The sequence below is a fragment of the Myotis daubentonii genome, chromosome 2, assembly GCF_963259705.1.
Source record: "Myotis daubentonii chromosome 2, mMyoDau2.1, whole genome shotgun sequence".
Classification (NCBI taxonomy): domain Eukaryota; kingdom Metazoa; phylum Chordata; class Mammalia; order Chiroptera; family Vespertilionidae; genus Myotis; species Myotis daubentonii.
In genome coordinates this window covers 88,747,625-88,891,803 of record NC_081841.1, presented here as the reverse complement: position 1 = coordinate 88,891,803, position 144,179 = coordinate 88,747,625, and the positions used below count along the sequence as shown (strand labels likewise).

At 38.8% G+C, this 144,179-nt stretch overlaps 1 protein-coding gene across 2 annotated transcripts; it reads left to right on the top strand.

Annotated features, from left to right (window-relative positions):
- Positions 1 to 88,286: 88,286 nt before the first annotated feature.
- Positions 88,287 to 130,043, top strand: DCN (decorin). Of its 2 annotated transcripts, none has more exons than XM_059683769.1 (8): positions 88,287 to 88,486; positions 92,415 to 92,670; positions 107,064 to 107,176; positions 115,880 to 116,093; positions 117,057 to 117,170; positions 121,532 to 121,625; positions 124,688 to 124,826; positions 129,298 to 130,043. In XM_059683769.1, the coding sequence occupies exons 2-8, from the start codon at positions 92,448 to 92,450 to the stop codon at positions 129,490 to 129,492; spliced, it is 1,092 nt and encodes a 363-aa protein (XP_059539752.1). In that variant the 5' UTR covers positions 88,287 to 88,486; positions 92,415 to 92,447; the 3' UTR covers positions 129,493 to 130,043. The 2 variants fall into 2 exon arrangements, with proteins under 2 accessions (XP_059539752.1, XP_059539751.1); XM_059683768.1 differs by lacking the exon at positions 88,287 to 88,486 and adding an exon at positions 91,446 to 91,601.
- The last annotated feature ends 14,136 nt before the right edge of the window (positions 130,044 to 144,179 follow it).

Below are 144,179 nucleotides of genomic sequence, written 5' to 3'. Positions count from 1 at the left end.
CAGAAAATAAGAGATAAAACCTTAGTAATGAGTGGAAAACTTACTTTCTAGTGAGCTATTTTACCGCAAGTATCTAGTAGGCAGAAAAGTCTAACATAGAGATACAAACTTGATAGTTGCTAGTATGTAGATTATGGGAATTCAGGTTTCCTAGGGGAAAAGGTAGGGACTAAAAAGAAATATGAAGTCAGAAACATGGGAATTTAAATAGGAGGCAAAAATTTAAAATTTCCAGTAAATGAATAACATGGTGGAAGAGAACCTAAAGAAAATGTCAGAAAAATGAAGGGCTTAAAGTTCCTACAATGAAGAAAGAATTTTTAAAATGTTATAGTGAGGTCACATCCTTTAGATTTGGTCATTGGATCATTTGTTATCTTTGCCTGAGACAATAATAACAAATTAAGAAGTAATAAATGTTGTTTTAGTAATACTGCACGAATACAAGAAGCCAGTGTAAACTTTCTTTTCTTTTTTTTTTCAAAAAGCTCGCTAGAAAGCAAAGATGGAGAGATTAAGCATATGTCTACACTGAAAGAAAGGACTCTTAAAATTAAAGCTTGAAATAAAAATAGATAAAGATGTGGTGAACCTCCTGTTTGGAGAGTTTAGAGAAAGGAAAACAGAATATGGTGGTTGAAAGTATTATTGTAATTTAAATGGTAAAATGCTGAGCCAGCTAGTCTCAGACAGTCAAAGGTCTCACATTTATGTGGTAGGAGAAATAATTTGCTTACAGTAGGCCATTCACGAATTGGATGTGAATGTGGCACAGATTTAGAATAGCTAATGAGGAATGTAAGAGGAAGTTTTTCCAAGAGCAATAAAGTATCATTTCCATATTAATTATACATTTTTCTTTCTTTTAAAAAAATATATTTTATTGATTTTTTTACAGATAGGAAGGGAGAGGGATAGACAGTTAGAAACATCGATCAGCTGCCTCCTGCACACCCCCTACTGGGGATGTGCCCGCAACCAAGGTACATGCCCTTGACCAGAATCAAACCTGGGACCCTTCAGTCTGCAGGCCAGCGCTTTATCCACTGAGCCAAACCGGTTAGGGCTAATGATACTTTTCTGTATGGCTTATGTCATTTTTCCATCTCTCTAATTACAGAAGCATAATGAAATAACTTAGTATTCTCTTGTTTGTCATTTTATTTTTAAATTTTATTCTCCCTTGTTTTTCTCTCTCCTCCACAATGTCCCCAATTTTTTTGTTGTTGTTATTATGATTTCATGGTGTTTTTTTTTCTTCAAAATTCCTACTTGCAGTTGACACTTGACATTTGCCAAGACCCTGATAGGGGCCAAATGGAAACATTCAGGCTTGATAAGATCCAGATGACGTTTCTACACTTCCTGTTTTGTTCTCACGGCATTTTTTTCTTCTGCTAATCCCTCTGCATGGCTTGTGCCTACATTGCTTATCCAGTAGTCTCCTTCATTTATTTTCTCTGGAATTCTGAAGTGCTGCTTTCAATCCCTTACTAGTCCAACCTACACATCCACTTCTCTTCTCATGCTCAGTAGCTGTAATGGGTTTTTACTGGCATAAAGATCTGAAGGCGTTAGACATGCAGCTCTCCGAGAGCTCGGTCCCTAGGCAGTCTTCCTTCTTCGAGGAGGTTGGCAAACAGGAGTTACAAGCCTCTCCTTTTGCTATCATACCACCTAGAGAAAGGCCTTGCCCCCAGCCAACTAGCACTCCTGAACTTCAGTTTGATTGGACCAATCTGATTGGACCATACAGATCACCCTGTTCTAGAAACCTAACTACAGCCTGCCCAGCCTGGGCCGGGTTTATTGCATATCTCACTGAAGTAGAGGGGATAAGATTACACTGCTTAGCTCATAACAATTAGAATTCACTTAGATCTGAGGCTTGGGTCAATTCCAACTTAAGTGAATGGATATTATACAAAAGGGGTCAGATGGGATGAATGATAAGAAGTCAATAAAATGCTCATTACTATAGATTTAGTGGTACTCATCCTCAGTCTGTCTCCAGAGAAGAACCCTTATACAGGGCCCATTGAGTGGGCATGTGACCCATGTAGTTGTATTCAATTACCATTGTCCTACACAGAGTACATAACACATGGTATATTATGTACAAAGAAATACTTCCAATTAGTTACCACATTTTTGGTCTTTCTTCACAAATATAAATCACATGGGTATGGGATATCATATTCCTTTGTATAGCCTTAGGACAGAGCATAGTTAATGTTTTTGAAACAGAAGTATCTTCCCAAGGTTACAAAGTGCTAGCGCCCATCTTGCCAGGATGGAAAATCCTTTTGTTCTTTTTCCTCATCTCCTACAGAGATGGAGCTCAACCTTCAGCTAACATTAAAGAAGCTATGTTTATGATTCAGCTTATGGTCTCGTGCAAGTCACTTTATTTAATAATAGATGGAAGTTATAGAAGTAATAATTTCTCTACCCCACTGGCATAAACTAAAGTCTGGACCCTCCTATTTTTGTTTATTGTTTCTCCTTTATTTGCTTTTTTTAAAAAAAAAATCTTCACCAAATGATATGTTTTTTGTTGATTTTTAGAAAGGAAGAGAGAGAGAGAGACACATCAATCTAATTTTTCCTGTTTTGCACCCTGACTGGAGATAAAACCCACAATCTAGGTATGTACCCTGACCAGGAATCAAACCTGCAACCTTTCATGTACAGAACAACGTTACAACCAACTGAGCTACCCAGCCAGGCTTGCTTGTTTGCTTTTTAATGCCTATTTGCTAAGGAACAAAGTAGCAATGTTTTAAAATTCATTATATATTTTAAATATTTATATATACCAAATTAAAACTATATATTGTATAAAAATTTTAATAATGGAATTTATAACTTCATTTGCATTTATCAATATTCTAAATTCAAGGTTTCCAAATGTGAGAATAAGGCAAAATGTTCCTACTAGTTCCTGCATGAAGGGCTCTGCCCACACCATCACTGCAGGTAGCAGAATCGCAGGGCCTTTGTGCCACATGCTATAGAGGGTGTCAGTCACATCATAGTCCCTGTGAATGGTTCCTCCTGTAGTTGTGTGGTGCCATAGCCACAGTCAGTGTCCACATTATTTCAATCCATCTATTTAAATGAATTTGTCTCAACTTTTTGCATAAGGGACAGCTTAAAATTCCTTAAAAAAATGTAAACTAACAACATAAATAAAATGTTTATATCCTTTTAAATTATCAACTACCTTTAAAAGTAGTTTCTTAATTTTATATGCTCTATCAAATGAGAAATTTGGCAAATTTCAGAAGCTTTTAGCCTTTTATTGGAACTCTTTTCTATATGATTCCAAGCATCTAGCAGAGTCTGTCCCAAAATAGGTTCTCAGTGTTGTAAGAATGAATAAATCACTAAGATAAATGGCATATGTAACATGAATTTTGATTCCATTTCTAGCAGGATAGTTTTGAGATTTTTGTGATGTATGCTTTTAATTTCTTATTTATCTGAAAAGGGAAATATTACCATTTACTCAGCTGTTTATACATTGGATTAAAGATAATATCCAGACATATCAAAGACTATTGGGTATTGGGGCTGAGTGGAAGTGATACCTGGAAACCAGAATCATTACTGTGGCACCCCATGAGACAAGGGATATACCACTAGGTAATAAATGGCAGTGTCTGATAAAGCCCAGCTTTTAATAGGACATGTGGGTTCACTTTCCTTCCAGCTCCCCCAAGTTCACTCAATATACAATGGCTAAAGTCATCAATTCTGCCATAGCTGCTGGCCTACTCCCACCCTTAGCCAATGCACTCTACCCTTTATCTACTGAACTACTTTCTTCACCTTCACCAGGAGCCCTGCACCTTAGATGGAAGAAGCTCTTCTTGGCCACTGATGGCAAGTCATCTACTTTGGGCTCCCTTTATTCTAGAAGGACCAGTGCTTGTCTTCACAGAAATATATACATATTCCAGATATAGGTTTGCTTTTTCTCTCCACGGAACCTCAAACAGCATGACTACTCAGGGGCGCATGTAGAGCCTGACATATAAACAGGGAATCTCACACATAATAGTGTTTGACCAAGGGGCCCACTGCACAGCAAAAAGATGTAGGAGTGACGATGGGATCCACATTGTATGAATTGCATCATATACCACAGTATGTAGAAGCAAATGGCCTGAGAGAGCACTGGGATGGATGGCTAAAGGCACAGTAAGTGGAAATTGCCCTAATTTTGCTGATTCTTCAGAAGAGTTGAAAATAATCCATGAATTCAAGGAATGTGAAAGATATTTATTACAACCTCATGATTTCCCCTGACTCCTGATTGCTTTCAAAATAATGGGTTAGAATATCAAGATATCACCCCATTGGCATAAATTTAAAGCCCCGTAAGTAAAAACATTTTTAGCTATGCAGTAAGTCCTTTAGTGTTTAGTCTTTCTGTAGAAAATAATTCCAGATGAGTTTAATTCTGAAATTTTGTGTTGACCTCCTGTAGATAAGAAAAAAAATAATAATAAAAGTCAGATTTAGAAAATTAAGTTCTTGAGCAAAATCCTCCTTTAATTTCCCCTCAAATAAAACCCTTCATGTAGTTTTAGCCAAAGTATAACCTTGAAGAATATATTAACTAAAAACTGCCTCAGAGTTTAAAATATTCAATCTCTTAAACAGAATATATTTCAATCTCTAAACTGAGAAGTAATTACATTTTCTTATTTTTTTCTGGTAATTTGTTAAAGTGAATATCAGGAACCAGAAGACATGAGTATAATTTCTATTTATTTTTAGTTATTAAAAAAAAATCTTTATTGTTGAAAGTATTACACATGTCCCATTTTGTTCCCCCATTGACTTCTTCTAGCCCATCCCCGCCCTCCCACCCCAGGCCTTCATCACCTATTGTCTGTGTCCATATATGCCTACAAGTTTTTCGGTTGATTTTTTTTTCCAGCCCACCTACCCACCTCTGCCTTTCCTCTGAGATTCAATTGAGTTATTAATAAAAAGATTATGGCCCAGTTTAGGAAATTAATGTTTCTTTTCACATTATTGATCTTTCCTACTCATTGTAATACTGAATATCCTAAGTTTATTTCTCATGAAACATTAAAGAGTCAATCCTGGTATTTAAAATACAATTGAAAATATATATATTTTTTCCTTTCTACTCATGTCCTTCTAAGATCAGGAAGTTCAGCTTGTTATTCTGTATTTATTATCAGGGATCCTTTTTAGTTTAAAGGAAGATAACTGATTAATTTTCTAACCACAAGTAAAACAATTTGTTACTTCACTGTTACTCCCTTGATGCTAGTTATGACCTTTCTTGACTCACAAGTGAATTTTACAACATCCTAGCTGTCAGCTGGTTTTCTCCCCCGAGTCCACTCAACATGTAATTGCTTAAGTGACCATTCCGTCATAGCTCACAGCCAACTCCCTGAAGCACTCCGCCCTTTAGCCAAACTGAATTACTTTTTGTATCTTAACTGGGGCCCCTGCTCTTTAGGTGTGGTTTAGAGCTCTTCTTAATTTCAATCTTTAGAAATCTTCCTCCTCCTTTCATGTCTTACTCCAAAGAAGCATGCAGGAAGTAAAAGAAAACTCACTATGACCAGAGAACTTGGATCTTAATTCTTGTTTTGCCACTAATGAAGCATGTGCCGAGTCAGCACTGCCATGGGTGAACCTGAGAGGGTGCGGTGAAGGATTGAGAAAAGACAGACAAGAGAAGAAAGCTGGGTCTGGGTGGGATGCTGTCCTCTCTGATGAAGAACTAGCCACAGTGCCACAGCCTGCAATCCGAGTCTTTATTTTATAGCCAGATTCCACGAGGCAAAGTAAGGGCGTGGTTACAATTTCTCCTGGGTTTTGAATCTCCTCAATTACATGCACCTGATCAAGCTTTGTTTACTTGCTGCACCTCCCACAGCTTATATCACTGAGCCACATGGGACCACAGGACCGGACCATAACGTCAAGCTGACAACCATAGCCTTTGGCTATTATTGTGCTGGGAGGGCTTCGCCCTCCAACCTGGGACTTGCAGGTGGCTTTGCCACGAGAGGTTCGTGCCCTCTCATTAGTCCCAGGCTTGAACCTGTCCAAACGCTGTAGCTGCTCTCCACAGAAGTATACACATTTTGACAAGTTTTTACCTCTCTCAGACTCAGTTTTCCCATTTATAAATGGAAATCCATGAATCATATTGGTTGTCCTTCCAGTGTGGTCCTTGGAGCGGCAGCATCAGCATTGCCCTGGAACTTGTTGGCAATGCAAAGTCTTGGGACCAACCCCAGCTTAAGGATTCTGGAGATGGGACTGAGAAACCTGTGTTTTAACGAACCCTCTAGGTCAGTGGTCGGCAAACTGCAGTCCCTTGAGTGTGGCTCTTCCACAAAATACCACGTGCAGGCGCTCACGTACAGTGCGATTGAAACTCCGTGTCCACACTCACGGGGCCAAAGAGTCACATGTGGCTCACAGCCTTGGTTTGCTGACCATGGCTCTAGGTCAATGGTTCTCAACCTTGGCTGCACATTAGAGTCACCTGGGAATCTTTAAAATCCTGATTTCTGGGCCTCATCCTCCGGAAATTCTGTTTCTTTGTTATGGCGTGGGGCCACAACATTAGTAACAAAGAAACAGAATTTCCAGAGGATGAGGCCCAGAAATCAGGATTTTAAAAAGATTCCCAGGTGATCCTAATGTGCAGCCAAGGTTGAGAACCACTGCTCTAGGTGATTCCAATTCAACTTAAATTTATTGCGGTGACATTGGTTAATTACACAATATAAGTTTCAGGTGCACAATTTATAATGCATCATCTGTAAAATTCCATTGTGTGCTCACTCCCCAAAGTCTAGTTTTCTTCTGTCAGCATATATTTCACCCTCCTTTGCCATCCTCACCCTCTCCCATCCCCATTTCCTTCTGGTAACCACTATACTGTTGTCTGTGTCAAAGAGCTTGTTTGCTGTTTTTGTTGTATATGCCAATAAATCATATGTTCTTTTTAGTCTGACTTATTCCACTTAGCATGATGTTAACAAGATCCATCCATGATGCACAAATGGAAATGGTTCATCTTTTTTATGGCTGAGTACCACATGGATGTCAAAGGACACTTAGGTTGATTCTATGTCTTGGCTATTGTGACTAATACTGCAATGCACATAGGGGTACATATATCTTTACATGTATGTGTTTTTAAATGTTTTGGGTAGAAACCTAGAAGAGGGATTGCTGGGTCACATGGTAGCTCTGTTCTTAAGTTCTTGAGGAACCACCATGCTGTTTTCCATAGAGGCTGTACCAACTTACATTCCCAACATTTCACCACAGCCTCTCCAACACTTGTTATTTCTTGTCTTATTGATGATGGCCACTTAACACAGTGGATTAGGACTAAAGACTATCCATGAATAAATATGCTCTGAGTCTTAAAAATCAGTTTAATTTAATTAGGATTAAGTGCCTTCATCCTCAGTTGACATAACTGCATAAATTCTGTCCCAGGCATAATTATAAACTTGATTTATGTCAACTATGAAGAGAAATGCCTAATATAATTATCAACTGTCTGTTTCCCTGACAATTTCTCCTTTTTTTAAAATCCTCACCTGAGTATATGCTTATTGATTTTAGAGGGGAAAGGAGAGAGAGAAAGCAACATCAATGTGCAAGAGAACATCAATCGGTTGCCTTCCATAGGTGTCCTGACCCGGGATTGAACTGCAATGTAGGTATGTGTCCTGACCGGGAATTGAACACACAACCTTTTAGTATATGGGGTGACACTCCAACCAACTGAGCCACACCAGACAGGGCTGCCATGCCTTTTTAAGGCATTTTGACCTAACCAGAAACAATGAAATAACAGAAAAGAAATAAAATGTAATTTCAAATTTTATGGTATTTTATCTCTAGTTTTGGCCTAATTTTGGCTTCAAAATGTGCCTCTAAATGAAGGGATAACAACCAAAATTAAAAATAATTTTATCAGATTTGATTAAGAGTTGGGGGTATACCTTTCAGAAATTAAGGTGAGTGATTCTTTTTATAAAACATATTCTTATTGATTTTTAGAGATAGAGAAAGGGAGAGGGAGAGAGAAAAATCGATGTGAGAGTTGGGGCAGACACTCCGACCGGTAGGTTATCTTGTTGCTGGGGTCTGGTTGAGTGGGACTGGGCAAGAGGGCAGGACATGCCCTGGAGCCTGCGGTCCCTCCCTGGCTGGCCGGCCACCATCAGCCCCAATCAGCCCTGATCACCAGCCAGGCTGAGAGACCCCACCTGTGCATGAATTTGAGCACCGGGCCTCTATTAATATAATAACTATGTAACTGAGGCAAGTCATAAATACTTTAGACAACATTTTTCTTATTTGTAAAATCAGAGCTTTTAATTGGATGCATTCTTGCGTCCCCTCTATTTTATTTTCTTGTATTTCCTGAATAGTCAAAAGTGACTTAACTCAGCAGTCACTCATTTCTTCTGCATTCACAAGTGAGAGTGCTCAGGGATGGCTGCTGCCTCATTGCCCTGGTTATGATTATACTGCCATTGGTAGGAAATAAATAACAGTGACCAACATTAACATTTTGAATCATTACATTCAAAATTACAAAATGCTTATATATTAACTACAAAATATTTATTCAGTTTTATTTTCAAAATGAGAAAAATGTCAAAGGTTTTTAATCACTTTCCCAAGGTAACGCAGAGCTTAGTATAAAATTTGATTTTGTTCTCAATCGACTGCTAGTTCCTTTAATAATGGTTAAGAATCCAGGTTTTGGATCAGGTGTATTTGAATTCAAATCTCAGCCATGGAGTTTTGGGAGACTTATTTAAATTCTGTTTTTTTTTTAATTACTTTTTTATATAATAGAATAATAATACCTCGACTCATAGCTTGTTTTGAGGTTTTTAAATAATGGTTGTAAAATCCTAGGCTCATACAACAAAGCTAAATAAGTGATATCTATGTTTATAATATCATTCAGTGCAAAGCTACAATGTATCAAGTTGATAATGACAATTTTACCTTTATATCATATACATATAACAGACAAAAACAGATTTGCAAAAATTATGCCTATCTTTAATTTTGTTGCTCTAAATTTTACTAAATAGCTGAAAAATGGGAGTAGGATCCATAATCTAAGAATACAAATACATATACATCAATTAACCTGTCTGCCTAATTGTGTATAAATTCAATTCAAGAAAGTTATTGAACTCTGTGTTCCAGTCTGTGTTAGACACTGGAGGGTCCACACAGGAAAAATGCATAATCCAGTCTCTAACTTCAATAAATTTCAAGTTGACATTTTGAGTAAAAGTTCCTAAAAAGTGTATGAACCAATTCTTATAGAAACTACAATACTGAAATGAAGAAATTGCCTTAGCAACACCTCCCCGCCCCCCTCCCCACCCAAGATCCCTGTAGTATAACCCAGTCTCTATGATGAATTGACTCACCCTATATGATAGCAATTGAGATGCAGTGAAAACTGTTATAACAGATTTCCCTTAGAAAACCTAACTGCATGGAGCTCAAGTTTACTTAACCCATTGAAAAGAGGCCTTGAAAAATGTCACCTATCTGAAAAGATTTGAAGAAGGAATAAGAGCACAACAAAAGATTTGGCATGAAAGAAAATCAGAATTACAAACTGCTCTGTGCTCAAAACAGTTCAGGGTTTGTAACCAGAGCTCTCCCAGATGTTCTCAGAGTCCCGGGGCCATCATGTGAAAAAGAAGGAGATGAGGCAATAAGAGAACTATATACCCTTGGGGTTTGTTCCTTTATAACAAAACTCCTTTAAAGCAATTTATCAAAGTCACTGAAGAACCGAAGACATTTAACATGGCTTATAAAAACCTCACGTGTAAGGCTCTCTTTTGAAAATTGAAAAAGTGGTAGGTTTTTTTGATTAGCCCTTTATAACGTCAGATTGCTATAAATTGGAATAAGAGAGGATGAGAAAAAATGTTAGAAGACAACAGTGAGATGAAAGTTGTAAAATAACTACTAATAGAGTTATACTTGAGGACATATTTAAAAATATGGCACGTGTAGATGTAAATGAGGAATTAACTACAAGAACAAATCCCCATTTCTGTTTTTCCAGCAAACAGCACATTTCATGGATTTTAAGTCCATAAACATCAGGAACTAATCTCTTACATAAGCCAATTCTATTATCTTCTCCAAAGTTGAGGTCATACACTAGGGATATAGCGGTGGACTTCTAATTCCATACACACCCATTGCTGGCTGGCTAAAACATGTAAATAAGTTTGTTATTCAATTGATTACATTAGCTGAAAATGATTCTTATTCATATGTCAGGAGAATATACTGCCTTTTTAATAACTAAAAGTAGAGATTACTTTAAAACATTCTGGAGAATACAGTTGGGACAGAGTCTGCTGCCAGCTGAAGAGCTGTTTTTAATTAAAACCTTGTTCAACATGCTTATTGCAGTTTTTCTTATTTTCCTGTTATATAAAGATGTACTGACTCAGCAATTATTGAACCCTGGACACGTTATAAATCTTTCTTCTGAGACACTTTAGTCAATGAAATCAGCTGTGATTCATTAAATAATAACACTACCAAGAAGAATGTCTCTAAGTTCTCCCTTATAGATCTTTGGTGGTTTGGGAGCACAAAGGCCCAAACTAAGAAAAGGGAGATATATATATACACACACACACACTGGTGGCCCAGTGCACAAAATTCATGCACATTAAAGGGGAATTAATTAGAGGAAATATTTTAATGTTGCTATTTGTCCTTTCTCTATAATAGAAGTGTCAGAGTGAAAGAAAATTAGTAAAATATATATGAAAATTTCCTCCTGTCTGAGTCTGGGGCTTGCTCTGGGACTCAGAGTCAATTCCCCGCCCACCCCTGTGCATCTCAAAATCACACAAAACCCAGACCCGGTTGGCCCCACCCCCAATGGGTGAGATCCAGACCCGGCTGTCTTCACCCCCATCAAGCCCTCCCAGGAGAGGGCACACCCTCAGGTCCCCTGTCAAGCCCTGCTGGGTGGGGGGCGCAGACTCAGGGTCCCTGACAAGCCCTGCCAGGTGGGGGAGGCAGCCTCAGGTCCCCCGGCACTCCCTCAGGTCCCCCGGCCCAGCACCAGGGTGGGGGGGAGTGGCCTCAGGTTCCCGGCCCCGGACTGGTACCATGCAGCCTCAGGTCCTTGCTGATCTCTCGTCATGGCTCATTACAGAAACCCCGCCTCTGCTGTGAGTGCAGCCATCTTGTGATTGTGTGATGGAGTGATTTGCATATCACCTCTTTATTATATAGAAGATATATATATATATATATATATATATATCCTATATAATAAAGATGTAATATACAAATGGTCTTTATGCCATGGAGTGTAATGACCAACAGCATCATGACGAGATCAGCAGGATGGTGGAGCAGCGAGCAACAAGCAGGCAGCAGAGAGCTACAGGAAAGGGCAGGGCATCAAGCAAGCAGGAGGCAGGGAGCTACAGGAGCGGTCAGGGCAACAAGCTATGAGGGGGGACGGGGAGGCGGGAGGGGTGGGGGGAGCTACAGGAGAGAGGCAGCATGCTAATGGCGCATGAATTCGTGCACAGGACTACTAGTCTATACTAATAAAAGACAAACATGCAAATTGACCATGCCTTCGCTATGACTTAAGCCACGCCCACCAGCCAATCAGAGCAACAATATGCAAATTAACCCAAAGAAGATGGCGGCCGGCAGCCACGGAGCTGGAGCAAGCAGGAGGCTTGGTTGCCCCAATGAGGGAGGAAGCCAAGCTTCTCGCCTGCCGCAGCAACTCTAAGCTCCTCTCAAAGCAACAAAGTTTCAATTATAGAAGGTAAATAAACCCCAGAATCAAAAAAAAAAAAAAAAAGGAGAGGCTGGGAGCTTCCGTCACCTGAAAACGGCCCTCAGCCCATGACCTAGACTGGCTAGGCACCCCAGTGGGGACCCCCACCCTGAAGGGGGTGTGACCAGCCTACAAACACCCATCAACCCCTCCCCCAGACTGACAAGGCACCCCAGGAGGACCCCCACCCTGATCCGGGACACCCTTCAGGGCAAACCAGCTGGCCCCCACCTGTGCACCAGGCCTCTATCCTATATAATAAAAGGGTACTATGCAAACTGACCCTAAGAGCAGAACGACTGGGAATGACTGGTCACTGTGACACACACTGACCACCAGGGGGCAGACACTTAATGCAGGAGCTGCCCCCTGGTGGTCAGTGTGCTACCACAGGGGGAGCTCTGCTCAGCCACAAGCCAGGCTGACTGATGCCAGTACAGCATTGGTGGTGGGAGCCTCTCCTGCCTCCTCAGCAGCACTAAGGATGTCCGACTGCAGCTTAGGCCAGCTTCCAGCTGGCAAGTGGACATCCCCCAAGGGCTGCAGGGCTGCTAGAGGTATGCCTTACTGCCAGTTTGGGCCCAATCCCCCAGGGAGCGAGCCTAAGCCAGCAGGTGGACATCCTCAAAGAGGTCTCAGACTGCAAGAGGGCATAGGCCGGGCTGAGGGACCCACCTGAGTGCACAAATTTTTGTGCACTGGGCCTCTAGTCCTATCTAATAAAAGAGAAACATGATAATTAGCCGTACCTCTGCTACCCTTCCCATTGGCTAATCAGGGCGATATGCAAATTAACTGCTAGCCAAGATGGTGACCGGCAGCCAGGCAGCTTGAAGCAAACATGAGGCTTGCTGGCTTTAGTGACGGAGGAAGCCAACGTTCCCCGCCTGCCTCTGCCGGCCTCTGAGCTTGCAGTATGAAACATTGTTACAAATATAGAAGCTAAACAAAACCCCAGAACCCTGCTTTCAGCCAGCTGGGATCTCAGAGCTGGAGTTGAAACAGTGTTTCAATTATAAAACCCAAACAAACCAGATACCGGCTTTCAGCAGCAGAGGCCTAAGAGCTGGAGCCAAGCCTCAGAGCTAAAGCTGGCCCAGAATTAAAAAAAAAAGAAAAAAAAGGAGCGGTTGGGAGCTTCAGTCACCCTCCAGCCTGAAAACAGCCCTCAGCCCCTCACCCAGACTGGCCAGGCACCCCAGTGGGGACCCCCACCCTGAAGGTTGTGTGACCAGCTGCAAACAGCCATCATCCCCTCACCCAGGCTGGCCAGGCACCCCAGTGGGGACCCCCACCCTGATCCAGGACACCCTTCAGGGCAAACCAGCTGGCCCTCACCCGTGCACCAGGCCTCTATCCTATATAGTAAAAGGGTAATATGCCTCCCAGCACCGGGATCAGTGGAGCCACGAGGCCTCCCGGCACCAGGATCAGCATGACAGGGGGCAGCACCCAAACCCCCTGATCACCGTGCGCCTCTGTGTGTGACAGGGGGCGGGGCCACAACCTCCCTATCCGCCCTCCTCTGTTCGTGACAGGGGAAGGCGCCCCAACCCCCTGATCAGCCCTGCTCTGTGCCTGATAGGGGGGAGCTCCCCAACCCCCTGATTGCCCTGTGGCTCTGTGTGTGACAGGGTGCGGTGCCCCAACCCCCTGATCTGCCCTGCTCTGTGCCTGATAGGGCAGAGCTCCCCAACCCCCTGATCGCACTGCAGTTCTGTGTGTGACAGGCTGCAGTGCCCCAACCCCCTGATTGGCCCTGCCCTGAGTGTGACAGTGGCGGCACCCCAACCCCCTGATCGACCCTGCTCTGTGGGTGATAGAGGGCGGTCCTCCAACCGCCCCCCATGGGCCCTGCTCTGTGTGTGACAGTGTAGAGCCATAACCTCCCCATCGGCCCTGCCCTGAGTGTGACAGGATGCGGCACCCCAACCCCCTGATCTGCCCTGCTCTGTGTTTGACAGGGGGTGGTGCCCCCACTCCCCTATCGGTCCTACTGTGTGAGTGACAGGGGGGAGCTCCTCAACCCCCTGATCGACCCTGCTCTGTGCATGACAGGGTACAGAGCCCCAACCCCCCTGATGGGCCCTGCTCTGTGAGTGACAGGGGGCGGTGCCCCAACCCCCCAATCAGCCCTACCCTGAGCATGACTGGGGGTGGCATCGCAACCTCCCGATCCGCCCTGCTCTGTACATGACAGGGGGTGGTGCCCCAACTTCCCAATCGGCCCTGCTCTGAGCCCGACCAGGGGCTGCACCTAGGGATTGGGCCTTCCCTCTGCCACCCGGGGGGCGGGCCTAAGCCAGCAGGTTGTTATCTCCTGAGGGGTCCCAGACTGCGAGAGGGCACAGGCCGGGCTGAGGGACCCCTCTTCCCCCGAGTGCACAAATTTTTGTGCACCAGGCCTCTAGTATATATATATAATAGAAGAATATACAAATTAGCCAGAACACCATAACGTCTTGACCGAACAGCAGGGACCTGAAGCTGCATGGCACCGGGCTGGGGCGAGGGACTTCAGGCTGTTCCCCCTGCCCTGCAGGGCTTGACAGGAGACCTCAGGCTGAGCGTCTTGCCCAGCGGGGCTTGATGGGGGACCTCAGGCCATGCTCCTTGCCCAGCGAGGTTTGACAGGCGACCTCAAGTCATGCTCCCTGCCCTGGTGCTGGGCTAGGAGACCTCATGCCTTGCCCCCTGCCCCAGAATCAGGCCAGGGGACCTCAGGCCACTCCCCCCACCCAGTGGGCTTGACAGGGGACCTCAGGCTGTGCCCCTGACCTCAGGTCATGCCCCCCGCCCAGCAGGGCTAGACAGGGGACCTCAGTATGCACCTCCCACCCTGGTGCCAGCCCGGGGTACCTGAGACTGTAACCCCCACCCATAGGGGCTTGAGTGGGTTGGGGCCTGCCAGGTCTGGGTCTCCTGTGTTTTTGAAGCATGTGGGGTTGGTGGGTGGGGACATGACTCTAGGTCCCATGGCATGCCCCAGACTAACAGGAGAGAGTTTTTCATATACATTTTACTAATTTTCTTTCATTTTCTTTCATCTCTGACACTTCTATTATAGACAAAGGGCAAATAGCAATATTAAAATATTTCCTCTAATTAATTCTTTTTTAATGTGCACGAATATATATATACTAGAGACACAGTGCACAAAATCCGTGCACTGGGGGGTGTCCCTCAGCCCAGCCTGCACCCTCTCCAATCTGGGACCCCTCGAGGGATGTGCGGGATGTCCGACTGCCCGTTTAGGCCCGATCCCTCTGGTATCAGGCCTAAACGGGCAGTCGGATATCCCTTGCACAATCCAGGACTGCTGGCTCCCAATCGCTCACCTCCCTGCCAGCCTGATTGCCCCTAACTGCTCCCCGGCTGTCTTGGTCGCCCCCAATTGCCCTCCGCTGCAGGTCTGTTTGCCCTCAACTGCCCTCCCTTGCTGGTCTGATCGACCAAAACTGCACTCTCTTGCAGGCCATATTGTGTCCACATGGGGGCGGCCATATTGTGTGTTGGAGTGATGGCCAATTTGCATATTACCTCTTTATTACATAGGAGAATATATATATATATTTATCTCCAGTGAGTCTATTCAACAGAATGTAAAAGTTAGATAATCTGGGTTCCATTCAAAACTCTGTTAGAGCCCTAACTGGTTTGGCTCAGTGGATAGAGCATCAGCCTGTGAACTGAAGGGTCCCAGGTTCCATTCCAGTAGGGAGTGTGCAGGAGGCAGCTGATTGATGTTTCTCTCTCATCGATGTTTCTAACTCTCCCTCTCTCTCTCTGTAAAAATCCAATAAAATATATTAATAAAAAAAAAAGAAAACTCTGTTAGAGATTGCTTTGCTATATACCCTTGTATGACTACTATTACTCAATATTAGCACAAAAATTCAACTTTGTTTATTCAACAATGCTGTGCAATTTTCACATAATATGCACATGTTATAAAGGACCAAAATAACTACACAAGAGCTAATTCTTTAGAATCCACTTGGATTTTTGGAGACCACCAAATATTTTCCCCCCTGCCAAAATTGTTACTTTTCAACTCCAAATTTGTGTGTTTTGTCACTAGCTATGTGTACTATATCAAACTTCTGTTACTTTGTCATGCATTTACAATGGTGAAATAACTTTCAAGATGACATATTTCTGGAGATCTAATGCACAGCATAGTAATTATAGTCAACAATACTATATTATGGTAATATTTTCAATAATAAAGATTTATATAACAATATTATATTATGTATTTGAAAGTTACCAGGAGACTAGATCTTGGTAATTATCAAAAGGAAACGATAATTGTGCAACCTGACAGAGGTCTTAGCTAACTCTATGGTAGCAATTGTATTATATTATGGGAATATGTCAAATCAATTTGCTCTATACTTTAAACTTACATCATGTTATATGTCAATTATATCTCAACTTAAAAAATGATCACATTTTCCCACCAAGTGTTCTGATAATTATGACATGATTAAAACTAGAATTTAAATGCCCTTCAAAAAATTACAAATTAAAATTCTAGGTGGACAATTCAAGAAACTGATAGACCTAATAGGCAGAAAATCAGTAAGAATATACAGCTGGTATATAAGAGATATGAACAGCACAACCAACTACAATGATATTATTGACATCTATAAAATATTTCACCCAACCACAGCTAGATACACATTTATTTTTATGGACCCATGGAACATTACCCAAGACAGACCAAACACTGGGCAATAAACCTCTTCTAAAAACTTTAAAAGAATTAAAATCACAATGATTTTAAACTGCAAATTATTAACAGAGAGACAAGAAAAACTTCAGACACTTGAAAATTAATCAATGTATTATTTAATAATCATCATTCAAAGAGAAATTCTCAGAGGAAATAAAATGCATAGACCTGAATGAAGATACAACATATCAAAATATGTGGGATGCAGGTAAAGCTGTTCTGAGAGGAAAATTATAGCACAAAAAGCATATGTTAAAGAAAGAGCAAAAATAACAAATCCATCTAAATTTTAAACTCAAGAAAGTAAAAAAAATAAGAGTAAAATAAGTGCAAAGCAGGAAAGGAGTACAATAATAAAGAAAAGAGCAGAAATCAATACTATTGAAAATTAGAAAATAATAAAGAAATTTAGTGAGCAAATAGTTCTTTGAAAAAAATAAAATTGATGAACTTCTAGCAGGACAGACAAAAATAAAGTAGATAACACACAAATTACACATATCAAGGATATAACTATAGTTCCCATAGCCATTATAAGGATAAGAAGGGAATACTTTAATAACTTATGCTCATAAACTCAAACTAGATTAATGAATTGCCTAATTTGTTGTAAACCAAAAACTACAAAAAAATCAACCAAAATGAAATAGATTATTTGAAAAGTGCTGTAGACTTAAGAAAATTTTATTCATAATTAACATCTTTGTGAAGAAAAAACAATCCAATGGCCAGACAGTTTCACTGGAGAATTCACTGGATCATTTAAAGAATTAATAAACACCAATTCTACCCAATCTCTTTAGTTAAAGGAAAGGAGAGAAAACTTCTTAATTAATTTTATGATACCATTTTACCTTGATATCAATGTAATACAAAGAAATTACATAAAATATAGACCAATATCACTTATGAATATTTGTGCAAAAATTCTAAGAAAATTGAATCCGATAATGCATAAAAATTATACACTATGGCCAAATGACATTTATTTTGAGTATGAAATTCTGGGTTAACACTCAAAACTCAGTCAATGTAATGTACCATATGAGCAGGCTAAAGAAGAAAAAAACATGTAATTAAACCAATTGAATCAGAAGCATTTCCTAAAATCTAACAACCATCCTATCTAATAAAGAGGGAATATGCTAATTGACTGCCTGCCCTCAAAGATGGTGGCGCCCATAGCCAATAAGGAGGCAATATGCTAATTGACTGCCACACCCTCAAAGATGGTGGCACCCACAGCCACAAGATGGCTGGCAGGGGAGGGCGGTTGGGGGCAATCAGGCTGACAGGGGAGCAGTTAAGGGGTGATCAGGCTGGGAGGCAGAAGAAGTTAGGGGCAATCAGGCAGGCAGGTGAGCGGTTGGGAGCCAGCAGTCATGGATTGTGAAAAGGATCCCAGATTGGAGAGGGTGAAGGCTGGGCTGGGGGACAACCCCCCCACCCAGTGCACAAATTTCGTGCACTGGACCTCTAGTCTATGTATATAAAAGCCTAAGTGACCGAAAGATGGAACAACCAAACAACCGGTTGACCTGTCACTATTACACGTGCTAACCACCAGGGGACAGATGTTCAACCCACAGGATCAGGCTCCCTTGTGCCTGGATTGGGTCTGTGGGGATCAGGCCAAAACTGGCTATCTGACATCACCCAAGGGGTCCCGGATTGCCAGAGGGTACAGGCCAGGCCGTGGGACCCCACCAGTGCATGAATCTGTGCACCAGGCCTCTAGTTCATTATAAAAACTCTCAGCAAATTAGAATTAGAGAGTAATTACTCCAACATGATATTAAACATGTAAAAAAGATCTATAAATAATATCATATGTAGTGATGAAAGACAAAGTTTTGCAGCTAAGAATAGTAAGGTTAAAGATGTTTTCTCTCAACTTTTACTCAACATAGTAGTTATAAGACCTGATCAATGCAATAATGCAAGAAAAAGAAATAAAAGGCATATATATATATATATATATATATATATATATATATATATATATATATATATATATATTTTTTTTTTTTTTTTTCAAAAAATAAAATTGTCCCGATTTGCAAATGGCATGATTATCTATGATGAAAATCCCAAGGGCTTTACCCAAATCTCCTAGAACTATTAAGTTAGTGCAATAGTTAGTGAGATACCAGAGCAACACAAAAGTATAGGGTGTTCCAAAAAATTGTGTACACTCTCATTATACACTAGAGACACGATGCATTAAATCTGTGCAAGGGTAGGCCTTCATAGCCCCGGATGCCTCAACCCTCTCAGCCCCGGCTGCCTAAGCCGCTGCCTTGCAGCCACGGCAGCTGCCTTGGCCCTCACAGCCCCACTTCATCCGGAAGGTCATCTGGAAGGTCATCTGGAAGGATATCCGGATGGCTGTTCTGCTGTTTGGCTGTTTGGTCAATTTGCATATTACGCTTTTAATATTATAAATTATTAATTCCAATGGGTTAAATCTGAAAAGAAAGAAACATCAACTGAGCAGTTAGCTGTTAGAATGTGTATACATTTTTGGGATACCCTATATATTAGCAAAGCATATGTGAGAATGGAAATTAAAAACAGTATCATTTATAATCACCTAAATAAAATGAAACATGTAATTAAAAATGTATACCAGGTCTTTATGCTGAAGATTGCAAAATACCTTTGAGGGAAATAAAAGAAGATATAAAAATATAGTGTTACGGCAAAGTAACCAAAGGCAGGAAAACAGACCTCCAAACGCTCGGGAGATGCAGAAATTCACCTTAATTCCAAATGCAGCACTGCTGGCTAAGGGGGGTCAGTTTCCCCAAAGCGGAGCAAAATCTATCCTGCTGCACGCAGATATATATATCCCCAGGTTCTGTTTCTTGCTTCCACATCTATGTGGGTTTTTTTTTTTCTAAAAGCTATTTTGCTGAAAAGTAGATTATGGAAAAGTCCCCTAGCTGCCACCAGCTGCTAACACCTAAGACTTGATTTTGGTTCAAAACCTCTGCAACTTACTGTTCCAGGATGTGGGTCTGCATGCTGCAGCAAGTTTGGTGGTGGGGGGCAGGGGAGGGTTGTGGGGGTTGCTAGACTGATTATAGATAAGCAAGCATCCTGGTACTGCTGGGGGTTGGGATAAGCTGTCCTTACACTGTCCCTACAGTCACCCATGCTGCTTTTATCTCTTACAATAGAATAGTACTATTTTTATATACTGAAAGACTGAAAATATCATTTATCCCCACACCGATTTATGTATTTAGTGAAATGCACAGCAAAGTTTTTGGTGATACAGTTAAGCTTATTGTAAAATTAAATGGAAGCACACAGAACCAAAAATAGCTAAAACGATTTTGACAAATAAGAATACAATGAAACAATTACTCTACGTAACATTAACACTTACTGTCTAGCTACAGTAAACAAAAAAAGTGTATTATAGAGATACAAGCACATATATATTGGAAAGAACAAAAAATCCTTAAGTAGACCTACACAAATATGGCCAACTAATTTTTGACAAAGATTCAAAAGCAACTGGATGGAGGAAGGATAGCCTTTTCAACAAATGGTGCTGGAGCAACTGTAGTCCATGGGATAAAGTAAAACTTGGTATAAGTTTCACATGTTATACAAAAAATAAATTCAAAATGGATCACAGACATATGTGAAACAGAAAAGACCAATAAATTGGTCCTCATCAAAATAAAATAAAACATTTTGTTTTGTAAAAGACCCTTTTAAAAGTATAGACAAGCTACAGACTTGGAAAGAATATTTGCAGTGCATATTTCTGACAAAGAACTAGTACCTAGAACTTATAATGAGATCTCAAAATTTAACATTAAAAAAGGGAAATGATTGCATTAGAAAATGAAAAAGAATATGAACAGTCATTTTAATAATGAGGATATATGGATAGCAAATAAGCACATGAAAAGATGTTCTCAAGCATTAGCTATTAGAGAAATTCAGGTTAAAACAACAATGAGATATTACTATACAACTGTCAGAATGGCTAAAATTAAAAATAGTGACAAAACAAAATGCTGGTGAGGTGTAAAGAAAGTGTATCACTCATACATTGCTTGTAAGAATGTGAAATGGTAGCTACTCTGGAAAAACAGTTTAGTGATTTTGTACAAAACTAAACATAGTTGTTTGTTACTGGGCGATTGAATTATTGGGCATATAACTTAGAGAAATACAAAGTAATGTTTAAAAAAACCTTATGTAAATTCTTATGTTCACACTAGCTTTATTCATCATAGCCCCAAACTGGAAACATTTCAAATGCATTTTCAACCAGTGAATGGTTGGATAAACACTGTGATATATCCATCCATACCATGGAACTAGGAAATCAGCAATCAAAAAAGAACAAAGTATACCATACACACACACACACACACAACTTAGATAAATCTCAGTGTAATTATGTTCAATGAAAAAGCCTGTACCAAAAGTTACATATCCTGGTTCAATTTATATAACTTTCTTTTTTTAAAAATATATTTTATTGATTTTTTACAGAGAGGAAGGGAGAGGGATAGAGAGTTAGAAACATAGTTGAGAGAGAAACATCAATCAGCTGCCTCCTGCACACTCCCTACTGGGTATGTGCCCACAACCAAGGTACATGCCCTTGTCCGGAGTCAAACCAGGGACCCTTGAGTCTGCAGGCTGACGCTCTATCCACTGAGCCAAACCGGTTAGGGGTATATAACTTTCTTGAATGAACAAAATTATAGTGATAGAGAAGATATTAGTGGTTGTCAAGCATTATGGGTGGGAGGAGGGTAGAGGAATGTAGGTGCTATTTAAGTACAGCCAGCAATATCCTTGCAATAATAATCCTATCTAATAAAAGAGAAAAATGGTAATTGGCGTACGACGATACCCTTTTCATTGGCTAATGAGGGCTATATGCAAATTAACTGCCAACTATGATTGGCAGTTAACTGCCAACTATGATTGGCAGTTAACTGCCAACTATGATTGGCAGTTAACTGCCAACAAGATGGCGGTTAATTTGCATATGTAGGCACAATGCAGGGAGGCGAAAGGGAAAGCAGGAAGAAGCCCCCTGCCACTGACAGTGATCGGAAACCCAGCGGGGAGCTAAGAGCTGGGGGCAGGGCAAAGGCGGCCCTGGGGCCGCCTTTGCCCTGCCCCCCAGCCATGATCAGAGAATCAGGAGCCTTTTCCGCCCTGGCCAGTGATAGCAGGAAGTAGGGGTGGAGCCAGCGATGGGAGCTGGGCACGGTCGAAGCTGGCAGTCCTGGGAGCTGGGGTCCCTTGCCTGGGCCTAAAGCAGAGCCCACAATCGCGGGGCCGCTGCAGCTGCGGGTCCCTGCTGCCCGGGCCAGACGCCTCAGCCAGAGGCGTTAGGCGTGGGCAGGGGCGGAGCCTGCAGCCGCGGGGAGCTGGGGGTCCCCTGCCCAGGCCTGACACCTCTGCCGGAGGCCTCAGGCCTGGTCAAGGGGCCAATTGGTGATTGGTGATCGGAGGGTGATGAGGGTCAACTCCTCTGGCCGAGGCATCAGGCCTGGGTGGGGGGCTGAGCCGGGGATTGGGGGGATATGATGGTCCCCTTGCCCAGGCCTGAAGCCTGGGTCAGAGGCATCAGGCTTGGGCAGGGGGTGGAGCAAGCGATCAGAGGGAGATGGGGGTCCCCTGCCCAGGCATGATTCCTGGGCCAGAGGCCTCAGGCCTGAGCAGGGGCCAGAGCCAGTGATCAGGGGGAGATGGGGGTCCCCTGTCCAAGCCTGATACCTCTGGCGGAGGCGTCAGGCCTGGACAAGGGGCCAATCCTGCGATTGGAGGGTGATGGGGGTCAACACCTGAGGGCTCCCAGTATGTGAGAGGGGGCAGGCTGGGCTGAGGGACACTCCCCTCCCCACACACACCCAGTGCACAAATTTCGTGCACTGGGCCCGTAGTTTATAAATAAATTTGTATTTTAAAAAATAAAGAGGAAATAAAAGTAAAAAGGTGACTTAATTTATTTTTTTTAATATGCCCTGGCCAGTGTATCTCAGTTGGTTGAGCATCATCCTGTGCACCAAAAGGTTCCCGGTCAGGTCACATGCCCAGGTTGCAGGTTTGATTCCCCAGTCAGGGCCCAAAAGGGAATTATTAAGAGCAGTGCTGAAGAAATAAGAAATCATACAGGACATCCTTTAAAACATCCACAGGAATTTGAATTCATGTGAGAACAACAAATAGTACTACAGTATAAATAGCAAAATGAATAGTTAATAGTATGCAAAACAACTTGCTCTTTCTGGAAAGAAAAAAAAAATAGGCATGGTACTTAAAATTTCAGAAAATACCAGCTAGTGATTTCTCTTCTGGGAATATTTCATGTGGCTATGCAAAATTTTGAGTACACTGATGCACACTTGGTCATAACATTCAGTCCACTCTTGGCATCACGAGTTCAGAGGATTATGAAATATTTCAGAGACTTTCAGAACATGATTACAGAGTTGAGGAAAAATATCTCTAAGTTAAAGCTGGAGGAATCAGCTTAGCTTGCCATAGGGAAGAGAATGACACAAAGAGGATTCAAGTTTTGCAAAAAGCTTCCTTAGTAATGATATTAGATGGCTATTATTTGTTTGTACAGAGGATTAAGCAATGTGACACAGGTTTACTTCTCTACCTAAAAGATGTTATAGCCCCAAATGAAGCTACTTCAATTAATACATGATAAGAATTTAACTTTAATCCTTACATTATTAAATAGACATTGTTGAAAAGGAGACACTGAGTATTTTACTAAGGTTGCACAATAAATAATGGAATTTTAATTCTACTCAGCAATGGCTAATCTCAAGGTTCTGTTTTCCAACCAATGCACCATATTAGTGCTCAGCAAACTATAATCCATGGGCAAATCCAACCTCAGCCTATTTTTGTATCACCCATGAGATAAGAATGATTTTTATATATTTCACAGCTTAAAATTTTTTTAAAGAATGATAGTTCATGGCATGGGAAACTTGTATGAAATGCAAATATTTGACAAGTTGCAACAGAAACAATATGGACCACAAAAGTTAAAAGAAAATGTTACAAAATAAGTTTACTGATCCTTGCACTAGGGCACCCATGTATGTGAAAGATCAGTCGGAGGCCAAAAACCAGGTGACACAGGCTTTATTAGAGGAAAGACCTGCCGGGCTGTCTCACCGCAAAGGGAGAGCAGCAGCCCGTGCAGTGGTTAGAACTCTTTTAAGGAGAATGAGGAAGGCACGAGGGCTTGGGGTACTTGGCGAGAGCTGGCTGGTTAGTCAGTGTATATGTCCATACAAGGTGTTCCTTCAGGGCTGGGGCCATATCCCATTTGCAGTAAGCCATCGCCATTCCAGGGACGGGTGGGTTTAGTAATCACATTCCAGGGAAAGGTGAGTCTATCAGTATGAACCTGAATAAAGATCATTTCTAGGAAGTGAAGGAATCTTCTCTGATGGATTGCGATCCAGGATTTATGCTCCCTTGTGAAGAACAGATGAATTTAGAGATTTCTTGAAGATGGGAAAACAACTAGACAGCTTTTCAAAGAATTTCTAAAGAAACTGTTCTCTGTACTTTTTTGTTGTTGTTAATACTCACCTGATGACATTTTTCTCACTGATTTTTAGAGAGAGTGGAAAGGAGGAGGAGAGACAGAGAGAAAAACATCCACATGAAAGAGACACAGACATGTCGTTGCCTCCTGCATGCGCCCCAACCAGGGCCCACTGAAAGGAGTTTTAGAGACAAAACAGGCAGGTATAGGGAACAAAGAGGGTTCAGGGGAGAGGAATGCATATGTGAAGGGCAGAAACAATTCCAAGCTGCCAAAATGCTTAACATATTTTCACAGAGGAGAGGGAAAAGTCACAGGGCACCAGGAAGAAGGAAACATACTTTCACAGGGGCTAGAGAAATGTCTACAGATACCAGGAAGAAGAAAGATATTCTCACAGGAGTTAGAGGAATGTTGCAAGATAAGGGTGAGAGAAAGAAGAGGGTACCATGTGGGCTTTGGACTTTGAAACTGATACAATGCAGCAGAATGACCAATGAGGAAAGCCTGGGGGTCCTAAGTTAATGAAGGGACCAATTAGAAAGGTCGGGGTCAGACAAAAAGCTACAGCATATATAAACCAGAGACAAAGGGACACGAGACAGATTTTTTGAATTTAGAATTATTTCCTATTAGAGAGAGAGAGAGAGCAGACTTTTCCCATTTGGGGGCCCTTCCCAAGGGGGTTCCCTCTGGGGACACCTCTGTCCAGATGGAGTGTGTATACACTTTCAATAAACTTCTACATTTTTATTAAAGAAATCTGTTAGTCCACAAATTTATTCTTCAACTTCATTGAACAAAAACCCATGAGAAGAAGACTGCACCCCAAACCCCACATTTTAGCAGGATCGAGCCTGCAACTGAGGTACATGCCCTTGACTGGAATCGAACCCGTGACACTTCAGTGCCCTGGCTAATGGCTCTAACCATTGAGAAAAACAGCCAGGGCTGTTCTCTGTACTTTTAAGCACTGGAAAGCATATAAGGAAAGTGGAATGGAAACCTGATGTTTCTCAAGCCACAGCTCAATGAAAAAAGTCAGCAATGCATTAGTTTTTTTAAGATGGTAGGATATCTGGTCTGGAACAGCGTGTGCCTAATGCATTTGGCTCACCTTTTTTGTTCCATAAAGTTAAGTTCTAAATTCACTTTTTGAAAAAAATCAAAGAAAAATATAATCCCAGAATAATATTTCTGAAAACAATTCAAGTAAATAAATACATTAACTATATGCTATCAACCCATTCTTTTCTTAAAATAAAATAGTCAGAGAAAGATAAATATCACATGATTTCACTTATTTGTGGAATATAATGGACAGTGAAGCATCGAACAGATTGTCAAACTTCAGTGGGAAGGTAGGAGAGGGCTGGGGGTGGTGGTGGTAAGAGATCAACCAAAGGACTTGTATGCATGCATATAAGCATAACCAATGGACACAGACAATAGGAGGTGAGGGCATGTGCTGGGGGGTGGGGGTGACTGGGGAGAGGTTAATGGGGGAAAAGGAGACATATGTAATATTATATGTAATACTTTAAACAATAATAAAATAAAAAGGGTGAAAAGTATTTGGAACAGCTGCCTAGAATAATTCAATAGAAAGTCAAGAGGAATAAAAAGGCTGCTCTGACAACAAAATAAATAAATAAATAAATAAATAATAATCAAAGAGTTCTACAAAGGAATTGACTGGAAAGAAATAGAAGTTTGTATAGCTAAGGCTCGCTTTCACAACTCACAATGATATCTTCAACTGAGTAGCCATAAAAGCAAGCTGCTCAACATCCCTTTGAGCAATGAAGCAGAGGGTCCAGGGCGGTGGTTCTCAACCTTCCTAATGCCACAACCCTTTAATACAGTTCCTCATGTTGTGGTGACCCCCAATTTCATTGTTACAAATTGAACATAATTAAAGCATAGTGATTAATCACAAAAACAATATGTAAATATATGTTTTCCGATGGTCTTAGGAGACTCCTATGAAAGGGTCGTTCAACCCCCAAAGGGGTCGCAACCCACAGGTTGAGAACCGCTGGTCTAGGGAGAGATGGATGGAGGGATAATTTCTTTTTACTTTCTTTGTTTTTTTCTTCATTTCACAGATACTGTTGACTTCCCTTCAGCATATTTCTCTCTTTTTAGCTGGATCCTTTGATTTAGTTTTTATGTTGGTAAATTCTTTTGCAATTGGTCATTGTTCAGATTCCTATATTTATTTGCCAAACTTATTGTTAAGGATCACTGCAGTAGAAGCATTTACTGTGAAAAATATCTTGGAACTCTAGCAAACATAATATAACACCCAAACAAATGTGGCCTTCTGTCTTTATTTCAATTTTTTCTTTTCAATTCATAAAATAAGATAAACAATGTGTAAACTAACTCCTTTGCCTGGCCACCCTTAAATAACCAAATAACTCTGGAGGCTATGAAAGGTAAACATCATATTCTGTGACCTTTTGGAAAGGAATTCATACTACTCAATTAAGCACTGTGTTATTTCAATAGTAGTTTGGCTTAAATAGCTCTGGAGGCAGAAAAGGGACATTTTAAAGAATATCGGCTATTTTACTCTGGCAACAAAACTGATTTTCATGCCTTTGATCAAGTGTTCTATAAATCCAGACCTTGGCATAATATTATTTACAATGTGATAAAGAAAGGAAAATGAATTCTAACTGGATGGAGACCAGGAGAAGACATTGTATAATCCTTTAGTGGCTTCAATAGTTGAAGTTAAAAAATAACTAAAAGGTTCTGTTTTTCTATGACTAAGAATGGATGCCTTGAGAGGTTCAGAAAAAGTTCACATTGCCCTTGAACAAATATGTTTTCCACATTTCATTGCCAGGATGGGAAGAAACATGGGGCCAGAAATTAGTGAAAAATTCTGACCTCACTGAGCTTCTGGACTCCCCTAGAGTGGGAAGTACCAAAACTCTTCTTGTAGAGGCTAATGCTTTTTTCCCATTGTTTTTGCCAGAAGTGAAAAGTATTTTGCTTAGTTTTATGCCCACACTAACAAGAGATTTTAAAAGATTAGATTTCCTCAAACTCTCAAACCTGACACATTTTCATATATTCAGCTAAAGACTTAAATGTTAGAAAAAGTAAATATGTGGAAATTATAGACTAACTATAAGAAAGATTTCATTCACATAGAAATTAACATAATTTATTTCCCCAAAGGAAATGATGACAAAGGTAAATTTTTGTTTAGATTTTAAAATATAACTTTTACCTTGATTAGTAAGCAGTATTTCATTTGCCCTGAAGTAAATTGTGTTATCTAAAAAGTCTTTGTCTTAACCTCCTATATAATAAAGAGGTAATATGCAAATTGACTGTTATGCCCTTGAACAAGATGGCCACCCCCATGTGGTCACAAGATGGCTAGCAGAGGAGGGCAGCTGTGGGCAATCAGGCTAGCAGGGGAGGGCAGTTAAAGGTGACCAGGCTGCAGGGGAGGGCAGTTGGGGGTGATCAGGCCGGCAGGAGAGGGCAGTTAGGGGCAATCGGGCCAGCAGGGGAGCAGTTAGGCATCGATCAGGCTGGCAGGGGAGTGGTTAGGGGGTGATCAGGCTGGAAGGCAGAAGCAGTTAGGGGCAATCAGGCAGGCAGGCAGGTGAACAGTTGGGAGCTGGCAATCCTGGATTGTGAGAGGGATGTCCGACTGCCAGTTTAGGCCCTGTGGGATTGGGCCTAACCTGGCAGTCAGACATCCCCCAAGGGGTCCCAGATTGGAGAGGGTGCAGGCTGGGCTGAGGGACACCCTCACCCCCAGTGCACGAATTTTGTACACCCAACCTCTAGTATATAATAAAAGGCTAATATGCAAATTGACCTAATGGTGGAACAGATGGCAGAATGAAACTAAATGCAGGAGCTGCCCCCTGGTGTTCAGTGTGCTCCCATAGGGGGAGCACCGCTCATCCAGAAGCCAGGCTCATGGCTAGCAAGTGCAGTAGTGGTGGGGGGGCTCCTTCTACAGCCACTGCACTACAGAGCCTCTTCCGCCTAAGCTGGCAGTCAGACATCCCCTGAGGGGTCCCAGACTGCAAGAGGGCACAGGCCGGGCTGAGGAACACCCCCCCCTTCAGTGCACGAATGTCATGTACCAGGCCTCTAGTCTCTAATAATAAAAGTATAATATGCTAATTCGCCCAGATGTTTTTCCAGATGACCTCTGGATGAAGCTGGGGCTGCAACGGAATCCCAGGTCCCGGGTGCCTGCCAGCAGCCAGAGGGAAGCTGGTGCCAGCAGCCAGGGGAAGGAAGACCTACCATTGCACGAATTTTGTCCATTGGTCCTCTAGTTAGAATATAAAATTATGTGTAAACTAGACAATCCATAGTGATGGAAGGAGACTTAACTTGGGATGGTGAACACACAGTACAATATACAGATGATATGTTACAGAATTGTACACCTGAAACATAATATAATTTTATTAATCAATGTCACCCCAATAATTTAATAAAAATAAATAAATAAGCCTAGATTTCTGGGTTGATTTATGTATGTATGTAGATAGGCTGGTACGTATGTATGTATTTATTTATAGAGATCATGTGTTTTCCAAATAATTTTTAAAAATTGAATATATACGGGAAATTTTCACCTATGTATTTCACATTGTACCTAGTTTGTTGTTCCATTACAGTAGATATTTTAAAATATGTTTTATTGATTTTTTATGGAGAGGAAGGGAGAGGGATAGAGAGTTAGAAACATTGATCAGAGAGAAAAATCAATCAGCTGTTTCCTGCACACCCCCTTCTGTGGATGTGCCTACAACCAAGGTACATGCCCTTGACCAGAATCAAACCTGGGACCCTTCAGTCTGCAGGCCGACGCTCTATCCACTGAGCCAAACCGGTTAGGGCTACAGTAGATATTTTTAAAAATTTCCGACACATTGGAAATGGCTTTATTGCTATGATTTAAGATAGGTGAAAATACTAATTAGTTATAAAATACTAGCTTTACCACTAATTAGCTGGGTCGCTCTTAGCCATTTACCTATCTTCCAATCCTGAGTTTTCTCATCAGAGTATAGGATAATAATATACACTTTACTTGGCTGTTAAAGGTATTAAGTAAAATAACCTGTAAAATGCCAAGCAAACTGTCAGACCCAAAAGAGGTGATCCATAAACAGGGGCTTCCCTTTCTTCTCCCTTTTCCTTCCACTCTTACATTGTCTTTATTCTTGATCTTCAAAACCAATGAGCCCATTATGTCTATATTGGAGGAAACTTCTCTTTTCCTTTTTTGTTTGCAATAGCTAGCACACTGTCTACTAGGGTCTGATAAATATTTGTAGAATGAATGCTAAATGTTCTTTATGTATGTAGATGCAGCTCAAAAGTCCATTTCCAAACAACCACAGATTATTCAAAGCACCTAGCTTCATCATTGCTATTTCAGGGGTTGTCAATTTTAGTTAGACTCACAGTTAACACATAATATCCTTATGTTTTGTTTAAAAAAGAGTATCTCATTGACACCTTGCTTCCTAGACTGTAAATTCCACAAGGCGAGGACATGGCCCATTTGTTCGGTAATGTATCCGAAATGTTTGTGTCCTTTAATAAGAACTAGTTAAATATTATATATTGAATTAATGATAAATAAACAGATTAATAAATAAGTGAAAGGGTAAGATCCACTATGGGAATTTGATTTTCATAGTCTATGTAGACTGCTGTGTTATTTTTTAAATGTTTTCATTGATTTCAGAGAGAGAGGAAGGTAGAGGGAGAGAGAGAAACATTGATTTGCTGCCTCCAGTATGCCCCCTATTGGGAATTGAGTCTCCCAGGCATGTGCCTGACCTGGAAGCAAAGTGGTGAGCTCTCGGTACATGGGATGAAGCTCAACTTACTGAGCCACACCGGCCAGGACTGCTGTGTTATTTTGCTAGAAGTTTTACTTCATCTTTTGCCCACATTTTGCCTCAGTCTCTGGAGACTGCTTGGAAATTCCGCTACTCACTGCTCCTGCGGAGATATACAATCTGGCAAATTTGTGCTAAAATATCCTCAACAGACAAAACCTCGAGACTATTAGCTAGCACTCACACAGCATTTACTATCTATGGGACTCCAAAGTCATTTCTATGGAAATGTAAAAGTACTTAATATATTTTTTACTTAAGGCCCAGTTCCTAGCTCTTTAAGAAATCAGACAGCTTTATAAAATTTACATAATGATGAGCTAACTCACCTGCCCTGAGGCAGCCATTGGTTATGTGTGATGTTTATATTAACTTATTTTAACTTTGCAATGTAGTTATTAGTATGTTTATTATCAAATGCATAGGGTAGGATTCCATCCACCAATAGTTATCACCAATAAGTTAAAATCATATTGCCTTTGAGACTACAGTATCAATCTCCCAGATCTCATGAAGATTTTTAAAACTAGATAAAATATTTTTTCTTTATTGGTGATAAAATAACTATTGGTGGAAATTATTGGTGGAAGATTTTAATTCTATTACTAATTATAAACTTGGCCTATTGATTAGATTTTCTTGGGGATTTTCCAGTATTGTAACAAAGGTTAAAAGTGTTTATATCCAATGAATGCATATATTTTCTAATAAGGACTTATGCAGACCCATTGTAGAAAAGGCAGACAATAAAGGAGAAAATAAGTGGGAAAATATAATAATGTAATAATTTATAACTGCCAGCTGCAGTCAAATACTATTAACATTTAACATTTTTCTATATTGGCATATATAAATATTCACATAATACTTGTTTACATATGATTAACCTCATATTGTATATATAGTTTTATTTCTTACTTTCTTCTATTTAACACCATAGAGTAGCAAGTCAATATTTTCTCATGCCATTAAAACTTTTATAAAATATTTTATTTTATGTCTAATATTCTATTGTATGACACTCTCATTTTACCTTACCCAAACACTGCTACTGAAAATGTATTTTGTTTCCAATTTATAGTAAAATATTATAAATGGCATCATGAACATCTTTGAATTGAAGATCTTTTACCCATCTTCTGTCCATTGGAAGACCATGTACATGAAATATATATTTTCTAGTTGATATTTTCCAGGATATTTGATGATGCTCATTGATGGAGTTAAAGTCATGCCAGTGAATTATTCAGTAAGGTCCTTGGTGCAGCATTAAAAAAAATATAGAAGAGATTAAGAAACACTATTTATAAAATAAATTCTACTTTCCCCCACTAGTATTGAGAAATAAAATGAACAAGACATTATGCATTATTCAGGGTAGTAGTAAATGATTAGTACCAAATAAGTGGCAATTTGTAGAGTTCAGGAGAGGAGGAGATCATTGAGGTCAGATTTTAATATTCTTCCAGTTTTCATTAGTTCCATTCCCATCTCTTCAGATATATTATTAAATTTCCCTGCTGTTTACTTGATGTTTGATAAAAATGCATGAACAATTTTTTATTTAATAAAAAGGAAGTTTTTTTTTTGTTTTGTTTTGTTTTTTTTTTCTTTTCTTTTTTTTTTGTTTCTTTTTTTTTTTTTTATTGCTTAAAGTATTACAAAGGGTATTACATATGTATCCATTTTATCCCCCCGCCCTAGACAGTCCCCTAGCCTCCCCTATCACCCAGTGTCTTATGTCCATTGGTTATGCTTATATGCATGCATACAAGTCCTTTAGTTGATCTCTTACCCCCCTACCTCCTGCCCCCCAACCCTCCCCGGCCTTCCTGCTGCAGCTCGACAATCTGTTTGAGGCAGCTCTGCCTCTGTATCTATTATTGTTCAAAAGTTTATAATGGTCTCTATTGTCCATGAATGAGTGAGATCATGTGGTATTTTTCCTTTATTGACTGGCTTATTTCACTTAGCATAATGCTCTCCAGTTCCATCCATGACGTTGCAAATGGTAAGAGTTCCTTCCAATAAAAAGGAAGTTTTACTTGGTTTATATCTTTTATTTCATTATTACAAGATATTGAATGCAATGATTTTATTAGTGCCAAATTAAAAGATCAAGAATATTTTTAAAAATTTGACAAAACTGCAGACTTTCTCCATAATATATTTCCCCCTAAAAATTTCAATGAGGTTTTTCTAATTATTGTGTTTCAACTGACAATATTGTTTCTCTAACAATGAGTTGTTTAATATATTATTTAAAATGTCATTTCTATCTCCAAAGTTCAACAAAACCATTAAACTTCATTCCAAGCTATGAATTTTCCTTTTAAATAAATCATTAGAACATTATTATGTGAAGCAGTTGAAATTTTGTCAATAATCATTTCATTTCATTTTAAAAGTTTGTACAGAACTATGTTTTCTCAGTCTGTAGTAAACATTCTGCAAAAAAAAAAAAATGGAATTAGGAATCTAGACTGTGATGACACATTTGACAATATTACTTTTTTAAACTTCATAATTAATAGTGGAAAACATTCTGATTAGTTTTTACATTTGCTTTTTCATAAAATATTTCAGTGCTTTTTATTATTTAAAATGCTTTATTTTTTAAAATTGTTTCAGGATTTTTAAAAAATATAATTTCCCCATTGATGCTTACAATTTTTAAAACTTTTTTCCTATTAACTTTCATTAAACATGATTGTCATTCTGGTCAAATTGGTGTCATCATTTACACCCTTAACAAGATAAATTCAGAATGTTATAGTAGCCAATGCTTTTGGCACTGGCACTAAAAAGCCACCTATATTTTTTTGTTTGCTTAAGTTACCAAAAGTTTTATGTTATATGAGAAATACAAATAATTTTGTACAATATCTTGTATTAAATCATGCACAGTATCCAATGGCGTTTTAGGATTTTCTCATTTTTTGCACAGAAAATGTGTCAGACTGAATTTTTTAATTATTATTATTATTTTTTGGTATTTCCTGCAGATTAAAAAGATTAAACTTAAAAGCAAGTTTAAAAATTTATAACAACTTTTTGTCTCTCTATTCTGGCTGCTAGTTTTTAGTATTTCTTAAAAATAGTTAAATGTGTGAATGACAGATCACGATACATTGTTTAGTGGAGAATTACAAAACACTAACTATATATGTGCTGTTTAGAAGCTGGAGCACAAGTCCAAGATAATGATAATAAACTGGCGATTATATCAAAGGCAGAACATTTCATGTGAAGGCTGACAAAGTCATTTATCATTGAAACTAGGGCAATGCTTGCTTGTGAAAGTGGATACTGTTAATAATTTTGCCAGGAAAACTTGCATGAACCAGGATGGACTCCAGCAAAGCAGGACCTGTGTTGAACCTTCTCAGAAGGAATGCACATCATAACGTCATTTTGTGCTTGGACTGGGCCAGATTGAATTTTGGAATTTATATGAATGATTATTCTTTGCTTTACCAACCAAACAGAAGTACTTTGATTTTAACAGTGGGCTAAGCATACAAGCAATTTCTGGGAATTGTACCTGATGGGGCTCTTCCTCTAAAAATTGAAAATGTAGAAAATGTCATGTCACATTTTCCCCATTAAAATAATTCTGACACTAAGTTTCTGTCCCTTAGAGCTGGAAAAAATTAAGTTTGAGTCATTAACATATTTCCTGTTTCCCACTCTGCTTATTTAGATCCAAGTTTTCCTTATCCATATTGGGTTACCACTTAAACATACATTAACCAAGATCTCAGGGTACCTCACCCCACAGCAACTACCTTTCTATGTCTACATGAGCAAAGGATTATTTGATAGGGTTGGAAGTCTGGGTGTCATCTCCCTTAATGCATCTCCCTCCCATCTCCATGGGTGCTTCAAGGATTTGGGTCTGCACTGCTCATAGAACTTGTGAATCTGTAGCTGATACTTTGGAATGAGACAGAATTGTCTCTCCTTTGACTGCTTCTCCATCTCACCTTTCTTCATCATCACAATCCGATTTTTTAAAATAGGAGCTTAAATTTTCTAAAGAAGAAAAACAGAAAGGCCCTGACCAGGTGGTTCAGTTGTTTGGAGCATCATCCTGTGTACCAAAAGGTTGTGGGTTCAATTCCCAGTTGGGATGGGTGCAGGAGGCAACCAACAGATATTTCTCTCTCCCATCAATGTTTCTCTCTCTCTCTCCCTCTCTTCTTCTCTCTAAAAAAATCAATAAAAACAAAAGAAAAAAACAGGGAAATATGAGGCAGAATACGCTATACAGACTTTTCTGGACTAAAGGAATACAAAGTGCTTGCTTGTTTTTCAAATGGAAAAAACATAGAACAATAACAAAACATAAATTGCTATCTCAGCAGGTTAACCTGTGACTGATTCATGATCCTCATTAGTAAGTCAGACCTAAGCAAGTGTCTCTCCAGAGACCATATCTCTTCCTTGACCAATAAAAAAGAAAAAAGAAAAACAACAACAAAAAATCCTACAGTTATTCAGTTTCAAATGGCCAAATATTTGTGACCTTTTGACCTATGCATAGAGGGAACAAAAGGGAGAAGAGGAGAGAGAATGGGCTTCTGAGGTACAAAATATAACACAAAGCACACCCGTGACATCTCCGACCCAGTCCTCTTGATGTGGACGACGTTGGCAGTGGAAAGGCAAATTCTTCTCTTTTCTCCCCACATGTCTATAACCAAAGTAGCGTTTCAGAATTATTTTCAAGTTTAAACCTCTACTTAGCATAGTTTAACATATGCTATTTGGGATAAACCAAACCCCGATAATGTATACTTATCACAGGGTCAATGACAACCTCTTATTTCAAAACACAAAAGAGAGACAGATAAAGTAGATTAAATCTGTAGTTGGGCATACTTGCTGACATGTCAAGAGTTCCACTGACCCATTTGTGAAAAAGTCTTTTTTGGGTACAAAATGTTAATATTTATCTCACACCCTAAACACCTATTTGACTAGAATGACAATAAAACCAAATGGTGTTTCTTCAAAGGGATATTATAATTGCAATTTTATGTAGCTCTTTAGTGCTATAATATCTGTATTTAAATGCTAAATTTTATGTTTTAATCTTATTCACTGTGTATTCATCAGATATTCCCTTAAAATTATTTTATCCTTATAAAAATATGGTGTAAGTTGGATGAGGAAGTTTTTTTGTATATTTATATTTATTTCTTTGGGCATATATTTTCCCTTGAGAAAGGTAATCCCATTTACTCATGTTTACACAAAAAATTAAAACCTTAGCTAGTTCAATAACTTTAACAATAGGCACTAATCATGTAACAAGGCATGGTATCACCATTGCCCCATATTTCATCTATATCTATAAGAAATATGGATATATATATAATTTCAATGTTATTTTAATATGATTGAATTAAGTATGATCTCTATCCTCAAACATTTAATATTGCAATAGTTAAATAAAACTGAGTACCCATGTTTCAGATGTGTGTGTGTGTGTGTGTGTGTAATTTAGATTATAGGATTAATTGCATAAAAAGTGTAGCCTAACTGGCTAATTCATTCAATTTACAGATGGAATAATTTGATAGGTACTTTTGCTTGATCAGACAGAAATTAGGGACCCTCTACTTAACATGACACAATTTCACTAAGACTTAAAGAATAAGAAAGGAATAATTTGGGAGTAAAGAAAGAATAGTATTAACTCTTACTAAATAAGTTTGTCAGAGATGAAGGGAAGTTAGTATTAAAAAATGAAGCAAAGCTAAAGAAACAATAGTAAGGTAGTCAGTCAAAGATAAATGCTATGAGTCTAATAATAAAAAGACTAGTTAAGTTGAGTGAAGTTGAGGTGATAAAATAATAACTCAAAGGAGATATTAAAAGCATTCTGTATTACTCAATTTCTCAAATGAAATGGTTATGATATATTATTTTAATATAGTTAGCCCTGGCCAGGTAGCTTAGTTGATTAGAGTATTGCCAAGGTTGTGTGCTTGATCCCTGGTCAGGGCACATGCAAGAATCAAGCAGTTAAGGCAGAGATGAGTGAAATAACAAATCAAGTTTCCCTTTCTCTTCTCCCTCTCTCTAAAATCAATCAATCAATAAATGTTTAAAATTAAAAAGAAGATCCATAAAACATTTAAAGTTTTAAAACATTAAAACTGAAAGGGATATGGAGATAAATTTTCAGATGAAGAAAGGAAGCACAGAGTTTAAGATGCCAATATTTTCACAGAAAGTCATAAGAAGAGGAAACTTCAGAATACAGATTTCCCAACTCTCAATTATTGCTGAACATTTTCTGTAATTGAAGTACTGAAAAAGTAAAGTAGAACTTTCTGGAATGTTGAACAGAACTTCCTGTTGTGAAGCTATGAGCCATTGTGTGCAGAAGTTTACTTTTTATCAGGTTATAATAACAGGCAAATTTCCCCAAAGAGAAATGTTGCTTAACTCTGACTAAATGGTCCTCAGGCTATTTTATATTCACTTCAAGCCAACAATTTCCTCCTTGACAGGATGAACACATTTACAGACAGCAGCGGCCCATGTGGTGTGGCCCAGAGCCTTGCCTGCTTCCTGTGTCACTGCTCCTCCCAGTGGAATTTGGACTAAGACACTCAAGTGAAATCTTCCAAGTTGCATGTTTTTCTCTTCTCAAGCAAATAACTAGGAAAGAATTATTGAATTATTTATTTAGCAAGCTTTGCTTTTACTGGCACCCCACTCCCCCCACTTATTGTGATATTTGTGGTACCCTCCATTACAGTTTAGCCTCATTTTTAAGTCAATCTTCCGAGTCCTGGACTTCTGTCATATCCTTCATTTGAATTACTTCAAGAGTAAAGCTAACGATTGAAGTTAGCCATTTAATCATCCTTCTGACCAACTGAACTTATTCAAAGTTTACTACTGGGTATAGTCTAAATTTTAGATTCCTAGGATATTATACAAAGCCTCATTGACCTGGACCCCACTTTTTTATTTATTTTTATTTTTTTAAAATATATTTTATTGATTTTTTACAACGAGGAAGGGAGAGGGATAGAGAGTTAGAAACATCAATGAGAGAGAAACATTGATCAGCTGCCTCCTGCACACCCCCTACTGGGGATGTGCCCACAACCAAGGTATATGCCCTTGACTGGAATCGAACCTGGGACCCTTCAGTCCACAGGCCAACGCTCTATCCACTGAGCCAAACCGGTTAGGGCTGGACCCCACTTTTTAAAAACTCAGTCTCCAGCCACACTTTCTTTCACCTATAATCTAGTTTTTTTCATATATTTGCAAATCTCCCAAATACAAAGCACCCTTATGTTTATTCTTAGTTGAAATACTTATCATATAAATTATACTATTTGTCCATTTCTCACTAAGGTCAGGAGCTGTGTATTATTTTTCAGTATCTCTTAGTTCTGGGCACATGGCTTATATGCCCCTGCTATACCAAGTATCATATTCTTTTATAATTGTTTCATAATTATTTACTTGTCTCTCTTACTAAATTATGAATTCTTGGAAAAGGATGGTGTTATTCTGTGTCATTTCTGCATTCCCAGAACTTAACCCAATACCAAGTACATAGAAATAGTATATCTGCTTGCTGACTATGTTCATGGATAAATGAACACTAGACTGACTCTATTACTATTGTTCAAGCAGCCTTGTAGCTGCTCATCTGCTCATCATGCCTTTCTGTTCACCTAGTAAGATTGTATTCAGCTCAGTGTCAATCAAAATACTGGTGACTATTGGCTAGTTATAAATGAGTTAAATGAGTGAATTAAAACGTGTCTACTGTCTTAATATAGTACGTCTTGATCACCATCTAGAAGTAATTCTCCCTCCCCTGAGGACCCTCCAAAAGTATTTGTGAGGCAGTTTGTTTGGCAACATTTCATTTCTCTTCTATATTTGTTATATTTTTTTAAATATTTGTCATTATTTTAAAATAAATATTATATTTTGTTTCCTCCATTAGGCCTTGGGATTGTGAGTTCTTAATAATCATAACCAATATTATCTTCTTTTGACTCTCCTACACACTGTCAGTGTTCAATAATTGTGATTTCAAAGTCAAGACACAGAAGAAAAAGACGTGGTATTGGTATCAAGTTGACGGTGACAGTGAAGGTATGAGGGGTGGAAGCAAACATGCTTTTCTCGCGATACAGAGCAGTTAGAAAGGCTGAGATGAAGAAATATCAGGTAATGTGGTGAAACCTGTTCATATAAAGCAGAGGTCCTCAAACTTTTAAACAGGGGGCCAGTTCACTGTCCCTCAGACATTCCACACATGCGCACTGCGGGCCCGGGACGAGTGGGCTGCTAAGCAGGACAGGCAGCGGCGGCAAAAACACCCGGCGGGCGGGATAAATGTTTTTGGCGGGCCGCATGTGGCCCGCGGGCCGTAGTTTGAGGACGCCTGATATAAAGAGTTAAGGGAGAGTAAAACATAGAATTGATTGGAGAAGTGAGACAGAATTAGGAATTAGGAGAGTTTTCTAGGAGGAAATGGGTTTGGAACCTTCTCTTGTATCAGGATTACTGAAATTACTGAAACAAATATGAAGAGGAAATTCCATGAGGGTTAATGGCACATGGGTAAGTACCATGAGAATTATAGGGATGGACAGGCAAAAATAGTTTGTTCTGATAGAGAAGCCATATCACCAGTTAACCACATATGGGGACACATAGAAACGAATATGCAATAGGAGTACTTTATTCAAAAGTTCTAGGATTTGAGACAATCCTGTTTATTTTTTAATAATTAATTCATCTATTTCAAAGGCTAAAGCGTTGCTGTGGTCCTGGAAGTCTCTGCCACCTTCCTCAGTGCTGTTACAGTTTAACTTCAGGATTCTGACGTGGCATGGACAATATGACACAGTGAGGCAAGATGAAAAAGGATGTGAGCAAAAAAACCTAAAAGTTTTTAAATGGCCCTTACGCTATTGCAAAGAATTCCACAGAGTAAGGGATCTGAAGCTGCCATCTCGACGTTGGAAGATAACAGAGGATATTAGGGGGCTTTTTTTCACCCCTCTTGATTGGATTCTTATAAACTTGCTTTATTAAATGAATGTCCTTTCATGTTATTCTTATTTATCCTCAAATCTTGGGAGATGTACCAAAAATCTCACAAGCATTATGTCCCCAAAGAAAACAAAAATAGGTTCCATTGGATCCTGATAAGAACCAGCAAGGGAAAGTTATTGCAATAAAACTAATTTCATTAGATCTTTAAACAGCTACCACAACAGCAGCTCCTATTTTAAGCATATTCTGGTTGCCATGCAGTGAATATGGTGAGTGAAGATGGTAGCCACCACAACTCTCTCTCCTGCTTGTGTAAGAAAGACAAAGCTTTGCCAAATAGCTTTGGTTTGGGGGAACATCCATTCCAGTCCACATCTGCTGGAGTAACTATTTATGTGAGCTGAAAAATGGAAACTTAACAACCTCATTTAGTGACTCTATGGATGGGCTGTAAGCACTCAGTGAATGGTAAAAGCCATTGGAGCTGGAAAGAATGTAGGCTGGCAACGTTGGACAAATGTGTATATTTAGTCATGTAAAGAACCCGTGAAGAATGACCACTTGGAATCTGTACAAGTCAATCAAGTCTTTGTATTGTGCAGGGCAGGGAGAAACTGTGTCAAGGATTCTATTAAAATGCACTGGAACACTATGACTTTCTAAATCGAACTCAGCAACAGCAGTCAGGAATTTTGTGTTGTATCCCAGACATGATGAAGTCCCTGTAGAAACAAAACAAAAAGTAAAAATATATAAAATAAAATGAAATATTGAGAAACTCTACTTGATTATGCCAAGTATGTTTTACCTCAAAAATAGGAGTTAACTGAAAGGCCATGGCACATTCATTCCACAAAGCCTTGTTAAGTCAGGGGAAATGACCTGTCAAATTTAAAGTAACTGCCATGCAGGAAGGATTGCCACAAATGTACAAAGAATTTTCCTTTCACAAGACCATTGGTTCATTTGGTATCTCAATTATCCATGTGTGGATATTATCTCCCTCAGAAAATCTCCGTTTACTACTTTTAATTCAATTTATCTTGTGATTTATTTTAAAAATAAAATAAATAGTACATATAGCTAAAAGGGGCAGTACTCCATAAATTTCCCTATCCTTTTTTTGGTTATACTATTCTTTTCTTCCCTCAGGATACATTCATCATCATGAATTTGATATGTATGTTTCTTGTCCTGTTAAAAAATGTGCTGCATATATATGTTTATGAATGTTCTATTGTGAACAGCATTATACCATACATTTTCTGCTACATTTTTCATTCAAATTATGTTTTAAGGGTTTTTTTTTAAAATCTCCCTTGTGCATTTTAACAGCTGGGAAGCATTGCGCCACATGAATGTAATATATATCATTTATCCATTCTACCTTCTTCTGAGGGATTTGGGTTATTCCCCTTTCCCACATTATAAACAGTACGACAGACATTCTAGCATATACTAGTATATTATACAAGTGAAACACATCATTATTTCCCAAGCACTTTGTCGCATAATCTAATTTAATTTTCACCTAAAGCCTAGAACTGTTGTTTCTTTGACATCTTTAAAAATGATACCAAAAATGTCAAGAAACGTTACCAAGTTCACATAACTGATAAGAAAGGATCTGAGATTAAATTTTCATAAATTGCTAGTGAAATTGTCTTGCTTGTTTATTTGTTCACATACTTGTTGTCTGTCACACACCCTAAATATAAATCTCACTGGGACAAGGGCCTTGATGTCTTCCAATTGGTACTTGATGAATGAATGACTGACTGACTGACTGAATGAATGAATGAATGAATACAATAGTTCTCTGGTATGTTGCAGAGCTCAATGAGTGAAAGAACAGTAACTGGTCTGGGGTCTCTGAAATAATTAGTTTTAATTCTAGGCAATTCCATGTTCAAAAAAGCTCAGGCAGGCTCTTTGGGGTTTGGATCCTCCTCAAATGTCTGTATTTGCTCAAACTGGGAATTTGGGAATGTGTACTGGGTGAGCAACCTTTGGATCATTTCAGATGACATTCAGAAGGCTGGCAGTTTGTGGTTCTGAAGAAGTCTGGAAAGTCCAAATCAGTAAAGTTCAGTGGCTTATTATAATATTTTTTCTCATTTTGTAAACTCTGGGGAAAAAAAAGAAATCTTCAAAGTTACAGCCACAAGTTTTGTAACACAACATGCTCTTAAAAATGAGTAATTAAAATAATATGAATTGCTGGTGTTTTAAACCATAAGAATAGTTCTGATTCTGGGGGAAAAGATTTTAGCGATCCATTCTCTTTGGAGTCATTGTTAAAAACATTCCATTCCTTCATTATCTGCTGTAAACATCAGATAAGCCAAGAGAAAATTTTTGTGACTATTATTAACACTAAGAACTGTTATCAATACTGCATTTGTTTGAGTAATGCAGTTTATTGCACAGTATACTATACTAAAGCTCATTGAATAACCCTAAAATTCACTGGGAATGATTAGTTCTGTTTATTAAATTTTCTAGTTAGTTAAAATATACAAAGAAGCCTCTATTTTCTGTTTATTTTTTGCTTTAGCAACTTTCTGAACTTCATTAACATAACTTTGTGGCCTGAGTGCATTTTGTGTAACTAAACAGCCCAATCTTCCCTTAGAGATATAGATGTAATATTCTTCTGTATCTTAAAAACTCTAACTTGCAATACATTCTTATAAATTTTTCTAAGAGGTTGTACACAAATCTGCAGAAATCACATATCCTAGAATTTATTTTTCAATAACTATATATTCTCTATCAATCTATTTGTTTTCACTCTACTCTTAACTAGATAACTGGACAAGATGTTAATGCAGGTTCCCAATTAGTGGAATTCTGTTGGGTTACTATTTCACTAAGTTGAGTATAAAATGATACATGGTGTGTAAGATGCCACAAATGTTCACATTTTGGACTTCATAGAAATAATACTTTATCAACAGTAGTGAAATTCAATCAGCACAAAATCAAACAACTTTCTACCAATGGTTAAATGATGACTCTACAACATGATTTCCCCCCCTAGAATAGCTTCTGGTTTCCTCTTGTTAGAGTTATTATGAGTGGATGTTTTAAATTGGCAAATATTTTGTATTCTGTACTTATTTTATTCAAAAACTATGTAATATGGGGTTAACTCTACCTTATAAATTATACTAAACAAGAGATGAGATCTTTCTACTTGTATTTAAAATTCTTATATAGATATTTTCAAACAAGAATAAAAGTAGAGGATAGCATAATGAACCCCATGAACCTGTGACTCATGACCAGCACATCGCCACTCTTGTTTTATCTGCATCTTCCCCAGCTTAAACATTCTTAGTGTAATCATTAAATGTAGTGAAGTAGAAACAGCCCTGGATGAAAAGCAGAAATCTGGGTCCAAATCTTGTATCTACCCTGGGGAAACCTCTAACTTCTCCATAACTCAAAACATGAAGCATATGCAAGCAAATATATTTAAGGCCTCTTTGTAATATTGTTTTAAACATGAGTCTGTAGTACTACTGGTATATGTTGGTCAGTGTAGTCCACTGAATGCACCCTGTATCTCAGTGACCTTTCTCTTTCTAAATAGGCACTTGGATGTAATCTACCTACACCACAAAGGCAGAATTACAACCAATTTAAAAAAGAAAACACAACTTGCAATAGACTAGTCATTCTAATCATAGCAATCCATTATAATGATGTCAACCCTTAAAAAAATGCTGATGTGCCGAAACAGAGGCACAGGCTAGATTTATCTTGATTATATATATTTTACATATGTGAAATCAATGAAAAAAAACTGATAGTATCATAGATGTGCTATAAAATAAAACATTATGAAATAGCCAAACCTGTTTGGCTCAGTGGATGGAGTGTTGGCCTGCGGACTGAAAGGTCCCAGGTTCGATTCTGGTCAAGGGCATGTACCTTGGTTGCGGGCACATCCCCAGTAGGAGGTGTGCAGAAGGCAGCTGGTTGATGTTTCTCTCTCATCAATGTTTCTGACTCTATCCCTCTCCCTTCCTCTCTGTAAAAAATTAATAAAATATATTTTTTTAAAAACATTATGAAATAATCTGATAGCATTGCAAAAACAGCCTAAAATTTTAAGATAAATAGTTCCATCTCAGTGGTAGAACAAAATGTTCTTACATTCATTGTAATGTTATGAGATAGCAATTATTCTTGCGATTAAAAAGGATTGCACATGAACAATTCATGCCAAGATTAAGTCAGCGAAATAGAATTGATCCCATGTCACGGGTGGCCATTGTTTGCTGTCATTAACTCCAATGCCAAGACCTAGTCTGTCCTGTTCATTGCTGTATCCCAAGCTCCTAGCAAAGTATATAGCACAAAAAAATTATGAGTGAATTAATTAATTCATAACAATGTATGCTATGGAAGAAATATAACTATAACAAATATATATCATGCATATCTGCTTATTTGGCTTCTGCTTATTGGGGTGATTTTCAGATATATTCAAATACATTTTGGTACTGATTATATTATAACTATTTATATCTCCCCACTACACAGGGATAAAGGCTTACATGCAGTAAGTCAGACTTTGGTAAAATTAAGTAAATTGAAATTATGGTAAGCTGTGAGGAAGAGAACAAATATGCCTCTGGACAAATCTGTTTACAAAAAGAGAGTGATAAACTGAGGAGATGTGGTTTCAAAAGGTGAGATTTACCAAGGGTAAATACGATGCTTTCACACATGTGCATCAACAGAATTCACTGGTAAAAATAAAGAGGCCATAGCTTAGCAGCTTTTTGGATAACAGTAAATTCAATGTCAGGTAAGGGAATGATGTAATCACCATGAGATAATTCATTTTAAACTTCATTAAGAGGAGTACTGTAGTTAAAACTAGGGAGGCACTATTCTAACTCTGTACTGGTTAGTAAATGCTTGGACTATTTCTTCCAATTCTAGGTACTTGAATTTAAAATGATTTAGACAGACTAAAGAACATTTGTATATGAATGACTAAAAATCATATTTGAGCAATTTGTAAGGAAGTAGAAATATTTAGCCTAAAGATGTGGAACGTCATTAAAAGGACATTAAAAGTTTTAAAAGTGTATCAGTGGATACCATCACGAAGAATTTCTGTCCCTTTTACTTTCTCAATATTGATTCCTACCTCTCAGAGCTACCATCATGCCATGCCTGAGGCTCCAGAGCAATTAATCACATGTGTCTTCATATTCACTATTGTTTCGCACTCCCCAATTCCATGATAAATTTAGTAGTTAGAGACTTTCTTCTAAAGGAACATGTGATATGAGCAGAAATACCAGAGGAGCTTATAATTATGTCTGCCTCATTAGATCCACACAACATCCATATTAAATAAGTGTAATCAGTCCAATTTTCTTAAGATGTGGAAAGAGATAGCTCAAAACTGTCAGCTGACTTACTCAAAGACACTTATTCATGGTTAGGAAATTATGAATCTGTAATCAGAAATAAAGTCTATCTTATTTCAGAATCTATGTTTATTAAGAAACCAGGTTATCTATGGGTCTCGAGACTAGCAGGAATATGAATTTGGGTAAAGGAGGGAATGGTCTGAAGTGAGCTCTGGATTTAGTTATCGATTGTGTAAAAAATTCCTCAAGCATAGTGACTTAACACTACAAATTTTATCTTTCACAGTTTTTGTTAAATAGATTAGTTTTATTCACTAATGTATTCCATGTGCCTGGTGCATAGGACTTAACTAAAGTCTCAATTACCATTAAAATAAATATTGAAGAATTAAAAATGTTATATATAAATGTATAACTAACCAAATAAATAAAGCATCATGGAAGTGGATATATTTTTTTTTTTGTTAATCATCACCTAAGGATATTTTTTCAATGCTTTTCAGAGAGAGAGTAGAAGAAAGGGAGGAGGAGGAGGAGGAGAAGGAGGAGAGAAAGAGAGAGAGAGAGAGAGAGAGAGAGAGAGAGAGAGAGAGAGAGAGAGAGAGAGAGAGAGAGAGAGAAATGTGGATGTGAGAGAAACACATTGACTGGTTGCCTCCCACATGCATCCTGACCAGGGGCAGGGAGGAAACCTGCAACCCAGGTACATGCCCTTGACCAGAACTCGAATCTTCGACCTTTCAGTGCACCAGCTGGTGCTCTAACCACTTAGAACACCAGCCAGGGCTGAATAATATTTTTACTCATGGTTATCACTTATATGATTATTGTTAAAAACATTTTTTTCTCCAAATCTGTAAATACAGTGGAGATCAGTTGGGATACTGATGTTTGGTGAGTTTTGACATTTTTCTAATCAATCTATCTGAAAGAGATCTTGTTCTTTGGTTATTTATTGCCATCTGACCATCTGTCTACCCCAATACTTAGTGGTTGAAAACATGGATTATTTTGTTTACTTGATAATGATCCTGTAATTTGGGCCAGGGTCACTGGGGCTTATCTCTGTTCAAGGTGACACCACCTAGGGAGGCTTATTTGGGGGACACTAACTGAATATCCCTATCCAAAATGTTCTCACTCACATGGTCTCTTCATGTATCTGGCATGTCTTTCCTGTGGCATGATAGTTCCAGGGTAGTCAGAGCCTGTGTGTACCTTTCCCAGGATACAGTAACAGGATCTCCCCACCCTCTTAACCTCGGGCCAACACTTGCATAGCATGACTTCCTCTGCATTGTATTGGCTAAAGTAGGTCACAGAATAACCCCAGGATTTAAGGAGAAGGACTTCACAAGAGTGGGAGATAGGGAGGCATGATTTATTGGGTAAAAAAGGCCACATCTGATCATTTCTATGGATGAGAACTAGTCTATATTGTTCATAACTGTCTTCCCTTTCTCTAGAATAGTGCCTGGCTCACATTAGGAGCTAAAAAAAATGTATTGAAATGATTAAGTAAAAAAAATAATAAGTTACATGAAGAACATGAATTTTTTGGTTGATTAAAGAGGAAAATAATTAAATAGAGGACTGTAGTAATATAATGAAAAATTTTCAAGTTTGAAAAGCAAAGCATGGATGAACTAAAGTGAACAATTTCTGAGAATTGTAGGCTCTCCCAAGGAAGAAGCCTGACACAAGGAAACTATGTGGTCCAGTCCAACAAAAATCAAGCTCTCGAAACAGTTTAAAGGTACAACATTTGGCATTTCAGCCATTATTCTTTCTCAGCATTTGGTAAACAGATACAAATAAAGTAAGAGTTCTGAAAAAGGAAAGAAAACAAAACAAAACAAAAACTAATGTCTTCAAGGAATGAAGCTCCACAGGACAGAACAAAGCCAAATAAGCACTGCTGTAGATTTAATGTTTGTGTGCCCTTAAAATGCATGGGCTGGAATTCTAACCCACAAGGCAATGATATTAGAAGGTGGGGCCTTTGGCAAGTAATTAGGTCATGAGGGTGGAGCCCACATGAATGAAATTAGGGGTTCCAGAGATTAGGGCTACTATAACCGGAATGGACTTCATCAACAACCATCCATGAAAACAGCTGACTATTTTCCAAGAGGATATTATGGTATCAATTTAAAAAGTTTAAGAAGGACTATTTTAATAAGAAAAACAAAAGCACCAAGAGGGTATCTCTTTTATACATGTATTAGCTTCTCTTAAATTAAGATTCCACTGAAGTAGAGATTATTTTTCAGCTAGTGCTTTAAAAAGAGTTTCAACAAAGGATTATAATATTTGAGTAATGTCTCTTTTTCAGTTAAAGCTATGCTCCATTCTATGGCCAAACATACAATCCTCACACCTAGCAGTGTCCTGCTAGAAAAACTCAAGATTCAATCATAATGGGCCACACAATAAAGCGATATAACATATATTTGAGTTTCTGTTCCAAATTTTTTTTATTTACCTGGACTTTTTGCAAATGTTCAGAAACCTCAACCTGACTGTAAACTAAGTCCTTGTCATGCCTGTTATCATTGTTTAGTTCCACCTGAGAGTGGGATTTCACTAAAATGTAGGAAAAATATCAAGGTATTGAATATGCTCCAAACCTACTGTATTTGGTAAGAAAGTTTCCCAACATACAGAGGCCTTGATAAATAATAATCAGCATGTTTGAAACTAAAGGCAGACACTCAATTTGCCCTTTTGTCTTACTCTGTAGGAAATTACCTTATCTTGAATAAATAGTTAATACGGTGTAAGCTCATTTAGTCATTTATTTCGTAAATATCTACTAAATCTATATTATGTGTCAAATCTTGTTGTATGCCCCAGAACAAATCAGTGAGAAAAATTATAATCACTATGTTCCTGGTCTTCAGGGATGACTACATGATTTTAATTCAGGTCAATGTGAGGAGGAAAAAGGGATGAGTAGGTGGAACACAGGGCATGTTTAGGGTTATTGAAATTATTCTATACAATACTGTAATGATGAATACATACCATCTTGTACATATCAGAGCTATAAAACATAAAGGGTGAACCCTAATGCATACTATGGACTTTACATACTGTATCAATATTGGTCCTTCAATTATAACAAATGCACTACATTAATGCAAGATGTTAATAATAGTTGACACTCCCAGTACTTTCTGCAAAATTTTTCTGTAAACCTAAAATTGGTCTAAAGAGTAAAATCTATTAAAGTTTTTATTTTTTTAAAAAAATTCTATTTAGAGGCCATGTTTTTGAGAATATAAGCCACAGATAATTGCATTCTAAAGTTCGAATAATAAATTCCAATGCATTTAAGAATTCAGGAGGTCCTTAGGGATTCTCTAAGTATGTCTTGGTTCATTTTAGTCTCACATTCAGAAAGTTTAATGACTGCCATCATGTCCGCAAACCATACAAATGGGTTCATCTGGACTTGAATTCAGTTCATTTGACTCATCCTATATAATAAAAGCCTAATATGCAAATCACCCAAACAGTGGAATGACCAGAGGAACAACTGGTCACTATGACCAGCACTGACCACCAGGGGGCAGATGCTCAATGCAGGAGCTGCCCCTAGCCCCCAGGCCCCAGGCCCGCCAAGGCAGGTGCCAGTGGGGGGCCCCTCAATTGCCCCACCAGTCATCCTGCAGAGGGAGGCGACCGGTAGCGGCAGGACAGCCAAGGCAGGTGCCAGCCGGGGCCCCTCAGTTGCCCCACTGGTAGCCCCACAGATCGGCCTTGATCTCCGGCAGGTCTAGGGACCCTACCCATGCACAAATTTCGTACACTGGGCCTCTCGTACTTCATAACATTCCACTAAGCCTGTAATAGAGAAGAGTCAGTGATGCAGAGCCACCAAGCATGAGGTCTTTTTAACTATAGTGAAAATGTGAATGTGTAGTTCCTAAATGCTTTTGGTTTTCCCAATAATGGTTCAGATTTTAAACACACACACACACACACACACACACACACACACACACACATGGTCATACACATGCACACCCAAACACACTCATACATGCAAACACCCTCTATCAGTGGCTTTGGATGCATTTTATATAAAGAAATAAATATAAACTCTTAGCAGAAGGGCAGTTGCCATTAGTAAGGGTGGGAGAAATGAGGAGATATTGGTCAGTGGGTACCAACTTCCAGTTATAAGATGAATAAGCTCTGGGGATCTAATGCACAGCATGGTTACTATAATTAACAGTACTTTATTATATACTTAAAAGTTGCTAAGAGTGTGGTTCTTTAATGTTCTCACCACACACACACACTCAAAATTAAAGTGTTAACTAATCTTATTGTGGTAATCATTTAACCATACATATGTGTACCTAATCATCACGTGTAGACCTTAAGTTTACGCAGTGTTATTTCTAAATTATCTATAATAATAAAAGTGTAATATGCTAATTAGAACAGACAGCCGAACAACCTTCCAGATGTCCTTCCGGACGACCTTCCTGATGACCATGCTATGACATCCACTGGTGCCAGGCCAGCCAAGGAGTGTGCTATGCGATTGGTCCGGGGCCCAGCCATCGTCCCATGATCTCCCTGCAGAGGGAGGCCCAGGCCACTGGCCAGTGGGGTGATCAATCAATTGGGGGGCTCCACGATCACCCCAAAGAGGGAGGCCCAGTCCACCAACCAGTGGGCTGCGGTGGGTGGGTGGGGCCTCCCTTTGAGGGGACAATTCATCAAAGAGCCCTGGCCAGGTGGGCAGGGCCTACCTCTTTGGGGTGATCAATTGTGGGGCTCCCAGACTGTGAGAGAGCACAGGCCGGGCTGAGGGACAAACCCCCTTCAGTGCACGAATTTCGTGCACTGGGCCTCTAGTATGTTAATAAAGCTTTAAAATGATAGACTCAGAGCTGAGTAGAATCTGCTTATTTTACAGATTCAGAAAACAATATTTCTTTGAGTTGTTGGACTGCTTTTTTTTTTTTTTCTTAAATCCTAACCTATACAAATCTCTTTTGTAAAATTTAACATCTGGCTAGATTTTTGTAATTTGGCAGATCCTGTATCTGGACAGGACAAACTTCAGCTGGAGAAATATGTTGTGAAAAATCTTTCCGATGTCACATCACAACTGAGGCCTCCACCAAACCCCAAAGTGCATCTGGACCATATTATTACCTAGCAATTTTATTTGCATTCCTTACCCCTCAGGAGTAAGTGAGTTTCCATCTGGTGTACTATATCATTCTTCCTTTATAATGAGGGTAAACATTTTTTAACTCATAATAACAGCATAACTGCATTAATCATTATCAATCATATTATCAAAGCAATATTATTCTTTATTAACTTCACAAGGAATTGTAAAACCAACCAACACTCAAAAAATACTATTTAAATATAATTTTAAATAACATTGTACAATTAAAGTTAAGAATAAAAGACACAAAATTAAATATGTTATATTCATTATGCTTTAAAAAATATCTTTATGTCCTAGTCCATGTTGCTAAGTAGTTAGAGTGCCAGCCCATGCACCGAGGGTCTTGGATTTGATCCAATCAGGGGCACATACCTGGGTTTCAGGTTCAATCCCCAGCCCCGTTTGCTGGAGACAATCAATCGATGTATCTCTCTCATCTCTCTCTCTCTCTCTCTCTCTCTCTCTCTCTCTCTCTCTCTCCTGCTCTCTTTCTCCCACTCCCCCTTTTTTCTACTCTCTCTAAAAATCAATGGAATGAATACCCTTGGGTGAGGACTAACAGAAAAAATAAATAAATAAAAATAATATGTCTTTAATAATATCTATTATCCACATAGTGTTATGTGTCTACTTCAAAGTCTGAAAGCTAGTCAATATATAATGCATGACCAAAACCCCAGGCCTTTCCTGGGTTAGAGGCAGCAGAGTTTCTGTTGCCAGAAAAAGAGAGAGAAACTTAGGGCAAAAAAGGAATGAGTTTCCCAAATAAATTATAATTTGCATAGTCTCATATCGTTATGTGATTTTTATCTCTAGAGCAGGGCAAATATTAATATCCTAATTCCCGGATGAAAGCATGGCCACCCAGTGAGGTGAAGTGAGCTCTCTGAGCTAGTGAGTAGTGGAGTCAGCAATGTACCCCAGTCTTCTGCTTTAAACTCTATCTAGCTGCTTCTACAGCAATAGAGACATTATGAAAACCTGTTTTCTGTTAGGTTACATGTTATGCCAGTATCTTATCTCCCCTGAAATACTTTTGTGATTGAAAAAATTTAAAAGTACCAAAAGTATTTCACAAGTAAGTGGGTCCCCACACTAAATTTACTGACATAGAGGGCAACTACTGACAAGTGTTTTATCCTATATAATAAAAGCCCAGCAACCGTAATGGCAGAATGACCGCTAGACCAGTCACTATGAGGTTCACTGACCACCTCTCAGTCCCGCCCCCACCCCGCCCACCCCCCCGCTGGCAGGCTCAGATCTCTGGATGGCTAACGGGGAACAGGGGTGGGTGGTGGGGCATGAGAACAGCACCAAGCCAAGGCCCCCGTCCTGCTGGTCGGGGTGACTTGCAGCAGGGGCAAGGCCATGAGCCAGCAGGAACAGCTGGCCTCTTGGTTCCCCTATCCCCCTCTGGCCTTCAGGCTTCCATCGCACGATGGCAAACTGGGAACCCGGGTGGGTGGCGGTGGGGGGGCGAGGCCAGCTGCCGGCAGCCGGGGAAGATGGCCCTGATCGCAGGCTAGGCCTAGGGACCGTACACACGCACAATTTCGTGTGCTGGGTCTCTAGTGTTTAATAAATTTATCCTCCTCTATTCAGAGTTTTTTGTTAAGGACCCAGAAAAAGAAAGTAAATACTATAGGCATCCAAAGAGTATTTCTTTGGGAGAGGAAAATGTGGTGATGGTTTGGCTGCTCGTCTCAGAGTTGCTGGTATTAGAAATGATTCAATGGAATCACACAGCGAGGCCTAGACCTTGTCTTTAAAGTGCTCTTGGCAATGGTTGTAGGACTGGCTAGGAAGGCTTCCAGGACAGAGAAGTTTTGTGGACTTGTGACCTCAAGACCCTTCAGTTTAAAGAATTCCACATGGCTGAGGAGAGTCTCTGGCGCCCAGAGCAATGGGGCTGGGTGGAGGCCACAGCTGTGTCCTGGACAGGACAGAGCAAACACTTGCTGGGCTTACAGGCCCAGACTGCCACAAGTCATGGAGGAGGAGATACAGGACGCCAGGAGGAAACGGTTAAGTTCAATGCCATGCTGGTTACGCTGCCTTTGCCATCTCTGCCCCGTCCTGTGCTTTAGAGGGCTGGCCTCTGTGGATTTTATTAGGCCGCTTTCTTAGCCTCTGGCTCCACTGGGTCAGACAAATAAGAGGAGTTGCAGGGCAGGGGAGAATGGATTCTTTTCACCGCCCTCCCCACCAAGTGTGATTGTGTCAGGGGCCTTGTGCCCTGCTTGTAATGCAGCACTTCTTCAGTGACCCCCATACCTCCCCCTATCCAAGGCTAGGGATTTTTCCAGATTCTGATAATACCAGTCCCTTCCCATTCCCTTCTAGGGATAGTCATTGTTTGCAACTATTGTAGGTTCTTGGATGATAAACCATTCCTTTTAGTTTTTGTTTGTTTTTGTTTTTTTCTTTAACCTGACCACACTTTTGTATAGCCTTTTCATGAAAATATTTTCATTTCAACCTGGGCAGTTTTCTCAGTGGTTAGAGCAGCGGTTCTCAACCTGTGGGTCGCGACCCCTTTGGGGAGTCAAACGACCCTTTCACAGGGGTCACCTAAGACCATCCTGAATATCAGATATTTACATTACGATTCATAACAGTAGCAACATTACAGTTATGAAATAGCAATGAAAATCATTTTATGGCTGGGTCACAACATGAGGAACTGTATTTAAAGGGCCAGAAGTGTGAGAACCACTGGGTTAGAGCATCAGCCCTTGAACTAAAGGGCCACAGGTTCAATTCCCGGTCAAGGGCACATACCTGGGTTGTGGGTTCAATCCCTGGCTCAGGTCACGGCACTTGACAGAGGCAACCAATCAATGTGTCTCTCACATTGATGTTTCTCTCTCTTACTTCACATCCCTCCCTCACTTCCACTCTCTCTAAGAAATCAATGGAAAAAGTATCCTCAGGTGAGGATTAATAAAAAAAAAATCTTTTCATTTCTATACTTTGAATGTGCTATTTCTTCTCATACCCTAACCAAATGTACAGTAATAATAGCTAGTAAGTATTACTATGTGCCAAATATTATTGTAATATTTTTCTAAGGCTGATATGTATATTATATAGATAAATATTAGAGAAGTTCAATTATATCCCACAATCATGCTATTCCAATGGACTCAAGCCCTGATTTATTGATGCCAGAGCTGTCTCCCAATTATTATGTGATCCCACATTGCAAATAATCACACCCTCAAAAAAAAAATATATCAAAGGTACCTATGTATAAAAGGGCTCAAAAATTTGTAGTTGAAAAAATTCAAACCAGGACTGGCTTTCCAAATTATTTTTCCAAAGAGTAAAATTTCCACATTCTACTTGACTATCACAGCATAAGATGATATGGCGGGTATTTATACTTAAACCAACAGTGTCTATTTTGACATATGAAGATCCTGGTTTTTACATTAGCTATGTGGTAGTGCAATGCCTATATAAATCTTCCTAACAACAAAAGTGAGTGATATAACATCTGTCACTGTTTTTCCTCAAAATCTCCAATAGCTGTGCAGACTAATCCCATAGGGTCAGGCTGTAATCATCCTGCATTTGATGTCCTGAGCCCATCTACCAATATGAAAAATTTATCACCAGCTGCAACAGAGAAACTCTGTCATTAGTTTGTTAGTAACTATTGATAGTTAGCTTTTCCCAGAAAGCCTAATGATACTGAAGAGTATGTAATCCACAAACATATTTTTAAAAAATCGAGCAACTTTTGTCTTAACATTGCCTACTTATTGTTATGGGGATATAATATTCAGACATTGTCTGTTAGAGTTATGCCAACATATGGTATTGTAAGGAGACCTAAGGATGAATTCATACTGGGGTCATGAAAATAAAATTATGGCTACAAAGCCGAACTGATATTATTTATTATAAAGTCCAGGCTGTTCATCTTCTTTGGTTATATTATTCTATATTAGGATTTAGCCCTGAGAGTTGGCTTCTATTTTTTTATATTCTTTTTTAAAAAATCCTCACCTGAGGATATTTTTTCCATTGATTCGCAGAGACAGTAGAAGGGAGGACAGAGAGAGAGAGAGGGAGAGAGAGAGAGAGAGAGAGAGAGAGAGAGAGAGAGAGAGAGAAAGAGAGAGGGAGAGAGAGAAGACACATTGATTGGTTGTCTCACACATGTGCCCCGATGTGGCTAGGGCAGTGATGGTGAACCTTTTGAGCTCGGCGTGTCAGCATTTTGAAAAACCCTAACTTAACTCTGGTGCCGTGTCACATATAGAAATTTTTTGATATTTGCAACCATAGTAAAACAAAGACTTATATTTTTGACATTTATTTATATATTTAAATGCCATTAAACAAAGAAAAATCAACTCAAAAAAAAATGAGTTCGCATGTCACCTCTGACACATGTGTCATAGGTTCACCATCACTGGGCTAGGGTTCAAACCTGCAACTGAGGTATGTGTCCTTGACCAGAAATCAAACTTGCAACCCTTAGGTCCACAGACTGGTGCTCTAACCATTTAGAAACACTGGCCAGGGCTCTATTTTTATTTAAAAACAGATTGCCATGTGCAAAACAAATGCAGTCTTACCTATTTTACCTTATATTTTTCTCCACAAAGTAAAAAGAAATAATTGAATGTATGAATAAAGGGACCAATAAATTACTGAACAAACTAACCATTAGCTTGAATATTATTTGTCCTACACATGGAGAGTTGATTAATATAACATGTTAAAGTATCTAGTTTACTTTATTCTCCCTCTATTCATAGTTATGGAACATTTATTACCAGTGAGATATTGGCTCATAAAATTATTTAAAACTTAAACCAATTGTAGCTATAGGCAAAGATGATGATGAATAGGTAATAATAAGGTGTTTAGTTTCAGATCTGTGTTTGAGTCCCAGTTGGAGGTGTAAGTAGATCCAGAATTTCCATATAGAATGGATATTGCATTTTAAGGGATCAGAAATAAAACTCATCCTGCATGTAGGCGATAAAAATAATAGGATAAATATATCAGCCTTATTGCCAATAAAGCCTAGATTGGAAGATATGGCTTAGGTGAATGGCTAAGTGGGTTTGGTAATGATCTCCGTTTTTTATATGTACTCCCATCTTCACTTTAGACAATAGGACATGCCACTCAAGAAAAATTGAGGTCTACTGAGGGAAAACCCACTCACCAATGATTGCTGCTACACACAGCTCTGGGTTAAAAATAGAAGAAAATAGAAAGAATAAGGAAACACTCTTCCGTGCTTATAAACTTAAAATCATTTGATTCCATCTAGTTGAGTACAATGCCAGGAACATAATGTTTAATAAATGATGGTTATCACTGCTATGTGGTACACATGCTCTGATTTTCCTATTCAGGGAACTGTCTTCAACAGATAATGTGATGTTCATCAGAGAAGCAGGAGTTTAAATCGAAGTCAGACTCTGTGGTAGGTAGGAGAACGCTCCTCCCACACGCCAAAGATGCCCACGTCCTAATGACTGGGCCCTGTGAAAAGTTTAATTACATTACAAAGGGAAACTAAGGTAGCAGATGGAATTAAGGTTGCTAAATAGCTGACCTTAAAAGAGGGAGAGCATCCTGAATGATCCAGGTGATCCCAATGTAATCCTAAGGGTCCTTGATAAAGAAGAGTCAGTAGAGGCAGTATCAATCAGGGTGAGGTGCTGTGAGGAAGATTACATCAGCTATCACTGCCTTTGAAGATGGAAGGAGGCTATAATCCAAAAAATGCAGGAAGTCTACAGAAGCTGGAAAGTCAGGAAAACAGATTCTACTCTAGAATTTCCAGAAAGGAATGCAGTCCTATCTATATCTTCATTCTAGACCAGAGGGGTCATTTCAGATTTCTGATGTCCAGAACTGTAAGATAGTACATTTGTGTTGTTTCAAGCCACTCAGTTTGTGATGATCTGTTGCAGCAGTGATAGGAAACTAATACAAACTGCAAAGGTAAACACCTCCCCCCCACACACACACACACCACACTGTCTCCCTGTACCCAAATGGACAAGGACTGAACCAAAGGCTGGGAGCCAAGGGCTGGTTAGAAGGGAGGTGGCATGAATCCCAGACGCTGTGTAGGAGCAGCAGGAAAGATATCTTGATGTAAATGCATTACTTGCCACTAATAGTATGAAAGAGTAAACCAACTCTCTTACCTCGGTGACACGTCTGCTATTTGAAGAAACTGGAAATAATAGCAAAGAAAGAGCATTTCAATAACATATTTTCATGAACACATTGTGCTTTGTAGGCAATTTCAAACCACACTGCCATTCTGTGGCTCTGTCAGTAAAAACTGGTTACAAAAATACAGATGACTCCAAAGCAAAAGAACTCGAAAACAATGCATTGTGTCCATTTTACTCTACCTTTTAATCTAGCACTAACCCAAACATTTTGTGAAAAATCCATCCAACAGTAAGACGAATGCGTTCTATTTTAGAAACTCGTAAAAATGGCTATTAATAGTTTAGGTTAATTATGGTCTTAGGACAGAAGTTGCCCTTCTGAAATGGAGTTGCCTATGTCCATTGCATTGAGTATAAATTGGACTTTTTATTTGGGTTCTTTCTAAATAGGGAACCAATACCAACATGAAGTACCACGGGCTTAAGGTGGGATAACATTAGAAAAATGTAAATAAAATTAATCAACCCTTGGTCTCTTCAAAACAATTTATGGCATTGTACTACAAGTTCTCCCAGGCTGTATTTTTTCATTGTTTCTTAAAAAGCAGTTTGTAGAAGATGTTTGTCTGTGCTTTGACCCAGAATTCTGGATCCTCAGAACATATTTTATTTTCTCACCCACCCATCCCTGACCACCTTTGCCTTTCCTTAGTGTCTAAATTTAGGAAGACTTTCAAATGGCTTCTGCCCCTAATACCTGTGCTGTCAGAAACGTGGAGTTCTGGGGTGGCAGTTCAAGAATCTGAATTTACTTTTTCTACCAATGGTTCTAGGAGAAGCAACTTATAAAACACACTGGAGCACACTTTTCTATGAAATGGAAAGTCCCTGAAGTGAGTTCATGTGATTAGTGATAAATTTATTTTTTTTAAATGTATTTTATTGTTACCAGAGAGGAAGGGAGAAGTAGAGGAAGATAGAAACATCAATGATGAGAGAGAATCATTGGTCAGCTGCCTCCAGCACACTCCACACTAGGGATCGAGCCCGCCACCCAGGCATGTGCCCTGATCTGGAATTGAACTGTGACCTCCTGGTTTATAGGCCAAAGCTCAACCCCTGAGCTATGCCAGTCGGGCCTTGATTATTTTTTAATGTATTCATTCACAGATTAACTTGCAAAATTTGGGGTAATCATCTAGACAAAACACATCCTATATAATAAAAGCCTAATATGCAAATTTTTCCTTAGACCAGGAATTCAACCTAGAGTTTGACTGCTCACTACAACATGCACTGACCACCAGGGGGCAGCGCAGAAAATGGTGGGCATCGGCAATGCAGCGCTGGCAGCAGGCAACTGTGGAGGTGCTGCTGGCCCTGATGGACCCTGATGAGAGCAGGACTGTGGCGAGATGGTGGAGCAGGTGAGCGGGCAGCACCAGGCCAAGGTGGGTGCAAGCGGGGGTCCAATCACCCCGCCATAGCCCTGCAGATGGTGACCAGTGGTGGCGGCAGAGGGCAGGGCCACCATGCAGCTCCTAGGTGCTGAAGGAGCCAGGTGGGGGCCCAGTGACTGAGGCAAAGGGGGGCACACTGGGGCCCGGGAGCCCAGATGCTGCCCAGGGTTCAGAGGTCAGCTGGGACCTGCTCTTCCACACCAGATGCTAGTGCTTCGATTGCCAGCCAGGCCTAGAGACTGCACCCATGCACGGATTTCATGCACTGGGCCTCTAGTACAGTATAAATAAAGGTGATATTAATAAACAGGCGATTATTTTTTTAAAACAAATTTACAGCTATTTCTTAAGAACTAAAATTTGAATATGTTATTCTTCTGACTCCAGGGAAGCCTCACTGCTGTTGACACCTAAGTATTTCTAGGTCTTTCAACATAAATTTCATGCTTTAAAATCCTTAAATCTATAGATTCCCTTTTATATAAATAAAATCTTTGTTCATATAAAGGAAGTGAATTTTCCCTTAATCAGAAATTCAACTGGCAACTAACACTATACCCTTTATTGCCCCATATCAGAGAACACATCTCCAGCCACATTTTGAAAGCTTTTTCAGATTTGTTCTTTAAATAATTAAAATAAATGAAGAATGCTCTTTTATTCCCAGAAGAATAGTTTATTTCATTTTAAAAATGAAGTAGTATCCCCAGTTTTACCTAGACATACCTGAAATCCCCAGTTCGTTTTTTCTCAATGGTATGAAAAGTTGCCTTTACGTGCATAGGAAAGTATCACTTTCAGTATTGGCACAAGCTTCGTGAAGGACCAGCTGATGGAAATCAAAGGGTGTTAATCTTTTTTTTCCTTCTTCTACTTAAAGAAGACCCTTTAATGTTTCATGTAATACTGGTTTGCTGGTGATGAACTCCTATAGCTTTTTCTTATCTAGAAAACTCTTTATCTGTCCTTTGATTATAAATGATAGCTTTGATAGGTAAAGAAGGTTGTAGATCCTTGCTATCTATCACTTTGAATATTCCTTTTTTGTTTTTTTGATTTTTAAATATGATTTTATTGATTTCAGACAGAGTAAGGGAGTGGGAGAGATAGAAACATCAATGATAAGAGAGAATAATTGATTGCTGCCACCTGCAAGCCCCCTACTGGGGATTGAACCCACAACCTGGGCATGTGCCTTGACCAGGAATCAAACCCTGACCTCCTGGTTCATGGGTTGATGCTCAACCACTAAACCACACCACCCAGGAAAATATTTCTTTCCAATACCTTCTGGCCTGCAAATTTTCAGTTGAGAAATCAGCTGATAGTCTTATGGGTGCTGCCTTGTAGATAACTAACTGCTTTGCTCTTGCTGTTTTAAGATTCTTTCTTTGGCTTTAACCTTTTGCATTTTAATTATGATGTATCTTGTTGTGGGCCTCTTTGGGTTAATCTTGTTTGGGACTCTGCACTTCCTGGACTAGTATGTCTACTTTCTTCACCAGGATAGGGAAGTTTTACGTCATTATTTTTTCAAATAGATTTCAATTTCTTGTCCTCTCTTTTCCTTCTGGCAACCTCATGATGTGAATGTTGGTATGCTTGAAATTGTCCCAGAAGCTTCTTACATTATCCTCAAAAAGATAAAAATATGAATAATAAAATGGCAATATGTGCATATTTATTAACAATTAGATCCAAAAAAATAAAAATAAATAAACAAGCAGAACATAAATAGACCCACAGATACCGAGAATATTTTGATGATTACAAGATGGGAGCAGTGTTGGGGGGTGGATGAAAAGTTGAAGGGGTTAAGAAGTACAAATTGGTAGAAACAGAATAGTCATGGAGATGTAAAGTACAGCATGGGGAATATAGTCAATAATATCCTAATAACTATTTATGCTGTTAGATGGGTACAAGATTTATCAGGATGATCACTTAGTAAGTTATATAATGTCTAATCACTGGGGTTTGCACCTGAAATTAATATATTGCATGTCAACTGTAATTAAAAAATTAAAAAATGATTTTAAAAGTATTTATTTTAAACAGGTCATAATAATAATAATAATTGTAATAATAATAATGATGATGATGATGATAAAGGATAGAATAAGTTTTTATTTATAATCATGGTTATATACTCAGAGCCAGCACCTAAACTGCGCAAAGGCATCCATGAGCTTTGTACAAGTTCAATAACTAATGTCATTGCTCTTCCTCTGAAAGGACTTTCTAAAAGCACTTTCTTTTCTTTCTTTTTTTCCCCAAAGAGCAGTTGTTAGAGACTAGTCAGCATATAAGCCCTTGAAAGTGATTATGAAAATGAAAAACACAACTCACAATAGAAATTGCTTAGATATAAGTGTTAGTAGCCTTGATGAAACTTAGTGTACCCTAAGAGCTATGGAATAACACAAATAATTATTCCCCATGGAGTGCTTTATCTACACTAATAAAAGAGAAAAATGGTAATTGGCGTACGATGCTACCCTTTTCATTGGCTAATCAGGGCTATATGCAAATTAACTGCCAACTAAGATGGCAGTTCACTGCCAACAAAGATGGCGGTTAATTTGCATATGTAGGCACAATGCAGGGAGGCGAAAGGGAAAGCAGGAAGAAGCCCCCTGCCACTGACAGTGATCGGAAACCCAGGGGGGAGCTAAGAGCTGGCGGGCAGGGCAAAGGCGGCCCTGGGGCCGCCTTTGCCCTGCCCCCCAGCCATGATCGGAGAATCAGGCACCTTTGCCGCCCTGGCCAGTGATAGCAGGAAGTAGGGGTGGAGCCAGCGATGGGAGCTGGGCACGGTCAAAGCTGGCAGTCCCGGGAGCTATAGGTCCCTTTCCTGGGCCTAAAGCGGAGCCCACAATCACGGGGCTGCTGCAGCTGCGGGTCCCCGCTGCCTGGGCCGGACGCCTCAGCCAGAGGCATTAGGCCTGGGCAGGGGCGGAGTCTGCAACCGCGGGGAGCTGGGGGTCCCCTGCCCAGGCCTAATGCCTTGGCCAGAGGCATCAGGCCTGGGCAAGGGGCAGAGCCAGCAATTGGAGGGGTCTGGGGGTCCCCTTCCCAGGCCTGACGCCTGGGCCAGAGGCATCAGGCCTGGGCTGGGGGCAGAACCAGTGATGGGGGGAAATGAGGGTCCCCTGCCCAGGCCTGACGCCTCTGTCAGAGGCGTCAGGCCTGGGCAAGGGGCCGATTCTGCGATTGAAGGGTGATGGGGTCAACGCCTGAGAGCTCCCAGTATGTGAGAGGGGGCAGGTTGGGCTGAGGGACACTCCCCCCCACACACACACACACCCAGTGCACGAATTTCGTGCACCGGGCCCCTAGTCATTTATAAAGAACCTTTCCCTGGAGGGAGTTATCATATCACCAAATGGTCATCTAATAATGGGAGGGAGTTCTTTTCTCATTTTTTTCAGAAGCAGATCCCAAGGCACAAAGTATGAACACTTATATTATACTAGAGGCCCGGTGCATGAAATTCATGGGGGGGCGGGGGTGTCCTTCAGCCCAGATTGCAACAGGGTGCAGGCCAGGCTGAGGGACCCCATCAGTGCATGGCCAGGGTTGGGAAGGGATGCGGAATGGCACCAGGGCATGTCCAGCCTGTCTCACTCAGTCCTGATTGGCCAGACCCCAGCAACAAGCTAACTTACTGGTTGGAGCATCTGCCCCCTGGTGGTCAGTGCACGTCATAGTAAGCAGTTGAGCAGCCTTAGCATATCATTAGCATATTACACTTTGATTGGTTGAATGGCTGACCGGATGACCGGACACTTGGCATATTAGGCTTTTATTATATAGGACTAGGGGCCCGGTGCACGAAATTCGTGCACTGGGTATGTGGGGGGGGGGAGTGTCCCTCAGCCCAGCCTGCCCCCTCTCACATACTGGGAGCCCTCAGGCATTGACCCCCATCACCCTCCAATCGCAGGATCGGCCCCTTGCCCAGGCCTGACGCCTCTGGCCTAGGCGTCCGGCCCGGGCAGCGGGGACCTGCAGTGGCAGCGGGGGGCGCCGCGATCGCGCGGGCTCCGCCCCTGCCCCTGCAGGACGCCTCTGGCTGAGACGTTCAGCCCGGGCAGTGGGACCTGCAGCTGCAGCGGCCCCACAATCGTGGGCTTCGCTTTAGGCCCAGGCAAGGGACCCCTAGCTCCTGGGACTGCCAGCTTCGACCGTGCCCAGCTCCCATTGCTGGCTCCACCCCTACTTCCTGCTATCACTGGCCAGGTCAGAAAAGGCACCTGATTCTTCGATCATGGCTGGGGGGCAGGGCAAAGGCCGCCCCAGGGCCGCCTTTGCCCTGCCCACCAGCTCTTAGATCCCCCCTGGGTTTCCAATCACTGTCAGTGGCAGGGGGCTTCTTCCTGCTTCCCCTTTTGCCTCTCTGCATTGTGCCTACATATGCAAATTAACCGCCATCTTGTTGGCAGTTAACTGCCAATCTTAGTTGGCAGTTAATTTGCATATAGCCCTGATTAGCCAATGAAAAGGGTAGCTCGTACGCCAATTACCATTTTTCCTTTTATTAGTGTTGACTAGGGGCCCGGTGCACAAAATTCGTGCACTGGGTGTGTGGGGGGGGGAGTGTCCCTCAGCCCAGCCTGCCCCCTCTCACATACTGGGAGCCCTCAGGCGTTGACCCCCATCACCCTCCAATCGCAGGATCGGCCCCTTGCCCAGGCCTGATGCCTCTGACAGAGGCATCAGGCCTGGGCAAGGGGACCATCATATCCCCCCAATCCCCGGCTCAGCCCCCCGCCCAGGCCTAATGCCTCGGCCAGAGGAGTTGACCCTCATCACCCTCCTATCACCAATCACCAGATTGGCCCCTTGACCAGGCCTGAGGCCTCCGGCAGAGGTGTCAGGCCTGGGCAGGGGACCCCCAGCTCCCGGCGGTTGCAGGCTCCGCCCCTGCCCAGGCCTAACGCCTCTGGCTGAGGCGTCCGGCTCGGACAGCGGGGACCCGCAGCTGTAGCGGCCCCACAATCGTGGGCTCCACTTTAGGCCCAGGCAAGGGACCCCTAGCTCCCGGGACTGCCAGCTTTGACCGTGTCCAGCTCCCATTGCTGGCTCCACCCCTACTTCCTGCTATCACTGGCCAGGGCGGCAAAGGCGCCTGATTCTCCGATCATGGCTGGGGGGCAGCTCTTAGCTCCCCCCTGGGTTTCCGATCACTGTCAGTGGCAGGGGGCTTCTTCCTGCTTTCCCTTTCGCCTCCCTGCATTGTGCTTACATATGCAAATTAACCACCATCTTGTTGGCAGTTAACTGCCATTCTTAGTTGGCAGTTAACTGCCAATCATAGTTGGCGGTTAATTTGCATATAGCCCTGATTAGCCAATGAAAGGGTATTGTCGTACGCCAATTACCATTTTTCTCTTTTATTAGTGTAGATACCACGGTGTTGAAGGTATATTAGTGATTGTAATATAAAGTAGTAGTCAAGGTAAAGCTCAGACATTGCAAATGGGTGGATTGTTGGGTGTACTAGTATGTGTCCTGTCACCATGTTTTGTTTAGAGTTAAGAATATTTCAAAAAAATTTTAAATTGATAAATTTCATATAAAAATCCATATTTTTCACCCTTGATATTCTAAAATGGCACCAAACTATTGGAGATATGTAGTAGTGATCCTCTTAGAAAAGGTGTGTGCCCTTTCAGATGGACACAGTCTCTGACACTAACTCAACATAGGCAAGTGCATTTTCGTCAGCAACCCCCAAACAGGAGGGTCCCATCATTCCCTTTCTCCCTCCTATTCTAAAAGTGATCACTGTCTTTAACCACTCACCTAATCCTATATAATAAAAGCATAATATGCAAATCAACAGCATGGTGGAATGACCAGTAAGCAGGGGGTGGAGCCAGCAAGCAGGCGGCGCCAGGCCAGCCAAGGCATGTGCCAGTGGGCAGAGGAAGGGGTGGTGATGGGGGAGGGAGGTGGCAGTGACCAGTAGTGGCAGAGGAGCAATGGGGGGAGGGCAGGGTTGTGCTGGGCGGTGCTGTCCCCTGATCGGCCGCTTGGTCATCTCCCACAAAGGGAGCAGGCCTAAGCTGTCAGTAGGACATCCCCTGAGGGCTCCCGGACTGTGAGAGTGTGCAGGCTGGGCTGAGGGACCCCCTACCCCGAGTGCATGGATTTTCATGCACCAGGCCTCTAATGTACATATATTTATTGAGTGTCTACTATGTGCATTGTTTTGAGGCTGGGTTAGAGCAATGAACAACACAAAGTTTATGCCTTTGTAAAGCTTTCCTTCTCATTATTTTTATGGGACTTGATAGGCTCCCCTATTATATTTTATTGTGAAGGGCATATGCAATCATTTTGAAATATTTATTCATTGAAGGTATTATGTTATTTGTGGCTTTACTGTTGAATTATTATGTTTCAGGTGCTGTGGCCGGCACATTGTATATCTTTTCTAACAATGGAAGACCCACAAAAACTCACTGAGGTAGGTAATTATAATCATGATGTTAAACATGAGTTTACAAATCAAATTTCACAGAAGGAAACTTGCCCTTAGTTTATAAGCTGTGATGTAGTGAAGCTATGATTCATAAATGGATCTGACTAACACAAAGACAGTCTTTCTTGTAACAACTTATTATATGCTGCTAAAAGCAATTAGCTCTAGTTTCAACAATATCCCTGGAAACCATCTTGCCCAAATTTACAAGTAAATTGGGTACATATGCTTTCTTCTCAGACATAACAGTACATTTTGACTATGAATTGATGCCATGGACTGCCATTTTACCAGCCTCCTATACTTTTTGCCTTTACATTTTTTTAGTGTTTCTTTGAAACCAGTTTTCTTTCCTTTTACTATTCAGTCTCAAATCTAATACCTAGTATTTTAAGCTTTTGTTATAGCAGCAGCATACTTTGAGGAACTACCTCTCCCAAATCACAATTTACCTAGAGAATTTCTGTATAAATGTATAAAATTTCCCCAATTGGCCATGTAAAACTGATAGCCATACATTTTTGGTGATGAGAAGAGTGTGAGGAAATATATATGAAATCAGATAAAATAATCAGAGTGATGAAAAAACATTACCCTCATAGATAATGCTAACCATGTCACATGAAATATGTAACTGTCAACAGGTCATGTTTTATATTCATGAATGTGGGAATAATGTGACATTAAATAAATTGATCCCTAAAGCAGTAAAGTTAACTAAGTTTCTGGCAGAGCTGTATTACAACTATTGCAATTTCTTTACAAATTGCTTTCTGCAAGCTAATATTTTTCTTAAAAATGAAAAATAACTGTTGGATTACAATATATATTAACAGCATAGATCAAATAACTGTGTTTGTGTGTTTGAAAAATATCTTGAGTAATATTTACTATTATCTTTAGGGTATAATTTAATTAAAATTGAAAACATGCAGTAATACATCCCTCCAAATGTATAAATCATGTATCTTCATGATTCATAGGTCCAAACAAACATTATGAGAAAATAATTTTGTTTTAAAGAACAACCAGGTTTGGTGAATAATTACTTACAAAATAAAATATTGTGGAGGGAAAAGCAATCTGTTGGTAAGAATTTTAAAAATCTTGAGTTAACATAAAAAGCATCTTACTATGTTCAAAACAATATTATAAAATACCTTTACCCAAAATTTTTATGTCTTCTTCCTGAAAATTTGTAAAAGTTCCAAAAATAGGAATTGTTCATGGGCATGAACAAATGCATTCCCTCTACTCTGTGGTTTCATATATGAAAATGAAAGCCCTCCATAGGGAGGATTTTTTTTTTAGAATAGATCTTCTTTAGACCAGTTTTTAAATTGGTTAGTATTATAGCCCTAAATTTCTATTCACTTATTTATTAATTCAATAAATATTTATTCAGTATTTATAGAATACTCACTGTCTAAATTATATATATATATATATATATATATATATATATATATATATATATATATATAATATATATAAACAAACAAATACAATTGAATGTTATAGGTGGTTTGAGAAAAGTCTGTCCTAAGTACATGATGATGTGAATGACAAAAAGCAGTTAATAACTACTTCCAAGGATCAAGACAATGGCAAACGTTAAGTTATACTTTATAGAGAATTATATTTTAAATAAATATTGAAGCATAAGTAAATTTCACTAGTTAATGGAAGAGAAAATGAAGCATAAGCATGAGCCAGGAGGTATGACACGAAGTGATGCCTTGGGCCCTCCAAGTTGTTTGCTGTGGTTGGTGTTTACATAGGGCATGGAAGGACACACTTAGAGATGAGTCTGAAGACCTAAGCAAGAACCTGACATTAATCTCATATTCCAGATAGTGTGGTTTGTTTCTGTATCATCTAATAAGATAAGTCACATGTGGCCGTTTAAATTTAATTTTAATTAAAAATAAATATAATTAAAATTTCAATTTCATAATCACTTTAGCCACATTTCAACTGCTCAATAGCCACTGTATCTAGGTGCTATATTTTGGGACATTGCAGATATTAATAATTTCTATCATTACATAAAATTCTAATGGACAGCATTGAATCACTTAGAATAAGAATCCAAATTTTTAATGCTTTCAGAGATCAGACAGGTAATAATAATGAATGAATATGGCTTAACATACTATCTAATAAAGAGGGGATATGCTGATTGACCTTCATGCTGTTGCAAAGATGGTGCCGCCCACAGCCAATAAGGAGGGACTATGCTAATTGACTCCCCAGCCTCAAAGATGGCATTGCTCACAGCCAATAAGAAGGGAATGTGCTAATTGACTGCCCCTCCATCAAAGATGACAGTGCCCACAGCCAATAAGGAGGGAATATGATAATTGACTGCCATGCCCTCAAAGATGGTGGCACCCACAGCCACAAGATGGTTGGTAGGGGAGGGCAGTTTTGGGTGATCAGGCAAGCAGAGGAGGGCAGTTAGGGGTGACTAGGCAAGCAGGGGATGGTAGTTCGGCGGGGACCAGGCCTGCAGGGGAGCAGTTAGGCATCAATCAGGCTGGCAGGGGAATGGTTAGGGTGTGATCAGGCTGGCAGGCAGAAGCGGTTAGGGGCAATCAGGTAGGCAGGCAGGCGAGTGGTTGAGAGCCAGCAGTTCTGGATTGTGAGAGGGATCCCAGAATGGAGAGGATGAAGGCAAGGCTGAGGTTCACCCCCCTCCAAGTGCACGAATTTCATGCACTAGGCCTCTAGTATACACATAAATAACTAAAAACAGTTTTCAATATATGATCTGATATAGCTAGGTGTTCTGATTATCCAAGAAAGTCTATGATTTAAAATATTTATTTGAAGGTCATATCTAAAGTGTAGCCTATTATTTATGATCTTTATGTACAGTTTGAAGAATTTTAAACAACAAATATCATAAGATTCTTAAGTTGCATATATCATTCTGGTAGCTTATTGGATCATCGATTAGAGGAAGGCAATATTGGAGGCAAATTATAAAATAATTTATTTGCGGCATAGTGATAGTAAAGCTCAATCAAGGGAGTGCCAGTGGAACTAAAGAATAAATGGTGGATAAATACTATATGAAGAATCCTTAGACTGTTGATTATTTGGATAAATGTTTTTTTCAGTTCCTAAGAGGGAAAATATACAGAGAACATTTATGTTGTTGAACAGTAATAAAATTTTTTTCCAGCATGCTGAAATTGAGTGCCTGTGAAATGTCCTAGTGGGAATGTTCAGGGGAAATAGAAAATTATAGAGCAGAGGCAAAATGTCAAGACTCTATGGTGCATGGCCCAAATCCAGGCCACTTCTTATTTTAAAAATAAAGTTTTACTGGCATACAGTCATGACCATTTATTTGCACAATGTCTGTCTGCTTTTGCTCTACGATGTCCGAGCTAGGTACATACAATAGAAATTTCTGACCAAACAAACCAAAAATATTTAATATCTGGCCCTTGACAGAAAAAGTGTGTTGACCTCTGTTCTAGCACAAGAGATTAGTGTGCTCTGTTGCAAACCCACATCCCTCAACCAAATGTGTGAGTCCAGCCCAGTCAGTCATTTGTTGAATCAATTAGAAAATATTATTTATTAAGAACTATATATGTGCTAGGCACTAGGCTAACAGATGATATATAAAAATTCTTAAGTAAATATAATTCACATAGTTATTTTTTAATATGCAAATATAATTGTGATAAGGGAAAGAACTTATTATTAAAGCATATTTTTTTTCTTCTCAAGGTATCACAAGGAAGAAAATCTTACCAAGGTAAATATGTGAGTTCTGCCACTTTTGACAGTTTTCAAATAATTTTGTTTAGGTTCATGCAAATTTTCTACTGAAATATTAGGCGATATTAACTTCTCTGTCATTTCTCCCATAGAAATTTAACATTAATACATAACTCAAAAAATGTGAAAAGACTTCCAGACTGAAATCTATGAAACTTCAAAAGGACTTCCAGCATAAACAAACTGTTGATGAGGTGGTTTGAAGAGAAGACTCTTCTTAGCATAGCTACAATGTCAATAGAATAGGTGACCACTTACGCATTTATTCATTCATTCACCTATCAATTATTTAGCAAATATTTTTGTAGTACTTATTATCTACCAAATTCTGTTTTGGCTTCAAGTTATAAAAGTAAACAAGATCATTCTCAGAACCAATATAGCTATTGCTATATTTGGAGAAATTATGTCTCATGGAGTACTAAGGGAATAAAATTGTAAAGTTTGGATGGCAATTTGAACAAATTCATTAACTTTACTTCTTTATCAAATCCAATAAAGATGTTTTAAAAGGTCTTAAAAATATGTCAAAAAGAACAGTGAAAGAGAGAGATTAAGACTATGGCAATAGAATTCTGGAAGCTAGAAAGAAGAATGAAAGTCATTGACTTAAAAAAAAAACTGAGACATTTAGTTTCAGCAACAAGAGCATGGAAGTAACTCCCATTACAATAAGATAAAGACAAATAAACTACCAAAGGTGTGGTTGGGCCTATCAGAAAACTGAGATTTGAGGCCAAAGTGCTATACTGAAATCTGGCTAGAGCAGTGAATTCAGAATCACAACTGGAGCAGAAGCCATTGCAGCCATGGACTGGCAGAAACACTTAAATGGTAATTTTGATCAATTGCTGAATGTGGACTCGCATGAAAATGAGAAATCTCTGAGATGTGCAGTCTTAGGGGGACCCCAAATTTTATGGTTTTTAACCTCTAGATTCTCCACCATGTTCTTAAGCTAAAGATTTGAGAAAGATCCCCCCACAGCTCTGGAATGAGGAGATGAATCATTGTGTAATACAGTGTTCTCTGCAACAAAGGTCTATCTCCAGGGGAAGAGACTGAACCCTGCTGGAAGGGGTTTCCTGCCATGCCAGCTTCTCTAACCTTCCTGTTTTACCAAAGGAAAGGTTAGGGGGAAGCTCTGTCAGAAAAAAGGTAGTTGTGAAGATCACAGCCCAGAGATATAGGCACACCAAAATACTAAAATCCTAATATATAAAAACCGTGGGTCCATCACATCCCAACCACTGGGAGGCTTGACCAACTGAAAGTCAGTCTTGCAATCAGCCCTGGGTTGCTGTGGTGAACCAGTGCTGACTGCTATGGCTGCAGGCACAGTGAACCAGCACTGACTGCTTGAGGGGGCTGCGAATCAGGCCCAGAGCAAGGCCTGAAGAGAGAAGCAGCCACTGTGGCAGCTGTTGATCAGCACTTGCCTCTCTCTTTAGCTCCAGGCATGGTCAGTAGCTGTGCCTCCATTTCTCTCCAGGCCTCCACTGGGGCTGCTAATCAGCTCCACCTTTATGACCAGGCCCCATTGATAGAACCAGAGACACTGACTGGCATAGAAACTGAACAATCAGAACCAAATCTGGGTCAACTGTGAGGAGCCAATGGCTGCCTAGGAGGTGGAGCTTTTGACACTGACTGGCATAGAAACTGACCAATCAGAACCAAATTGGCCTGCAGAGGGGGGCAGTTAGGGGTGATCAGGCAAGCAGAGGCAGTTAGGGGCGATCAGGGCAGTTGGGGGGACTAAGCCTGCAGGGCAGGGCAGTTGGGGGCCATCAGGCCAGCAGGGGAGGGAAGTTGTGGGTAAGATCAGGCCAGCAGGGGAGGGCAGTTGGGGAGAGGGCAGTTGGGGGCGATCGGGCCAGCAGGGAAGCAGTTAGGTGTTAATCAGGCCGGCAGGGGAGCGGTTAGGGGGTGATCAGGCTGGCAGGCAGAAGCATTTAGGGGCAATCAGGCAGGCAGGCAGGCGAGCAGTTAGGAGCCAGCAGTCCCAGATTGTGAGAGTGATGTCCTACTGCCGATTTAGGCCCGATCCCACAGGGCCTAAACAGGCAGTCAAATGACCCCAAGGGGTCCCAAATTGAAGAGGGTGCAGGCTGGGCTGAGGGACAATACCCCCCCCCCACACACACACACACACTGCACAAATTTCGTGCACCAGGCCTCTAGTTTAATCATAAGATTATAGAATGTTTGCCTTCCTCCATTCTCTATCACCATTCAATAAGGCTCCAGTATCATAACAGTGAGTTACAGCTGAAAGAGCTGCAAGGTACAAACTCTCCCTGAGCAAGAGTACTTCGGAAAGCCCAAAGCTTGTGGGGGGACAAAATGGGACAGCAGAGAAATTTGAAACTCTTGGCACCTAAAATCATAGCAAATATAAATACAGTCCAATTCCTCAGCAAATTAATATAAATCGTCACACAAAAGGCCCATTTATCTCAGTTCCCATCACCTGCTACAAGAAGCTGGCTTTCAATAAAAAAATAAATAAAAGGCATGCCAGGGGTGGAAAAAGACAAAGTAAGCCTGAGAACTGGACTCAAATGTGACACAGATGTTGGATTAGCACAGGGGATTTTTTTAAATGTTTGGGAATACATTACAAGCTCTAATGGGAAAAGTAAACAACGTGAAAGAACAGTTGGGTAACACAAGCAGAGAGATAGAAACCCTGAAGATGAATCCTAAAGAAATGCTAGAAATCCCAAACCCTAAAATTATTTTTGATAAGCTCATCAATAGAGTAAACAAACCTGAGGAAAGAACCAGTGAGCTTGAAGACAGATCACTAGAAACTTTCCATATAAATTTGAATTAAAAAAAAGCAAAAACCCCAGAATATCCAAAAACTATGGGACAATGTAAAGAAATGATGTATCTCTCTCAAATTAATGAAAAAACACGTCTTTAGGTAAGGATTAAAAAAAAAATAAAGATTGACCACATTCTAAGATATAAAATAGACTTACACATCTACTTATATAAAAACGATGGGTGGTGTTCGTCACATATTGACTAATGGCGACCAGTGGAAAGCAGTCAGTCCTACAGGGGTTGTCTTGGCAACAGCTGGGCCCTCCCCCAAGCTGTTTCCCAGAGTGTTTCCTGTAAGGGCAGAGTTTGAGGCAGGAACCTGCCCTGGGAGCGTGGAGGCATATCTTTCTAAAGTGTGAACCTGAGTGGGGCGGCTGAAAGGCTTAGAAAAGACAGACAAGAGAATGAAAGCCGGGTCTTGGTGGGACGCTGCTTCTCTGAGAGACAGCAACCATGCCCACAGCCATGCCTTTAGTTTATAGCAGATGCTACGAGGCAAAGTAAGGGTGTGACCAAGATGTTTACAACGTTCTCCTGGGTTTCAATCCTACTCAACTACATGCACCTGAACTCTATCAAGGCCACATCACTCAGGCACGTGGGGCCACGTGTTCGGACCATAGGTTCAAGCTTACAACTATAGCTGTTGGCTATAATTGTGCTGGGAGGGCCCTGCCCTCCAAGCTGGGACTTGAACGTGGCAATGAGAGGACTGTGCCCTCTCATCAGTCCAAGGCTTGACCCTGTCCAAACACTGTAGCGGCTCCCCACAATAAAGTTTTAATTCTGTTTCTTTGTTACTAATGTGGTGGCCCCACCCCATAACAAAGAAACAAAGGAAAATTTTCCCATCAAATTTCTGAATAGTATTACTCCTTCGGGAATGCCGTGTCATAAATTAAAATTGAAAGTGGGTGCAATCATCATGCTATTGAGAAATCTCAATAGTAAATGGGGTCTTTGTAATGGTACCAGATTTATTATCAAAAGATTACGACCTAACATTATTGAAGCTGAAGTATTAACAGGATCTGCAGAGGGAGAGGCTGTTCTGATTCCAAGAATTTGTCCCCATTTGACACTGGCCTCCCATTTAAATTGATTAGACGATGGTTTCCCGTGATGCCAGCATTTGTTATGACTATTAATAAATCACAAGGACAAACTCTGGACAGAGTAGGCATGCTCCTACCTGAACCTGTTTTTGCACATGGTCAGTTATATGTTGCTTTCTCTGGAGTTTGAAGAGCATGTGATGTTACAGTTAAAGTTCTAAGTACTTCATCACAAGGGAAATTAGTCAAGCACTCTGAAAGTGTTTTCACTCAATGTGGTGTACAGGGAGATATTAGAATAAGTTTAATCACTTTATCAGTCATTGTTTGCATCACTGTTGTTTTTATATCATGTTTTTGTCGTTTTTATATCATGCCTCTGTTGTTATTATATCATTTTGTTTCTGTTTATTTATTAATAAATTTATATATTATTTTCATATACAATTTACTAATTTCCTTTCATCTCTCACACTTCTATTATAGAGAAAGGGCAAATAGCAATATTAAAATATCTCTGCTAATTAATTCCCTTTTAAAAAAAATAAATTTTGTTGATTTTTTACAGAGAGGAAGGGAGAGGGATAGAGAGTTAGAAACATCAATGAGAGAGAAACATTGATCAGCTGCCTCCTGCACACTCCCCACTGGGGATGTGCCCGAAGCCAAGGTACACACCCTTGACCAGAATCGAACCCGGGACCCTTGAGTCTGCAGGCCAATGCTCTATCCACTGAGCCAAACCGGTTAGGGCAATTAATTCCCTTTTAATGTGCATGGATTTCATGCATTGGGTTACTAGTATTTACTAGAATAGAAAACATGCAAAGCATACTCTCAGATTTAATAGAATTAAAATATAAATCAAACAGAAAGATAGCTGGCAAATCCCCAAATATTTGAAATTAGACAATAAACTTTAAATAACTTTTGGTTTAAAAAAAGAAAAATATTTGGGTCAAAGAAGAGACATTTTAAAAATATTTTTTAAAATATATTTTTATTGATTTCAGAGAGGAAGGGAGAGAGAGAGAGAGAGAGAGAGAGAGAGAGAGAGAGAGAGAGAGAGAAACATCAATGATGAGAGAGAATTGTTTATTGGTTGCCCCCTGTACGCCCACACTAGGAATTGAACCTGCAACTTGGGCATGTGCCCCTGACTGGAATCGAACCCAGAACCCTTCAGTCTGCAGGCCAATGCTCTATCCACTGTGCTAAACTGGCTGGGGCCATTTTTTAAATATTTGAAGTAAATAAAACTAAAAGGTCAACTTATCAAAATTCATGGAGCACAGTAAAAAGCAATGGTAAGATGGACTTTGTGGCATTAAGTGCATATATAACAAAAGAATTAAGATCAAAATCAATAGCCTTAACTTCAATTTAAGAAACTAGACAAAATTAGAAATATTTTTTTCAATCTTACAACAATGTTTTCAAAATGACTTGATACATCTAATTTTTATACTTTCATAAATGTTACTTTAGAACTGTTTGCAAATATGAGAAGTTCAATGTATTATAAATTTAATGTGTGTACCCCCAAAAAACCTCATATTTAAATCTAATCCCTAATGTGATGGTATTTGGAAGTAAGACTTTTGAAATGTGATTAAGTCATGATGGTGGAGACCTCATGGTTGGGATTAGTGCTCTTTTTTAAGAGATCTGAGAGTTATTTTGCTCTTCTTCAATGTGATTTTATAGCAATAGGACAATTGTGTATGAACCAGGAAGTGGGTTATCACAGATACAAAATCTACCAGTTTCCTATCTTGGACTTCCTCAAGAACTGTGAGAAGTAAATGTCTGTTGTTTATAAGCCATCCAGACTTAACATTTTGTTATGGAGCCCAAACAGATTAAGATACAGTGTTTTTGTCATAAATATAATAAGAAATAACTGTTGATAATTATTGAATGTTTATGGACCTTTTCCTTAATGATAGGATGATATGCAAATAAAATATCAGTATTATTCCAGTTTTAGTATTGTTTTAGGTGGGAAGAATCAGCCATCTCTTTCTTTGACCCTCAAATGGTAACATGTTTTAAAACACCTGGATTGGATTATAATACATCATGCTTTATAACAAAATGCTATAACATAGCCCATTTGGCATATTTATCCTATCAACAACATATAAACAGTCATGTATAGGTCTGTTAGCCAAGTTCGTGATTTTTATATACTATTAATCCATTGTAATTTGATTGTCTATGTACTTGTGTCAAATATCCATTTTTTTAAGTTTTGGTGATGTAACAAACAATTATTGAGCAACTATATACTTATTATTACCAGATGTCAAGAATTACAAAATTAAAAAGGCATGACCCCTGCCTTCAACCAACCTGTGATTTAGTGAAATAAACAATTTCAAAAACAGTTCAAAAGAAAAAGGAAAATACTGTGAACTTCATTTATATGAAAATTTATTGTTGTTTTTTCCTAAATGATAAGATAGGAAGGTCTTGTGGTGGATGTTGTGGGTCATTGCTCTGACATCCTCTTCAGCATTGAGGCATTTATTTCTCTGCCAGAATTTTTGACAACTGAGAGTTCATAGTTTGGTCCCATTGAGGAAGGGGGCGACCTAGCCCAAGTTTAAGTGCTGTCTCTCAGGGACTTCTCACACACTGTATTTGGGCAATGTTGGCCTACAGAAATACAGCCGCCTTGCTGGATTTGACTCAAGTCTAAAGTCCTCTCAACTCCAGAGCTTCTCACTAGATCAGCTGAGGCCATAGTTGTGATTACAACATAGTTCCATTTCTACTAATCCTGCACACCTCTCTCCCTTACACAGGTTGTTTCTGAGAGCTTTCTCTAACAACCTCCTGCAAGAATGCTCTTCTCTGGGTCTGCTTTCTGCTGAACCTGATCTAAGACATCTCTGAGTATATATATACCATGACACTTATTTTCCTCAGTGTCAAGGAAAATATTGAAAGACCAATCTGGAAAATGGATAAGGCTTTAAATAAGGATATCTCTTAGGGAAGATCTAATGCAGGATATATAGGGTATTAGAAGTTACATAGGACTTGGTCTAGACCAGTGGTTCCCAACGTGGGACACATGCCCCATGGGGGGGGGTGCAATTTGCTTTTTAAGGGGGGAAATTCAAGAATGAGTTATTAACAGTGAATTTTTGCATTTCTAATGGTTCTAGGGGCCTCACATACAGTATATAAATATATATTGTGACATATTAATGCAGTTCAGTTCTCTATTATGTTTTGAAACTTTATTTGCTAATTTTTTTATATAACTTTGTATTATTATTTTTTAACAATTTCTTAGTGATTTCTTTCTCAGTAGTTCAACTGTCCTTTTGATCTTTTATTTTTCTCTTTCATAAATACCATGTTCTTTGGAAACTTTAGACCAACTTAAGGGCCTTTTAGGCTTCCTCCACGTGAATAGGAGTTCACTTTTTGAATAATAAGAATTATATATGCCCTGACCAGTTTGCTAAGTGGATAGAGCGTCGGCCTGTGGACTGAAGGGTCCCAGGTTCGATTCCGGTCAAGGGCATGTGCCTTGGTTGCAGGCACATCCCCAGTAAGGAGTGTGCAGGAGGCAGCTGATCGATGTTTCTCTCTCATCAATGTTTCTAACTCTCTAGCCCTCTCCCTTCTTCTCTGTAAAAAAAATCAATACAAAAAACATATAAAAAGAATTATATGTCACAGGGGGGCATCAAAATTTTAGATGCTTAGGTGGAGCATGACAAAAAAAGGTTAGGAACCACTGCTCTAGACACTGTTGCTCCAGGTAACTTCACCCAGTAAGAGCATTAGGGTAATCATCCCAGGATCTATACAGAGTATATTTAACACATAGGAAATGCAATCAATATAGCCCTTAGATTGCTTTTATTGGGAATCTCTGCAACATTTGGAAAAAAGGTTTGAATTATCTCACAAACAAGTCTTAATCTGACTTGATCTCAATAAACTAAAGGGGCCATATGTGGATAGCCCCCAAATATCTGTAACCCTGATGTCTCTTTTGGGTTAATCATTTCTAACATTAAGTTAACTATAAAATATTAGAATTGTTTTTAGAAGATTGGGTTAGGAGTTAATAAATATTTTTTACAAAGTAAAACCTCTACCATTATAGTAGGCCATATGATTTTACATAATACACTAACGAATACTTTGATTATAAAAATCATGCATTTATTAAAGCATATAATGAAAATATAACTGCCATCTAATGATGTGGGTTGGCAGACTTGTGTATTATTTAGAGAAATTAGTGTTAAGTAAATAATTAATAATCATTCAAACATAGACGATGCTAAAAAGTTATGATGTTTAATCAACTGGCTGAATTTTGAGGCTCACTGAGTTATGGCAAAGATGAGGGTTGAGATGGGAAAGATGCACTATGGGATGCCGGGAGCTGGTCCATCCTTGCTGTTTCAAGGGACCTGGCATATATGGCATACGGTTCTTAATATGTTTGCTCACCTTCTTGGCGCTGTGTTTTAACCAAGGTCACCTCTCCGAGAAAGGTTGAATCCCCAGGTAGGGATTTTCCCCTGAAGTTAGGGAGGGAATAAAACCCCTCAACTAAGTGCCAGGCGGGTAATTAATCCCTTTAACTACGAACAATCATGCTTAAACTACATAATCTTTTCTCCCTGGAATGGAGATAAGAAACGCCCTAACCTTTGTAATAGAGATTGATAGGATTGAATCAACTGGTATAAATACAGTTGTAACAAGACAGAAACACTCAGAACTCAGAACACAGAACTCATGAGACAGAACTTAGAACACAGAACTTAGAACACAGAACTCAGGAGACAGAATTTAGAAGAGAGCCAAGAAGACAGAACTGAGAACACAGGGCTTGGAAGACAGGACCAAGAGAGACAGAGCCTAGGCACAGAACCTACACAGAACGTTCTCTAGAGACAGAAGAACTTCGCTGGTGAGAGCATGCCGGAGGATCCTGGACAGGGACTGGCCTCGGAGCTTGGAGGCAAAGCCTGGCGAGAGAGCATGGCAGGGGATCCTGGACTGAACCTGACTGCAGAGATTGGCAGGAGAGCCTGACTAGAACCTGGTGACTGAACCTGACTGGAGATCTGAAGCAGAACCTCTCTGGAGATCCAGACCAGAACTTGGCTGGAGATCCTGGCTAGAGATCCTGGCTAGGCTGCTGATCAACTGAACACTGTCTCCGTGTCCTTCCTTCTTCGCCGACTCCATCTACCCCTTTGGGAACCCCTGGACCTGCTGGGGTTGGACCCCGGCATCTGGCGCCCGAACAGATGCTGGGGTCCAACCCCAGCAGGTCCAGGGGTCCCCAAAGGTGTGGACGGAGTCGGCGAAGAAGGAAGGACACGGAGACAGCGTTCAGTTGATCAGCAGCCTATCCAGGATCTCTAGCCAAGTTCTGGTCTGGATCTCCAGAGAGGTTCTGCTTCGGACCTCCAGCGAGGTTCTGTAGCCATGTTCCCTCACTAGGTTCTCCAGCCAGGTTCTGTCTGAGATCTCCAGCGAAGTTCTGGTTTGGATCTCCAGCCAGGTTCAGTCACCAGGTTCTAGTCAGGTTCTCTTGCCAATTTCTGTAGTCAGGTTCAGTCCAGGATCTTTTGCCATGTTCTCTCCAGCGAAGTTCTTCTGTCTGTAGGTTCTGTGTAGGTTCTATCTTCTTGGTTCTCTTCTAAGTTCTGTCTCCTGAGTTCTGTGTTCTAAGTTCTGTGTTCTAAGTTCTGTCTCATGAGTTCTGTGTTCTGAGTTCTGAGTGTTTCTGTCTTGTTACAACTGTATTTATACCAGTTGATTCAATCCTATCAATCTCTATTACAAAGGTTAGGGCGTTTCTTATCTCTATTCCAGGGAGAAAAGATTATGTAGTTTAAGCATGATTGTTCGTAGTTAAAGGGATTAATTACCCGCCTGGCACTTAGTTGAGGGGTTTTATTCCCTCCCTAACTTCAGGGGAAAATCCCTACCTGGGGATTCAACCTTTCTCGGAGAGGTGACCTTGGTTAAAACACAGCGCCAAGAAGGTGAGCAAACATATTAAGAACCGTATGCCATATATGCCAGGTCCCTTGAAACAGCAAGGAATGACCGGCTCCCGGCAATGGGAGTGCCGTGGGATATGAAAACGGATGTGGAGAGGCACATAGGCTAATATCCAACCATTTACCTTCACCCACTATGTGTCATGCCTGTTTTAAGCACAGAGCTATAGCAGTGAATAAAAAACACAAATATCCCTGCCTTGATGAAGCGTTATTTCAGATATCCATCCTCGGCATTCCTTAGTATAAATTAAGTTTGGAGTGAACTGAATTATGATTTTTAAATTATGAATGAAGAAAACTTCACTTCTCCCACAGTTTTTGCCTGGTACTGATTTTTTTCCTAAAAAATCTTTACACAATGCTTAAATTATTTCTACTGTTTGAAATTAAACATTTAAGTGGTTTGTTTTTAACTTCAGCATACTTAATATTTTAAAAGAAAATTTGAAAGTACTTTGCAGAAATGCTATTCTTTCAGAAAGATGTTGTCTTTAGTACTTTCATAAACATAGCTAATTTGTATAGGAAATATCTTTAAGAAGACCAAGATTAAAAGTTTATTTGACTCTGTCAGTTTGTTTAACTGAATTTTATAGTTACAAAACATTCCCTTATGTTCCTTGTTTTATAGAACTGCTGTGACAAGACACAGAAATTTTACTAATGCTCAATTGTCAGTACTGAGCAGAGAACTCAAAACATATGCCTACTAATAAGGAGTTAATACTGTCATTCTAAATGCATTAGCTGACCTTCATTATATCCTCAAATTTTGTAAATAAATATTTAATAATATTAAAGCTTCCTTGGTAAAGTACTTTCTGCATAAATCTCTATATTTTAATTGTTATTGTTTAATTATAGAGGCCCATTGCATGAATTTGTGCATAGGTGTTCCCTCAACCTGGCCGGCTTTCAGGGCTGATTAGGGCTGTCTCGCCTAGTCCAGCGAGGAGGGACGGAAGGAAGCTGGCCAGCCATGGGAGGTTGGCTGTGTGAGTGCACTGACCACTAGGGGGCAGCTCCTGCTTTGAGTGTCTGCCCCATGGTGATCAGTGTGCATCATAGTGACCGGTTGACCGGTTGTTCGGTCAACTGGTCATAATGGTAGCTTAGGCTTTTATATATAGACTAGGGGCCCGGTGCACGAAATTCGTGCACTGGGTGTGTGTGTGGGGGGAGTGTCCCTCAGCCCAGCCTGCCCCCTCTCACATACTGGGAGCCCTCAGGCGTTGACCCCCATCACCCTCCAATCGCAGGATTGGCCCCTTGCCCAGGCCTGACGCCTCTGACAGAGGCGTCAGGCCTGGGCAGGGGACCCTCATTTCCCACCATCACTGGTTCTGCCCCCAGCCCAGGCCTGATGCCTTTGCCAGAGGCGTAGCCCCCCCATCACCCTCCGATCGCCTGATCAGCCCCTTGCCCAGGCCTGACGCCTCCGCCAGAGGTGTCAGGCTTGGATAGGGGACCCCCATCTCCCCCTGATCACTGTCTCTGGCCCCCGCCCAGGCCTGAGGCCTCTGGCCCAGGAATCATGCCTGGGCAGGGGACCCCCATCTCCCTCTGATCGCTTGCTCTACCCCCCGCCCAAGCCTGACGCCTCTGACCCAGGCTTCAGGCCTGGGCAAGGGGACCATCATATCCCCCCAATCCCCGGCTCAGCCCCCCACCCAGGCCTGATGCCTTGGCCAGAGGAGTTGACCCTCATCACCCTCCTATCACCAATCACCGGATTGGCCCCTTGACCAGGCCTGAGGCCTCCGGCAGAGGTGTCAGGCCTGGGCAGGGGACCCCCAGCTCCCCGCGGTTGCAGGCTCCGCCCCTGCCCAGGCCTAACGCCTCTGGCTGAGGCGTCCAGCTCGGGCAGCGGGGACCCGCAGCTGCAGTGGCCCCGCGATCGTGGGCTCCGCTTTAGGCCCAGGCAAGGGACCCCTAGCTCCCGGGACTGCCAGCTTCGACCGTGCCCAGCTCCCATCGCTGGCTCCACCCCTACTTCCTGCTATCACTGGCCAGGGCGGAAAAGGCACCTGATTCTCCGATCATGGCTGGGGGGCAGGGCAAAGGCGGCCCTGCCCCCCAGCTCTTAGCTCCCCCCTGGGTTTCCGATCACTGTCAGTGGCAGGGGGCTTCTTCCTGCTTTCCCTTTCGCCTCCCTGCATTGTGTCTACATATGCAAATTAACCGCCATCTTGTTGTCAGTTAACAGCCATCTTGTTGGCAGTTAACTGCCAATCTTAGTTGGCAGTTAACTGCCAATCTTAGTTGGCAGTTAACTGCCAATCATAGTTGGCAGTTAATTTGCATATAGCCCTGATTAGCCAATGAAAAGGTATCGTCGTACGCCAATTACCATTTTTCTCTTTTATTAGTGTAGATGGGTACAGAGTTTTTGTTTTGGCTGATGAAAAAGTTCTGGAAATGGGTAGTGGTGATGGTTACACAACATTGGAAATGTACTTAATGCCACTAAATTGAACACTTAAAATGTAAAATGGTAAACTTTATGATATGTATATTTTGACCTCAATTCACACAAACAAAAATGCCCTTGAAACCATGAAATTTGTAATGACATCATTATATACTGGTTGTGTAATGTTGGTGCCACCACATTTTAATTACGTGTTGGCAACTGTCAGGATTTGCAACTATGTAAGATAAAAAAAAGAAAAATCTTCACAGTATGTCCTGTAACCTCTCAGCAGCTGTCACTGAGTGGTTTTACTTTCCCCAGACAGGCATATAATGTTCTTATCATTTAGCACAGTGGTTCTCAACCTGTGGGTCGCGACCCCTTTGGGGGTCCAATGACCCTTTCACAGGGGTCGCCTAAGACCATTGGAAAACACATATATAACTACATATTGTTTTTGTGATTAATCACTATGTTTTAATTATGTTAAATTTGTAACAATGAAAATACATTCTGCATATCAGATATTTACATTACGATTCATAACAGTAGCAAAATTACAGTTATGGAGTAGCAACGAAAATAATTTTATGGTTGGGGGTCGCCACAACATGAGGAACTGTATTAAAGGGTCGTGGCATTAGGAAGGTTGAGAACCACTGATTTAGCAGGTTAACAAATCACCTATATTTAAAAGCTGCTTTGATAGCACACATTTCTATGGTTCTTGGTCTATGGGAAGAATCAAATACTTTTTTTCTAGTTGGATTTTGTATTGTGTTGGACAATGAGTGATGCTAGGAAAGTTATTGAAACTGGCCTCCAGGAATGAAGATGTTTCATGAGACGTCAACATTTTGATGAAAAATACTTGGAAAAGATGAAACCTTCAACACTAAATGTGATCATGCCTCGAATTATTTTTGTTATCTCCATGGTCTCATAATTATAAAGTAAGCTCACATATGTGTGATTAAGGTTTTTATAAATGATATGTTCAGACATCATTCTATTAAAATGCGCACACATAAATAATTTCTAACCAGTAATATTTCCTCAAGTATTTGAAGTGGATTTATTAAAAATGCAGGATTGTTTACAAAAAAACACATTCATATGATTTAAATGATAAAGCATGTTCTACTCTGTTGTCATGCTAGTCTATATCTTTACCAAAAATTTCTTCTCATGAATTATTAAATAACCTCAACAAGGCAAATTACAAGGGATGAATTACTGCTATTTAAGGCACAACTTGAATCAAGGCAAACAGTTTTCAAGGTGTTATAACTATCTCAGAAAAAGTTCCTAATCTACATCACCATTTTGCTGTATATTACATGGGATATTAGAATAAAGCCTTTCATCTATTTGCCCACTTAAATTCTGGATGGCTGTATTCTGTGGAGAAGTATCAGGGCCAGCCTGACAGGGTTGAGCCGGGCTGAGGCAGGGAGGTGGGAATTGAGAAAAGAAAGAAAGACAGGAAAGCGAGGTCGGGAGGACCCCAGTTCTCTTGATGAACTGAAGCGAGTTTATTAGCTATACAATCCTATTTATACACAACACACTGAATCGGAGGTCTGTCAAGAGGAATGTATTCTTTGTTCCTCTTAATCTCTAAGGGAGAGAGACAGCAGAAGGACAAGTTCGCAGTACAGCATATCTCAGTAAATAGTTATAGACTTCCTGGCAAGCTATGAAAGGCTGTTCTCATTCTACAAATGTTACTCCCATTCTACTGATAATCGCCATCCAAACAAGTCTGGGAAAACTGTGTGGGTAAGGGTCCCAGCCTTGCTAGCCCCTTCAGGTGCAAGGACCTTGCCAGCTTACATCTGGCCCCCAACAGAGAAGCAGTTACTTTTCCTAGGATACAGGACCAATGGAAAGGAGACTATGTATTTACAGACCAAGTAGGTGCCATGCAGTAAATATACACTGTGCAGACATGACCTGCATTTGAAAGCTCCAAACTAAACAGGACATAACTTTCAAGCTAGAGTATGAATCAAAGGCAAGAGGAAGAAGAAACAATCTCTTGAAAGTCTCAGTTTATTCTGAAATTTTTGTTACTTGACATGAACTTACATAGCTTATCCTATGAGACAGATTCTGTTCTATACCCTTTGCAAATAGGCTCATAGCATCCCCATGGGTAATAATGTGCTATCAATGGGAAAACTGCTTAAGATCACAGGCATAATTAATGGCAGAGCCAAGAATCAAACTTGAGTGCCCCAGGGTTTGTGTATTCAACTATTATACTGTGCTACCTTTTTGAAAAGCTGGAGAAGAGAAGTAATCTTTGTGGCAGGAAATTACAAATACTGCAGGGGGGCTCTGCTTTCTAAAAGTCAGGTATCACACGTGATTCCGTTCTATCTGCTGTGCTTGGCCACACTCTTTGTTTTCTTTGTTTGAAAAGAAAGTGTAGCACTTCCAATGCAGTCTGCGTAGGTGGGTTTATGGTAGCAGAACTCATTTCTAACAACCCTAGCAACTAATAAGTAAACCGACAGGAGCACAGCCAGGAGGTGGTCTTTCAGGTAACGTCTGGCTTTTGTCTCCCTCTTTTGTAGTTTCCACTCACTTCTGATATGTATATCCAAAGCTGGTCCCATCTGTAAAATGTCAACTTTTCTGCCCTCATGGTGTGAGAAGCCTTTATTAAACACAAGGTCTTTTCCCATGTGAGAATTCATAGGGAAAGAGTCTTATGTTAATCCTTCCTCCTTTTTTTATTCCATAGCACAGATTGCATGATTTCTCCATAATGAATCACACTAGAGTCACTATCAAGATCACAAATCATTTTTCTACCTTAAAAGACGGACTCACACAGAATGCTTAATTTCTTAGGATGTTTACCTATATGAAGAGCTTTAGTTAACTTGATCACTTTTGTCTGGTGCCTTTTTCCCACTTAACGAATGTCCTCCTTGGAATTAAAGATGCAAAGAACTGAACTCTTTCCTGCCTTTGATTACACAGCAAAAGAGCTGGTTGGTGTGGCAAGGAAAACAGCGTGTAGAGTACCTGACTTCTTCAAGCATTAGTTCTGTGCCTTTAAAATTATGGCAGTGCCTAACTGATATGGTAATTATGAGTCTTAGCTGAGATATGCACTTAAAGAACAAACCACAGAATAGATCCTCCAATAATTTATCTTTAATATGTCACATGAGCTTCCTGAGCAGTGACCCAGTTTTTACCATGCTCATCTTCTTGTTACTAAGATATTAATACACCAAGATGAAAGAATAAACCTGCTAGTTTTCTTGATTCTACTTTCCCCATCTTGCATATACTTGCTAGATTTGATTTGCTAAAATAAAACTTTTATCATGTTATTACCTCCTTCATGTACCTTGATAACATCCAGCTACTGAAATAGTAATTGGCACATATTAACCACCAAATGAATACTTGCTGAATAAATGAGTGAATAAGAAAGTGCTACATGGGAGACTTTCAAGACCTTCCACAGTCAGGCTCTAACCTCATTTCTTTCCTTTTCACCCTTCAGTTATTACCATAGACTTGGAACTTCATTCATTGTGTGACACAACATGTCAGGCACCATGGCAGTTTTGGATATTCAAGGATGATAAAAGAGCTCACGGCGCCGAAACCGATTTGGCTCAGTGGATAGAGCGTCGGCCTGCGGACTGAAAGGTCCCAGGTTCGATTCCGGTCAAGGGCATGTACCTGGGTTGCAGACACATCCCCAATAGGAGATGTGCAGGAGGCAGCTGATCGATGTTTCTCTCTCATCGATGTTTCTAACTCTCTCTATCTCTCTCCCTTCCTCTCTGTAAAAAATCAATAAAATATATTAAAAAAAAAAAAAAAAAGAGCTCACGGCTTCTCTGAAAAGAAACATCCACTTAAGTTGCATTTGTTTATTATCTTGCTTTCCCATGGCCAAGGATTTGATAGAGCTTTTTCACCAGCCTAAAGAGCTGTCTCTCTCCTTTCACATTCCTTTTGTCCCTCAGGATTCAGGTCAAATTGTACCTTGTTCTCCATAAATATTCACCTAACCACCCTAGTGTGTCGTGATCTCTCCCCATCCCTTCTCTGACTTGCTAAGATAATTATTATTAAGTACAACAACTAAACTTTGGCCAGGAATTATAATTATATAATGCATTATAATTGTTTTAGTATGATAACTCTAAAATGTCCACATATATTGCTCATGCCCTATCTCCTTACTCCAGTCTAAATGCTTCGTGGGGATGTCTTTCACTTTATAATGTTTGTTTCTTGGTATCTTTCAGAGGGCCTAGTGTTAACTTTTTCTGCCATAGTGGTTTATCAGTCAATATCTGTTGATTGATAGATTGTGGATAGTTTACAGGGAATTTCCTTGTATTTAAAGAGAGTGTGTCTTGCACACACTACTAGATATTCAATAAATGGGGGATTTGTTTTCCCAGTGCAAACTGATTAACCAATATTGTAGAAAGAATAATAAATCTGACTGCAATTAACAAGACAGATGCTCCTGAATATTCAAGAAGAGTAAAATAATTAAGAAATTTGAATACTTCTTGGGTTAAAGCAAAGTACACGTCTCCATATCTTTTCCCTATCTTAATTTATAACTTCCCCTACCCTTGTCTCTATAATTATTTACCCTTCATTGCTCAGAGTAGAGATTTTTCAGTTTGAGATCTCTGGATTTTTATGAAGTCCATGAATGGATTTCCACAGGATTTACCTGGAACCCAGTAAAACACTGTGCATGAAGAAAGCCAAGCAGTTCTTTAACAAGTACAAAGTATGAGTTTAAATCCAAGCTCATCTAGCTATGAAGTCCTTGTTTTTCCAATTACATCATGGACTAGGGGATTTCTCAGTAGGAAACACCTTGGGCTAGGAAAAGGATGCAGTCTGTTTAGTGGATTGGTGTGTCCAAGGAAAGGTCTTTACAATGACCACCACAAGAGTGGCAGCAGCAGACGGGACAGCACTGTGTACTGAGATGTATCAGTCACAACTCTACATGTTTTATATATTAATCCTTTTTAAACCTCACCACAGACCTATGAAGTGGGTAGTGTTATGGTTACCCACATTTTATGGATTAAAAAAAACCTGAGGAACAGAGAGGTTAAATGACTTATGAAAGGCACAAGGACACTGGACCCAGAGGTGAGGGGCCAAGGAGTGGAGTCACGTGGGGAAGAAGGAAGATGCCCAAGGTAATAGTTTTCTACTGCACATCTTGTCTCAAGCCATCCCACATTCAAGGCTGCCCTGAACTCCACCCTAGTACTTTCCCTTGGCTCAAGGAGAAAATCTGTCTAGGGTGGCAGAGGAAAGAGCCAGACAACCCACTGTAGCCCCAGACCTGACTTTGAAGAGTCAGTCTAAGAATAAAGCAGTCACGTCAGGTTTGTGATACTCAGTTGCTTCCAGACCTCTTAGAAAATAAAAGGGTGTCATAAGAAGACCTTTCTGGGCTCTGGCATTCTTCACATCCTTAATCTTCAGGCACAATTTAAATCGCTTGCATTTGATGTCAGTGAGAGAGAGTGACTAGCCTTGGAATGAACTTTGACAGCTTGCAGAATATCCTTACCCTGTTAACTAGGGAGTTGTCAGTAGAAATCACACTTTAAGTGGTTTAAACAGCAGATGTGGTATGTGCTCTGAATTTGAATATTTCAAATATCTACACAGCAGCCAAGGTTTCTGTGAGCCCTACCCCCACACATTCCAAACCAACATAAATTTCAGTAGTCTTCTTACAAGACCTGCTTCTAGCCTCAAAATGTTCCCATTTCCCATTAGATTACAAGAGACCTGAATTCTGATGACAGTCCCATGGCTTCTTAGTGACTTAATGGTATATGACTTTGAAGTGACTTAGTTTCTTGTATCTAAAAGCAAGTGTGGCAATATATGTAACTTAATATCTTCAGGTACAGATTTTAAAACCATGTTTGATAAAATCCTTGGGGTTTTAGAGGTGAAGTTCTCATTAAAATTTAAAAAATGGAAATATCCATTCTTATACAAAGTTTAAAAGGAATTATAACTTGGTCACAGTTTTTAAAATGGTCTGCAAAGACATGCTACCCAAGAATTTTGATAGTTCAATAGTTAAATTTCTGTGTCTTCTGAGTTTGATCTTTCTTAAAATGTGTATAGTAATGGAAAACTAAAAGACCTGAGTATTAGTTTCTGCTGTGCTTCCTACCAGCGAGGTGAACTTGGGCAGATCACTGGAGTTCAGTTTTCTCATCTGTAAATCATGTAGTAAATGAAGTAGTAAATATAATTTCTCTTGCTCATTAAAAAAGAGATCCATTTACTGGGGTCATGCTTTGAGTTAACATGCTGTATGTATGTTGCCTCCTTGCATCTTCACCCCAACATTATGAACAAGGTAATAATTTTTGTCTACTTTACAGATATGGAAACTGAGACTTGGGGTGGTTAAGTGAATTGTCTGAGTTCACTCAGATTGCTATCAGAGGGAAGGATCAAGATGTGAACCTTAACCAAGATGATCCACATCATGTCTTCTCCTTTTGCCCTAATTCTACTTTTTCTTTAATACCTTTATACCTCCTTTCCTTCCCTCCCTCCCTCCCTCCCTTCCTTTCTTTTCTCCCTCCCTCATTCTCTCTCTCTCTCTCTCTCCCTCTGTCTCTCAATAATTATTGCTGTTATTTGTCGGATATTCTTTGGTGGGAATGCTTTTTTATGAGGAACAAGCCAGACTGGGCAAAATAATAATCATGGTGTGGTCCATAACCAATATTCTGAATGCCTTCATGGAGTCATTCAAGTATTTCCTGCACATTCACTGTATGCCATGATTGTGTTGGGTGCAGGGACTCTATAAATATGAAGATTATGTGCTTCCTTCAGGGGGGTCAGGCATGTAGATAAATAGCTACAATATAAAGAAGTGACTGTATGTCTTAAGAAAGAGAGAAATGCCATACAAGAGAATATCAGAGGAAAAATTAATCCAGGTAAGGAGATCACCTGCACCAATGTCCAGGGAAAACAATCCTTGCCTTTTTCTAAAACGTCAGAATTACTGGAATTATAATTATTAACTGTCAAGGGAAAGAGGAGTGGGGTAAGGTGTTAAAATTAGGGAGGCAGGGCTTGGGAAATAAGGTAAAATATAATTTGGTAACACCCTCTCCCCTCCTTTAGTTACCCACTCTAGAACTGAATTCCTTGAAGTTTCATCAAGCCAAAGAGTATTTGCTGTGGAATAGTATACTTAGATGGCCCGTGGAGGGAAGAAGGGAGGGTGGAGAATGGAGGGGGATCCTCTCATGTTTCACAGATGCTGATTTCAAGTTTCCACCTGGTAATAGCCTGGGGGAGAGCATAAAGATACAAGTCAAAACAGAGAGAGACACAGAGAGAGCTAACAGCATTCAGCAAGGGAATTACAAAAACTCAAAAAAGTCCCCCATTAGTTAAATAAAGGACTTTCCTTGTATTTGCACTGTCTTTTTTTCTATTTACTGAAATTTGCAAAGAACCGTAGACTCTATTGCCTCTTCAAAGTTCTAGATTATATAAAAGTGTAGTCTATGAAAATTAAACTTTGCATATCCAGGCTAAATTAACTTGTGACCGACTTTTAGTTTCTGTGTGTTTTATTAAACAACAAACAAAAAAACTCGGAGACAACAAGAAAGCTCTTAAACTATGAGTAATGAAAGTAACAAATGGCATGCTTTTCATATAAAACCACGGCTTTCATCCAGGACCCTTTAGAAACACATTCAAAATATATAGAAAACCTCCACTTGAATTTGCACAAACAGCCCTAGGCAAGTAGGAATCCGAATGAGTCTTTTCACATAAGGCTACTCATTTATTTTCACAGACCGCATTTAAAATAACTGCAAGATTCATTTCATTCCATTTGCCGGTCTTATACATCAAGAAAGCAAGAAAAACTGCCGTTTCAGAACTATAATAAATGTTCCTTATAAACAAGACTGGGAAGGGCGGATAGCGGAGTTGGGGTGGGGGTGGGGAAACAAACCCTTTAGTTGCAATAGTTTAGGGAAATGCATCGACATAATAAAAGAAATTTCAAGTCAAGTTCCTCCACTCTAGCACATAAGCAGTTTAGAATCTTAAGCAGATGTAAAAGAAATAAAGCAAATGGGGGGGGGGGGGGAGGCCAATAAAGTTTCTGGCTACAGTACAAGAGACATATCATTACCATATGATCTAATGTGGGTGTCAGCCGGGTAGTGTTCATTGAGGGAAACCTTATTTTTTATCTGGGCTATGGAGTAGAAGCAGGAGATTTTCAACCTAGTGACAGGCACAGAGCAGCACCTACCCCCTCCTCCTTCCCACACCTGCAAACTCTTTTGCTTGGGCCGAATATTTAGTGTAATTACATCTCAGCTTTGAGGGCTCCTGTGGCAAATCCCCGGATTAAAAGGTATGGTTTTCAATAATTGTCCTGAACTCTGCTACAGACTAATAAAAACTTAGATCAAGTTGAGGGAAATAGAGATTATTTGGTGAGAAAAAGAAAAGAAAAAGTAATTGTGCTAAACTTTTAATAATCTTTATGCAGCATTTAAAAAACGTATTGCTTGAAAACAGAAGTTAAATATTTGGTTGGATGATCAAATGCATTGTTTTAGTTCTTTCTCTCTGTTCTTGCAAAAAGAAAGGGATATTTATTTTAGAAAATCTATGATCTAAAACCATGGCCATCTGTATTTATATATTTGTATTTGTACTAATGAAATGTTTAGCTCTTTCGAATGTATTTATAGAAAAGTATTATAGACTAGCATATTATTCGTAGTTGCATTATACATTTAAGGATTTATTTTCTTCCTGAAATCTTGTTTATTTTAAGAACTTTTAAAACCTAAGAGAAGTCTCTGGTCATTAGTTGTAGAAGTTTAGTGTACATTTCTACAATCTATAAGAAAATATAAATTATCACCAAAGGTGAAAATAAACATTGGAAACATTTATGCTGATTATTAAAGACCTAACTAAAGTAATACCACATTTAATTACATAATTTCTTAAATCTAAAGAAGAAACCCTGCCTGTATTTTCAATATAAATGAAATTTTATGAGATACATTCATTATGAAATGAGGGTGTAGGTTATTTTTTTATCTTAATTGCAAAATAGGGTAACATGATGACCACTTGTTAAGTGGGCTCTGGTAATGTAAATACCTGTGGTTTTTTTCTTCCTAGGGCTGTTTTGACCAGAAAAAGAACCAGATGCCTCCTAAAGTAGCCCTTATTTGTGGATAAATGTGGTTCTACTGTTTATTTTTAAATTATTTCTATTTTATTGAGGTTTTTAATTCACCTAGTGCTGGGGGGTTTTAATTTTGCTCTGCATTTAGAGCTTCACTTATCTCCTGAGGGTTAAATTTTGACTTTGAAAGTCACTCATAAATGACATCATACAAATATTGATCTGAAATGATATAGTTAATTTGATGGGCTGAAGTAGTCTAAGCAACCAGAGATTGTTATTTTTGATAAAATACTTATAAATTATGGCAATGAACTTTAGTAAAGTAGTGAGATTATTCTTAGCAATTAGCATTTAGGAAAGAATCATATATTTTAGAGTACTTAAAAACAGTGTAATGAAATTTATAAAGTCTTTTATCACAATAATAGCCTGCCTGGTTTCCACATGGGTAACTGTTGTTTTTTTATTTTTCTGATTTCTTAAGGAAAGAAGGAAATGATTAAGTAAATTATTAGCACCAACTGCCCACATTAATTGTTTTAAGATGCTGAGTATTCAAGTATTCAAGTGTCAAGGCACTATTTAAAAGAAGTTAGTTCATGAAGAAATTTGTATAAAGTTCCTGGACATATTAGTATTATTCCCCAGGACAATCAGGGTTAAAATGCATGCATACACACACGCACACACACACACACAATGGCAGCTGTAAACTGCCTGTTTGCATGCAGCTTTAACCAAAAATAATTTTGTGTAGAGAATTCCTACCATTTTAACAAGAGTAAATATATATAAATGATAATATTTCCTTGAGCGAATGCTCAACATTTCCATATGTGGGTGAGTGAAATAACCAGGTAATCTCTATCCTGGAGAAAAGATCCAAAAGTGACATCTGCATTAATTCTAGTTGCTGTTTATTAAGTCTGCAACTACTTTGATTAATTTTTCTTCTAAAATTGTGAGACATTAAATATGCAAGGCTAGCAAACTTGTGGTAAACCATAAATTTTGCATTTTAATGTGAAACAGACTGAAAGCCCTTCCCTTAGTTCCAATCCAAGGGAACACTGCCAAGACAATAGAGTCTCCGTTAAAAGGCAATGTGGTAACTGAGTGGGAATGGGCTCCTAGAGGAACCTGGATACTGAACTTAAAGGGGCAGTGTGAATAATTAATCTTAGTAATATTTTTAAATAAAAATCCATAAGCCCATATTGTATATGTGTTGCCTTTGACATACTTTAGTAATAAATATAAACTAAGAAACAAAAGTATAAGAAATTGAAAATATTTATTCCCTCTCTGGAGGATCTACCCAAAAATTTCCCAAAGATATATTAGGGTTGGGGTATATGAAGACTTTTTGTCTTATGCTACAATTGGATTATTATAAACAAGTATTTAGTCCTAGTTATAAATATGCAGCTTTAGTTTGGATTCTTATATGTGTACAATTCAAAGTATAGGTGGTGGGACTAAAGATAATATCTGCAATATGTTTTGGGAATACTTAGAACAGTTTCAATGAAGTTTTTTAAATATATCAACTCAAAAATAGACTGCTCTCTACATGATCAACTAATTTTTGTTATTCAGATTTATTAAGATTTAGTCAATTTTGTTTAGTTCTCTTAAACTAACTAACTACATAATCAATTCAACAACGTAGCTATATATGTATCCATAAGTGCTTAATGAATGAATGGATGCATACTGTATGAATTTGCCAAAACTGTACTTTTTATTTGTTTATAAAATAATCCTATAGGTAAAACCAAATAATATGTCATATAAAATTCAGTTAGGATTTTCCATATGTGTTATTGGTTCATTTAAAGTGATCAGTTTGAGAAACTTTCTAATAGAATTACTTTTAAAAGTGAATCTTGCTTATACCAAGTTGAAGCTTGCAGTTCTATATCTTTCTTGTGCTAGAAATTTGATATTGAAAAAAAGATAATTTATGTTTTAAAAAATCAGACTAACTGGTTGCTTAACACAAATTAAATAACTGGTGTTAATAAGTTGATGGTCAATTGAGTCATTTACGTGCAAAATATTACGCAAGGCCGGGTACAAAACAAAAATAAGACATGCCCTGAAGGAGTACAACTTCTATTGGGGGGTTGGGGGGAGGGGGGCAGAACAAGCATGCAGAACAAATTACAATATAATGTGATAAGTTCTTTAAAAGAGGTTAAGAGAACATGCTTTGGGAGCACAGAAGAGAGAGAAAGCAGCATCCTGCCTGGATGAGCCAGGGAGAAACACAGGAGAAGCCCATTAGCTCTCTTAATCTTTGCAACACTCTTACAAGGTAGGTATTTTAAATGGCAATTAGCTTTGAGGGTCAGAGTTGAGATGGGGCCTGGGAATGAAGAGAAAATGGAGAGGCATGTAGCTAGATGATCAGTTGGTACCAAATTATGAACAGTCTTATATGCACCACAGGGAAAGTAGACCTTATTGCTAAGCTGTGGATATCAACAAAGGGTTTCCAGCAGATGATACAATTAAATTGGACTTTTAGAGGATGACTTGGGCAGCAGAGTGGAAGGTGATCTGGTGCAGAGGGAATATTCAAGGCAGATACCAGTTGGAAGCTCTTACCATAGTTTCAGGAGATAAGAAGGGACTGGACCAAGATAACTATGGTAGGATAGAGAGGTAAGATAGGCTTTCAGAGATATCTCTGAAGCAGGAATTAGAGATCTCTCAGGTATATAGTCAAAACTTTACTTGACTGTGGTATGGCTTACGTTGAGTGAGCACTGAAAATTTCAACATGATTCATCCATAACAATTTTGTAAATGATGTGAATATATAACAAGTTGTCTTCATTGAGACCCCAAATTTAAAACAAGTAATGTAAATAATATTCAATTTTTCCTTCATAGGTAAATAGCCTTGAAAGTCAGTCTAAATGTACCTTATCACCTTTTAAACACATTTTTAACACTCTGCTTCTTAACAATCTATTAATATACATGAATATATATATATATATATATATATATATATATATATATATATATATATATATATTTTACTTTCCTTTATGCTCACTTCACTGTGGGGTGTTATAAACTAGGCAAGGCTACTCTTCTAAACCTTTTGTTTTTTTCCCAGGTTCTTTGGTTGTGAAAACATATGAGATAAGTCATGAAGGCAACTATCATCTTTCTTCTGCTTGCTCAAGTTTCCTGGGCCGGACCTTTCCAACAGAGAAGCATATTTGACTTTTATGACCTCATGCAAGCAGATGAGGCTTCTGGGATAGAACCAGAAAATCCCACTGCTTATGATGCTGACTTTGAGCCTCTGGGGCCAGTGTGTCCCTTCCGCTGCCAATGCCACTTTCGAGTTGTCCAGTGCTCTGATTTGGGTGAGTGGGATGCAGGCTCTCTTTACCTACCTTGTTTGTTATATTCCTGGGAGTTAAGCACTTTCAGTTTTAATCACTGCATTTCCAAATGTGAGAGACAGTGCCACCTAATGAGAAGTAGAGGAAGCAAATAGGATAGAAAGAACTACTTCAAGGTTAAGATCTTTTTTTTTTTTTTTTTAAGTCACAGCTCCATCACTTTGCAACCTTGAACAAATCATTTTTAAAAGGAAATTTTTTTTGAGCCTCATGGTCCCTCTTCTATAAAATAAAATTTTAAGCAAAACAATGTCTTACATTCTGTGATTCCAGAGTGATGGTTTATTTTAATTAGATGATTTTTTTTCATGAAGCCTTAAATATTAAGAAAACCTGGACAATCTCTTTATTCTTGGCTTAATTCAGACAAACAGAGTTCAAACATTGCTAAATTGTAAAGTATGCAGAGTTATCAGGAGCAAAACAAGTAAACTTTAAGAACAAAAGATTATCTTTCAAATGTCAGAATACTCCCTTATTCTCTGAGTCTTAGTTTTGCCTTTATTTTTGGTATTTTGTAATCTAGCTATTTATATTTTTTAGAATGTTTCAAAGTAAATATTTATAACTAAGGTATGGTGTAAATAGCCAGTATAATCACAGAGCACATATCTTTAGCCCACCACTGTATATACAATTTGATTTATCATCTTTCAAGAAAAATTTGGCCTGGGAATTTCAAGACCAATACACTCAGAAGATAAATCTCCAAAAATTTTGAAGTCCCAGCACATGGGCCAAAAGGGAATCAACTTAGTTTACATGGCAGCTGATTCACATTCCTCTTTTCTTTTGGTACATTTTCCTTTTGGAAAGAAAAAAAGAAAAAAAAAAAAAACCTCATTAAAGGATTCTACCATGGTGCACTTCTTTGTGGAAGAAACCCATAGCCAAGTAGGACTCTTTTTTTTTCAGAAACTTTATATTTATTAAAAACATGCTTTCAAGCAGAATTTTGCAGGGGAAATTGCCACTAAATTCTACAGTTGGAATAAACTACACCCAGGACCCAGGAAAATATGACATGTTTAAGAACACTTAAAAACAAATACTTCAAAATAGCTTTTTCAATACTGGCATAGCCATTTGAAACCCAAATAAGTGTATAGAAAGGCTATAAAAGGACTGTAGGATAATTCCACTGGATTTGTTCATTCATTCATTCATCAAATATATTGAGAGCCCACAATGGGCCAGATCTTTTCTAAGCATTGGGGAGAAAGGCATGAGAAAGACAGATATGGTTCCTGTTTTTGTGAGTCTGAGATTCTACTGGTGGTGATTATTGCTTTTTTGACTTGTATAATTGCTGCTGGGGAGATTAGGTTACTATCAAATTCAAAAGAAGCTTCTATAAACCTCTAGAGATTACATGAAAAATATGTGTAGGCAGAAAAAGCAATGGGGTTGAAACTATCTGCACAAAGGAATCACCATAGGATGGATATACTAGAGGGAAAATTTTTCTGAAGTTACTATGATGGCTGAGTTACCAAGAATTGTGATGCAAGTTAAATCTCACCTTGCCTCTGAGCAAGGTTAAAAGACTTCACGATTACTCCAGCACATATTATCAACAGGGAAGGATTGATGTTTTTAAGAAAGGAAGACTTGTCAGTTACTTCACTTAAATTTTATTTTTCCATAAATATAGTTTTACTTTGCTTGTACAATAAATGGTCCATAAAGTTTGATTCTGATAACATATTGGAACAGTGCTCCAATTGTCTATCATGAAAAAGGCCCAAGCCTATTGTGCAACACTAAGCAGACAGTATAGTGTTAGAACAGAAACACCGAGGTGCATTGACTTGGGTGTCTGGTGCTAATTTTGTTGTTGTTGTTTTGTTTTGTTAACTTTGTGCTGTTTTCAAATGAGAATGTTTTTCACATGATCTTTTTTCTAAGGACCAGAGTGTACAGCATTCTTTTATCATATACAGTCTTACTGACTCATAAAAAAAAATAAGTAGCTAAAATCCTAATAATGATTTGTTTTGGGGAACCATATTTAATTAGGAGAACTGAGTTTTAGTGACCATTGGGCTCCTCTAAGTCTTTTAGTCCATATTAATTCACAGATGCATATTTAAATATATTGTCAGCAATGTTGGTCAGATATTTCTAAGATAGAAAATACATTTCCTTTTTATATATTGTTTTTATTTTTTAATCACAATGATATATATCATTACACTAGTTTCAGATATATAGCACAGTGGTATGACATTTATATAACTTACAAAGTGAAGAAAATGCATTTTTTAAAAGAAAGAGCAATCCATTGCCTTTAAAAAAGACACTCTATTCACATTTTCAACTACTATCTCATTCCTGGTAACTTCATGACTTTGGAAAACTATTCAGAGTCTTGACATCTTTATTAGAAAATCACAGCCAGTCTTAGAAAGCTCATTATAAGTGTGAGACACCTGATTCACAGTAGAGACTCAAAACATTTTTTTCTATGTGATGATTTTGTGGAGTAAAAGATGAAAGAAAAGTAGAAAAAAAGCAAGGAAATGTAAACTCACTTATAGTAAAGGCAATGCCATTTATTTTATTGTTAGTTTTAAGTTCTCTGATGCTTTGAACACAATGCTTGTATTATTAGAATAGAGAAAGTTGCTTGGCACATTGAGATAAATGTAAATGCTTATCTGTATCAGAGGCTAATGTTTTCTTTGGAATTATTCTTGGCAGAGCTTTCAATTGGCAGAGAGAAGCTACAGTGTTAAAAGGAAAAATCTTTAGACAACTTACTATCTAAATAATGTTTAATATAAACAAGTACTTTTTAATTAAAATGTTTGACTATTTTTGCCACTACGAGTTATTTCTGACAAAGTTAAGCAACACCAAATTTATGAACAGTTCTTTTAAATTTAAGAAGTAAAAATTGTGAAATTAGAATTGAATAATTACTCCATGGGAAAACTGAGACCTTCAGGAACATACACTGACTGTGCTCCTAGTTCTATCTTATCAGAATAATATTATATTGTGTTTTCCTAGAACATGGCATATCGAGAAACTAAACATATGCCTTAACCTGTTGGAGAAAGTGATGAATTCTCCATAGATATTGGCCAAGTTGGTTTGACTCTAAGTATTGCAATTTTGCTTGTAATTTGAACTGGACTTTTATGAGGACTATATCTTCTTTCTTATTCTATCCTCTTAAAACATAAAACAAATCACTCCTAATTATAGCATTTATAAAAATTAATAATATAAAGATAAATGTAGGAACAGCAAATTCAGAAATCTGGGTTACTTTAAAATAATAAACTCACAATGCAACTCATTCTTGTCAGATCTTTTAAAAATGTCCTAATATTGGTCCTGTGACTGGATGCTGTGTTTTATGTACTTTGTACCTTGAAGAAAGACAGGTCCATCCCCTTACTTGTGTTCTCTTTAGATTAGCCCTCCATCTTTGGATCAACCTTCCAACTGACACCATTTGTTTGGTAAAGACTTTCATTTTATTGCTAAAAGGCAGATCAGTCCTGACAGATGAAATAAGCATAAGCGTTGTTTTTTGACTATTTATCTAAATTAAGTAATAGCTATTGATACATTTCTTATAAACAAGATTCAAAAGAATTGAAATACCGTTTAAAATTATTCAATAATGGAAAGAACTTGGATTGTGCAGTTTAGTGATTCTGCTCAACTCCTGCCTTACCATTTCTTGCTTATAACTTGAAAACTTTCAGAATCTGTTTTCTCATTTGATGAATGAGAATATATCTTCATTAGTTAAAAATAAAAATATTTTAAATGTCTACCATAATAACTGTTACATTCAATTTACCATTCAGACAAAGTTGGCTAATAATATGAGGCTATTACTGATATGTTATTTTATTTTTCTTTGAAATTAAGAATTTCTAAAAATATATGTCTTGTCAAGTTGGATACAAAATTGTCTTCTTTCCCCTCCCCCCTAAAGAGGGCCACATCACCTCCAATGTAAACAGACAAGAGTTAGAAAGTTTAATAATTGTGCAATTATTAATTCAGTGTTCTCCACACTATTCCTTTGAACAAAATGAGTTTGGTTGAGTGAAGCATTAAGCACAATAAAGCACTAAGCTATTTTATAATCATTTTATAAATGATTCACATCTACATACCTAGCCCTGTAGAAATAATGCCAAAAGATGGGAGGTTTTATTTTGTCATGTAAAATCATTAAAAATAAATACCATTCCTACAATGTACCTCATACCACAGAAGAGATTTTAATTAAAAAAATAAATATATTGAGAAAACTATAACCCTTAAAAAGTTGGTTTTCTTACCTTTTTTATATCATTTTCTCAACTGTTAAGGGTCACAACATGGGAGCTACTATAATCCAGCTCGTCTCTTGTTTGGGAAAGTTAGTTTACCAGGAACAAACTTTATACATGAACTTGTTATATTTCCATGAAATCAACACAGAAGAATAAATGAGAGCTATTTTGTAGAGGGGTATAGAGGATGCTGGAAGCTCAGTTGCTTTCTGGCTGTACGTCTGCCTCTGTAGCAGCCGGGATGTGGGGTTTAGATGCATCATTAGGAGTTTAGATATATCAGAAGGGCAACTCCAAAACATGGTATAGGAACAGTACTGTGCACATAGCATGCCCAGTAGGTTCCCTAAATTAGTATTGGATAGAGGTGGAGTATGACAGATCCTCAGATGAAGCAAGAGTAATATTCAGGAGCAACTCAGCTAACCAAGGCTCCAGACGCAAAGGGGTTACATGGTCAGGGGGAAGAGAGGAGTCAGAGAAGGCCAAAGGAAACTTCCATCTCCCTGACCTGAAGGAGAGCTGACACATTCTTGGTTTCCTTCTCAGTCTCAGGAGGGAGAGAGAGGCAGCTGTGTGGGATCAAGGCTTTTTGTGAGACAACAGCTGTGATGCATCCTCCTCTGGAAGACCATCACTAGCTCCAGGGGACAGGATGGGAGCAGGTTAGTCAGAGACTGGGTACAAGGGGAAATGCAGAGACCCTTTAATTTTAACTTTTCTCCTTCAAAAGAGTAGCAAGAAGATTATATATTTTCTTGAAAATAAGGATAAAGAAGAATTAAACAAATTGGCACTTTAGTCTTAATAAAAGGAGAAAGCCTTGTAGCAGCTACACTCTAATACTCAAGATTAACCCCTGACTTTGCAGATTGCTTTAGAGGCAACTTCTGCTCTTGTCTAGTTCTGTGTTTTCATTGTAATATACATTTACCTTGATTATTCTTTGACAATAAATGATATATAATAATTATTATTCACTACCTTTTTATTACCTGTTTAAATATCTATTTTCTCTACCAGAAGGGAAGCATGACAACAATTTATCTTTATAGAACCTCTACTCAGCTAGATGCCTTATACTTGATAGGCTCTCATGCATTAATAAACACTTGAGGAATGAATACATAAACAAATGCATGGCTTAGTATGTGGATGAGGGAATAATCCTATAATACTTTTGATTCTTTAAAACTGGAAACAGGATGAACATGTTTGACTTGGAATTAGTTGTCATAGAATTGTGGTCATAGAATTATGGTTCACCCTTTCTTATTCTCTTTGGGGATGATCTTAGAAGGAAGCTTAAACATTCCGTGAGTTTATTTGGAAAAACAACCTAACTGAAGAGGGAATCTTCTATTTCTCAAACCTGATCCAACTACCATTTCAGTCTAATTGCCATTTTTAAGAAGGAAAGAGAGAAACTTACATGGCTTGAGCAGAAAGATATTTTGATGGGGCTGGATGTGTACATATTGTTTTGGTTATATGCCCAAAACTGAAATGTATCACCATTATCCTACATATTAAATTGAAGACAGAATTAGAAAAAAAATATTGTTGCAAATCAACAAGAATAAATCATGGATTTTGGATCCATGCCACAGGGCAGGGGAAAAATAAAAGCATGTTTTAGGACAACCTGGCCTTTGTCCAACATGATGTTTGGTAGATTGCTGACACTGGCTAACAGAACAATGCTATCCATCATTGCAGCAGCTAGGGAAAAATGTACAATTCTTTTCACTAATAAGTCTTTATTTCAGAAATAATTTTCTATTAACATCATGGGTTTAATTTTATTTACTTTAATAAACAATCATATTTTCAAGAAGATGAAGCTCCTTTCACAGACTTTGGGAGAGTAAATACATAATTGAGCCCAGCCGGCATGGCTCAGTGGTTGAGCATCGACCTATGAACTGGAAGGTCAAGAGTTCAATTCCCGATCAGGCCACATGCCTAGGTTGTGGCTAGATTCCCAGTGTGACAATCAATGAATGATTCTCTCTCATCATTGATGTTTCTCTCTCTCTCTCTCTCTCTCTCTCTCTCTCTCTCTCTCTCTCTCTCCTCCTTTCCCTTCCTCAATAAAAGTCAATAAAAATATTAAAAAATACATAATTGAGAATAGCCTTAGAAATAACTGCATTTTAATGGAAAATTTAGAATTATATTAAAGTATGCTCATTAAATATAGGGAACCAGTCTGTTCCTATTACTATTGCTGGAAAAATATTACCTCAAAACTTGGCAACTTAAAAATATAATTTAGTTTATGATTTAGGTACAGGAGATCTGAGCAGAGCTCAGAAAGACTGTTCTCACTTGGGGTCTCTCACGCATTTGTAGTCAGGTGTCAGCTGTGGCCATAGTCCTGGGGTTGCTAGCCTTGGGCTAAACACCCAAGTAAGAGCTCAGTCTCATGATGGCATTTGGTGCTGCTGTGGTCTGAGAGCTCTGCTTCCTGACATCTGGAGTGTCTCAGGTGGCGTCTCCAGCATGTGATCTCAGCACAGACAGGATTCTTTCTCACATAGCCTCTGGCTGCCCCCAGAGCAAGCATCCCAGAAGAATTGGATAGCAGCTGTGTAACCATTTCTGATCCAGCTGCAAAAGTCATGCTGTGTCACTTCCATCCACCACATTGCGTTAGTTCATAGTGGCATTATGAGGCCAGCCAGATTAAAAGGGAGGGAAATTTGAGTCCATTTCTTAATGTGGTTGGGACAAGTGTGTATTGAATAAGAGCATATTGGATGGGAGACATGATAAGTGTCATCTTTGAAAAATGCAAATGTCTACACAGTCACTTATAATTATATGTATTTCTTGACAAAAAGAGTGGCCTAACATAAACAAACACATATTTTCAGATTTGCAAAAGAGTGTAGCTTTGCTATCATTAAGATAGCAAACAGCTGTCTTATTGACTACAGACAGCTTTTAGGGATCTAATTATTTGTTGGGAACATGTGCTTACTAAACTTAGGGGTCAGCATCCAAAGATGGAGCTGGTAGATAAGCTGTCAAAAGGCTCTAACCTTCATGGGAACAATGATGAGTGCAGCAAGAGGAACTGACTGACCAAACCAACCAAACCAAAACCCCACCCAGGACCAGAGCTCTAGGTAACAAATCTGTGTGTGACATATCTTCAAAAGAGATTTCAACTTCCAGGAGAACATGCATTTTAATTGTATTGTGCAGAAAAATAAAAAAAAACAACAATCACCACCGCGTGTTACAGACATATAGACTAGTTATCAGCAAGGTATCTTCTTATTGATGATAATTATAGACCAATAATTGGGATTCTGCTAAACACTGTGATAGGATATTATTTTGCAGGATATGTTATTGAGTTATCAGCAAAATTTTATGGAAGATACAGGAAAACTGAGGGCTAAAGAGCCTAAGCAACTTGCCCAGTGATCCTAAGAATTAAGAAGAGGACCAAAATTCAAATTCAAATAAATCTTATAAAAAGATTTTAGAACATTTAAATATACAAAATTTACAAAATAAGAGACAATTGTCCACCCATCACCAAGTGTCAGGAATTTTCAACGGATGCCAACATTTCCCTATATATCCTCACAACTTTCCCCTCCCATATTATTTTGAAGTAGATTTCAGACATCATTTCTTTTTAATATATATATATTGCTTTTTAATATATATATATTACTTTCAGAGAGGAAGGGAGACAGAGAGAGAAATAGAATCATCAATGATGAGAGAGAATCATTGATCAGCTGCCTTCTGCACACCCTACACTGGGGATCGAGCCCACAACCCAGTCATATGCCTTGACCGGGAATAAAACCTTGACTTCCTGGTTCATAGGTCAATGCTCAATCACTGAGCCATGCTGGCCAGGCAAACATTTCATTTTAAGCAACAAATATATCAGCATATTTCTCTGAAATATTAAAAATTATATCTAACACAATAAAAACAACCAGCTCATATCTAAAACTAAAAACAATTTCTTAATATCATCAAATATTTATTCAAAGTACAGATCATCTCATAAAACCATATGTTTTATTTTACAGTTTACTTGTGTGAATTGGAGTCCAACTGTAGTACATATATTGCAATTATTTAACTAGCTCTACATCTCTTTTAAACTATAGTTTCATCTACATTTCTTCATTTTTTGATGTAATTTTTTTGTTGACAAAATTTGGATTTTGTTTAATCCATTACTTTAGCAGATGTTAGGATGTTCTTTTGACCTCTTTATGTCTTGGAAATTGGGAGTTACATCTTGAGGCTTAATCAGATTCAGGATTATAATTGTTTATTTGCTTATTTGTTTGTTTATTCTTGACAATAATAATCCAAAATTGAGAATCTGTTTCTTTCTCCAAAAGTTATAATCAATCTCTTTCACAAGAAATATGAGAAATATATGTTGTTCAAAGCAACCATGTGGGACAGAAAAGGCAAGCTTATTCAGATACACATGTGACAAAAGGTTCCTCACAAATATATACAAATATATCAAAGACACATAAGAAAGTAAGAGCAGCCCTAACCGGTTTGGCTCAGTGGATAGAGCATCAGCCTGCGGACTGAAGGGTCCCAGGTTCGATTCCGGTCAAGGGCATGCACCTCAGTTGTGGGCACATCCCCAGGAGGGGGTGTCCTGGAGGCAGCTGATCGATGTTTCTCTCTCAACATTGATGTTTCTAACTCTCTATCCCTCTCCCTTCCTCTCTGAAATCAATAAAGATATATTAAAAAAAAAAAGAAAGAAAGTAAGAGGAGCAATTTTCAGGTGCAGATAATGGGGATGATATGTTTGATAATAGCGTTTATTTCTAAAATGTTCTTGAATAATCAAGAATCAGAAAGAAAATTGTGATTATCATAGCCAGTTGTATCCTAATACTTCTGAGGAAACATAGGAACCCTCATGAAAGCAAGATGTGAAGAGATGATTATAATAAAATACAGCAGAAAATACCTTGAGGCCATGGCCTGAACTTGTTCAGTATGGGACATCAGGGAAGACTTATGATTTTAAATTTAATCATTCAAAAAACTGCCTCCTGTGCATAAAGCGGTAAGGTCAAAGCTCTGATGAAAAATAGTCATTTGTCCTTGCTTATCCAGAACTTATAGAAAAGAAAGAAATCTGAAACACAGTACAATAAAGCAGCAGCATATACATAAGGGGTTTGGAATGGAACATGGGGATCATCATTAGCTGGGTTGCTTAGGATGTATATATATATATATATATATATATATATATATATATATATATATATATATATATATATATATATAGTATTTCTTTACTTTAGAGAGAGGAAAGGAGAGAGAGAAGCATCAATTGTTTGCCTCCAACATGCGCTCTGACGTAGGTATGTGCCCTGACCAATACCTCCACCCCTGACCAGGATCATGCAGAATATTTATATGCATAAAAGGCACATTGGGTAGTTCTAGAGTGAGGACTCATACCATCTTGGTCTTGGTCTAGTTTAGCTGTGAGGTACCTAGGATAAGTCATTTTACTTCATTCGGTGTTTGCTTTTTTAACTATGAGAAAAGATTGTTGGACTAGCTCAGCAGTTCCCTGGTTAATGGGACAAGTAAAGTTTTTTGATGTTGAACAAGTTAATTTTTTATTAAAGTCAAAACCAAATTCAACAACATAACAACCAGCTTCCATCTGCTATTAAAATTTTTAAAAAATAAATAGAGGGTATATTTAAAATGAAGGCAGAGTGTGTATGTAAGTATCTGTGTTGAGAGAATTTATATTAAAACTAACCAGAGTGCCTCATTTTCTTTTTTCTGATTTTGATGTAGACTGATAAGAACTTCATCATAGAGTTGACCTAATCAGAATTTTGGAACCATAGATTAGCTGATACTTCCCCTTCTGAGAACTCAAACTGGAATAAATTCTCAGTTATCCTCCGCCTATAATTGTTGAGGAAGCTAGTTAACACCCCAATACTCTGTCTTGTCATTAAATGTACAACATGTTACTGGGTCTCTGTCAGTACAATTCTTGTTGGGTACACATAGGTAGGACAGAAAAAACATGCTGTTGGAAGGTGGCAGAATCGTCTTCTGGTTTGCATTTTATCACTCCTAGCTACAGGAGCTTGTTCATGTCATCAAACCTTTCTAAAAATCATCTGGAATAATGAAATGATCACACTGCCTTACCTATTTCCCTGAATTATTCTGAAGTAAACAAGATATTTTATTTTTATTTGTTATAAACTGTAAAGCTACATAAATGTTAAGAATAAAATAGTGATATGTGAAATCCCCCAAAGAGATATGAATTTGATAGTATTTTAAAGAAGATTGTAATGTTATGATTTTGATAATTAAAATGACTTTCTAAGAACTAAATTACAAAATCACAAGCCTAAAGATGTCTTTAGCCCTAGCTGGTTTGGCTCAGTGTATACAGCCTCAGCCTGCGGACTGAAGGGTCCCCAGTTCAATTCTGGTCAAGAGCACATACCAGGGTTGTGGGCTCAATCCCCAGTAGGGGGTGTACAGGAGGCATTGGATAGATGATTCTCTATCATTGATGTTTCTATCTCTCTCTCTCCCTTTCCCTTCCTCTCCGAAATGAATAAAATATTTTTTTTCAAAAAAGATGTGTGTCTGCAAAATCATCAGAAAAAAAGGTATTTAATCTACCCCAAGCATTTCCTGTTCTTATAAAATCTAGGATAACAGTATAATCATTGTCAGCCATCCAAATATATCATTTCTTTCTCTTCACATTTGAAATTTATTAGCACTTTAGCATTGAACAAATGTTAATAGAGCCACTAGAATTTAAGTCCAACAAATATAAAAGTAAGCAAACTGGTAATGAAGACTTTGACAAAGACCCCTATGAAGTAATGATGAAATGTAAGCAGTAACTTCTTTTCAAATTAAAGGAAATGTGCCTCTCCTTGTTTGGAGAACACTAATTATCAAAGATTTGGCAGAAGTCTACCACTCCTAATTGCATGAAATAAGCAAACTGACATTTTTGAAAATGGCACTGATCACAACATAGTGTAGCTAAATAAGCCTTCTACAAGACAGCTGTTCTGATGGTTGGTTTGCCGTTTGTCACTGAAAACACTATTGTTATTTCTCTGTGAACTGTTTCTGTGAATTACTGAAGTATAATTTATGCATGTTTAGAAACAGTGCATTTTTTGTTTTTTAAATTACATTTTTATACAAATTTTTTGGGTGACATTGGTTAATAAAATTATACAGGTTTCAAGTCCACAATTCTATAATGCATCTTCTGTATATTGCATTGTGTGTTACCACCTCAAGTCAAGTCTCCTTCTATCAACATTTATCCCTGCTTTCTCTTCTATTGCTTCCTGCCACCCACCTTGGCCTTTGGTAATCACCACACTGTTGTCTGTGACCATGAGTCTTTCTTTCCTTTTTTTACTTTGCTTAATCCCTTCACCCAACTTACCCAGTCACAAACACCCTCCCCTCTGACAGCTGTCAGTCTGTTATCTGTATCCATAAGCCTGTCTCCACTTTGTTTGCTAGTTTATTCTGTTCATTAGATTCCACATATGAGTGAAATCATGTGGTTCTTATCTTTCTCTGACTGGCTTATTTCACTTAGGATAATACTCTCTAGGCCAGGGGTGGGCAAACTTTTTGACTCGAGGGCCACAATAGGTTCTTAAACTGGACCGGAGGGCCGGAACAAAAGCATGGATGGAGTGTTTGTGTGAACTAATATAAATTCAAAGTAAACATCATTACATAAAAGGGTACGGGTTTTTGTTTTTTTTTTTTTTAGTTTTATTCATTTCAAACGGGCTATAGTTTGCCCACAGCTGCTCTAGGCCCATCCACGCTGTCCCAGAAGGTGAATGCACCTGATCACATCTCACCTGCATTTTAACACATTGTTTGCGGGTAGTTTTTATGGCGCGCTAACAGGTGGCGCAGGCCATTTTTGCTAATTTTTTGCGCAAATGGCAACATTCAGTAAAATTACGATAACTTTAGTTTACGTATTTATACGTTACCCACATTCTACCTCTAGTCTATAAAAAACGTATTAATACGTGTCCCGCGCTCTACTACACTGGTAGAATGTATAAATACGTAAAACATATAAATACGTTTTCCGCATACAATGTGTTAATATTCACATCCCATATAATAAAAGCGTAATATGCTAAGTGTCCCCTCGACTGGTCGGCCATTCAACCAATTAAAGTGTGATATGCTAATGATATGCTAAGGCCTCTCAACCCCTTGCTATGACATGCACTGACCACCAGGGGGCAGACAGTCAATGGGTTGACCAGTTGCTATTATGTGCACTTACCACCAGGGGGCAGACACTCTGACTAGTAGGTTAGCTTGCTGCTGGGGTCCGGCCAATTGGGACTGAGTGAGATGAGCCAGACATACCCTGAAGCCCTCCCACGGTGCCTCCTCAGCTGGCCAACCTCCCATGTCCCTCCCTGGCCCTGATCATGCAATGATCAGGTGGGGTCCCTCGGCCTGGCATGCACCCTCTCCCAATCCAGGACCCCTAGGGGATGTTGGAGAGCCGGTTTCAAATTGATCCCACAGGACATGCAGAGGGACCCCACTGGTATATGAATTCATGCACCGGGCCTCTAGTTTAAAATAATTATTGCTCACTAAAATGGGAACTAGACTTTTTTTTCAGAGAAGGTGATTTCAGATACATTTTCTGTAATTTTCATGGAAGACATGAAGATAAAATGTAGCTACCTTGATATGCACTTATATGAGATTCAACATTGGAAGGATATCTTCTTCCCAACATAGCAGTTATTATATGCATTGTAACTTTTTAAATATTGAAAACTGTGCATTGAATTATATTTCCCATGATGATGTGGACAATTTTTGTCTTGTTTCTATTCTGTCTTCAGTGCCTAATAAGTTGATGGTGTCTAGGAGATATTCAATAAAGCATTGTTGTATGAATGAAAGAATGATTTGCAATACTTCATATTTCAAATATGATGGAATGTTTGAGAAATATTTCTGACTTCTGATATACAACTTTAAAATAAAGAAACAAATCATGAGTTTGAGTTAGTAGAAACTCAAATTTTGAGTGACTTCCTTCATCAATATGAAACAAAGTCAATGGAATAAAGGCAAACAGATATATAATTTAGTATTTTTCTCCATTAACATTCAAAATGATGATTTATTTTAAATGCAATTCATTTTGAAGAAAAGCAGTTCATCCTTATACATCTAGTTGAATAAATATGTTTTAATACCATAGAACATTTGTTTGGTTAATGTGTTTACATTTATAAATTATAAATAATAACTCAGTTACTTAGACCAAAATTTAAAGTGTAAAAGGAGCACTTCATATAATAAACTTTGGACAAGCCACACTAACAATTTTAATTCATTTTATTCTAATTCCATCAGTCATAAAACACCAACTAAATTGATATGGTTTTGGGATTCCAATTGAAATGGAAAGAACTTCCAAAGTTTGAATAAATTTTCAAGTTGTTGATGCAACAACATGGTTGCATATTTATATAACTTTAAATGTAGATCTGTGACCATGTTCGGTTTATCAAAAGGATCTTTACGTGATGATTTGGCTAAAGCCTTTCTCTACTGACAGGATATGTATATGAAGGGTACAGATTTACAAATAGCTTGTAAACTTATTGTTATCAAAACAATAACTTTCTAAAACAAGAACAATGAGGTATAATATACTGTATACTAATTATTTGAGCCATACTTTTACAAAATATTATTTTTTTTCTTTTATGAAGAAGAGTAATTCATAAAAATAATGTGTTCTGGTTACTGAGAAAATCAGACTTGGTTGGAAAAGGTAAAGCAGATATTTTAAACTATAATAGATATAATACCTAGAAAAGAAAAACATGATACTTGTAAAACTATCACTGCAACAGTAATTTCCTTGTAAACACATCCTTTGTGACTCTGAAGTAATGTGCCCCATTTTTCTGACTGAAATGGTTTTTATTCTCATACTAGATCTAGACAAAGTGCCAACAGATCTTCCCCCTGACACTACGCTGCTGGACCTGCAAAACAACAAAATAACTGAAATCAAAGATGAGGACTTTAAGAACCTGAAGGACCTTCATGTAAGAATTTTTTTAAATTTTTGAGTTGTAACAAGATCTGACTAAAAATATTTTTCAAAACAAAACTTAAGTAAGGCCAAGAGTGCTATGTGGTAATAAATAAGCACCTAAGTGTTTATTCAATTCTCTCCTTAGAAGTGATAGAGGAGCATATCATAATCATTAACCCCTAAAAATCAGCCAATTTTTTAGATATATGGCATATATACTTAGTATTTTCTTCTTAAGACTACATTAAATCTTAATCTCTCTCATGTTTCATAAATAAAAATTTTTATCTTTCCAATTATATTGTACTTCAATAGTGAAGCAAAATGGACTGATCTCAGTATTATTTTATTTCTTTGTTTCATTGTGTCTTTTGTTCATATAAAAAGTGCAAATAACTTTGTAAGGTTGCAGACTGGCACCAAAGAAAAAGGGGTAATCATGTATAATTTATTAAGTATAATTCCATCTAAATTCCATATATATATGAAATATATATACATATATATATATATATATATATATAGAGAGAGAGAGAGAGAGAGAGAGAGAGAGAGAGAGAGAGAGGTTGCATTGTATTTCAGATTATGCATATTGCATTCTTATCTGTAACTTTGTTTTTATTATGATTTTCACTTACCTCTACTCTAGTACACAGCAACACATCCAGTCTACCAGTCAGGATTCCAGCAGAAAAGAATGGTATTCTCTAAAGCATTTCAGTAGATTTTACTAATGACTATTTACAAAGGGGTATGGGAACCAACAAGGCATTATGAGGTACTCAAGCCCACAAGGCCTCAAGGAACTAGGAAGTCCCAAAGCCATGAGAAAGGTGGGGAGCTATAGTCCTATCTCCTGATTTCTTGCCAGTGTCTTCTATGATTGAACCTAACTGGAGGTCAGAGTAGAAAGACATATGGGTGATGAAGTCACCAGAGGTCAGCCTCCCAGGACATAGAGAAGGGTCAAGAAGGACAAAGAATGAATATAACTGTATTTGGGAGAGGGTGCATTAAAAAATGAGAAGTGAACCAACCTAATCAAGCAGGTTTAAGCCTTGCTAAGGTAGGCTTCTGTAGGAGTATATGTACTATCTGTTCACATAGGGCATCAGAATCCCTATAAAATGCATTAAGTAGTCCAGCTCTCCACCTGTGGTTTCCCATCAAAATATCATTGCACGGTTAGTGTTAATAAGCTAGATTTCAATGCCTAAAGAGAGACTAAAAGTCTCATTGTCTCTGTACTCTACTGTACTAAGCCACTCTTAAAATATTGAGTCTGGTCCTGGACATTTCAAGAAGAGCATTAACCTTAGAGCATCTGAAGAAATATCATCATGAGGATAAAGAATCTAGTAGTTATGTTTACAGGACAATTGGTGGAGATGTGGATATCTAAACTGCATGCAAAAAGGTCATGAGTGACACATTTGAAGGACCATGCTGGAGAAGATAAAATGAAATCTCTTGCTTCAACTACAGGATGCCAAAATTGTCCTATTGACAACTGAATGGAATTTTAGAAATGCAGATTTTTGTTCAACATTAAAATTACAATGTGAAGAGTTAGAATTTTCAAATAATGTAGAGGATTGCCTAGTGATCAGCTACCCATCTGTGGAGATAAATACCATAGAAACACATTCTTAATCTTGGGAATATAAAGGTAGAGCACTCTAATTTAACATTAATAACTTTCTTTCTTTTTTAATTGTTGACACTATTGTAGATGCCCCCCATTTCCCTCCCACTCTTTACCCACCTCTACTCAACCCCTTTCACCCCTGCCTTTGACCATCACCACACTGTTGTCTGTGTACATGGGCTATGGTGATATGTTCTTTGGCTAATCTCTACACATTCATTCATCCAGTCCCCACAACTCCTTTCCCCTCTGACCACTGTCATTCTGTTCCATGTATCCATGCCTCTGGTTTTATTTTGGTAATCAGTTTATTTTGTTCATTATATTCCACGTATAAGTTAGATCATATGGTATTTGTCTTTCTTTGTCTGGCTTATTTTGCTGAGCATAATAATCTCCAGGTTCATTCATGATATTGCAAATGGTATGTGTTCCTTCTTTTTTACAGCCTGTAGTATTCCATTGAGTAAATGTACCACCATTTTTTTATCCACTCATCTACTGATGGACACTTACTTCTCTTAACTGTTATAAAAAAAAATAATTGAGGGGTTGTAAGAATAAGCAATACACATTAAAATAAAAGAATAGTCTGGCTGCTATCTATACTAATAAAACTGTAATATGCTAATTAGGCCAGATGACCTTCCGCAGAAGCAGGGGCTGCAAGGGCCGAGGCAGAGGAGGCCGCTGTGGCAGCAGGGCCTGAGCCCCTTGCACGAATTTCATGCATTGGGCCTCTAGTATATGATAATAAAAATATATGTGCAAGGGAAATGATGTAATTTAAAGTAAAATAAACTGATCATAATATACTATAGAATTCATATACATGAAGACAAAATGTAGTTAGCAACTTTGTGACAGCCAAGATGAGAAAGGCAATAAGCATTTATCCACTAGGAGAAAATATACAGTTCTTTAAAAGGAAGCATAGATTTTATTTTTCTTAAGGTTTAAAGATTCTCACCTAACTGGTGTAGCTCAGTAATTGAATGCCAACCTATGAACCAAGAGATCATGGCTCAACTCCCAGTCAGGGCATATGCCCAGGTTGAGGGCTTGATCGCCAGTGTGGGGTGTGCTGGAGGCAGCCATCAATGATTCCCTCTCATTATTGATGTTTCTATCTCTCTCTCCCTTTCTCTCTGAAATCAAAAAAATATACTAAAAACAAGATTTAAAGATTCTCTTTGGAACAGTTAACTAAAATAATAGCACATATAAAGTTATGTAGTCAATCTATTGAAGTGTCCAACAATATAAACACAATATGATATCAGTAGTGAATGATAGGAGCACCAAATAGGAGAAAAATACCAGGCTACCAGTTAGTGTATTGAGAAAATATGGAACAAAAAGGTCTTACAATATTTTTTAAAAAAATATATTTTATTGATTTTTTACAGAGAGGAAGGGAGAGAGATAGAGAGTTAGAAGCACCGATGAGAGAGAAACATCGATCAGCTGCCTCCTGCACATCTCCCACCGGGGATATGCCCGCAACCCAGGTACATGCCCTTGACCGGAATCGAACCTGGGACCTTTCAGTCCGCAGGCCGACGCTCTATCCACTGAGCCAAACCGGTTTCGGCGTGGGTCTTACAATATTAACAGAATTTTTAAAAGAAATAAGAGGTGTTTTTTTATTTAATTAATTAATTAATTAATTTATTTATTTGTTTGTTTGTTTTGGTGTGTGTGTGTGTGTATGTGTGTGTGTGTGTGTGTGTGTGCAAGAAGAAAGAAATGTAAAAGAAAACAAGAAGCAGGCAAATAAAATAGAAACTGGCTAGAATGAAACATCCAAGCTCCAAAATAGTGGAGTAGCTAGAGGTGTCAAAAAGTGGCCTAATGGGATCCATCTCCACTGCTAGGTTATTGGGCCTGAGCCCCTACTCGCCCTCTCTGCTTTCATGCTATGGTTTCACTGAGAGTGAGCCAATTACGCTGCCAGCAAGGTTTGTCAATGACTATTTCATTCGTCACTGGACTAAGCTAAAAAAGGAGCATTATTAGTTTCAATAAACTAAAATATTTTAAAAATATTTTTATTTTTATGTTTACCCTCAAGCTACTTTTCTTTAAAAAAATGTTTTTATTGATTTTTAGAGGAAAATGAAGGGAGAGAGATAGAAACATCAATGAGAGGAAACATCAATTGGCTGCCTCCTGCATGCCCCCTACTGCGATCAAACCCACAACGTAGGCATTCACCCTAACTGGGAATCAAACCAGTGACCGCCTAGTGCATGGGTTGACACTCAACCACTGAGCCACACTGGCTAGACAAGCTACATTTTTTTTTAAGGAAGGAAAATTCTCTTTCTCTAATTCTTACTTCCTGTGTGTTTAACTATAATCTGAATAATTTGTTTAAACTCCTCATAACCTGAAATAAGAGATATCAGATATCTGGATGTTCTCATTAAATCTGGCATTTATAATAATGAGTCTTTCTTTTCCATATTTCCTTGTAAGTATGTTTTTAGGTAATTATCATCTTGGCAATCTCTACTTCAAAGTATACATTGAAAGAAGAGAGAGAGTTTATTAGAACTTTAACCACTCAGAGGATGTTAAACAGCTATTTTTCTCTTACTCTTTCATTCATGATCATTTCGATCCTTGTTATTATGCAAATAAACACTATAATTTCAGGTAGGAAAGCCACACGTGAATGAGAAGGGAAGAAAGAAATGAAAATTTAGCAAGGATTAAAATAAAAAGGATTTAACTGAAAAATGTCCTTTTTCCCCCTTAATTTGATCAGTTTACAACCCTCTGGTTCATTATGAGCTGTACATGTTGTAAGAGTAGTGTTTTACTTATAGGAAGTAGAAAAACCACAAAGTTATATAAAATAATAAAAATTGAGTATTATAATGCCAACATTCAATATATTTTAATTGAAGTTTAAAAAATCTAGTAAGGACAATTTTCAAATTAAAAATTGTCAAAGATTGAATAATAAAAACACTTGTTTAACAATTACTACTTAATAGATACTGTTCTTAATACCTTATATGCATTAACTTGTTTAATTCTTATAACTATTTTTTGAGGTAAACACTCTTTTTTATTTTTAAACTTTTTCTTTATGTTTTTTACTGGTTTTAGAGAGAAAGGAAGGGAAAGGGAGAGAAAGAGGGAAACATCGATAAGAAATATCAATCTATTGTCTCCTGCACACCCCCTGCTGGGGATTGAGCCTGAAACTCAAGCATGTGTCCTGACTGGGAATCAAACCTGTGATCCCCTGGTGCATGGATTAACACTCAACTACTAAGCAACACTGGCTAAAGGAGACACTCTTGGTAATCCCTTTATACAGATGAGGCCACAAAGGCACAGAGAAGTTGAGTTATTTGATCATAATCACACAGCAAATAAGAGCCAAAACTTGTGCTCTAAACTCAGGAGCAGTCTGACTTGATTCTGTGCACTGATAATTTCCTTTTAAATTTAATAGACACCATATAATTCCTAAAAACAACACCTGGTGCAGTGTAAGTGGCTTTGAAGAAAATTGTACAAATAAATTCAGGTTTTCATATTTTTTCTTTCAGTTTTATTGAAATATAATTGACCTACAGTACTGTGTTTATTTAAGGTGTATACCATAAAGAACTGACTTATACATATTACAAAATGATTACCACAATAAGGTTAGTTAACATCCCCCATCACATATAAGCATTAATTGTTTTCATGATGAAAAATTTTAGGATTTGCTCTCTTAGCAACTTTCAAATATACCATAGTGTTAGCTATAGTCATCATGTTGGACATTACATCCACAGTAGTTATGTATCTTATAACCAAAAATTTGTATCTTTTTATCACTTTCTTGGATGAAGGTGGTAAAAATACTTTTGCTCCTACTTCTACCTAATTTCTATTGCTCATCATCTTTTTCATCACCTCTCCCTGCCTCCCAGGCTAGATCACTTTTATCTTTAGTTACCAAAGAAATAGGTTGTCCTGATTTTTTAGTATGTGCTTCAATTCTAGATTGAATGGTACTCAAGGCATTTCTTACCCCAAGCAACACACTCTCTTCTAATTCAACTTCTCTTGGCTTAAGTTAACTAATGATAATCCATTTCTGCTTGTTTTTCTTTTCATCAGCTGATCTGAAGAACACCTGGGGTTCACCTTTGACCTTTTTCTCTGGCAGCTGGACTTTGTCATTAGCCGGTATAATTAGTTGGTTTTTTTCCCATCTCAGTGTTTAGCCTTGCCTGTTACTTTATAACTATGCTTTCTTAAATACATATTCCTTTGTATGGAACTAACATTAACCATCTTTAGCAATATTGTATATACACGAATAACTTTTTCATGTGTGGATCTGTTTAGATGAAGTTTTAATTTACTTAGCCCTTAAAATTTTACCTCATTATGACCAAAATTTTCAGTTTAATTTTCAAAATTTTTTTTTTATTCTGAAACCAGAGATGCTTTTCACTGGACTATAACTTTCAACTCACAATAATATTTGAAAGGCGCCTTGCAAAGAAGCAGTCTATACACATTGTCATTTTTAATCCTCATAACAACCCCTCTAGGTCAAGCATATGAAACTCAAAGGCTAACATGGACCAAATAACCTAGGCATGTGGCCTGCAGGCCGTGAGTTTGACATGCTTGCTCTAGGTGCTATTATTATTTCCACTCTACTGAAGAAATAATTGGGGACAAATGTCACACTGTCACCAAAATTTAGCAGCAGTTATTTCTGCATCATACTCATAGGTAGAAGCATTATCTAGTTGTTATCTAGTCAAAGACATACTATGTTATTACATGAAATAGCAGGTAATACATCATCAGGTTGCCTTTTTAAAACATATTTTCAAACCATGCTTAATGCATTTAATTATATCAAACTTTCAAAATTTTCTTCCACAGATGGCAACTGAAGATTTCATTTGCACTTAAAAGTAAGCATCTAGCCCTGACCAGTTTGGCTCAGTGGCTAGAGCATCGGCCTGTGGACTGAAGGGTCCCAGGTTCGATTCCGGTCAAGGGCATGTACCTTGGTTGTGGGCACATCCCCAGTAGGGGGTGTGCAGGAGTCAGCTGATCGATGTTTCTCTCATGGATGTTTCTAACTCTCTATCTTTCTCCCTTCCTCTCTGTAAAAAATCAATAAAATATGTTTAAAAAGAAAAGTAAGCATCTACTATTTGGGGTGTCTTTTAATGACACAAGTCCTCTCAATCTTTCTCTAGCTCTGGCTTTTACTGATTTCCGGGACATTTTGCTTGTTAATATAAATTTATTATTATGTAAATCTTAATAGGTTTTTGAACTTTCTCTAATATTCATTAGAATTTCTTAGGATTTTGTTTCAATCATCAATACATAGTTTAGGATTTGATAAAATTATATTAGTTATAATAAGTTTTAACTAGTCAAATGATGTGAACTACATAAAGATGTACATGGTTTAATTAACCAGCTGTTAGTAAGAAGAAAATATTCTGGCATTTCTGAAAATGAAAGTTACTGCTTTTCTGTTACTCTAATTCCCTTTGTGTCCCTCTTCATTTTCATATATGCATAAAAGTGTACTACAAGCCCTAGCTGGTTTGGCTCAGTGGATAGAGCATTGGCCTGTGGTCTGAAGGATCCCGGGTTCGATTCCAGTCAGGGGCACAGGCCTGGATGCAGGCTCAATCCCCAGTAGGGGGAATGCAGGAGGCAGCCAATCAATGATACTCTCTCATCATTGATATTTTATCTCTCTTTCCCTCTCCCTTCCTCTCTGAAATCAATAAAAATACATTTTTTAAAAAAGTGTACTACAATCGAAAATGAAGGGTCAGGAACCAGGGGTTGGGGGACAAATGAGAAAGGAAGGGGCCATCTGTAATATTCTCAACAAGAAAGAGTTAAAAAAAACAACGTGATAAAATTACCCTCTTAATTAGGATTAGTTGATAAGAGACTTAAAAAGAATGGTGTGGTCCTTAGACATACAGATTGTTGGAAGAAAATTAGATAGTCCAGAAATAGGTTTGGCAATAGCTATAAGTATATGAATAAGAAGTAATTTCCTATATTAGGAGAACTCAGAAACAAATTTAAAAAATTGCCAAAAGTATTAATATACTTGGCCACATAAAACTGTTATATGTAAAAAGGGCAAAAAAGTAGAAGAAAAGTATATTTATGCTCTGCATATCATATCAACTACACCTTTATTCTCTTAACTAGCTATTAAAATTTAATAAAAGTGAGAAGCATTGTGATTAGGCAATCCCTTCCCTTCCCCCCCAAATACAGTAAATAGTAGTAAATGAATGGAAACTTCTTAAAGCTTTCAAGAGACAAGAAAATGCAAAGTAAAGTAACAAGCTACAACATAATGTACTAATTTGGCAAACTTTTGAAACAGATTATATCTAAATTTTTGAGTCTTTAAGAAAATTTTACTGTTTTGCACTGCTGGTGATAATATAAATTGATGACAATTTGTAGTGGAATCCATGACAACAGTTAATAAAGATGGATGTAGAGGTTGAAAAAATGAAGAATGGATGCCTTTTCAGGTATCTTATATCACTCTAGTAACTCCAATCTTTAGAAATATTGTATATAGTTTTATATACGTATGTTACATTATATTTCCCTCTCTTTTATTTCTGATGTTCAGGTCTTCATACACTTTTTTGTTATTGTTGACCCTCACCTAAGATATTCTATCCATTGCTTTTCAGAGAGAGAGTAGAATGGTAGGGAGGAGAAAGAGAGAGAAATATTGATGTGATGTGAGAGAGACACACTGAGTGGTTGCCTCCCACACACATCCCAACTGGCGGTGGGGAGTGAACCTGCAACTCAATTGAACCCAAGACCCTGAGCCACACAGGCCAGGGAAGATCTTCATGCACTTCTTAAAGGAATCACATCTGCTTGATCTTTACTGATTTCTTGCAACTTTGCAGGTTTCTCTGCTAGTTCCATGAATGGCATGAATAGACTACAGACTTGTTTTATATATGTGTGTGGAAGGTTTTGGAATTAAGAAAAGGTTGTTTTTGTTCCCTATAACAGACATTGATTCTTGTCAACAACAAAATTAGCAAAATCAGCCCTGGAGCATTTACACCTTTGGTGAAATTGGAACGACTCTATCTGTCCAAGAATCAGCTGAAGGAATTGCCAGAAAATATGCCCAAAACTCTTCAGGAGCTTCGTGCACATGAGAACGCGATCACCAAAGTGGGAAAATCTGTGTTCAATGGATTGAACCAGATGATCGTCATAGGTACAGATATTCTTATAATTCTAAGACCAGGATTCACACTTTCCTTAAGACAGCGGTTCTCAGCCTGTGGGTAGTGACCCCTTTGGTGGTCGAACCACCCTTTTACAGGGGTCGCCTAAGACCATACTGCATATCAGATATTTATAATACGATTCATAGCAATAGCACCATTACAGTTATGAAGTAGCAACGAAAATAATTTTATGGTTGGGTTACAGCATGAGGAACTGTATTTAAAGGGCTAGAAGGTTGAGAACCACTGCCTTAAGAGATTCCAAGTAAGCCTCAGCTGGAGGGAGGTAAATTAGCTAGAATTCACATGCTTAATTCTATAGGAATGGCAGGAGCAGGGTCAGAAGAAATGGGATTTTGAATCTGTGCCTTACAATGTTTTTATTTCATGTCCTTAGGGATCTGGAAATGTAGAGAATGCTCTAGAGCTGAAGTTACCCTACTGTATTTAAGATGCTGTACTGAATTAGAGATATTTGGTGATACATTTTCATTTTGGGGAGTAGTGCTATTCTGAACATATATAAATCATTTGCTTTAAAATATAAAATTATGATTTATAATTGGCTTACACAATGTTAGATTAAATTATTTAACAACACCTTTAATGTATTTTAGGAAAGTAATAGCCCCATAATTTGTAAATACTTGCTTTTGTTGATTTCTGGGCAAAGCTGTGTATGCAACTTAAATAATGTTGTTTTTGTTAGTGCTACTCTTGCATAAATATTTGCTTTTTGTTGTTGTTATTTGTTGTTTGTTTTAGTAAGGACCATTTTTATCAGATTTTACAATCCCTTTGAGGAGCATTGTTTTCCTTCCTCTTTTGATTATCAGTCACGATGTTATTGAACCAAATTTCTGGTAAATTCCTTGTTATAACAGACACTACTCTGACTTGCAATATCCTAAAACTGTCTTCTAAAAGCTCTGCACTTACTGCATTTGTAGAACTGGGCACCAACCCACTGAAGAGCTCGGGGATTGATAAGGGGGCCTTCCAGGGAATGAAGAAGCTCTCCTACATCCGCATCGCTGACACCAACATAAACGCCATCCCTCAAGGTGATAAAAAATTCTCCAAAGCAATTTGAACATCTAAATCCAAAGGCTTTTACATATAAAAGCAAGCATTTTAGAAATTTGAATGGTAACTCAAGTGGACAACTTATTTCTAGTAAATTCTCTATCCCTTGAAGTGTTTCTACTGAGCCTGGCTGACTCTTGGGCCATCTAGGCTCACTGTAGAGGTGAAGTCTTTTCTAAGATGTAACTTAATGTACCATGGTTTTATATGATAGAATTGTGATTTCACAAAGAAAAAAAAGAACAGATTTATGCAAAATATAGATAGATGAAGTAGAGTAGCTGGAATTTAAAGTGCAGGTCTTTCCACTCCTTCATGCTGCCAGATGGTTTGTTTTAAGAACAATCTGATTTTGCTGTCCTTGATGTATCTTCCTAAATATCCCTAAGTAACACATTTCATCACTGAGTCATCTATTTTTCTTGACTTTCTTATGTCCTTTCCCTATCCTAGGAGCTCTTTTTTCATCTTGCTTTTATTTTCTAAACACTTAATAACATTACAATTATAGGAACCAAATTTTATTCAGCACTTGACCAAATGCATATCATGGGTTCTGTAATTTGTGCCAAATGCTTTTCATGGATTCTGTTATATGAATCTCAAAGCAATCCTCTGTAGGTAATATTTTTACACCTGTTGTATAAATGAGGAAAATGGGGAAGAAAGAGATGAAGTAAATTGTGATCAATGTCTTGGAGCTGGGAAGTGTCAGAGCTGGGGTTGTCAGAGCTCCAGTGTTTGACTATTTCACTCTGCTGTCATATTAAGCCCTGTCTCCCTGCATATTTATATATGTATCTAACAGATGAGTCTACCTTTCTTAGGCTGAGACCTTCAGCCTGAACATCACCAACCTTTGGGGAGTCTTAATTTCTACATGTTATTTTCCATCACTGATAGACACAGGCAGTGGAATGGAATGGAGAGATTATAAATTCACTCTTGAGTTAGACCAGTAATTCTCAACCTTCATAATGCTGTGACCCTTTAATACAGTTCCTCATGTTGTGGTGACCCCCAACCATAAAATTATTTTAGTTGCTACTTCATAACTGTAATTTTGCTACTGTTATGAATCATAATGTATGTGTTATGAATCATAATGAATATTAATAGATGTAAGACTTGTAATGCACACACATAGTATTTGGCCCAAAGTAAGCTGTCAGTATGTTTTGTCTTAAAATGAAAACAGAAAGGAAAGATAAAGTAACTATAGTTTAGGTTCTTTGGCTCAATGCTACAGTGCCAAGGCTAATGATGTTCTTTATAAATTTGACTCTCTCTATCCTATGCAAAGTTGTCTTCCACAGTCAAACTTCTTCCTGGCTATAACTTTCCTTTTGGGAACCTGACATCCCCAAAGGGAGACACTTAGAAACCAGGTAAGAATGATAGATGTGATGATAATTGTTGTTCTAGAGAGCTACATTTTAAAAACATCTTTGCATGGTAAAAGGGAAGACAACATTTGCATTCATTGCATTTAATATCCTTAACTTGTTTTAGTCATAGGAATTGTTTAAAAATCCACATGTATTTACTCTATGGAGATTTTGGTGTTTGAAACCCTTTATTTGAAGAGTGACTGTAATTTCCTGATACTTTTTCATCAGAATAATGCAATGGCGATTTCATTTCCTCCAGTTAAGAGCATGCTATTTTAACTCCCTTGGGCTGTCTGGGAACTTACTACATTCCTACTTAGTTGCTAGATAATCTACAGCATTTGTAACTTTGCATTTCTGTTTCCTCGTCTATGAAATGGGACAAATGAAAAATAATTTAAATATTGAAAAAATTAAAGGAGCTAAATTAGAAAAAGTGCCAATGTCAGTGTTTGGTACACAACAGACATTCAGTAAGTAAAACCTTTCCTTAGCATCATCCATATATAGAGAGAGACTAACTTGTTTTCAATCAAATATGGACTAAACTTTTACATTAAATAGACAATCTTAATAGACTTCAGTGGGATGCAAAGAAAATTTGGGACCAGACATAACCTATGATTTTTCCACTTCTGTTCTTAGTGGGCAAATAACCAACACTTTCAACTAAGCAGACATTAGTTCTACATGTAACCAAATTGCAGTTTTCTTTGTAGTTGTAAGTGGGACAATATGCTCTTTAAAAAGTTGTATAAAAACATAATGCCTCCTCAGATGGCTGGTGGAAATGAACATAAAATATGTAAACTTTTATATTTATATTACTACATTTTTAGAATTCCTCATCATTCAAGAAGTTCTGTCTAGAGGTTTAGTACATACTTTGGATCTAAAATGATTTCCCAGGTGCTCTACATATGGCACATCACTTGATTATAGGCCTCTGCACTCCACTTCTAACAGTATTGATTTTTAAAATCCAAGGAAGCTTTAGCTCTTTCTGTACACCCATGCCTGAGGCATTTGATATTTTTATGGAAAAGTTGATTAAGACTAAGGCCAATATATCAATTAGTGTTTGTTTTTTTTTAAAAAAAATATCTTTCTACTGATATTTTTAGAGGGAGAGAGAAACATCAATGTGAGAAAGAAACATTAATTAGTTGCCTCCTTATGTACCCTGACTGGGAACAGAACCCACAACATGGGCATGTGTCCTGACTGGGAATTGGACCAGAGACGTGCAGTGCATAGGATGATGTTCAACCAACTGAGACACACTGGCCAGGGCATCAATGTTAGTTTTTAATGATGATCATTAATGAAATAACTAGTTAACTTATATAGTCTATAATTTCTTTTTATAGTTCAACTGCTCATCACTTCCTTTTAGAGTAATTATAGTTTATCAATGACAGTGTTAGCCCATTAACAAAGGTGTAATAACTTAATAAGATTCAGGGCTTCACTGCAGTTCCACAATTGTGTCCTAACAATTCATAGGAGGGAAACATCTTCTTCATGATAAGCACAGTCCATGTTTTTGTTAAAATCAATCTAGGAGAAAAGTGAAGATGTCTCATACTACTTTCAAGAGCTTCTTATCTAATAAAAGAGAAACATGCAAATTGACCATACCTTCGCTACATTCACAAGCCACGCCCACCAGCCAATCAGAGCGACTATATGCAAATTAACCCAACCAGGATGGCGGCAGGCAGCCACAGAGCTGGAGCAAGCAGGAGGCTTGGTTGCCCTGGCGATGGAGGAAGCCAAGCTCCCTGCCAGCCTTGGCCGGCTGTGGGCTCACTAAAGTCAACAAGTTTCAATTATAAAAGAAAAATAAATCCGAGATACCTGCTTCCAGCCAGCCTCCACTGGGAGCTTGGGTGACTGGGGGCTGTGGCCAGCCTGCAAACAGCCATCAGCCTCTCACCCAGACTGGCCAGGCACCCCAGTGGGGATCCCCAACCTGAAGTGGCTGTGGCCAGCCTGCAAACAGCCATCAGCCCCTCACCCAGGCTGGCCAGGCACCCCAACGGGGACCCCCACCCTGATCTGGGACACCCTTCAGGGCAAAACAGCCAGCCCCGACCCATGCACCAGGCCTCTAGCCTATATAATAAAAGGGTAATATGCAAATTGACCCTAACAGCAGAATGACTGGGAATGAATGGTCACTATGACACACAGTGACCACCAGGGGCAGATGCTCAATGCAGGAGCTTCCCCCTGGTGTTCAGTGCACTCCCACAGGGGGAGCTCTGCTCAGCCATAAGCCAAGCTGATGGCTGCCAGTACAGTGGTTGTGGTGGGAGCCTCTCCTGCCTCCTCAGCAGCACTAAGGATGTCTGACTGAAGCTTAGGCCTGCTCCCCATTAGCAAGTGGACATCCCCCAAGGGCTCCCAGGATGCCAGAAGGATGTCTGACTGCCAGCTTAGGCCCAATACCCAGGGAGCGGGCCTAAGACAGCAGGTGGACAACCCCCGAGGGGTCCCAGACTGTGAGAGGGCACAGGCCGGGCTAAGGGACCCCCCTGAGTGCACAAATTTTTGTGCACTGGGCCTCTAGTGTATTATTATAAAAAGGATGAAGGGAAATAAGGAAATGAAAAACTAATGAACAAGATGAAAAGCAAGTTGTTTGCCCTAGCTGGTTTGTCTAAGTGGATAGAGCATCAGCTTGGGGACTGTAAGGTCCCAGGTTTCATTCTGGTCAAAGGCACATGCCTACCTTGTGGGCTTGATCCCTGGTACGGGATGTGCAGGAGGCAGCCAATCAATTATTCTCTCTCATCATTGATCTTTCTATCTCTCTTTCCCTCTCCCTTCCTCTCTAAAATCAGTAAAGCTTTATAAAAAAAGAAAAGAAAATCGTTTGTAACTGTATGTCTTTTAGAAATTATGCTTACCTGCTATTTTAACATTTTGTATCCATATTCCAGGTCTTCCTCCTTCCCTTACTGAATTACATCTCGATGGCAACCAAATCACTAAAGTTGATGCAGCTAGCCTGAAAGGACTGAACAATTTGGCTAAGTAATATTTTATATTTTTTTCATAGCATTCTATCAGTATAATGGCTAGGTATATTAATGCCCACATACTCAGGATTAGAAACATGATTGAGTTTTTACTGTACCACATTTTTTGTTGCTGTTTACAACAACCTCAGACTTCAGCTAGTCCAATTATTTCTGTTAAAAAACACTAATGAAATAGTATACTTACTGTAACCAAGATCAACCTCCTAGTTTATGAATACCCTATTATTGTAAAATTAAGATATATCGTTCTACAAGGCATTCAATTAAATTAGCATGTTCATTCCATATGTTCTTAGTTGCATAGAAGGTTAAGTAAATTATAACACAGTGTTCAGAATTTGAAAATGTATTAAAATTAAAGCTACCAAGATATAGAAATATTGGACATCTTACACTACATTATAGAATTAGAATACTATTCATTATGATGAGATTCCCTAATGCTTATTCTGAAGAGTTTAAAATGTCTCTGGACCTCTAATGTAGCATAAAATATATTTTTTAAATGTCTGGCCCTTTTTCACCTTTTCCCCCTTTATAAAATGATCACTAATGCCTGTCTTGCTTTCTAATCTGAGTTTAATCATTCATATATTTGCAACCTGGTTAAGTAATAAAAAGAGGAGAGTGCTGGAAAACTCTTTCAGTTGTCTTCAAGGACAGTCTGTTCTTGAGTCACACGCATTGCTGAATGTTTTTGCAGAGAAGCATGGTATTAGGCCAAATTGGCTCACTCCTCTTTTTATATGTAAATTTCATGGCAGATAAATAAATATGAAGTATTCAGTTCATCTTTGAGAAATATTTACTCTGGGGTGGGCATATAACGCAACGTTTCCTATTTCTGTGGATATTTTTCAATGACCCAGTGGATGGTGAGGGCTGAAGATGAGCACATGCTAAGAAATCCTTTAATTAAAACTATTTTAAATACAGCTTCTAGTGTAGAAAGTATTTTTCAAAATAGTGTTATGCATCACCCACCTTTCTTTGTTGGTTTGATCCCTTCAGCTACAGAAAAATGTTGGAAGAGAGGTTGCATTGCTTATTGTATGCAATTGTCTTTAGGACAGCTGTTACTATTGGATCAATATTTGGATGAATAGTAGGGATAAGAATTAACAATAGTCTAATGTTCAAAATATGGTAAATCATTCATACTCCTTGTACCTTTTTAATAAAATAGTTATTATTCTGTACTGAAAATGGTATGGGTATTTTGAAATTCTGAACTTAAATATTAATGTCATATGCTTTGTATCAAATAGAAAGAAGTATAAAGAGCTGGTAAACTTTGAAAAGGTCAATAGAAGTAAGGATTTCTGATTAAATGGATTGAATTCCATTCATTAAATTAGAGAAGATTGCGTCATTGGCCAAGCAAACTTTCCTTACTCTTAAATTTATCAAACACATCTGATTTTGGAATCAAGTCCAGAAAAATTTGTCTATTAAACCATCAAATCCTTGTGTTGTCTGCTTTTCACTGATGTTGGAACATGAGAAGTATTTTGGTGCTAAAAAATCAAAACTATGACAAGGAGAAGAAAGCAGCCATTGATCTCAGAACATTGTTGCAGGGCACATATTCCAATGAGTTGTTGGGAACAATGGGGGAGAAAATAGTGTGTGTCCCTCTGCAAAAGGAAAAAAAATATTTTCAGGCAGGCTTCTCATTTATTACACACACACAGACACACACACATATGTCATCATATATATTAATAAATATTATTATATCATCATCTCTCCCTTACAAGGTATGATAATCTTCGATGAAAAGAATCATGGATTGTTGGCCCACGTGTCCTCTGCCCTCACAAGCTAGGATAATATCTTGAACATATTAAGTTCTCCAATATATAAGTAAATTATTTAAGGTCTCCTTGAATAAATTATTAGGCATAATACATTCTAAGGAATGTGTTATCCCAAAATGGATATGGGATTTAGAAGGTTGTAAGAAATAGGAGATATGAGTTTGAAATAAAAAAGGAAAGGCTAGAAACAAGAGATGAATGCTTAAGACTAAGGAAGAACAAATATATTCTGAGTCAAGATTCCAGGTTAAGACTCTGTAGCTAAAATAAACCAACTCTACTATTATTTGCCTAAACTCAGTATACTTTAATCTCAGTTATTTCAACTACCAAGTCATGGTTCAAACTGGGAGACTTTGGTTACCTAAGCCAGCATCTAAACCTTAAAATGGCTCAAAGGTCAGAGCTAGCTGAAGGCAAGTAGAAACTATGCTATAAAATGTGCCCAAGTCTCCTTCACTGCATTTGAAGAAACCCAATAGATTCTTCCTCTTTCTCTCCCTTGGAGCTTTCTGGATCTCTTCCAATATCTTCTTGTCTAATCCCTAGAGATTTAGGCCAGCGATCAAGGTCAGAAACCGGGGATGTTGGAACCAGGTACATTCTGACAGAAACAGATGGTCATTGAAGAATTCTTTCTAAGTAGTATAAGATGCTAATCATGCTAACCTTTCTGGGTAGGCTTATTGACTCATTAGAAACCTGTGCCTTCTATTTCCAACAAATAAATGTATGTGCTAAATTTACAATTGCTTAATTTCCAAAGTAACCAAAATGATAATAGTATTTCTTTTATTTCTCTCCCAAATGTATCCACTACATTCATTATATGGAGAAATCACATTAATGGCTATTCATTGATTATTTCAAGCTCTATGTTAGTACTGAAAATACAAAACAGTCACTTTGCTCAAGGAAAGACATACAAGTACATAGTCCCTCCCTTGAGTTTTACAAACAAGTGACAGCAGGATGCTTGGTATTTGAGCACTTACTGCGGTACCAATTCAATTCGCTACTGTCAGAGGAATTTTAAAGAGGGTAACTCTAAGCTGAAATCTTAAGAAAAAATGGGCTTTGTCCAAGTTCAGTAAATTTGGAAAAAACACTCTAGGCAGAGGGAAGAGTAAATGCAAAACTGAAAGATGTCCTTTTTTGTGACTCGGTTAATCACGTGCCTGTGAGAAGGCATCCATGTGTGCTGAATGCCCTCGTTTTCTCTTTGCTGTTGCAGGTTGGGACTGAGCTACAACAGAATTTCGGCTGTTGAAAATGGCTCTCTGGCCAACACTCCTCACTTGAGAGAACTTCACTTAAACAACAACGAGCTTCTCAAAGTGCCTGGTGGGCTGGGGGAACATAAGTACATCCAGGTAATGCAATGCCACTAACTATTGCAAATCCTCTTCACTGGGATGCCAGGAGGTGGGGAGCTCTGCTTAGAAATCATTTAGCAAAGAGATATTTTAATGTTTCCACATAAATAGTCATTCTAGTTTTATAAAATACTAGTGTCCCGGTGCATGGATCCATGCACATTGAAAGGAAATTAATTAGAAGAAATATTTTAATACTCCTATTTGCCCTTTCTCTATAATAGAAGTGTCAAACAAATTCACAATTGACAATGACAGATCGAAACACATGTGTGCAATTGGCACCAGCGAGGGCGTTAGATGTTATCGTGCATGTGCTGGTCAACTTAACCTTTTATCTATATTTATAAAAGGCTAATATGCAAAGTGTCCCATCGGGAGTTTGACCAAGAGACCAAGAGTTTGATCGCTAGCTCTGATGTGTGCTGACCATCAGGGGGTGGTGTGGAACAAAGGAATGCCCCGGATGGCAGCTGGCAGCAGGCAGCTGGGGAAGGAAGGCCCTGGGCAGCAGCCAGAAGGCCCCAATTGGCCCTGATCTTTGGCCAGGCCTAGGGACCCTACCCGTGCATGAATTTCATGCACTGGGTCTCTAGTACATATAGAATAAACTTGCTTAATAAGACCTGTTTTCTGATTTAGATAAACTTTTTCCAGCCCAGTGAAGCATCCCAACTTCTCTTTCAAGTAATTGTCAGCAAAACAGCAGTCAATATCACATGAAGCAGATTATTATTGTAGCTCATGCAGAGAGAACAAAGGATAAAATATTTAACTGTAGCATTGTTTGACTATATTCTGCACAGTGAGAAAACTTGAAGTCATTTTCAAGGTCCACCATTTCTTACTTCTTTTCAGTCAGGTCGTTTCTAAACTTTCTAAATCTCCATTTTCCGGCTAATGGAAAAAAAAATAAAAAAAGGATTTTACTGAGTCTCCTATCTACCTACTCCAGGACTTCTGTGAGGATCAAATGAGATGAAGCACAGGAAAATGCTTCACAGACATTTGGTTAAAGTGTAAAATGGCAATAAAGTAAGTCATGTTCCTGGGCTGAAGAAACTCCAAGGAAGCTAGTCGCTAGGGAGAGGTAGCCAGGTATTGCTATGTGACTTCATTACCCAGCGCCCACAGCCACTGTTTCTGGGCTAGGCTGGGCTGTGGGCTGCATTTTGCACCATGGGGTCTTGGCAGCATTGGCTGCAATTTGGTGGGGTGTTGCTCTTGGGTGGTGGCAGGGCCTGTGTCCCACTTGAGGGAAGCCGAGTGTTGGTTTGTTGGCACCATGTCCGTGGTGCCATTTATTTTTAAATGGCCAGTGTGCATCACGGCAGTTCCTGTATTGAGCGTTTGCCCCCAGTGGTCAGTGTGTTTCATAGCTACTGGTCAGATGGACACTTAGCCTTTTATATATATAGATAGGTCCAATTAATTTTTTTTAAATTAAGGCTATTGCCTTGAACTTACTATAAAGCTTGATTCCAGAAAGTAATATTTTTTTTCTGAGGTAGGTACTTTCAAGTCACAGATCAGTGTGATAACATACTGATTGGAGAAGATGATATAATCTGTGACACACAGATATGGAATAAAATAGTAGGTTTAACATGTAGCTTCAGCAGATATCATATAGGTCAAAATGGAATGTTTATGTAGCAATGTGACTGAATTAACTTTATATAAACTATGAAGTTAATCCTCAAAAGGATTAGAGGACACGGTTCAATGACCCGCTATGGTAATAGAGCATTAAATTGTTTCAGAGGTTTACATAGGTACTTAGTTCTTTGGTGATGCAGAAATTAAAACTTGACACTGACACTATGTTATGGTAAAACCATTTTATAAAGTTGCTCTTTAGGTAATCTAGTATCTCAACTTATTACTTGGGGGCTGAAGATAGATTTATCTTTTACTCTGTTATCAATGATATCAATAAATTACTGATATTTATAAATGAGTTGTGACAAAAACTCCATATTAAATTGGTATATCACAATTTTCATTATTTTATGCTAATTCTTTTTCAGTGGGTGCTTGATGATGGTAGAGAAGAGAGTAAGCAGGTTTGAAGCCACAAGTAAAACCAGGTCTTTTGAAAGACCTAATAAGAATAGGTATAACCATGGTATAACAATTACCATTGTTAATATTAGAATTTTAGTTGGTGGTGGGTTTTGTTTGTTTGTTTTCAGTTTTAGATCTCAGTATAATCATTCTCACCTTCTTGGTTGCTCTTTTTCCAATGTTAGTCTAAATACATTACTTAAAGTTCATATAATCAATTTCATGGGTTTATTAAGAACATTTATGAAATATGATGGGATGGGAAGGGATAGAATAGAATAAATTTAATAAAAATCACTGTCATGCTAAGTATTTTAAAAAATTGTTTTATATGCACAGATATATATGTACTGAACCTCAATATATAATGTGTTTCATATTGTGGATCACAGTGGAAAATATATAAAATATGCTGGTTTGAAGTTTTTGTTGAATATCAACAAATATCATAGACTTCCACACAGGGTCCCACAGTCAGGAGGCCATCACTCTTGGTTTTCCATATCTAATAGTCAGCTCATATACTCATTGTATATCTCTTCCTATAGGCATCATGTGATTTCAACCAACCTACTTCTTTTTCTATAAATTTATAGTTTAATTATATAGTTATTCAACATCACCACATCCAGTTTCAGAACATTTATATTACCCTCAATATATTTTCTTAATTTTTAGTCAGTTCTGAATCTCATCCCTAGACACAGGGGACCATTAATCTTCTTTCTGTCTCTATGGATTTGCCTTTTATGGACATTTTATATAAATGTAATCATGACAATGTTTGACTGTTGTGTCTGGCTTTTTTAGGGTATTCTAATGATTTTAGGACATCCACTTCATAGCATTTATTACACTTTCATGTTCACTGGTAAAGAGCATTCCATTGTACGGATATGCTACATTTTGTTTTCTAGTACACTTATTTTTTTAAAAAATATTTCGGTATTGATTTTTTTATATATAGAGAGAAACATCAATGAGAGAGGAACGTTATCAAGTGGCTGCCTCCTGCATGTCCCCTACTGGGATCGAGCCAGCAACCTGGGCATGTGCCCTGGCCGGGAATCAAACAGGCAACCTCTTGCTCCCTGGGTCTAATGCTCAAAGGCTAAGCCACACGTCCGGGCATACACCTTTGATTACTGTAGCTTTTGATTATGTTTTGAAATTGAGAGTGAAGGTCCTCTAATTTTGTTCTAATTTTTCAAAATTGTTTTGGCTACTTTTGTTTCCTTGCATTTCCATGTAATTTTAGAATCAACTTGTTCATTCCTACTAAAACAGTCTATTAGGACTTTATTTATGAAAAGTAAAGAAGATAAAATAGAGATATTACATGCTTATTAATTAGAAGACTTGATACTATCAAAATAAAAATTCTCCACTAGTTGATCTAAAAATTTCACACAATCCCTATTAAAGTCATGAACAAAACAGAGAAGGTTTTTCTCTTAATGGAGCTTTTATTTTATAGGAGGAAAACAGGCAAAAAAAATAAAATAAAATAAATATATAATGTGCTCTACAGCAATAATTGCTATAAAGAAAAGTAAAAAAAAAAAAAGTGTAATAGCAACAGAGAATGGCAGAATGGGATGTTTGGGGAAGACTTTTCTGCTAAGGGGAAATTAATTATATGAGGAAGTAAGCCTGGCAGGCAGCATGGAGAAGGTTATTCCAGGCGGAGGAAGCAGTGTATGCCAGCTGGAGGAGGAACCATGCCTTGTATATTAGAGGAGAAGCAAGTAGGCCAGGGTGGTTGGATTGAACAGTGAAGGGAGATGAGGTCAGAGTAGAAGGATATCAGGTCATGTAGGATTTGAATGCCAATGTGAGAACTTTGGATTTTATTCTGCATGACATGGGAAGCCAGTGGGATATTGATACAAAGAAGATATAAATTGGCTTAGTTTTAAAAGTAATTGCTTTGTGAACTAAAAGAAAATAAAGAAATAACAGACTTGAGGAAGGAAAAGAGGAAGCAGGAAGAATAATCAGTGCAACTTCAATAACACTGAAGAAGGTAATGGCAGCTTTGGGAAAGGATTTGGGAGTAGACTCGGGGAGAAGAACTGGATTATATGTGTATTTTACAGTTGGAGCTGGCAGGATTTGTTGGAGATGGACAGAGAGTATAAGAGAAATGAAGGCGTGAGGATAATGACAATGTTTTTAGATTGAGCATCTGAAAAGATTGAGATGCCATATACCAAAATGAGGAGACTAAGGAAGGGAAAAGCAAGTTTTAAAACAAAGAGAGCCATCAAAATTTTGGGTTGAGAAGTATTACAGTATTTAAACTGAAGGATGAAACTAGAAAAAAAGAATAAAGTAGTTACATGAAGAGCCTCAATGGATTCAGAGGAAGATAACTATTTTCCGTTATTTCATGTTGCAGGTTGTCTATCTTCACAACAACAACATCACTGCAGTTGGAAGGAATGACTTCTGCCCACCTGGATTCAACACTAAAAAGGCTTCTTATTCAGGAGTGAGCCTTTTCAGCAACCCAGTTAAGTACTGGGAGATCCAACCAGCCACCTTCCGATGTATCTATGTGCGCTCCGCCATTCAGCTCGGAAACTACAAGTAACTCCCAACAAAGCGCTAACTGTTATAACCTGGCAAAATCCCACTAATGCCATCGCTCAAAAAAGAAAAAAAAAAGAAGAAAATGAAAGCCAGATACTGAAATCTTAACTGCAATGTGGATGTTTTTCCCACATGACTTATCATGCGTAAAGCCAAACATGCAGTTAAAATAATTGCCTACAATAAAAAAGTTTTGCCTGTCATTTCAGAATCCTTTTTTGAAGCTTTCTGTTAATGTTAACTGAGCTATTGCAGATATTCTTAGTTCACTAAATGTAAAATTTGGAGAAAATATGTATGTCCAAAATTTAGTAAAGCTTTTCTTTACAATTTTCAGAAGGAATTAAATTTTAAAAGTATCACTCTTCTGTAAGTTATAGGATGGTTAGTACCTTTGACATAAAGTCAGAAGTCAAACTCTAGCTTTGTATTAATCCCCATTATTACTGGAAAAGCCTTATTTGAATATGTAAATTCAACACAGGCTATGTAAAAATTTTGCTGTCATTATTTTGAAAAAAATAAATTCACAAGTTCACATTCAAAATATTACTATGGTATAGAAGTGTACTTGTAAACCTTCCCTAAACTTAATTTTCTTAAAAAATAGACATTGCTTTCTTGATATAAATAGCACCTTGTTTCAAGTCCTTAGATATTTACTCTGCTCCTGTCCTTTAACATTTGTGTATTGTAACTTACATGATCTATATTCAATGTCAAGCTGATAAAACACAAAACTGACTTTTTCTGAGTGGTCTAGAAAACTGATATCTTATAGTTACTAAGATACTAAATCAGCTTTAAAACTCTCATGTGTCTAATTAGGCTACTCACCTGAATATTTCTATAATTCCTAGACATACTAGAAATATTTATTGCATCCAGTTAAACCTTCTTTCAATTTTAGAATTTTTTCTGCAGAGTTTAGAAACAACTATCAAAGCAGACCATTCAACAAGCCTGGGGAATGGGATGATTTACCAAGAATAAATATTTATCAAAGAGTGTATTTATGCCATCAACATCTAATAAGTAAACATGGGAAGACAGTTTGTTTCTTCTACAATGTTGAATGTTTTATGGTTGTATATACCGAAAACTGAATCCAAACTGCTTTAAACTAAAAAAAAAAAAAAAAAAAAAAAGGAAATACAAAATAACCTTGCTATTAGGTGAGCCTTTAGCTCCAGTTTGATCCAAGTTCTTCCTAACTATCTCAGCAGTTCTTTCAGCTCTGCCTTCCTACACTGCATTTTCTGGCTGGATTCTCTTATGGTTGCAAAATATAGATCTCCCCCATTATTTATCTCATTGGGGACACAAAAGAACATTAGCACAACATTTCAAGGAAAAGTCATGAGATTCTCTCTGATTATTACATACCAACTTCACAACGCTGTATTGTCAGTGAGCAAATATTGTTACTTCCATTTCATAGAAAAGTAAACTTAAATTAGTAGAAAGAACTTTCCTGTAGGTAAATACCTGATACAGACCTGGCAACAGAGCTTTCTCTCTTTTTCTTTGTACAAGGCAGGGTTTGGTAGAAAACTGAATTTACCCCAGAGAATTCACATGAAAATAATTTTATGAAGGGATTATTACAGGGTGTGCAGAGTGTATTGCATCAAACAAGGGATGGTGAGGCACCCAGAGGCTGGCCTCTGGTGGACAGCCATTCCCACCATACAGCTGAAGGAAGAGGGAAAGAAATTGTGTTTCTGGAGCCAAATGAGAGGACAGCTATGGAGGACATTCCTGTCCAGGGAGCCATGTCCCTGAAGGAACACAATTCTGTCAGAGGTGAGGTACTGAAACAGAACATCTACTTTTCCTAATACAGATCCTTCCACTGTTCAAACCTGAAGGAAAGACAACCATGAAGAAAGTCAGGTAGATGAAGTCTTATCTGGAGCAGGCCAGAGAAGAGAGGAAAATGACCTGGTTGAGGAATTTGGAGAATAACTAGCTCAAGTTTTCTAATTGTAATTTCAGGGTTAGTGAACAAATTCTACCAGCCTACAATAAGAATTACACTCACATCATATGCTATCCCAGGCACATTTTCTGAAACACAGTTACTTTAGACATTTTTGCATTGATCAGAGTCCTAATGAATAAAAAAGCATATATTTGATGAAACTTTGTCAAATGATTAGCTGAATCTGCTTTTCCATTCTTAACACCAAGCTATTTTTATAATGACTTTGACTAAAGCAGAGTTTACTCATTTAAATAAGTATGGTTCATGTTAAAAATGAAAGTGTAAACAGAAAACCTACACTGTCAATATTAAGGGGCAGTCAGTTGCGTATTATACAAAAATTTGGCAGAAAACAAAAATAATATTTGGATAATGATGAGAATCATGAGAATTAATGCCTAGAGCTCTACTAGTAAGCTGTTGTATTTAAAGTCATATTTTTCTTTTTACCAGTTACTGTTAGAAATGTACAAAACTTTGTATAAGCTATTGAATTTAGCTGGACTTCCATGAAATGATTATATTGGTGATATTTATTCATAGCCTTGTATCAGGCAGTAACAAGGGAGGCTACTTATTGGTTTGGCATAATTCATCAATTCATTCATTCATTCATTCATTTATTCATTCACTCAATAAACTAGACATAGCTCCAAGTGGAAAAATGAAAACAACAACAATAGCTATTTGTTTCTGGAGTTTTTTCAGTGCATGCAAACTGCCAGCTTCTGTACTAGGCTCTTTTTGAACCAGGCATTTATTTATCACAAAAATTCCACAAGAATATACTATTCCCATTTCATGGATGATGAAATTGAGATATATAGGAAGTATAGAGTCAGCATTGTAACTCTGATTGCTAATCCAGTTAGGTTTGGCCTTAACTTTTGCAATAGTTTATACTATTCATAGCATTGTCAAAACCAAAGGTGTAAGTCTTAAAACACTAAGAAGGGAATATATTCATGGTTCTTAGCAGTTCTTCAGCAGTGTGTTAATAGGTTAGGGTCTTGAGGTTCAGATGCCATCAAGATAATAACTGTCCTTAGATTGAATACTGTCTTAACTATATATACATGATCTTATTTAATACTTACAATAGTCCTATGGGCTATGTATGGTTATTTAATGTCCCTTTTACAAAAAGGCAAAGGAAGCCCCAGAGTGATCAAGTAGTTTTTCCATGGATACACAGCGAATAAGTAAGAAATACAACTCTTCCATCACTTAAATGTGTTGCCTTCTGCTACTTTAGAAAAAATGTATTTGTGTCTAACAATGAATCATCAATGAACAATCACAGTATTTTCTGTCTTCTTTGAAATATTGTGCAGGGCTATAAAATAACGGGTAATTCCACCAGCTGCAATTAGTATTATTACATTTCAAAAATGGTGAATTCATTCATAACAAATTGAAAATATTCTACAGTAACACTGTTTAATTTTGAAAATGTTCTATATCAACATAAAAATTTCCTATATCACTAGCTACACATGTTTATGGAGCATTAAAAATGTGATAGAACTAAAAAACATTTTAAATTTTATTTAATTTCAATGCTTTTAAAGTTAATAGCCTTGTATAACTACTTGATATCACATTGAATATCATATTCTAAATACTCCCAATGAGTTTAAATATGACGTTCACAATACAGAGCGGATTTCTATCCATGCAAAAATATTTACTAAGCATGTGTTGCATATTGGAGATATAATAATAAATAAGATGCCCTTCTTGACTTTAAAGGATCTTAAAGGACACAATCATGTAAGCAAATAATAGAAATGTGGGAAGATAAATTTTATCATCTATCTATATATATAAAAGCCTAAGCAACCGAACAACCAAATGGCCAGTTGACCGGTTGCTATGATGCACACTGACCACCAGGGGGCAGACACTAAATGCAGACGCTTCCACCTGGTGGACAGTGTGCTCCCACAGCGGGAGTGCCGCTCAGCTGACTGACGGGTGCCAGACGCAGGGCTCATGGCTGGCCACAACAGCCCGGAGACCCCCGAGGAGTGTTAGTGAGCCTACTGAGCGGCAGCAGTGGCAGGCGCAGTGGGGCAAGGATGAGCAGGAGTGGTAGGCAGGAGTGGCAGGCAGCGTTGGACTGCCAGTATCAGCCTGATCCCAGCAGGCTATGCCAAGGGACGACAATTATGCATGAATCTGTGCACCAGGCCTCTAGTCTACACTAATAAAAGACAAAGATGCTAATTGACCATACCTTCACTACACCCTAAGCCATGCCCACCAGCCAATCGGAGCAACTATATGCAAATTAATCCAACCAAGATGGCAGCCGGCAGTAACAGAGCTGGAGCAAGCAGGAGGCTTGGTTGCCCGGGCAATGGAGGAAGCCAAGCTTCCCTCCGGCCCTGAGCCGGCTGTGGCCTCTGCTCATGGCAACAAATAAATCCCAGATACCTGCTTCCAGCCAGCCTCCACTGGGAGCTTGGGTGGCTGGGGGCTGTGGGCAGCCTACAAACAGCCATCAGCCCCTCACCCAGGCTGGCTAGACCCTCACAGGGTGAGGGTCCTCGCTGAGGGGCTTAGCCAGCCTGCAAATAGCCATCAGCCCCTCACCCAGGATGGCCAGGCACCCTAGTGGGGACCCCCACACTGAAGGGACTGTGGCCAGCCTGAAAACAGCCATCAGCCCCTCACCCAGGCTGGCCAGGCACTCCTATATAATAAAAAGGTGATACGCAAATTGACCCTAACAGCAGAACGACTGGGAATGACTGGTCACTATGACACACACTCACCACCTGGGGGCAGACGCTCAATGCAGGAGCTGCCCTCTGGTGGTCAGTGCGCTCCCACATGGGGGAGCTCTGCTCAGTCACATGCCAGGCTGATGTCTGCCAGTACAGCAGTGGTGGTGGGAGCCTCTCCTGCCTCCTCAGCAGCACTAAGGATGTCCAACTGCAGCTTAGACCTGCTCCCCACTGGCAAGTGGACATCCCCTGAGGGCTCCCGGGCTGCCAGAGGGATGTCTGACTGCCAGCTTAGGCCCAATCTCCCAGGGAGCAGGCCTAAGCCATCAGGTGGGCATCCCCCAAGCGGTCCCAGACTGCAAGAGGGCACAGGCTGGGCTGAGGGACTCCCTGAGTGCACAAATTTTTGTGCACCAGGCCTCTAGTAGTAATATAAGCAAGTTACAGCAGAGTTCAGGAAAAGAGCTATCAGCTTTGCCAGGGGAGCAGAATACGCACACAGAAATATGGAAGACCTCACTGAGACAGGTAATGGTTAAGGTGGGTTTTAATGAATGTGAGAGTTCAACAGGGAGACTTTAGGGAAAGGGGCTTCAAGGCAGAGAGTAAGTTCAAAGACTCAGAGGTGTACCTAGGCAAGTCTTCTCGGGTGGGCTGGCATAAAGGAACACTTACTCAGATGCTTCACTTTCTCTGAAGCACAGGCAGTAGTTTACAACCAGAGATATGTACACAGAGCTGAGGACAGCATTAGGGGAAACCACCTTCTCCTCTTCCCACGGGATTGCTGAGTCCCAGAATATCAATTTCCTAGAATGTTCAATAGGAGGGAGAAAATGTCATCTCTCTTACAATCCCAACAAGCCTACACTCATAGTGAAGAGGAGGCTTCTATTAGAAGTCCTTCAGGTGTTCAAGGTCCAAGTCATCACTAGATTTATTTTTTTCCAAACAGGACCTGGAATGCTGAACCCTTTTTCTCTAGTCCTTCTGCTCCATATTGTACCTTTCCTCTTGTAGGGCAAAAGCTTGCAGTTACCATGCTGCTTAATTAACAACTGAGTGAGGGACAGGTGGGGGTAAAAGAATAGGGAAGACCATTTTGGAATTTTATCTCCAAGGCAGATCCTGCAACATACCCTTTCCATCAGCAAAGTTATTTCTAATTTTGTTTCAGGATCAACAGGAGATAGAGGACTGACCTTTTAGCATCCCTCTTTCAAGTATCTATATCTATATCTATATCTATATCTATATCTATATCTATCTATATATCTATATCTATCTACATCTATATCTACATCTATATCTATATCATCTATATCTATATCTAATCTATCTATAGAGCATCTATATCTATATCTTCTTTCATGTGAAATAAAGATCTAGGTGGCTCATTCCCTTGATTCAACATTTGCTATTTGCTTGACTTTGGAAAGTTAACTTAGCCTGTCTGTGACTGATTTCCCTGTCTGTAAAATGGGAGTACAAACAGTACACCCCTTATAAGTTGGTGTGTGAATTAAGTGGGTTGACATATGGTGTGATTCTTTTATCAGAGCCAGGCACCTGAGAAAGACTCAAATATGTTGGGGCTATTGCTGTTATTCCCCAGAATGCATAGTTAGGGCTGCAATAATTTCAAGGGATATTAGTCCTTAGAACTACAGTGGAGTCTGAGATTGTTTATTTCAAACAAGCTCCCAGGAATGTTGCTGCTGTTTGAGGAACAAAGCAATCGAGTCCTCCCATTACCTAATGTACCATGTCTGTCCCTTGTGTCCCACTGGTAGGCCTCTGTGAGAAACCACCATTGTTTTCATTTTCTAGAGCTACTATAACAAAGTACCACAAGCTGGATGGCTTAAAATGATATAAGTTTATTCTGTCACATTTATAGAGACATAAAGTCCAAAATCAAGGTGTTGATGGAACAATGCTCCCTCTGAAGTCTCTGGGGGAGAATCCTTCCTTGCTTCTTCTGGCTTCTGATAGCTCCAGGCTTGTGACAACATCACTCTAATCTCTGCCTCCATCTCCACATGGCCTTCTCTCTTCTTGTCTTGTGTGTCTGTGTCTATTCTCCTCTTCTTTTAAGGACCATACTTATTTTTGGATTAGTCTCCACCTCTCTTCAGTAAGACTGCATCTTAACTTGATCATCATCTTAAATAGATCATCTTAATTTGATCTATCTAATCTAATAAAAGAGAAACATGCAAATTGACTGCACCTCTGTTATGCCCCAAGCCACGCCAACCAGCCAATCAGAGTGACTATATGCAAATTAACCCAACCAAGATGGCAGCCAGCAGCCACAGAGCTGGAGCAAGCAGGAGGCTTGGTTGCCCCGGCGATGGAGGAAGCCAAGCTTCCAGCCTGCCCTGGCTGCTGTAGCCTCCGCTCAAGGCAACAAAGTTTCAATTATAGAAGATAAATAAATCCCAGATACCAACTTCCAGCCAGCCTCCACTGGGAGCTTGGGTGGCTGGGGGCCGTAGCCAGCCTGCAAACAGCCATCAGCCCCTCACCCAGGATGGCCAGGCACCCCAGTGGGACCCCCACCCTGATCCGGGACACTCTTCAGGGCAAACCAGCCAGCCCCAACCCATGCACCAGGCCTCTATCCTTCCTATATAATAAAAGGGTAATATGCAAATTGACCCTAACAGCAGAAAAACTGGGAATGACTGGTCACTATGGCACACACTGACCACCAGGGGGCAGACGCTCAATGCAGGAGCTGCCCTCTGGTGGTCAGTGAGCTCCCACATGCCAGGCTGATGTCTGCCAGTACAGCAGTGGTGGTGGGAGCCTCTCCCACCTCCTCAGCAGCACTAAGGATGTCCGACTGCAGCTTAGGCCTGCTCCCCACTGGCAAGTGGACATCCCCTGAGGGCTCCCGGGCTGCCAGAGAGATGTCTGACTGCCAGATTAGACCCAATCCCCCAGGGAGCAGGCCTAAGCCAGCAGGTGGCCATCCCCCGAGGGATCCCAGACTGCGAGAGGGCACAGGCCTGGCTGAGGGACCCCCCTGAGTGCACAAATTTTTGTGCACCAGGCCTCCAGTTTTCAAATAAAGTCATATTCACAGGCACTATGGGTGTCATCTGCAACATATCTTTTGGAGGGACACAATTCAATTATTAACACTTTTTATCTTTATAAAAATGGTTACTTATTTTCATTCTTTTTTTTTTAAATATATTTTATTGATTTTTTACAGAGAGGAAGGGAGAGAGATAGAGAGTCAGAAACATCGATGAGAGAGAAACATCGATCAGCTGCCTCCTGCACATCTCCTACTGGGGATGTGCCTGCAACCCAGGAACATGCCCTTGACCGGAATCGAACCTGGGACCCTTCAGTCCGCAGGCCGACGCTCTATCCACTGAGCCAAACCGGTTTTGGCTATTTTCATTCTTATTTTTACTAACGCTTTTGTTTGATCCTGTGTATTTTGAAGGAGAGGTTAGAAAATGTGATTTACTTCTGACCCTTTGCGGTTGGGTAAGCCCCCTTCATACATTCGTGTCAGCTTAGGCTGTAATCATTTCTGTCTTAAGGGCAATCATTTTACCAAATCCAAATTTTCCAGAACATGGTATTTATGTTCTTTTAATGCATTCCTCTTCAATGATCTTGATTCAGCAATGAAACTTGCTGTCATACTCATCACATAAATCCAGCATAATGTGGGCCTCCACTTTCCTTCTGGTTCAGTCAGTATACTGAGCTGTGACTATTATCTTTTCTTTTTTCCTCCCTCCTTTTCTGTAATACTATTCCAAGGAACTCCTTCATTCCACAGTTCATTGCAGCTATAGATACAGAATCTCATGGCCTTGTCTTCCATACAAACAATGAAACACCTAATCTCTTGAGTAAACTAAAATCACTGTCTGCAGCAGTTTCTCCATCATACAAAGTTCCAAAAAGGCCTGGTTTAAGACTCCTCCGTAATGCATGCAGAACCATGTCTTGCCCAGTCAGAGTGGAGACTTCCAAGGCAGACAAGTAAAATGGAGGGAAGAAAAGCAGTACTGGGAAATAGGAACGTGAGAGGGTGGAGTCTGCGATTTTATACAGGACGGTCAGAGGAAAATCCTTCAGATGAAGTGACATCTGAGCAGAGATATTAAGGACTGAAGGAAGCACAACAAAAAGAAGGATCTCTAATGAGGAAGATATGCAGAAGATTCTAGTAACAGCAGAAAGGGCAAATGCAAACAGTTAGGAAGGAGAGGCAAAATATGACATGAGGTCAGAGAGGTAATGAGAACCTAAATCTTGCAGGGCATTTTAGGCCGTTTTGAAGATGGCCTTTTCCTCTGAATATGCCAGGAATTTAAAATTGTATAAAAACAGTCTAGATTCTGTTTCCCACAAGAGCTCACATTAACAAAAGTGCAGCTTGCCTCACATGTGGGTTGATAACTTATTGGCGGGTTCTCAGCAGAGGAATGACTTGATTGAACTGTCTATGAAAGAATATTCTGGCAGTATGGATTGTGGAGGGACAGTGATGTTCTCAGAAGAGATATTTAGAATGTTACTGCAATAATCAAGGCAGAGATGATAATGGTGTTGACCTGGATAGTAGCAGAGAAGGTGGTGAGAAAAGTCACACTGCAGAAGTATTTTGAAGATACAGAGGACAAGAATGCCTGAGAAATCAAATGGGGTGTGAGAGAGGAACAATAAAGACAGAGATTCTTCTTCCAAGCATGTTGGCCTGAGCCACTGGAAGGACAAAGTGACTGGGATGGAAAGACTGTGAGGAGGTTGAAGTGGAGGGGGTGGAAATCAGCAGTTTAATTTTGGATGTGCCCCTTTTGAGATGCCTATTCAATTTCCATGTGTCTGTATGAAGGAGGCTTTTTGGATCTAGGCGTCTGGAGCTCAGGGGAGAGGGCGGGGTTGTAGACGTAAATCTGGAAGATGCCAGATTATAGATGGTCCTTCTTTATCAGTGCATAAATGACTTAACGTAATTCAAACTAAGTATTCATACTGTACAATGTTAGCAACACATTTTTACAGAGCCAATCTGGCCTTTTGCAATGTTCTTGTGGTTTCTAAGATAAATAAACATATTATGCGCCCCCCTTGCCCCCCCTCCCCCCGCCAATGCCTTGTCAGAGATCCTGACAGCATTTCCAAAACAGTTCTTACTTGAACAACACAAAGAAAGAAAAACCTCCTGAGGAGAAAGGATTTTATTGTTTTTAAAAATCCCTGTTATTCTCTTATGAGTTTAAAATTGTAAAAAAACAGTCTAGATTCCGTTTCCCATAAGAGCACACATTAACAAAAGTGCAGCTCGCCTCACATGTGGGCTGATAACTTGCTGGTGGTTTGACAGTTGCGAATAGACAGTCCTGTTCCATATACTAGTAGAAAGCATCGCTGAAACTGCAGGAGTCCCTGTGGGCCTCAGGCACTGTACTAGCATGTTTCACTAGAAAACTATGGAAACATATAAATTCCACAGGTAGGCCATTTTTTCATGGGATGCTAGCACAGACAATTCTCTAATAACTTGTATGGATCATAAATTTATAAACAATCCATATGGTCACTTGATCTGGCATTAATATGTAAAAAATATGAACTCTATTAAAATAATTGACTTGTTCCTATCTTTTCTCACAGTAGCTATGTGTGCATGCTGGGTTGGGCTATGAGGGTAGGTGGATATCCACTTGCAATATTAATATGCTTTTGAGAGAAAATAAAGTTTTAATTAATATAATTATTAATTCATTTATTCCTTTATTTCACATATTGTTTGGGAACTTGGAATATCACAGAAACTATGCTAGATCTGGAGAAAATTAAAACCAAGAAATGTATATTTTCGTCCCTGTAGTAAAAACTGCAGGACATGAAAGTGAGATATTATTTCAATAAACTTTAAAAATGAATGAAAAGATAATATCTGAGATGGTTCTGAGAGGAAATGAAAGTTAAAAGCATAGTATACCCGTTCATGATTAAAAATTATAATGTTAGAAAAATTTCCTGTGGCTGTCCTTGACTTCAGAAAAAAAACATCTGGAACACTGTAAGAAATACCAGGCCACCTACAGATCACAAAGCTTTTACTGAAGTCTAGGGAATGATAAACAGAGCTTATGAGACCAGATGTTTCTGGACACTGTTATTGTGTTTAAGATCTTTCTCATGCCATCTGGATTAATAGATGAATTCTTTCCAGAGTATTTCTTTCTAACTTCAGCAACGCTCAAATGTAAATATATTAGAAATCTATTTCCCTAAAATAGAGTTAGTAGATTTCTGAAAGGCAAAGTTATTGCGGAAAAGTGCAACTACTCATGAGTGAAATGCACAAGGTAGCCCAGGTTTAAAAGTTGCTGTCATGTTCACAAAGCCTCCATTTGCTCCTGACCTCCAGTATCTGCGTTTAAACTCTTTTCTCAGAAATAATGCCTGAGGCTCTAGTTGGCAAAAGTTGGAAATAGGGTAATAATGTCATTACTCTTTTCGTAGGTTGCTAGAACTCCCTGACTTTGATGCTTTCTGTCTCTAGCAGCTAGCAAACCAATTTGGTGGTGTTGTTTATTTTTTTCCAGTTTTATTAATGTGTAATTGACATATAACATTATAGATATTTAAGGTATACAACATAATGATTTGGAAATATGTACATACATATCAAAATTATTTCCACAATAAAGTTGGGTAACATCCATCAGTTACTATCCTTTCTCTGGATTTTCTTGCAGTAGTAATAATAATAATAATAATAATAATAATAATAATACTAACAATGCTATTTTGCATTGATATGACAACTTTTGGTTGGCAAGTATATTCACCAATATAATCCCATTGCTGTTTTACAACCAACAGTCCAATTGATTGTATTCTGATAAAAAAAAAGTCAAGAAATGAGTAATGTAAAAGGGCTTCTATACACAAATGAGATTAATGTGGTTTTAATCCATTAACGTGGAGACAAATAATTGAGTTGCTAACAAGAGTTGGGAAAGAAAAAGTTCTCTTTTCCTGCTCCAGATTCTTAATGATATCCCCTCTACCCTTTCATTCCCATACTCTCTCATGTATCAGTTCCATCCGTGTTATGGACAGAATGCTTGTGACACCCCAAAATTCATATGTTGAAACCCTTATCCCCAATGGGACGGTATTAGGAGGTGAGGCCTTTGGGAGGTAATTACCAATAGATAATAGTAATGAGGGTAGAGCCTTGAGTAGGATTAGAGTCTCCAAAGATCTTGCTTTGCTCTGCTCTCTGACATGTGAGGACACAATGGAAAATTGGCCATCTGCTACCCAGAAGAGGGCCTGTACTAGAACCCAATTGTGCTGGCAGCCTGGTTTTGAACTTGCAGCATCCAGAACTGTAATAAATACATTTCTTTTGTTTACAATCCACCCAGTCTATGGTATCTATATAATAAAAGCCCAAGCAACCGTTACGACCAAACGACCAGAACGACCGGTTGACCAGTCACTATGATGCACACTGCTCACCAAGGGGCAGATGCTCAACACAAGAGCTGCCCCCTGGTGGTCAATGCACTCCCACAGCCAACCTCCCACAGACAGCCAACCTCCCACAGCCCCTTCCCCACTGCCTGGCCGGCCTCCCCATCAGTCCTGATTGGGGGGGCCAGACTGCCAACCTCCCATGGCCCCTCCCCCTGGCCAGCCCTTCCCCACAGCCGGCTGGCTCCTCGATAGGCCTCGATAGCCAGCCAGGCCAAGGGATCCCACCAGTGCATGATTTCATGCACCAGGCCTCTAGTTCTATTATAGTAGTCTGAACTGATTAAGATTATTTTCACCATCATAGAGTTTCACATTCTTGCTACATGAATGGGTCAGAACAGAGCATTTCAGAGGTGGAGATCCCTGTGGGCTGTGGAGCTAGTGCATGACCAGGTTTCAGAGCTGAGGGAGAGTGTGCTCAGGGGACCCGAGAGCCTGTGTGGAAGCCTGGGCTGTAGCCTCTGACTCTAAATCAGCTTCCAAGGCAGTGGAGAGCAACAATGAAGAGGAAAAGCCTGTGGTCAGAATGACCTGGGATGGTCTCTGCATTGTTGTTTATGAGCTGTATGATATGAAGCATATCAGTTTATCACTTTAAGCTTAAAATGGGGAGTAATAATAAAGACACCTACCATAAAAGTCACTTAGAACAATTAACTGATATACTATATGTAAATAATAGAATATCCTGTAACATAAAATAGAAAGGAGAATTAAAGTTGTGAGTGGTGGGGAAGCACTGCTTGAAAACCATTTATCTAGAAAAGAAATTTTAAAAATTCTATTTATACTCAAAATAAACAGTGAAAAAGTAATATGTATCAATATGAGATAGAGGGAAACAGAGAACTAAACAATAAGCAGAGTTTAAAGAAATAAAACTGCATGATGAGAAAAATACTACATTTCAGAAACAGTGAAATGGAAAATGAACACTGCAGAAAGAAGGCAAAAAAAAGACAAAGGAATGAACTGTGGTGACAAATAAGAACAGAATGAGAAAACCAACCCATGGGTACTTGGTTTATTTTTTTAAAAAAAAGAAACTAATTCAAATAGTGCAGGGGAATAATCAAAGGAGGGGAAACATTCTCTGAGTTGAAGATTTGAATCTGCTGCTAAAAAGGGAGACCATAGAGTATCAAAAATTAATTAAAAGCCTGGCCAGTGTTGCTGAGTGGTTGAATGTCAACCTATGAACCAGGAGATCATGGTTTGATTCCTGGTCAGGGCAGATGCCCAGTTGTGAGCTTGATCCCCAGTGGGGGGCATTCAGGAAGCAGCTGATCAATGATTCTCTCATCATTGATGTTTCTTTTCTTTCCTTCTCCCTTCCTCTCTGAAATCAATAAAAAATGGATATTTTAAAAAATATTAATGATCAGTAGATGAGTGGATTAAAAAACTGTGGTGCATCTACACAATGGAATACTATGCTGCTGCAAAAACAAAAGAACTCTTACCATTTGCAACAGCATGGATTGACCTGGAGAGCATTGTGCTAAGCGAAATAAGCCAGTTGGAGAAAGATAAGTATCACATGATCTCACTCATTTGTGGAATGTAATCAACAACATAAACTGATGAACAAAAATAAATCCAGAGACATAGAAGCATCGAACTGACTGTCAAACCTCAGAAGGAAGGCAGGGGAGGCTGGGAGGGGGAGTAAGAGATCAACCAAAGGAATTGTATGCATGCATATAAGCATAACCAATGGACACAGACACTAGGGGAGTGAGGGCATGTACGGGGCGGGGCTGGGGGGGTAGTGGTCAGGGAGACGTCAATGGGAGAAAAAGGAAACATGTAATACTTTAAACAATAAAGAATAAAAATGATATTAATGAAAAGAAACCCATTTTGAATAATATTAATGCAATGAAACCTGCCTAATGAAGTACTTGAATTTCAAAAATGAGCATAACACTGCAGACACACAAAAACAATCATACAAGCAAAATGTGACACAAAAAAACAACAGATAGTCTGTCCAAGGAGGGAAAACACCTGCCTTGGACCGCTCTACGGCATTAAACTTCAAAAGAAACAAAACAAAATTGTCAGGATTTTGATTAATTTGGGGAATATTTGTGTGCACTCTTTTATTTATTTCCCTAAGACCTGTAATAGGTAGTTAATAAACATTTGTTAATTGAATTAAGAAGGAATAAACACAAGTGAATAGAGCAAGCTTTTAAAAAAATGTCTAGATATTTTTTAGTTTTTTTTTAAATTAACTTTATTGGGGTGACATTGGTTAAAAGATTATAAAGTTTTCAAATGTACTTTTGTTGTCCAAGAGAACATAATATGATTTCCATTGCCTTCATGTTGTTGAAATGAACAAAGGTTGTTTCTGGTCAATATATTACAGTCATTGATTTGTTCATGAAAAATCTGGGAAGCATTTTCATAATCTATCAGCAA

Excerpts from the sequence above, each read along its gene's own strand:
- DCN (XM_059683769.1), top strand. The coding sequence starts at position 92,448 with ATGAAGGCAACTATCATCTTTCTTCTGCTTGCTCAAGTTTCCTGGGCC. Across the intron at positions 121,626-124,687 it reads GGACTGAACAATTTGGCTAA|GTTGGGACTGAGCTACAACA; the intron begins GTAATATTTTAT and ends TTGCTGTTGCAG. Across the intron at positions 124,827-129,297 it reads GGGAACATAAGTACATCCAG|GTTGTCTATCTTCACAACAA; the intron begins GTAATGCAATGC and ends TTCATGTTGCAG.